This window comes from Oncorhynchus keta, chromosome 23 (genome assembly GCF_023373465.1).
Source record: "Oncorhynchus keta strain PuntledgeMale-10-30-2019 chromosome 23, Oket_V2, whole genome shotgun sequence".
Taxonomy (NCBI): Eukaryota; Metazoa; Chordata; class Actinopteri; order Salmoniformes; family Salmonidae; genus Oncorhynchus; species Oncorhynchus keta.
In genome coordinates, this window is record NC_068443.1 from 40,914,864 (window position 1) to 41,046,560 (window position 131,697).

The 131,697-nt window shown below is 42.1% G+C and overlaps 2 protein-coding genes across 6 annotated transcripts in view; both read right to left on the reverse strand.

Moving 5' to 3' along the window:
* The window catches only part of LOC118402332 (beta-1,3-galactosyltransferase 2-like), a 62,207-nt gene extending 57,550 nt beyond the window's left edge, over positions 1–4,657 (reverse strand). Inside the window, exon 1 of the mRNA XM_052477221.1 lies at positions 4,377–4,657. The gene's annotated coding sequence lies outside the window, so the exon portion shown is untranslated. The remainder of the gene's footprint in view (positions 1–4,376) is intronic.
* Positions 4,658–49,968: 45,311 nt separating this feature from the next.
* LOC118402333 (potassium channel subfamily T member 2-like) lies at positions 49,969–119,389 on the reverse strand. 5 transcript variants are annotated; one of them, XM_052477215.1, is made up of 30 exons: positions 119,073–119,389; positions 118,784–118,863; positions 118,432–118,531; positions 115,698–115,742; positions 114,926–114,974; positions 114,684–114,743; positions 114,206–114,280; positions 113,675–113,758; positions 113,342–113,436; positions 107,500–107,680; positions 106,647–106,811; positions 106,263–106,399; positions 105,915–105,978; positions 101,612–101,720; positions 101,271–101,379; positions 100,849–100,998; positions 95,832–96,034; positions 95,364–95,580; positions 94,374–94,488; positions 93,920–94,092; positions 88,048–88,119; positions 87,562–87,696; positions 64,968–65,079; positions 60,597–60,698; positions 60,070–60,153; positions 59,494–59,622; positions 59,214–59,234; positions 55,668–55,980; positions 52,310–52,400; positions 49,969–51,416 (listed from the first exon to the last, which is right to left on the reverse strand). In XM_052477215.1, the coding sequence occupies exons 1-30, from the start codon at positions 119,165–119,167 to the stop codon at positions 51,302–51,304; spliced, it is 3,480 nt and encodes a 1,159-aa protein (XP_052333175.1). In that variant the 5' UTR covers positions 119,168–119,389; the 3' UTR covers positions 49,969–51,301. The 5 variants fall into 5 exon arrangements, with proteins under 5 accessions (XP_052333175.1, XP_035656354.2, XP_052333176.1 ...); XM_035800461.2 differs by having other exon boundaries at positions 94,383–94,488; positions 119,073–119,388; XM_052477216.1 differs by lacking the exon at positions 59,214–59,234.
* Between the last annotated feature and the right edge of the window lie 12,308 nt (positions 119,390–131,697).

A 131,697-nucleotide genomic window follows, 5' to 3' on the forward strand; every position in this document is an offset into this window, starting at 1 on the left:
ATTTCTTCAGCCTCCTGAGGTTGAATAGGCGCTGCTGCGCCTTCTTCACGACGCTGTCAGTGTGAGTGGACCAATTCAGTTTGTCTGTGATGTGTATGCCGAGGAGCTTAAAACTAGCTACCCTCTCCACTACTGTTCCATCGATGTGGATAGGGGGGTGTTCCCTCTGCTGTTTCCTGAACTCCACAATCATCTCCTTAGTTTTGTTGACGTTGAGTGTGAGGTTATTTTCCTGACACCACACTCCGAGGGCCCTCACCTCCTCCCTGTAGGCCGTCTCGTCGTTGTTGGTAATCAAGCCTACCACTGTTGTGTCGTCCGCAAACTTGATGATTGAGTTGGAGCGTGCGTGGCCACGCAGTCGTGGGTGAACAGGGAGTACAGGAGAGGGCTCAGAACGCACCCTTGTGGGGCCCCCGTGTTGAGGATCAGCGGGGAGGAGATGTTGTTGCCTACCCTCACCACCTGGGGGCGGCCCGTCAGGAAGTCCAGTACCCAGTTGCACAGGGCGGGGTCGAGACCCAGGGTCTCGAGCTTGATGACGAGCTTGGAGGGTACTATGGTGTTGAATGCCGAGCTGTAGTCGATGAACAGCATTCTCACATAGGTATTCCTCTTGTCCAGGTGGGTTAGGGCAGTGTGCAGTGTGGTTGAGATTGCATCGTCTGTGGACCTATTTGGGCGGTAAGCAAATTGGAGTGGGTCTAGGGTGTCAGGTAGGGTGGAGGTGATATGGTCCTTGACTAGTCTCTCAAAGCACTTCATGATGACGGAAGTGAGTGCTACGGGGCGGTAGTCGTTTAGCTCAGTTACCTTAGCTTTCTTGGGAACAGGAACAATGGTGGCCCTCTTGAAGCATGTGGGAACAGCAGACTGGTATAGGGATTGATTGAATATGTCCGTAAACACACCGGCCAGCTGGTCTGCGCATGCTCTGAGGGCGCGGCTGGGGATGCCGTCTGGGCCTGCAGCCTTGCGAGGGTTAACACGTTTAAATGTCTTACTCACCTCGGCTGCAGTGAAGGAGAGACCGCATGTTTCCGTTGCAGGCCGTGTCAGTGGCACTGTATTGTCCTCAAAGCGGGCAAAAAGTTATTTAGTCTGCCTGGGAGCAAGACATCCTGGTCCGTGACTGGTCTGGATTTCATCTTGTAGTCCGTGATTGACTGTAGACCCTGCCACATGCCTCTTGTGTCTGAGCCGTTGAATTGAGATTCCACTTTGTCTCTGTACTGACGCTTAGCTTGTTTAATAGCCTTGCGGAGGGAATAGCTGCACTGTTTGTATTCAGTCATGTTGCCAGACACCTTGCCCTGATTAAAAGCAGTGGTTCGCGCTTTCAGTTTCACCACGAATGCTGCCATCAATCCACGGTTTCTGGTTAGGGAATGTTTTTATCGTTGCTATGGGAACGACATCTTCGACGCAAGTTCTAATGAACTCGCACAACGAATCAGCGTATTCGTCAATATTCCCATCTGACGCAATACGAAACATGTCCCAGTCCACGTGATGGAAGCAGTCTTGGAGTGTAGAGTCAGCTTGGTCTGACCAGCGTTGGACAGACCTCAGCGTGGGAGCCTCTTGTTTTAATTTCTGCCTGTAGGCAGGGATCAGCAAAATGGAGTCGTGGTCAGCTTTTCCGAAAGGGGGGCGGGGCAGGGCCTTATATGCGTCGCGGAAGTTAGAGTAACAATGATCCAAGGTTTTACCACCCCTGGTTGCGCAATCGATATGCTGATAAAATTTAGGGAGTCTTGTTTTCAGATTGGCTTTGTTAAAATCCCCAGCTACAATGAATGCAGCCTCCGGATAAATGTTTTCCAGTTTGCAAAGAGTTAAATAAAGTTCGTTCAGAGCCATCGATGTGTCTGCTTGGGGGATATATACGGCTGTGATTATAATCGAAGAGAATTCTCTTGGAAGATAATGCGGTCTACATTTGATTGTGAGGAATTCTAAATCAGGTGAACAGAAGGATTTGAGTTCCTGTATGTTTCCTTCATCACACCATGTCCCGTTAGTCATGAGGCATACGCCCCCGCCACTCTTCTTACCAGAGAGATGTTTGTTTCTGTCCGTGCGATGCGTGGAGAAACCCGTTGGCTGCACCGCCCTGGATAGCGTCTTCCCAGTAAGCCATGTTTCCGTAAAGCAAAGAACGTTACAGTCTCTGATGTCCCTCTGGAATGCCACCCTTGCTCGGATTTCATCAACCTTGTTGTCGAGAGACTGGACATTGGCAAGAAGAATACTGGGAAGTGGTGCGCGATGTGCCCTTTTTCGGAGTCTGACCAGAACACCGCCGCGTTTCCCTCTTTTTCGTAGTCGTTTCCTTGGGTCGCTGCAAGCGATCCATTCCGTTGTCCTGTTTGTAAGGCAGAACACAGGATCCGCGTCGCGGAAAACATATTCTTGGTCGTACTGATGGTGAGTTGACGCTGATCTTATATTCAGTAGTTCTTCTCGACTGTATGTAATGAAACCTAAGATGACCTGGGGTACTAATGTAAGAAATAACACGTAAAAAAACAAAAAACTGCATAGTTTCCTAGGAACGCGAAGCGAGGCGGCCATCTCAGTCGGCGCCGGAAGTCTAGGGAGTTTTTCCTAGCAACCGTGCTTCTACACCTGCATTGCTTGCTGTTTGGGGTTTTAGGCTGGGTTTCTGTACAGCACTTTGAGATATCAGCTGATGTAAGAAGGGCTTTATAAATCGATTTGATTTGTAGTCACAACTTCATTAGGGAAGGCATCAAGAGTGACAGTGACCTGAGGCAACTTTGGAAGAGTATTCTAGACAGACAGATTACTGAGTTAAACTCAAGATTTCAAGAAGACACATGGGATCATGCAAGCGGAAGCCTCCTTTTCCAAAGAATCCAAAACCTGCGGCTTTAAAGAGCAGCTGAAGACCTCATGCGATCATTATGCAATATCAATTGAGGATGCTGAATTCAGTTTTTACTCAGCAGTTGAATTGCAAAATGAACATGGGAAAGATGGACTTTTCCTCCATGTACTTGACAGCTGCCCTGATGATATTTTCCCTGATATTTTCCCTTATATAAACTGTTTAGGATTCATTGTCACACTTCCAATGACATCATGCAGTGTGGAGAGACTTCTCTCAAAAACTAGGATATTTTTTTTAAAATGGTCTTCGCACATCAATGACAAGCGCCCGGCTGAACCACTTCAGTTTGCTGTCTTTTGAGTGTGAACTGACAGATACATTGGATTATGATGAAATCATCACCATATTCAACTCAAAGCCTCGCCGTCTGCGCCTTGTGATGTAGGTCAGGCCTTATGATGCATCTACTAAAGGTAAGGAACCTTTTTATAGTACTACTGCCCGCCGTGGTATAAATTAACATCAAATATATTGTTTACGACTGAAGATGAGTTTTATGTTGTTGGCAACTGGTCTAAAGTTACTGTCTTATTTTAATATGCTGAGATTGGTAATCATTTGTGTAACGAGGTTGCTCCAAGTACTATGCACTAGTATAAAACCATTGTGTTACAAAATAATATACGGTGCACATCGCAAAATAAATGTAATAAGTAAGTAGAAAAAGCGCCTATCCACATTTTTCTAGGCCTATCCAAAACAAATACATCTGGCTACGGCCCTGGTGTAATGATCATGCTGTTTAACCAGCTTCTTGATATGCCACACCTGTCACGTTGATGGATTGTCTTGGCAAAGGAGAAATGCACACGAACAAGGATGTAAAAAAGGTTATGAAACATGGGACCAACACTTTACATGTTGCGTTTATATTTTTGTTTAGTGTGTAGGTGATGCTAACCCAGACACACCTGTCTAAATGTATGTGAAAAATGCTACAACCACCCTCCAGCCACATCTAGCTAAGTGGATGTGTCACTAATGTCTAGGCCTGATCACATGTACACATGTTCATGAAATACAATGGATGGCCGTAATCACCTTCAGACACACCTGGCTGACTTGATGGGTCATGTAATCATCTGGCGATGTGGAATCTGTTGTTTGGACATGTAGCCAGCTAAACAATGAACCATAATCCCAACCCATACAATACTAGCAATACAAACAGATAGTCAGAGCTAGCCACCACGCATAAAATACAGTAGTATGAATTTGCAAGTAGCTAAAGCTAACCAACTAGGTTCAATGTTAGCTAGCTAGCTAACATTAGGCTACAACTAGCAATGTAAATGGATTTGAGATTTAATAATATTACTGCTAAGAACATACACGTAACATTAGCTCGCGAGCAATCAAGTTAAAGTTCGCTAGCTAACAATACTCTTTAACTTGTAATGAAAACGACTTTCTGCCTAAATTAGAAACTTATGATATCTGAAAATGCAGCTAGACTTACCCATATACATGGAGGAACACTTCATGGCAGAACCCCTTTAACGAAGTAAGACGTCCTGTGTCTTTTTGTTTGTACAGCTTGTTTGGCCCGTTGTGACAAGTCACTCCGGTTCACACTGACCGTGTGTAGATAGTAGTCATCACAATTTTCTCCCACTGATCCTTGTCGATAGTGCCTGCTAAATTCAGGGCAGCAATGTTATCGAGAGCAGTAGCAACGCTTTTTCAGTTCTCCAAGGCTAACATTATATCTTTCAAAAGAGCTGCAGTAGCAAGGATTATCTACATACTGAGCAGCTCATGTTATAGACGGAAGCATGCCACATGGCAGACCAATCCGAACTCATCTCTCGGCATGTCCAGCCCATCCATTATCTCAGCCAATCATGGCTAGGGCGAAGGTTCCTGTATTTTTCCGTGGCTGAACCAACTAGGCTTGTAATTTAACAATTGTATTATTATTTACAGATGGCATACAAGTTTGTTATTAAGGCACATGAAAGTTCACATGTTCCCCAAGGCATTTCTGTCAAACGCATTTTGATGGAGATAATTGTTTTTCAAATGACTCTCTCTCATAAGTGATGTGCGACATACTCATACATATCACTTTCACTTTCTTTTTCTGTGTACGTGTACGTGCGTGCGTGCAGGTATACTCCCTGATGAGAAGGTGTTGGGAGTTTGACCCGGAGAACAGGATCCAGTTCAAAGGCCTGATCACAGAGCTGAAGACGCTGCTGGACGAGAGACACAGAGGAGATAGACTGGCTGTCTGAACTGATAGAGCTCACACATAGATGGATATATATATATAATAATTCATATTACAATAATATAATATACACTGAGTATACCAAAACATTAGGAACACCTTCCTACTATTGAGTTGCTCCCCCCACCCCTTTTTGCCCTCAGAACAGCATCAAATTCGTCGGGGCCATGGACCATGCAAGGTGTCGAAAGCGTTCCACAGTGATGCTGGCCCATGTTGACACCAATGCTTCCCACAGTTGTCTGGATGTCCTTTGGGTGGTGGATCATTCTTGATACACCCGGAAAAACAAGTTGAGCGTGATAAAACCCAGCAGCATTGCTAAACCGGTGCGCCTGGCACCTACTACCATACACCACTCAAAGGCACTTACATTTTTTGTCTTGCACTATCATCCTCTGAATGGCACAAAAACTCAACGTCTCAAGGCTTAAAAATCATTATTTAACCTGTCTCCTTCCCTTCATCTACAATGTTTGAAGGGGATTTAACAAGTGACATCAATAAGGGATCATAAGCAAATGCTTATATCCAAATGCTTCAAAGCAAATGCTTCTATCCAAATAGATGGATGGATGAAAAGGCTGACAGACAGACAAATGTCAGTTAGCAGAAACAGACAGACGTGTGTTAGCACAGATAGACTGACATAAACATAGACGTAATCTAGCACAGACAGACCAACACACAAAGACAGACAGACGTCAACCATCACAGACAGACAGAATGACAAAAGCTGCATTTTTTACAATACAGAAACAAATTGCCCAGATGTGGGCTTGATTTATATAATTTTCCACATATTGTACATATACAGTAACTCAAAGGAATTCTGACCATCAAATGCATGTTGCTGTCATTCACTATGTTCTTTAGTACAGTATTTGTTTCTTTTTACAAGCTATTGATACACATTGTAAGTTAAATAGGACCCTTTTGGATAACTGAGTTAGTTAATTTTGTAAGGATGAAAGCCACTGAGGCGGTAATTTGCATTAGCCGACAAACAGATAGCTTTTCATAACTTTTTTATTAGCTGGTGTCAGAGGTGTAACCAATGATGTACAGTTGAAACTGGAAGTTTACATACACCTTAGCCAAATACATTTAAACTCAGTTTTTCACAATTCCTGACATTTAAACCTAGTAAAAATTGCCTGTCTTAAGTCAGTTAGGATCAGCACTTTATTTTAAGAATGTGAAATGTCAGAATTATTTATTTCAGCTTTTATTTCTTTCATCACATTCCCAGTGGGTCAGAAGTTCACACTCAATCAGTATTTGGTAGCATTGCCTTTAAATTGTTTAACTTGAGTCAAACGTTTCGGGTAGTCTTCCACAAGCTTCCCACAATAAGTTGGGTGAATTTTAGCCCATTCCTCCTGACAGAGCTGGTGTAACTGAGTCAGGTTTGTAGGCCTCCTTGCTCGCACACGCTTTTTCAGTTCTGCCCACACATTTTCTTTAGGATTAAGGTCAGGGCTTTGTGATGGTCACTCTAATACCTTGATTTGTTGTCCTTAAGCCATTTTGCCACAACTTTGGAAGTATGCTTGGGGTCATTGTCCATTTGGAAGACTCATTTGCAACCAAGCTTTAACTTCCTGACTGATGTCTTGAGATGTTGCTTCAATATATATCCACATAATTTTCTTCCCTCATGATGCCATCTATTTTATGAAGTGCACCAGTTTCTCCTGCAGCAAAGCACCCTCACAACATGATGCTGCCACCCCCGTGCCTCACGGCTGGGATGGTTTTCTTCGGCTTGCAAGCCTCCCCATATTTCCTCCAAACATAACGATGGTCATTAGGGCCAAACAGTTCAATTTTGGTTTCATCAGACCAGAGGACATTTCTCAGAAAAGTATGATCTTTGTCCCGATGTGCAGTTGAAAACCGTAGTCTGGCTTTATTATGGCGGTTCTGGAGCAGTGGCTTCTTCCTTGCTGAGCGGTCTTTTAGGTAATGTCGATATAGGACTCATTTTACTGTGGATATAGATACTTTTGTACCTGTTTCCTCCAGCATCTTTACATGGTCATTTGCTTTTGTTCTGGGATTGATTTGCACTTTTCGCACTAAAGTACATTCATCTCTAGGAGACAGAATGCGTCTCCTTCCTGAGTGGTGTGATGGCTGCGTGGTCCCATTGTGTTTATACTTGCATACTAGTGTTTGTACAGATGAACCTGGTACCATCAGGCATTTGGAAAAGGTCTTGGCTGATTTCTTTAGATTTTCCCATGATGTCAAGCAAAGAGGCACTGAGTTTGAAGGTAGGCCTTGAAATACATTCACAGGTACACCTCCAATTGACTCACATGATGTCAATTAGCCTATCAGAAGCTTCTAAAGCCATGACATCCTTTTCTGGAATTTTCCAAGCTGTTTAAAGGCACATTCAACTTAGTGTATTTAAACTTCTGACCCACTGGAATTGTGATACATTGAATTATAAGTGAAATATACTGTCTAAACAATTGTTCTAAAAATTAATTGTGTAATGCACAAAGTAGATGTCCTAACCGACTCGCCAAAACTATAGTTTGTTAACAAGAAATTTGTGGAGTCGTTGAAAAATGAGTTTTAATGACTCCAACCTAAGTGTATGTTAACTTCTGACTTCAACTCTCTTTTAACCCTGGATTGCTGATGATATTCATTGGCCAATGAGAGGCTTTGAAGCCACCAATTGGGTATTTTGGCACTCCCCAGAAGTAGCAGTCCTCCATTGGAATTCTACAGTATTTAATGTAAATGTTTCAAGGACAAACATGGCATGTATTGAAGTACTTTTGTTGTTGTATCAGGGACATTAACATTTTTATGTTTAGCTCAGATAATATAATTTAAAAGTATGCATTAATTTGTCTGTAATCAAATAAACGTTGCAAAAACAAATGCATTCTATAGCTTCCAAACCATTTTTTGCAATGGTGGGGAGTGCCCCCTGTCAGTCTTCTAGTGTGTATATATACATTATTGGGTGTAAATCTTACTACAAGCTCTACACAGGCACAAGATTCGGAGTGTTGCAAAAAAGGGGCTGCTCCTTATAATACGCTCCGGCAGTCAACATGCTATTTACTACCTGAACATTGAGAGACACTGTTTCATTCCTTCCGCAGCTGTGGGGTCAGTGTTGTCGCTTATATAATTCCTCCTGTCTAAATAAAAACATTCAAAATACTTCACCAGAGAGCATAACGTAACCACAGAGGATCATTAGCTTCTTTTAAAAAATGGCTGTGAATTGTTTCAAATCACAAGTGTGTAGGTAGGACCTATGCCTATTTGGCAAGCCCGCAATTTGGGCAGCGCAATATGTCTAGCTGATTGAGTTGCGCCTGTCAGTGAAAAGCATCTAAAATATGTGTGAAGATGATAATGTTTCTTGAGTATAATTTAACATTTTGCAACAAGAAGAAGGGGAGGCGCGTGTGGCGCTGATATGGTGTGATTCTCTCCAGAATGCACGCACTCGGCTCCCCAAAATGCACTCGGCTCTCTCCCGCCAATTCTTGCACATTCATTGTTTAATCTATTAATTGTTTGCCTGTTGATTTGTTTATTTTTGATAAATTCCCCATTACATGTGTCACCAGTAGGCCTAGTAAATGTAACGTTAATCCTCCGTCATTTGGTTTCTTTAATTCCTGTCAATGCATGTATTAATTACAGTCATTTACCTGATCTCCTGTGTACAAATGTTGGAAAGTGCTAATTTGGCAATGTTTGATTTCTGATTGTTTTAACTCACCATGTCCACCACTAATAAGCTGAGCTTCTCAGTAATTCCTTCTTCACCTCACATTGTAACGAAGTCTATTTCTTTTGACATCCATTGCGAATGATAGTTTATTTCCAACAGTCTCAATAATCACCAAGCTTTAGTGTGAAAGAACATTTTATGATCTGACGATCCCGTATATATCCAGTGGAAACTTCATTTAAAAAAAACAGCCGTCTGCCCTGAGCTCACTGCCACTGAAACCCAGAATAGGCTAGTTGATACAATGTTGCAAGTTCACTAGCGACAGCTTCAGGCCGGACCCAGTTGATGATTTGATGCGTTGTAGCACTTCACTAGCAATATCTCAAGTCAAGGGGAGGCATGAAGACGGACTAGAAAGATGAATGTGATCGAAATAACAAGAATTTCCATCAGGATATTTTCTGCTGTTTTTATTTGTCTGCTTTAGGCTTATGTATTTTACTTATTTGAACATTGACGTTAATAGGCCGACTAATGCATTGGCCTTTAGTCTCTTTCTGAGTTCTATGCGCTCATTTCTTCAGCCACCAAAGGACCACAGTGTATCAATGAGGCTGGTGCTCTCATCTTAGTTGAATTTTAATTTTTCTATTTGTAACATTTTACTTCAGATTTTTATGATTAACCACGTGACAATGATTTTGAGATACAAAAATGTTATTACTGAAATGTGCATATAAAATAATCAATAACTGTCATGCAGATCGGTACAAATTGTAGGATAAATTGTAAGCTTCACCAAACTTGAAACTCACGAGCTGCCTATGGTCTTTAATATTAAACCCAATTTTAAAAAATGTGAACGCGCAAGCGTGTGTACACATTGGAGGTCCCGTGAAAAACGTGCCCGCCTACGGATAGCAAAGGCCTGTCCAACTGATTCGTTTTGGTGCCGACCCTGTAACCAGGTCAAAAATCTGACCTATGCATTTCTCCCCACGTAGGGAAATAAAGCCTGCGAGAGGAGCCTTGTGGCTTCAGGCTATTCAGCGTGGGAAATGTGGGGACCTGGTGTCCAAGTAGGCTACACGTAGCTATGTGTGTGGAAAACATTTAATAACAGGTAACTTGTTTAGTAGGCCTGTAGACCGTTTGTAACTCCACTCACTACTTGTAGCTTTAGAGTCCATTTGTTTGTATTGTTGGTCTTGGCTAGCTTAATGGTCCTGAAGGTACCCTGTCTCCTAGAGATGAATGTACTTTGGTGCGAAAAGTGCAAATCAGTCCCAGAACAACAGCAAAGAGCCTTGTGAAGATGCTGGAGGAAACGGGTACAAAAGTATCTATATCCACAGTAAAACGAGTCCTATATCGATATAACCTGAAAGGTCGCTCAGCAAGGAAGAAGCCACTTCTCCAAAACCGCCATAAAAAAAAAACACTACGGTTTGCAACTGGACATGGGGACAAAGTACGTACTTTTTGGAGAAATGTCCCCTGGTCTGATGAAACATAAATAGAACTGTTTGGCCAAAATGACCATTGTTGTATTTGTAGGAAATAGGGGGGGCTGCAAGCCGAAAACCCCTTTTGGAATTACCTGGATTTTTGCATAAATTTGTCATAAAATGTGATCTGATCTTCATCTAAGTCACAACAATAGACACACACAGTCTGCTTAAACTAAGAACACACAAACAATATGTTTTCATGTCTTCATTGAACACACTGTAAACAGTCACAGTGTAAAATGGGAAAACTATGTGAATGCTTGGATTTAATAACTGGTTGACCCTCCCTTTGGCAGCACTAAACTCAACCAAACGTTTTCTGTAGTTGCAGATCAGACCTGCACAACGGTCAGGAGGAATTTTGGACCAGTTATCTTTACAAAACTGTTTCAGTTCAGAAATGTTCTTAGGATGTCTGGTGTGAACTGCTCTCAAGGTCATGCCACAGCATTTTAAATCTGTTTGAGGTCAGGACCCTGACTGGGCCATTCCAGAAGGTGTATTTTCTTCTGTTGAAGTGTTTCCGTTGTTGATTTACTTCTGTGTTTTAGGTTGTTGTCCTGTTGTATCACCCAACTTCTGTTGAGTTTCAATTGGAGGATAGATAGCCTTACATTCTCCTGCAAAATGTCTTGATAAAATTGGGAATTCATTTTTACGTCGGTGATGGCAAGCTGTCCAGGCCCCAACCATGATGCTCCCTCCACTATACTTTACAGTTGGGATGGTTTTAATGTTGGTGTGCTGTGCATTTTTTTCTCCAGGCATAGTGTTGTGTGTTCCTTCCAAACAACTCAACTTTAGTTTAATCTGTCCACGGAATATTTTGCCAGAAGCACTGTGGAACATCCAGGTGCTGTTTTGAGAACTTCAGACATGCAGCAATGTTTTTTTTTTACAGCACAACATCATTCCTTTAGTGTTTTATGTATTGTAGACTCGTTAACAGAGATGTTAGCATTAGCGTGTTCCAGAGATTTCTGTATATCTTTAGCTAACACTAGGATTCTTCAATTTGTAAGTCGCTCTGGATAAGAGTGTCTGCTAAATGACTTAAATGTAAATGTAAATGTAACCTCATTGAGCAATCTTAATTGTGCTCTTGCAGTCATCTTTGCAGAATGGCCACTCCTAGGGAGAGTAGTAACAGTGCTGAACTTTCTCATTTTTTAAAAACAATTTATCATACCGTGGACTGATGAACATCATGGCTTTTAGATATACTTTTGTAACCCTTTCCAGCTTTATGCAAGTCAACAATTCTTAATCTTAGGACTTCTGAGATCTTTTTTTGTTTCGAGGCATGGTTCACATCAGGCAATGCTTCTTGTGAATAGCAAACTCACATTTTGTGAGTGTTTTTTTATAGGGTAGGGCAGCTCTAACCAACATTTCCAATTTCATCTCATTGATTGGACTCCAGGTTAGCTGACTCCTGACTCCAATTAGCTTTTGGAAAAGTCTTTAGCCTAGGGGTTCACACTTTTCCCAACCTACATTGTGAATGTTTAAATGATGTATTCCATATAGAAAATAAAAATACAATAATTTGTTATTAGTTTAAGCACACTGTGTTTATCTATTGTTGTGATCAAATTGTATGACTAAGAAATCCAGGTAATTCAAAAGGGTTCACATACTTTTTCTTGCAACCTATCCTAAATGCCATTGGTAATAGAATAGCGGCTATCTGGCTAATCCAAGATGGCGTAGCAGTCAGACGTCTTTGCCTTTGTCTTGTCTCTTTGCCTATGTCTGTTCAATTAAATTGCTCTATGTTTTAATACCCAATTAAAATTAAACACTCTGTCAATTTATAAGGATTTGTAAGACCCTTATTCTATAATAATAGACAGAGCCCAGTCTTAAAGTCAAACAGCAGAGTTTATTCACGAGAGTACTGAATACGATACAGTTTACCACAGGTTATAAACTGAAAATGACGTCATTAGTTTCAAACCCACCCGTGCCATCTCCGTTCCAGTACAAAGGCTGTATCTCAAGCCTTCCCACATCCGTCTCACTACCAATTTAATATAATTTACGACTGAGCCAAGGTTTTCCGGTGTAGATAAGCATTCTAGCCAGTCTGAAGATTTAGTTCATTCATTCCTACCAAGGAACAGACCGTCATTGTTCTAATCCTTGATTCATTCACACACTTTATATTCAGTACTAAGATTAAGAAAGAAAATTCATACATATACAGTAACATAATAATATTCTGATTAGTACATATACAGTAACAATAATAGTATTCGGATTAGTACATATACAGGAACATAATAGTATTCTGATTACAGTCCTGATTGAAATGTATACATAATTAGTCATCATTGATAAAAATTCCCTTAACACATTCTTTTTAATATTTTTCCTAAACCTCAACTTCAAAATACTCTCCTGCAACCCGCCTCACCCAATGTGGTGTGGATCTGTTTTTTTAAAGTAACTAGCTATCAGCTATCAGTCAGCTAACCACTGCTAGCGGTCATCAGCTAACCTTTAGCTCGGAAAGCTCTCGCCAGTTCGTACAACGCATTTCAAACCAGAGCATACCAGACCTATTTTTCTCCATATCCCCGGATTCCTACCGCAAACTCTGAACCTTTTCATCTGGATCATCACAGCTAGCTAACCGCTAGCTAACTTGGGTTGACTACTCCTGGCTAATGTTTCCGTCCCGGAGCTAGTACAAACTAGCCTGGAGCTAGCCCATGCTAGACCCATCTCCCGGCTAGGGCTCCTGGGCTACTCCTGAAGCCCACTCCTCGGTTACAATATCCGGACCCCTTCTACTGTCGGTACGGGGCACAGAACCCCGCCGATCCTTCATGACTGGAATACCGACATAATCTGCCCGAGGATCCCAACAGGCCCCTCAGGCGTGACGTCCCCTGAAGGCCCATGCTGCTAACCACGGCCTGCTAGCTATCTAGAGCATATTGGACTGTTAGCAGATCCATCGGCCAGTTTCTTGGACCACTATACCCATTTTGCCAATTGGACTTGGACCCCTCTGCTACTTGGAACCCTACTAATTCCACGACTAGTCTATCGACGTCACTGCACGAGGAGGCAAAAACAGACTTTCCCCCATCGTGACGTTCATCTAATGCCCTTATGCTAGCTTGCTAGCCCCGGCCTGCTAACTGCTAGCTTGCTAGCCCTGGCCTGCTAACTGAATCGCCGTGTCCCCAACCCTACTAGATCACTTGGCTACGCATGGTTCTCCCTAATATCAATATGCCTTGTCCATTACTGTCTTGGTTAGTGATTACTGTCTTATTTCACTGTAGAGCCTCTGGCCGTGCTCAATATGCCTTAACCAACCATGTTGTTCCACCTCCCACACATGTGATGACATCACCTGGTTTAAACATCTCTAGAGACTAGATCGCTCTCATCATTACTCAATGCCTAGGTTTACCTCCAATGTACTCTCTTACTACCATACCTTTGTCTGTACATTATGCCTTGAATCTATGCTATCGTGCCCAGAAACCTGGTCCCTTTAAATCAAATCAAATCCAATCCAATTTTAATTGTCACATACACATGATTAGCAGATGTTAATGCGAATGTAGCGAAATGCTTGTGCTTCTAGTTCCGACAATGCAGTGATAACCAACAAGTAATCTAACTAACAATTCCAAAACTACTGTCTTATACACAGTGTAAGGGGATAAGGAATATGTACATAAGGATATATGAATGAGTGATGGTACAGAGCAGCATACAGTAGATGGTATCGAGTACAGTATATACATATGAGATGAGTATGTAGACAAAGTAAACAAAGTGGCATAGTTAAAGTGGCTAGTGATACATGTATTACATAAGGATGCAGTCGATGATGTAGAGTACAGTATATACGTATGCATATGAGATGAATAATGTAGGGTAAGTAACATTATATAAGGTAGCATTGTTTAACCTGTTCAGGATACTACGGTTTACTGCCCCTTCTGGAGGATTTGGGTACCCATATAAAACATGATACATTTTTGTCAAAAGTTGCTAATATATGCAAATAAAAAATATTATCGGATAGAAAACACTCTAAAGCTTTTAAAACCGTTTAAATTATGTCTCTATGTATAGCAGAACTCTCAAAATCTGCATTTTCCCAAAATATCTCTTCTCATCTGAAAAGTTGGGTCACCTTTGACCTCATCGCAAACACCCTTCACAAACAGTCACAGCACCCGGAACAGTCTCCACGTGTTCAGCGTGATCTCAGCTTTCAATGGGACTTCTCATTGTGAGAATCGCCCGCTTGAATCGCCGCTTGCGAGAGTTTGAGCACACGGTAAGCTCTCAGTCACTCAAAAAAACCTGTGCGCAATGGTCAAGTCCTCTCTCTTTTCCAAGATCGATTGAACAGTGCTTGTGTTTCTGTTTGTTCTCAAAATTGCTGTACACCTTTATAACATGTTAAAGCTTGATTATGAAGTTAGTTTGACAAGTTTACTGGACATATTATATATACTTTCGAAGTTTTGGTGCGCAACCACTTCAATTTTGACTACATTTTTACCAAAATCAGGCTATTTTGAGAACCGAAAGACGCAGACTTGAAAACTGAACGCTAATTTGGTGAGTATAATCCCTTACAGGTCGTTTGATGGAAGAATAACAAAGGTAAGGGAATATTTAATGTATTCATTTTGGGTTTCTGTCGACTCCAAGATAGACGAGTCATTATGCTACTGTGGGAGCGCCGACTCCATATTATAGTCTAGTGAACGCAAAATGTAACGTTAAAATTAAATGTAACAATGCAATTGCATTTAGAAGAAGTGTATCTTGCTATACATATGTAAAACATGCATATTTAGTCAAAGTTTATGATGTGTATTCCTTGTTAGCTGACGTTATCTGCCGGGGCTATCGTCATTTCTCAGGACATTTGGGTAGCATTTTTTGAACGATGCATCATTGTAAACAGAGATTTATGGATATATAGCATATTATTGAAAAAAATGAATGTACTGTGTAACATGTTATATTACTGTCATCTGATGAAGATTTCAAAAGGTTAGTGAAATGACTTTTCTTTTAATCCTGCGTTTGTTGATTGCATATTTTTTCCTACTTGGCTATGCTAATGAGCTATGTCTGCGGTGGTGGTTTGACATAAATATGTGCTATGTTTTCGCCGTAAAACATTTTAGAAATCTGACTTGCTGGCTAGATAAACAACTTGTTTATCTTTCATTTGAGCTATTTTACTTGTTAATGTGTGGAGGTTAAATATTTTTAGGAATATTTTTGCGCATTGTGCGTTATGGTAATGAGCTTGAGCTGTAGTCACGCTACCAGCAGAGGAATTAAACTCCCGAGCTGGTTAAAGTGGCTAGTGATATATTTACATCATTTCCCATCAATTCCCATTATTAAAGTGGCTGGAGTTGGGTCAGTGTCAATGACAGTGTGTTGGCAGCAGCCACTCAATGTTAGTGGTGGCTGTTTAACAGTCTGATGGCCTTGAGATAGAAGCTGTTTTTCAGTCTCTCGGTCCCAGCTTTGATACACCTGTACTGACCTCGCCTTCTGGATGATAGCGGGGTGAACAGGCAGTGGTTCGGGTGGTTGATGTCCTTGATGATCTTTATGGCCTTCCTGTAACATCGGGTGGTGTAGGTGTCCTGGAGGGCAGGTAGTTTGCCCCCGGTGATGCGTTGTGCAGACCTCACTACCCTCTGGAGAGCCTTACGGTTGAGGGCGGAGCAGTTGCCGTACCAGGCGGTGATACAGCCCGCCAGGATGCTCTCGATTGTGCATCTGTAGAAGTTTGTGAGTGCTTTTGGTGACAGGCCGAATTTCTTCAGCCTCCTGAGGTTGAAGAGGCGCTGCTGCTCCTTCTTCACGACGCTGTCAGTGTGAGTGGACCAATTCAGTTTGTCTGTGATGTGTATGCCGAGGAACTTAAAACTTGCTACCCTCTCCACTACTGTTCCATCGATGTGGATAGGGGGTGTTCCCTCTGCTGTTTCCTGAAGTCCACAATCATCTCCTTAGTTTTGTTGACGTTGAGTGTGAGGTTATTTTCCTGACACCACACTCCGAGGGCCCTCACCTCCTCCCTGTAGGCCGTCTCGTCGTTGTTGGTAATCAAGCCTACCACTGTTGTGTCGTCCGCAAACTTGATGATTGAGTTGGAGGCGTGCGTGGCCACGCAGTCGTGGGTGAACAGGGAGTACAGGAGAGGGCTCAGAACACACCCTTGTGGGGCCCCGTGTTGAGGATCAGCGGGGAGGAGATGTTGTTGCCTACCCTCACCACCTGGGGGCGGCCCGTCAGGAAGTCCAGTACCCAGTTGCACAGGGCGGGGTCGAGACCCAGGGTCTCGAGCTTGATGACGAGCTTGGAGGGTACTATGGTGTTGAATGCCGAGCTGTAGTCGATGAACAGCATTCTCACATAGGTATTCCTCTTGTCCAGGTGGGTTAGGGCAGTGTGCAGTGTGGTTGAGATTGCATCGTCTGTGGACCTATTTGGGCGGTAAGCAAATTGGAGTGGGTCTAGGGTGTCAGGTAGGGTGGAGGTGATATGGTCCTTGACTAGTCTCTCAAAGCACTTCATGATGACGGAAGTGAGTGCTACGGGGCGGTAGTCGTTTAGCTCAGTTACCTTAGCTTTCTTGGGAACAGGAACAATGGTGGCCCTCTTGAAGCATGTGGGAACAGCAGACTGGTATAGGGATTGATTGAATATGTCCGTAAACACACCGGCCAGCTGGTCTGCGCATGCTCTGAGGGCGCGGCTGGGGATGCCGTCTGGGCCTGCAGCCTTGCGAGGGTTAACACGTTTAAATGTCTTACTCACCTCGGCTGCAGTGAAGGAGAGACCGCATGTTTTCGTTGCAGGCCGTGTCAGTGGCACTGTATTGTCCTCAAAGCGGGCAAAAAAGTTATTTAGTCTGCCTGGGAGCAAGACATCCTGGTCCGTGACTGGGCTGGGTTTCTTCTTGTAGTCCGTGATTGACTGTAGACCCTGCCACATGCCTCTTGTGTCTGAGCCATTGAATTGAGATTCCACTTTGTCTCTGTACTGACGCTTAGCTTGTTTAATAGCCTTACGTGCTAGACGGCCAGTTCTTATAGCCTTTAGCCGTACGTTTATCCTACTTTTCCTTTGTTCCTCTGGTGATGTAGAGGTTAATCCAGGACCTGCAGTGCCTAGCTCAACTCCTACTCCCCAGGTGCTCTCATTTGTTGATTTCTGTAACCGTAAAAGCCTTGGTATCATGCATGTTAACCTTAGAAGCCTACTCCCTAAGTTTGCTTTATTCACTGCCAACCCGGATGTCTTAGCCGTGTCTGAATCCTGGCTTAGGAAAAGCACCAAAAACCCGGAAAATTCCATCCCTAACCATAACATTTTCCGCCAAGATAGAACTGCCAAAGGGGGCGGTGTTGCAATCTACTGCAGAGAGCCTGCAGAGTTCTATCTTACTATCCAGGTCTGTACCAAAACAATTCGAGCTTCTACTTATAAAAATTTACCTTTCCAGAAACAAGTCTCTCACCGTTGCCGCTTGCTATAGAACACCCTCTGCCCCCAGCTGTGCCCTGGACACCATATGCGAATTGATTGCCCCCATCTATATTCTGAGCTCGTGCTGCTAGGTGACCTAAACTGGGACATGCTTAACACCCAGGCCATCCTACAATCTAAACTTGATGCCCTCAATCTCACACAAATTATCTATGATCCTACCAGGTACAACCCCAAATTCGTAAACACGGGCACCCTCATAGATATTCCCCTAACTAACTCGCCCTCCAAATACACCTCTGCTGTTTTCAACCAAGATCTCAGTGATCACTGCCTCTGCCTGCATCCGTAATGGGTCTGCGAGCAAACGACCACCCCTCATCACCTTTGAAGAGGGGGAGACACTCTAGACCCAACCTTCTACATATCTATTCTACCCTGCTTTTCTAAGGTCATTGAAAGCCAAGTTAACAAACAGATTACTGACCATTTCGAATCTCACCGTACCTTCTCCGTTATGCAATATGGTTTCAGAGCTGGTCATTGGTGCACCTCAGCCATGCTCAAGGTCCTAAACGATATCATAACCGCCATCGATAAGAGACATTACTGTGCAGCCGTATTCATTGACCTGGCTAAGGCTTTCGACTCTGTCAATCACAACATTCTTATTGGCAGACTCAACAGCCTTGGTTTCTCAAATGATTGCCTCGCTTGGTTCACCAACTACTTCTACGATAGTGTGTCAGTGTGTCAAATCGGAGGGCCTGTTGTCCGGACCTCTGGCAGTGTCTATGGGGGTGCCACAGTGTTCAATTCTCGGGCCGATGCTCTTCTTTGTATACATCAATTATGTCGCTCTCGCTGATGGTGATTCTTTGATCCACCTCTACGCGGACGACACCATTCTGTATACCTCTGGCCCTTCGTTGGACACTGTGTTAACTAACCTCCAGATGAGCTTCAATGCCATACAACTCTTCTTCTGTGGCCTCCAACTGCTTTTAAATGCAAGTAAAACTAAACGCATGCTCTTCAACCGATCTTCAACCAATCGCTGCCCGCACCTGCCCACCCGTCCATCATCACTACTCTGGACGGTTCTGACTCAACCACTCCACTTATTTATTGTTAATTAACAAACTAGTTTTGGCAAGTCAGTTCGAACATCTAAGTTAACTGCGCCTTTAAACAGCTTGGAAAATTCCAGAAAATGATGGCTTTACAAGCTTCTGAGGTTAATTTAAAGAATTTGAGTCAATTGGAGCTGTACCTGAATATGTGGACAACAAATACCTAGGTGTCTGGTTAGACTGTAAACTCTCCTTCCAGACTCACATTAAACATCTCCAATCCAAAATTAAATCTAGAATCGGCTTCCTATTTCGCAACAAATCATCCTTCACTCATGCTAGCAAACATACCCTCGTAAAACTGACTATCCTACCGAACCTCGACTTCGGCGATGTCATTTACAAAATAGCCTCCAACACTCTACTCAACAAATCGGATGCAGTTTATCACAGTGCCATCCGTTTTCTCACCAAAGCCCCATATACTACCCACCACTGCGACCTGTATGCTCTCGTTGCCGGCCCTCACGTCATACTCGTCGCCAAACACACTGGCTCCAGGTCATCTACAAGTCTCTGCTAGGTAAAGCCTGGCCTTATCTCAGCTCCCTGGTCACCATAGCAGCACCCACCAGTAGCACGCGCTCCAGCAGGTATATCTCACTGGTCACCCCCAAAGCCAATTCTTCCTCTGGCCACCTCTCCTTCTAGTTCTCTGCTGCCAATGACTGGAACGAACTGTAAAAATCTCTGAAGCTGGAGACTTACCTCCTTCACTAGCTTTAAGCACCAGCTGTTAGAGCAGCTCACAGATCACTGCACCTGTACATAGCTAATCTGTAAATAGCCCATCCAATCTACCTCATCCCCATACTGTATTTATTTATTTATTTAGCATGTACATATTACCTCAATTACCTTGACTTACCGGTGCCTCGCACATTGACTCTGTACCGGTACCCTCTGTATATAGCCTTGCTATTGTTATTTTACTGCTGCTCTTTAATTATGTGTTACTTTTATTTGTTACGTTTTTTAGGTATTTTTCTTAACTGCATTGTTGGTTAAGGGCTTGTAAGTAAGCATTTCACTGTAAGGTCTGCACCTGTATAAGTCGCATAATTGACAAATAAGATTTGATTTGATGCTCGGCCCAGGCTCCCGGATGGAGCCATTGCATAAACAAATTAATAATGGATAAATAAAAACAGAAGACAATGGAAGATGATTGTCAGACTAAAACAAATCACAAACGGTCCGTCTTTTTATGTACAGTGTCTTCAAAGGTATTCATACTCATTCCACATGCTATTATGTTAGTCTGAATTCAAAATGGATTAAATATATTTGTTTTTCTCACCCATCTACACCCAATACTCCATAATGACAAAGTGAAAATATGTTTGTAGAATCTTTAGCAAATTTATTGAAAATGAAATACGGCAATATCTCATATACATAAGTATTAACACCCCTTTGGTAGCAATTACAGCTATGAGTCTTTGTGGGTAAGTGTCTAAGAGCTTTGCACACCTGGATTGTACGATTGTTTTTAATCTTCAAGCTCTGTCAACTTAGTTGTTGATCATAGCTAAAAATATATTTTCAAGTCTTGTCATATATTTTAATGCTGATTTAAGCCAAAACTGTAAGTAGGCCACTCTGGAACATTCAATGTCATCTTGGTAAGCCAGTGTATATTTGGCCTTGTGTTTTATGTTATTGTCCTGCTGAAAGGGGAATTTTTCTTCCTGTGTCTGTTGGAAAGCAGACAGAACCAGGTTTTTCTCCAGGATTTTACCTGTGCTTAGCTGTAATTCCCTTAAATTTTATCTTATAAACTCCCTAGTCCTTGCCAATGACAAGCATACACATAACATTATGCAGCCACCACCATGCTTAAAAATATGAAGAGTGGTACCCAGTGATGTGTTGGATTTCCCCAAACATAACGCTTTGTATTCAGGACATAGACTTAATTTCTTTGCCACATTATTTGCAGTTTTAGAATAGTTTTATTCTGTACAGGCTTCCTTCTTTTCACTCTGTCATTTAGGTTAGTATCATGAAGTAACTAAACTAAGCAAAAAAAGAAACGTCCTCTCACTGTCCACTGCGTTTATTTTCAGAAAACTTGACGTGTAAATATTTGTATGAACATAACGAGATTCAACAAATGAGCCATAAACTGAACAAGTTCCACAGACATGTGACTAACATAAATGTAATGTGTCCCTGAGCAAAGGCGGGGTCAAAATCAAAAGTAACAGTCAGTATCTGGTGTACTGCAGTACTGCAGTGCATCTCCTCATCATGGACTGCACCAGGTTTGCCAGTTCTTGCTGTGAGATGTTACCCCACTCTTCCAACAAGGCACAAGCAAATTCCTGGACATTTCTGCGGGGAAAGCCACTAGCCCTCACCCCCCGATACAACAGGTCCCAGATGTGCTCAATGGGATTGAGATCCGGGCTCTTTGCTGGCCATGGCAGATCACTGACATTCCTGTCTTGCAGAAAATCATGCACAGAGCGAGCAGTATGGCTAGTGGCATTGTCATGCTGAAGGGTCATGTCAGGATGAGCCTGCAGGAAGGGTACCACATGAGGGAGGAGGATGTCTTCCGTGTAATGCACAGCATTGAAATTGCCTGCAATGACAACAAGCTCAGTCCGAGGATGCTGTGACACACAGCCCCAGACCATGACGGACCCTCCAAATCGATCCCGCTCCAGAATACAGGCCTCAGTGTAATGCTCATTCCTTCGACAATAAACGCGAATCCGACCATCACCCCTGATGAAACAAAACCACGAATCGTCAGTGAAGAGTGCTTTTTGCCAGTCCTGTCTGGTCCAGTGACGGTGGGTTTGTGCCCATAGGCGACTTTGTTGCTGGTGATGTCTGGTGAGGACCTGCCTTACAACAGGCCTACAAGCCCTCAGTCCAGCCTGTCTCAGCCTATTGTGACCAGTCTGAGCACTGATGGAGGGATTGTGTGTTCCTGGTGTAACTCGGGTAGTTGTTGTTGCCATCTTGTACCTGTCCCGCAGGTGTGATGTTCAGATGTACCAATCCTGTGCAAGTGTTACACGTGGTCTGCCACTGCGAGGACGATCAGCTGTCCGTCCTGTCTCCCTGTAGCGCTGTCTTAGGCGTCTCACAGTACGGACATTGCAATTTATTGCCCTGGCCACATCTGCAGTCCTCATGCCTCCTTGCAGCATGCCTAAATAATGTTCACACAGATGAGCAGGGACACTGGGCATCTTTCTTTTGATGTATGTCAGAGTCAGTCGAAAGGCCTCTTTATAGTGTCCTTATAGTTTTCATAACTGTGACCTTAATTGCCTACCGTCTGTAAGCTGTTAGTGCCTTTACGACCTTTCCACAGGTGCATGTTCATTAACTGTTTATGGTTCATTGAACAAGCATGCGAAACAGTGTTTAAACCCTTTACAATGAAGATCTGTGAAGTTATTTGGATATTTACAAATTATCTTTGAAAGACAGGGTCCTGAAAAAGGTTATTTTTTTGCTGAGTTGACAAAGTTATTGATCCATCCTCAGTTTTCTACCACAGCCATTAAACTCTGTCACTGTTTTAAAGTTACCATTGGCCTCATGGTGAAATCCCTGAGCTGTTTCCATCCTCTTCGTCAACTGAGTTGGCTCGCAAATTGGTGTCCCTCTTTGAGGCATTGGAAAACCTCCCTGCTCAACTGAGGGACCTTACAGATAATTGTATATGTGGGTTAAATATGAAAAAAAATCATGTTAAACACTAGTATTGCACAAAGAGTGAGTCAATGCAATGTATAGTGACTTGTTAAGCACATTTTTACTTCTGAACTTATTTAGGCTTGCCATAACAAAGGGGTTGAATACTTATTGACTAAAGACATTTCAGCTTTTCATTTTTTAAATTAATTGTAAACATTTCAAAAAACGTAACTGGACTTTGTCATTAGGCCAGTGATAAAAACAAATCTCAATTTAATCAATTTGACATTTGTCTGTAACACAACAACATTTTGAAAAAGTCTCTGTACTGGCTCTGTACACCCTTAAAAATTGTAATACTTGGTTGCGTCGTCAACCAAACTTAATTAAATATTTATTTTGTAATACAGTAAATAGACTAAAGTTTGGGCTATCTTAAAAATGAATGTAGGTCAACAGTATTTATTTAACCTTAAAATGAGTACACATCCATGGCCACAGTTTGAAGTTACCGTAACTATAGTTGTCTTCTTATGTAATCATAGAAAGCATGCACGTTCAAGATAGCATGTAAAGTCACAGATCTGTGGAGCTCTTTACAATTGCTATAATAATCTGTGCAGAATCTCGAAAGGCATTAATCACTTGCACTATGTACTTGTAATGTAATCTCAACTGCTATCCAGGTCATTTGGTTGTGCTATTAGACGAAGCACAGTGATAAAACTTAGTTGCTATGTTTTTTTCATCAGAAATGATTATTTATAGGTACCTTCATGTGTGTGTAAACTATTACTGTGTTCAGAGTTTTAATCTTTAATCCATTGTTTAGCTGGAATGGAATGTTCGTATCCTGTATATTTGACTGTGATATGTGGTTGTCTCAACTAGCTATTTTACTGTAAGTCGCAAATTTAGCATTTGCTAAATTACTAAAATGTCAAATGTAAACATTCTACATACAGATCTCATATTACTGTATTGACTTTGTTTTTGATATATTCATGTCACAAATGTATCATTTGTACAGTTCTTTATTAAATGTTTTGTTATTTGTTACATTTGACTGTAAAACATAGCCGAACTCATTATTTCTCTGAGACTGTGGCAGATATATAGCATTTTGCAACAAAAAACAACATTATTTGTCTCTCTGAAATTAAATCATCAAGTGATTTTAAACAGAAACATTTCTGTCATTGAACATTTTAATCATTTAGCAGACACTCTTATCCAGAGCAATTATGGTTAAGTGTCTTGCTCAAGGGCACGTTGACCAATTTTTCACCTTGTCGGCTCTGAACCAGCAACTCAAAGCGCTAGGCTACCTGCCACCTACACATTGGGAATTCAAAAAACTTTTGGCTGTCTTCATGAGGGGCTGAGTATAGGTGGCAATCTCAATTATCACGACTCATCCAACTATGACTAAATTGTCTACATTGAAATAACGTGGTGTGCCCAGTGGGATCCATGTTCAATGCAGCCAATGCAATGGATCTCTCCCTTCTTGTTTTTATATCTACTATGTGTCTCTGCGTATGCCCCTCTAATATGATGATGAACCTACTAGGCATGTAAACATTTAGCATGCAAAATGTCATACCCAAATCATCTCAAACTAAACGTTTGTTCAAGCCACTGAGCTACACAATCCCTTTCCGAGATGAACATGTAATGACATTCGCTTTTGCTTAGAAAATGCTGACATTATGCTGAAGTAACTAGATTAACAAAACCGAAGTGTGGGTTAAACAGTTTACCCTTGTCCATAGACTGCTTTCAAGGTAAGAAAACAAAATATATATTTGTAATTTACCTGTCCCTTTAAAGTGGCAATCAGCAGTTGCTACATGCTTTTTAAATTAAATTAATGATGTACCCAGTGATTATTGTAGAATATAACTGATAAATGCCTCATGGGCTTAGTTCAACTTTCGTACCCCATCATAACCCAAAATGTAAGCTTCTTTTTCTCCAATGTTTGTAAACAAAGTAAATGTAAACAGGTACTATATAGCCTCAAAACATGGTTCAAACTATACTTTTATATCATGGATGGTCAGTCCTTGCATCCATAGCTCTTTCTATACATTTGAGAGTGGTTACATTTCTCCAGGCACATCCCTCAAGCTTTTTACCACGTTGTTATTGTTTCTACTGCTGATTGCCGCTTTAAGGATTTTATCAATGATTTGATGATTTGATTTGGTGGGAAACTTGTCTATCATCCCTGAGCTATTATCCGTGTGTCACGACTTCCGCCAAAGTTGGCTCCCCTGCCTGTTCGGGCGGTGTTCGGCGGTAGTCGTCACCGTCCTACTAGCCGCTACCAATCCCTTTTTCGTTTGTCTGTTGGTTTTGTCTTATTAGTTTCACCTGTGTGTATTTTCGTTTAATTAGCTTCCCTATATATAGTAGGTTGTCCCGCCCTTGTTTTGTGCGGGATTGTTTTTGTTACTCTGTTGGATTGTGGTTTTCATGTGTGTATTCTCCAGACTGTTTTGTCCTGTGTTTGGGCTGGTCTATTCTATGCGCCCTGTGTGTTGGCGTGACCGTTTGTTTGCAGAATAATAAATTCACGATATACTGAACCCTGCTCTCTGCGCCTGATTCCAAACCACCACTCCTAGTATCTCGTGACAGAATCCCGCACCACAAACATGGAATCAGCAGGAGCAGCCGCGTCTGCACTCCCATCGATGGAGGAGAGGGTCCTCCATCATACCAGCGTTCTTCATAGGATTGGTTCGGCCATGGACCAAATGATGGAGAGGATGGATCAATGGGAGAGGAGTGGCCTTCCCACCTCATCTCCAGCACCCCCTCTTTCAGCACCTCCTGTTCCTGCAACCACATCTGGCTCTGGGGCTCTTCGGCTGACGCTCCCACGGGAGTATGATGGAACGGCGGCTGGGTGCCAGGGTTTCCTTCTCCAACTGGAACTGTACCTGGCTACCGTGCATCCTGCTCCCTCCGGAGAGGAGAGCGTGAGCGCCCTCGTCTCTTGTTTGACTGGGCGAGCCCTCGAGGACTGGGCAACTCTGCGAGGAATGGTCCGGACTCTGCGAAGGATAATTACCCAGAGTTCACCCCCCGATTCCGAGCTGTGTTTGACCATCCGCCAGAGGGTCGGGCGGCGGGTGAATGGCTGTTCCACCTGCGTCAGGAGACGAGGAGCGTGCAGGACTTTGCCCTGGAGTTCAGGACCTTGGCCGTAGGAGCAGGGTGGAACGACAGGGCCCTGATAGATCATTTCCGATGCAGTCTCAGGGAGGACGTCCGCAGGGAGCTAGCATGTCGGGACACCACCCTCACACTGGACGAACTCATTGACTTGGCTATCTGTCTTGACAACCTGCTGGCTGCCCGTGGGCGTTCGGATCAGGTCCTGTCGTTTCCACTTCCCAGCCCTCCTGCACCTATCCCAATGGAGTTAGGAGGGGCGGCTTTGAGGGGGAACGGAGGAGGAGTGTCCTCCTGCACCAGTTGTGGTCGGCGAGGGCACACGGCCGACCGGTGCTGGAGGAACTCGTCTGGGAGTCGGGAGGGCAGGCGGAGCACTACTCGATCACCCCAGGTGAGTAAGCACCAGACTCACCCAGAGCTTCCTGTCTGTCATATGTATGTGTTAACTTCTTTCCCTGGGTTTTTTCCCTCTCTACAGCATAAGGCGCAAGTCGATTCAGGCGCAGCTGGGAATTTCATGGATCGTGGGCTCGCGTTAAGGATTCCCCTGGTGTCATTAGACCTACCTTTCCCCGTGCACTCCTTAGATAGCCGACCATTAGGGTCAGGAGTGGTTAGGGAGGCTACGGTGCTGCTGGACATGGTAACGCAGGGGTATCATAAGGAGCAGATTAGTCTGTTCCTTATAGATTCACCTGCGTTTCCAGTGGTGTTGGGAATTCACTGGCTTGCTCAACACAACCCAGTGATTTCTTGGCAACAGGGAGCTCTTAAGGTGTGGTCAGAGGAGTGTTCAGGCAGGTGTATAGGAGTTGCCGTTGGTGCGACTACGGTGGAGAGTCCAGACCAGGTTTCCACCGTGCGCATTCCCTCTGAATATGCCGATTTAGCTATCGCCTTCAGTAAAAAGAGGGCGACACAATTACCACCCCATCGTCGAGAGGACTGCGCGATAAACCTTCTGGAGAACGCTGCACTTCCTAGGAGTTACGTGTATCCATTGTCCCAGGAGGAGACAGTAGCGATGGAAACATATGTTACTGAATCGCTGGGACAGGGGTACATTCGGCCCTCCGCATCACCCGTCTCCTCGAGCTTCTTTTTTGTGAAGAAGAAGGATGGAGGTCTGCGTCCGTGCATTGATTATAGAGGTCTAAATTCCATCACAGTGGGGTTAGTTACCCACTACCTCTCATCGCTACGGCGGTGGAATCATTTCACGGGGCGCGCTTCTTCACAAAACTGGACCTGAGGAGTGCGTATAATCTGGTATGTATCCGGGGAGGAGATGAGTGGAAAACCGCATTTAGTACTACATCTGGTCATTATGAGTACCGCGTCATGCCATATGGGTTGAAGAATGCTCCAGCCGTCTTCCAATCCTTCGTAGATGAGATTCTCTGAGACCTGCTTGGGCAGGGAGTGGTAGTGTACATCGATGACATCTTGATCTATTCTGCCACACGCACGGCGCATGTGTCTCTGGTGCATAAGGTACTTGGGCAACTGCTGGAGCATGACCTGTATTGCAAGGCGGAGAAATGTGGGTTTTTAAAACAGTCCATTTCCTTCCTGGGTTATCGTATTTTCACCTCCGGGGTGGTGATGGAGGATAACCGCGTTACAGCCGTGCGTAATTGGCCGACTCCGACCACGGTGAAAGAAGTGCAGCGGTTTTTAGGGTTTGCCAATTACTACCGGAGGTTTATCCGGGGTTTTGGTCAGGTGGCTGCTCCCATCACCTCACTGCTGAAGGGAGAACGGGTGCGCTTGCGTTGGTCAGCAGAGGCGGGCAGAGCTTTCAGTCGTTTGAAAGAGCTGTTCACGAATGCGCCCGTGTTGGCGCATCCGGACCCCACTTTAGCATTCATAGTGGAGGTGGACGCGTCCGAGGTGGGGGTCAGGGCCGTGCTGTCCCAGCGCTCGGGCGTGCCACCCAAGCTCCACCCGTGTGCTTTCTTTTCGAGCAAGCTCGGTCCAGCGGAGCGAAACTATGACGTGGGGGACCGGGAGTTGTTAGCTGTAGTCAAGGCTCTGAAGGTGTGGAGACATTGGCTTGAGGGGGCGAAATACCCTTTTCTCATCTAGACTGACCATCGTAATCTCAAGTATATCCGGGCAGCGAGGAGACTAAATCCAAGTCAGGCTAGATGGGCCATGTTTTTCACCAGGTTTCGGTTTACCATCTCATACCGGCCAGGCTCCCAAAACACCAAAGCCGACGCGCTGTCCCGCCTCTATGATACCGAGGAGCGGTCCGTTGAGCCAACTCTCATCATTCCACCTTCATGTCTCGTGGCACCGGTGGTATGGGAGGTGGATGCGGAGATAGAGAGGGCCTCACGGCTAGAGCCGGCCCCCCCCTAACTGTCCAGTGGGGACTCAGTACGTGCTGAGGGGGGTCCGGGATAAGCTGATCCGGTGGGCTCATACTCTCCCCTCCTCGGGTCATCCTGGCATCGAGAGGACAGTGCGGAGTCTTAGAGGGAGATACTGGTGGCCCATGTTGTCTTAAGGACGTGAGATGTTATGTCTCCTCCTGCTCAGTGTGCGCTCAGAGCAAGGCGCCTCGGCACCTGCCTAGAGTGAAGTTACAACCCCTCCCCGTTCCACAATGGCCGTGGACACACTTATCGGTGGACTTTCTTACCGACCTTCCTCTGTCCTAGGGAAGTACTACGATCCTGGTCGTTGTGGATCGGTTTTCTAAGTCCTGTCGTCTCATCCCGTTGCCCGGTCTCCCTACGGCCCTGCAGACTGCGGTGGCCTTGTTTACCCATGTCTTCCGGCACTATGGGGTGCCTGAGGACATTGTTTCTGATCGGGGTCCCCAATTCACGTCCAGAGTGTGGAGGGCGTTTATGGAGAGACTGGGGGTCTCGGTCAGCTTAACCTCAGGTTTTCACCCCGAGAGTAATGGGCAGGTGGAGCGCGTAAACCAGGATGTGGGCAGGTTTCTGCGGTCCTATTGCCGGGACCGGTCTGGTGAGCGGGCACGGTATGTTCCTTGGGCTGAACTCGCTCAGAACTCACTACGCCACTCCTCAACTAACTTGTCCCCTTTTGAGTGTGTGTTAGGTTACCAGCCGGTCCTGGCCCCATGGCATCAGAGCCAGACCGAGGCTTCTGCGGTTGAGGAATGGGTACAGCGCTCCAAGGACACCTGGAAAGCCGTCCGGGACTCGCTAAGGTTAGCGGGAGAACGGCAGAAGAGGAGCGCTGACCTGACCAGCACCGCAGTGTGGACCCCGTGTTTGCACCGGGGGACAGGGTCTGGCTCTCGACCCGAAACCTGCCCCTCCGCCTGCCTTGTCGGAAGCTGGGGGCCGCAGTGTGTGGGGCCGTTCAAAGTCCTGAGGAGAGTAAACGAGGTGTGTTACAGGTTACAACTTCCTAGGTATTACCGTATTAACCCCTCGTTTCATGTGTCTCTCCTCAGGCCGGTGGTGGCTGGTCCCCTGCAAGAAGGTGAGGTGCCTGAGGTCCCTCCGCCCCCTCTGGACATCGAGGGGTCCCCGGCGTACACGGTTCGGGGCATTCTGGATTCGAGGCGCCGGGTGGGGGGCCTACAGTACCTCATGGACTGGGAGGGGTAAGGTCCGGAGGAAAGATGCTGGGTTCCGGTGGGGGACATTTTGGACCCTTCTCTCCTGAGAGATTTCCACCGCCTCCACCCGGATCGCCCGGCGCTTTTCACCTGTGTGTATTTTAGTTTAATTAGCTTCCCTATATATAGTAGGTTGTCCCGCCCTTGTTTTGTGCGGGATTGTTTTTGTTACTCTGTTGGATTGTGGTTTTCATGTGTGTATTCTCCGGACTGTTTTGTCCTGTGTTTGGGCTGGTCTATTCTATGCGCCCTGTGTGTTGCCGTGACCGTTTGTTTGCCGGAGAATAAATTCACGATGCGTCCTAGTATCTCGTGACACAGTGAGCTGTCACCTACTAAGAAAAGTGCCTATTGCTTTGTATAAATAATGTTTTGTTGCATTTAACTGCCGAAAATGCTGTTAAATGCAACAACACATTATTTATACAAAGCAATCTGTTATATGGTTTTTGAACACTATAATTTGTTCATTTGCATGAAAGTTGTACTTTTAGTTTATGGTTGACAACAGCTTGTTTGCTATTAACCAATCAGCGTTTTGTAGCGTTTTGTAGAGTTCAAAGCATGTGAATGCATCCAACTCGTATTTACAACTTCACAAATGGTAAATAACACCTTCCCATTTGGTTGAATGCAGCATTAGCAAGACTTGAGTAGATTTTAAGGCAAGGAATTTGACAATCTTGTGGCTAGCCTTAACTGCAGGTAAACAACTATCAAAGGAGTGTGTTGGCATGGTCTCATGTTTTGATGAGATTACTATTGGTTGACCAGACACAAATATTTGGTATCTGCTTTTTGGCTATTCCTCTCTCTCTCTCTCCTTTAGAAACATCTACTTAAAACAGAAAAACATTAGAAGAGACCAGCTTGCTACTTCCTTTAAAAAGAGTCCCTTTGTGTGCTTACATGTTTTAAATATTCATGCTCTCCCGTTAGTTCCCGGACACAGTTTTAATAATGGGCTCCAAGTCTGATTTACGTCTCAAATGAATGAATCTGCTAGCAGTGGGGAAAACATAAACGCTAATGCCTGGTGTCCCTTTAAGGAAAAGGAACAGGAAATCTATGTGCTGTGACCCAGAGAAGGTTACTGCAGTACCTTGTAATTGGCCCACAGAGAATTGCCCTTTTCGAGTCAGGATGGAGGGACAGTTTTCAAAGCACAATCTGGGATATGTGGGATAATTTTTTTTATGGTCATTTCCATTAATATCCATTGCTTCTTGAAGAATATAGGTTAATGCCTCATGAGTTTAGAACGGTCTTTTACCCTATCATACACCAAAATACAAGGTACTTCATCAATTAGTTCCATTACTCCATTGATTAGCTCCATCTATGAATTTGAGAGTGGTTACAATTCCCCAACCCAATTCCTCAGCTTTATCCCAAACCAAGTGGTGGGGCTGTCATGTCTGGCCTGAAACACAAACTAAGAACTGTGTCTTTAAAACTACTGTGTGTGTTGATTCCTGTGTCTTATCTCTCTGAATTAAGATTTATGAATGCATATTGTTGGCAGCTATTATCATTGGTAGACACCCTACTGCTAAGTCTGCTGTATGACACATAGGAAATGTTCATCAGATCAATTTAACACTTGCAAGTATAAAGCGTTACATTCATCTCCTGTGGTTGTTATCAAGGTTGAGCGTTTCAGCTGACATCTGATGTAAGTTTCAGTCCAAGAAGGCAGGAAAATCATTGAGATACAGCTGTGAATGCCTATCAATGACAACAGTCACCCATGCGCTACGCTCAGTACAAGTGACTCTCTATAGTTACATCATCAATCTTCATCACAATTATCTCGAGTGTATTTCTGCAGCATCTATTAGACATGGTTGTGGTTACACACAATCATATACAGTTGCTGGAGAATAAAAAAAATCCCCATTAATCCATTTACAAGGCTGATTCAGCAGGACCACTGCCCATTTCCTACCTGGACAAGCCTCCTCTGCATAGTGATATTTCATAATGGGAAAAATGATTGGCTCACCTATTCCTCTCACACTGTCACCTTGTTTCAATAGTGTGATTGTGAACACTTGTAGTGTGACAAATCCCCCTGGCTTGGGTACATCAAAACTATGATGAATATCAAACACATGACCAGACAGATAGTTTCAGGACAGTTTTCCCTCCACAATTGATTGGACAGCTTTGAGCCAGGAACGCTTGTTGTGATGGGAGCAATCTAATGTAGTCATACAGAGGATGACATATACAGGAGTCGCCATGTCATCTCATTTGTATCACATGCTATGGACAGAAATGAAATCCTCCCAGAGTAGTAGTTGTGGTGTAGCAAATCAAAGTTTATTGGTTGAGTGCACAGTTCAGCAGATGTTATTAGCAGGTGCAGCGAAATGCTTTTGTTACTTGCTCCTAACAATGCAGTAAAATGTCAAACAGGTGCAAAAATAATCCATTTAAAAAATAAAAAACAAGTACGTATCCAATTACCAACCCAAATAGCATTGTAACAGTAATCCAAATGCAATGTCATGTCATGATTAAATTATATGACATGCTATTTTGTCAAAACGATTACCTAACGTTTAATTGATTGAATTGAATTGAATTAAAACAGACAACAATTAAACCATTAATAACATGGGGCACCAAGCAAGCAATAATTTATATAGAGCGGTTATCTCCCGAACCCACTCTCTTAAAGATCTGAAGATCTTTTATATCAATAGCAGTCAATGATTAATCGTCACCTCGATCGGTCTCATTCTGATTGTCGTAGGTACTTGGTTATCTGCACAAACCCTAGCTAATAAGTTTAATCAGCAATACAAACATTGGCTTCATTATTTATTTACTAAATGCCTAAATAATCACACAGAATTACATATATAAAAACACACACCGGATAGATCACACATTGATTACTAATCATGTCATGAAAAGACCCCAGTGGGCTAACGCGATATGATGGCTGGTTACACAAAGGGGGTTGGGCTTGAATGAAAGAGCGGGAAGACTGAGGGACAAAGGGATTGGGTCTATCAGACCTTGAGAAGCTACTCTACCATAAACACAGAATCTTATGCATTCTACTAACTGCCCAATCGGAAAAGGAAAATGCAAGATATATATATATATATATATATATATTTACTCTGAGCTGCACTTCGATAGATGGATGAGAGCTGGAAGACTGGTTTACCCAGCAGAGATCGCCATTGTCCTTTAAATAATCTTTCTGGTCGTAGTGTTGTAGATCGGATACGTTAAAGTACCCTGTTCTTCTGAGATTGTCTGTCCTTTTCTAGGCCACGTACGTTTACAGCTGCAGCTGATAACTCGACGTCTAGGAGGTATCACTTCTTTAGTGAATAATTGTTCAAAGTTCATACCAAGTTGCTATAATCAACTCACACTTTATTCTGGATGGTCTAGTCGAAATTCATCTCAAAGTTGAAATGAGCCCTTTTTGTTTCAAATATTTTTTATTAAACACACACAAGAATGGTGTATAGGTATACAAGACAGGTATACAATTCTTATCTAAACATAAAAAGAGCATACAGGAAAACAAGACCCAGAGTTCTGGTGGCAGGGCCAGCACATGCTGCCCAAAGGTAGATTAAAATATTACAATTGAGAGTGCATTAATAAGTACAAATTCACAGCGCCGACTCGTCCAAGTAGGAGAGGAAAGGCTGCCAGATTTGATAAAATGTTGATCATTTATTGTTCAGAATATATCTAATTCTTTCTAAGTGTACAGTGTTTGCCAATTCACTGAGCCATAATTTGGTAGAGGGCGCTTCCCTCCTTTTCCAAAACAACAAGATTAGTTTTTTTGCCGAAATGAGACTGTAAGAGATTAGTTGTTTTTGGGGGTTGGTTAATCCGTTTAGGGACTCAGACACTCCCAGGATTATCAGAAGCGGTTCTGGATCTATTGAAGTCTCCAAAACTTCAGAGAGGATCCCAAAAATTCCACACCAATAACCATGCAAGCCAGAGCATAGGGCAAAGCAGTGGAGTAGTGTACCCTGTGCAGCCTGACATTTATCACACACCTAGGATAGGATAAAGTAATCCTTCTCACCCCCCTTAAAAGATTTAGATGCACTATTGTAAAGTGGCTGTTCCACTGGATGTCATAAGGTGAATGCACCAATTTGTAAGTCGCTCTGGATAAGAGCGTCTGCTAAATGACTTAAATGTAATGTAATGTAATCACATCAGGAAATATCCTATGCAGTTTAGTTTTGGAATAGTGTAATCTGTGTAATACCTTGAATTGTATGAGGCGATGTCTGGAATTAATGGAGCATGTGTGAATATACTCCAAGCTCTCTTCCCAGTCTGCCACCGAGATGTCAGTCCCTAGTTCTTCCTCCCATTTTGCCTTGATGGCATCTGTAGAAGCTGTGCTAACAGATTGAAAAGCATCATATAGACGGGATATCAGTTTATCTGAGGTGAGGCATATTTGTATGCATCCGTCAAACATGGAAGGTTTAGCATTCCCAAATGTTGGGAGGTGTTTTCTAACATAGTCTCTAATTTGTAGGTATCTGAAAAAATGACTTCTGGGAAGATTATAAGTTTCCCTCACAACTCAAAGGAAGCAAAGGTCCCTTCTATGTATAAATCCCCTATGGTACTTATCCCCAACTCTCCCCATCGCTCAAAAGTGTTATCAAGGTTAAAGGGGGCAAAGGAGAGATTCCTGGCGACAGGGAGCATGAATGACATTGGTCTAAGCTCGAAGTGGACTTTCATTTGCTTTCAGATTCGGACTGTGCTATGTATAATAGGATTGTTACAATAAAGTGACATCTCCAGATTGACAGGCGACAAAATCACAGCGCCAATAGAGAAGGGGTGACACTCCTCACGCTCCATACTAAGCCAGCTGGATGACGGAAGTGCGTCATCCAGCAGAAACGTAACAACACGGAGGTTAGCGGCCCAGTAATAAAATATAAAATTTGGGAGAGACAATCCGCCTTCCATCTTGGATTTACAGAGGTGTTTTTACCTATCCTGTGTGTTTTATAATCCCAGATGAAAGGATTGATAATTGAGTCCAGTTGTTTATGAAAGGATTTAGGTATGAATACTGGGATGTTCTGATATAGGTAGAGCAGACCATTTTAATGGCATTAATTCTTCCGAGCAGAGAAATTGGGAGAGTTCTCCAAAATAGTATGTTTGCCTTGAGTTTTTGTATCAGAGAGGGGAAATTCTCTTTAAATAGTAAGGAGTATTGTTTGGTAACTACAATTCCTAGGTAGGTAAATTTTTCTGAAGATAACTTAAATGGGAGATGTTCTAGCCAGGAGGTGTTTTGCGACCGTATGGGCATTAATTCACTCTTGTTCCAATTTATTCTGTATCCCGAGAAGGTACAAAACAAATTGATCACATCAAGACTAGCTGGGATACTAGCCTGGGGATCTGTTACATAGAGGAGGATGTCATCTGTGTATAGGGAAATCTTATTTAGGGTATCTTTAGTATTATAGCCGTGTATTGCTGCATGAGATCTAATCGTCTGAGCGAGCGGTTCGATAATTAGGGCGAAGAACATAGGCGACAGCGCACAACACTGCCTTGTCCCCATGTAAAGGTTAAATCGGGGCGACAATGATTGGTTAGTGAGTATTCTGGCACAGCGGTTCCTATATAAAAGCTGGATCCAATTTATGAACCCATCTCCAATATTACATTTCTGTAGGACCTTGAATAGATGGGGCCACTCAACTTGGTCAAAGGCCTTTTCGGCGTCAAGAGATATGACGGCAAGGTCCATTGGCGGTCCAAAAGGAAAAATAGGAAAATAAAAATAATAAACACATTGTCTGGCGATGTGCATGGTCCAGCTGGGGATCCGAATCCAAACATCCGACCCCATTGCATCCTTCAATAGCTTGGCAAAGAAGTCGGTGGGGCGAGAGCCCGCCTCTACCCCCTCTGCCAGGCCAACAACGCAAAGGTTATTACGTCTGGATCGGCCCTCCAGGTCCACCACTTTCCCAGAAAGCCTCTGCACACTATCCTGCAATGACGTGCATAGCTTCTCTAACTCGTCGATCCTACCAGCATTGAATTCAGAAGCTTTCTCAAGGTCCACAATACTCTGGCCATGCGAAGCGACCGTTCGAATGATGCTCTCGATTTTGGTGTCCAGTTCAGCAATAGTGGCCTTAAGATCCTCAGCTATAGCAACACGTAGCTCCCCCAAAGCCCGGGTAAGTTCTGTAAGTGTCACGTTGTTGCATGTGCCTCCCGCCATCCATGTCTGTCTCGTTGTTTAATGGGGAGTAGGCCTCCGCTGTGGATTTATTGTCCTTTGGTCGCTTATTACTCTGCATTTTCATATAAAAAGTTACAATCTTGTATTAGAAAGAAACATTTGTTGTAAAAAGTGCCATAAAGTAGGTTAAATTAGATTATTTTGCAAAAAAGTTGCAGGAGCCTCTCACACACAGCCGTTCACTCCAACATGCTAGCTCCACCCCGAAATTAGCTGTTTTAAACGTATGGACACCAGTCCTCACGTCATCGGGAACTGAGTTTGACTTCTGTCAACGGGCTTTTGTACTGGGAGAGAAGGGTGTGATTCATAGTTCTTAACCAATGTCTGTTCACTTGGGCGTGGCCACTGAGTGGGCCCACGTTTTACTATGAAACAATTATCTTATTTAGGAGGTAATTTAATCTTTTTACAAATAGTTTCATAGTTAAACATTTAAATTTCACAACAATTCCATGTGAATCTGATAACTAGAATGTGTAGACTTTCCAAGATACAATTTATGGCCGGGGTAGGCCATGATTGTAAAATAAGAATTTATTCTTAACTGACTTGGCTAGTTAAATAAAGGTTAAATAAAATAAAATGGTATTGGGGCAGTGACACATTTTTTGTTGTTGTGGCTCTGTATTCCAGATTATAAATGATACAATAAATCAAATCAAGGCCTCCCGGGTGGCGCAGTGGTCTAAGGCACTGCATTGCTAGCTGTGCCACCAGAGATTCTGGGCTCGAGCTCAGGCTCTGTCGCAGCCGTGGTGGTATCATGGTAGCATCCGTTATCATGGTAGCATCCACATTAATGTAGAAGTAAATAAAAGTGACTCCAAAATGACACAATACATTATTTACCATACATTTCTATTGAGCACAAAATGATCAGAAACACAACCAAAACCAACAGCAAATGCATCCATCAAATGTGTAGTCACAAGCTTTTTGCTTGCTATTAATATGGGTCCAAATACGTAACATTTTACGACTTTAATACACATTTAGCTTGCACAGAACACCGGAACAATGAATTTTTATTTAATTACCACAGTGAATTATTGTAATGTTTGTTTAATGTAAGAAATGTGTTGCGGATGAGTAAGGGATGTGTTGCCAATTGGCGATTTGACACGAAAATAACATTTCCTTCCTATTGTCCCAATAATTTTGGTCCCCTAAATGGAGAGACTATGTACAAAAAGTGCTGTAATTTCTAAACAGTTTACCCGATATGGATGAAAATGCCCTCAAATTAAAGCTGACTGTCTGCACTTTAACCTCATAGTCATTGTATAATTTGGAATCTTTTAAGTGCTAGAGTACAGAGCCAAAACAACAAAAAATGTCACTGTCCCAGTACATTTGGAGCTTGCTGTATAAGTACATATGTGGTGTGTATAAACAGTGTAACTAAAATGCAATGTTAAGTAGTAGAAATATTAGAAAGAGCTGTGTCGAGAATGTTATTGTTATGGTGAGAGGTTATTATGTCTTGGGGTATGATATTTGTGCGTCTGTAACTTTCTCAATCATCATTATTCAAGTGCTGAAATGCTTTCTCTCCCCTTCCTTCACACTTGTATCTTTCCCTTCCCTTCCCCAGATAGGCTGCGTATTAAATGGCACCCTATTCCCGATATAGTGCATTACTTGACCATAGGGCTCTGGTCAAAAGTAATGCACTATGTAAGGAATAGGGTGCCATTTGGGAGGCATAAATAGGCTTTCAGCTTTGATAGGAATGTACATCTCTGCAGTGTCACCCTCAGGTCCATTTCGGGGTTAATTGGATGCGCTTGCTCCAAATCCGTAACTTTAGTGTTTCAGTCAGAGGAAGTATTTGTTCTGCATGTGCTGCTGTGCTTATGTCCTTCCCCCAGGCAGGGAGGCAGATATTCAGGCAGACAGGCTGTTCCCATGACCCCTCCCCTGGTTCCCAGGCCCCAGGGCTCCAGACAGAGCTAGGAGGATTCACCGTGCTGACCTCCTTCACACCACAGCCTGGCTCACTGGAAATCTCAGACCCAGAAGTGTTCTGTTCCTTTTTCATTTGGCTGTGTTTGAGAAGTGGATCATCTTATTTGTCAACTAATTGTCACTTCCTCGATTGCTTCACCGATTGCTTTCAAAATAGAAACGGACAATTTTCATATAATTACCTGAGCTAACCACTTTCTCTCCTGGACTTTACTATTTGGAAAACGTGTGACACGATGTATCAAAAGGATGGGGGTATCGTCGGGAAAAAAACATTTGACCCATGTGTTTGTGTTTTGGTACAAACCAACATTTCCGCCTTGTGTTTAATATTCTAGAAAACGTCAATCATGAATAAGTAATGTCAACCCATATTTTGGTAAAAGCCATGCTGGAAGTTGATAGGAGATTGTAAGGGGGGCAGTACAGTTTTTTATATTTGACATTCAATTAATTACATGAAGTCCCACAAAAACATTTGGATTCCATGGACTTTTGGTCTCTCATTATACAATTGTTTATGTGGCATAATACAGTCAATATTTGATGGATAAACATTTTTTAAAGTTGAGTATCTTAGTCCAATATGCAGATGTTACATTTATCAGAACTGCATTTTTGACCTTTTATCAAAGGTCAAACACGTCAGCAGTAGAATCAACACATGAAATGAGACTGAAATGTCTTTTGGCTCCTTGTCAAGATTTATAACCAGGTCATCCAGGTTGTTTTTGAAGATGTTCATTATGGTAGATATTAGAAGAGTGGCGCATGTGTGTGCGCGTCCGTACATTGCTTGTGAAAAAGACAGGGACAGAGATGGAGGGAGGGAGGGAGGGAGAGGAATGATATGTAGTGCAGATGAAAATACTCACCTTATGACTGTGTATATGCAGTTCTGCTGTGAGATTGTTGGAATAGATTGGGAGATTTAGACTTACAGAGACGACCAAATCCAATTCGTCAACTTTTCAATGATGTTTGCTTGGCAGCAATATCTCCATGAATGTGAGGAGAACATGATGAACTTTTGATCAATTGACTCAGCTGTGATACCCTCAGGGTAAACTCATCTTGTGTGAGGGAAGTTATCCGTTTCAGAAATCTGAGTCACACCCCAGCTATCAGATAACGTTCTGAGAACCATATGCTTCTTTAAGCTTGGTTGTCCTATGGTTATTTGGCATACAACCTTCCCAAAACTCTCTGGGAATGGTGCAGGATAGTTGCTTGGCTTTGGAATGTTCTCAGCACATTTAAAGAACTTGACCAACATTTTTCTATTTTATTACAGAACATTTCCAGGAAGTTCAAACACGATTACATTTAACTTCAATTTTGTTCATGTCCTAGGAATGTTCTCCGACTGGTTTGACATTGGGAATATTCTCAAATAGTTCAGAGAAAGTTAAGAAACAACATGCTTCTCACTGAATTTCAGTACTTCAGCATACAATGAGTGTACAAAGGTCACATGTTCTTTCCATGACGTAGACTAACCAGGTGAAAGCTATGATCTCTTATTGATGTCGCTTGTTAAATCCACTTCAATCAGTGTAGATGGAGGTGAGGAGATGACGGGGATGGGCAAGATAAAATATTTAACTGCCTTTGAACGGTGGGTGGTAGTAGGTGCCAGGCGCACTGGGTTGTGTCAAGAACTGCAACTCAATATTAGGAAGGTGTCCTTAATGTTTTGAAAACTCAGTGTAGTTTCCTACAGGTTTCCTCGTGGTTCTATTCTCAAATTGCTCTGAGAACATTAAGAAAAGTTTCCATAAAAACCCCCAAAAAACTTTAACTTCAGAGAATGTTGTTTAAAGACACAGTTTTCCGCATCAACCAGACTTGCTTTATCCTCTATCTTTTTAAGTGTGTTCAGGTGTGTTGGCCACGCCTGATCTTAATAATTGCTTGTTTCCTTTGAAATGGGCTCTGTTTGAATAGACTAAAATGAACAGCTTTGAATGCATAAAAAAACATGGGATGCTAGCCCCATGTTGATGGAGGCTGAAATGACATTTGAGATTTTTTGTACTATTAGTTTTTTTGTTTTTTACTTGATGAAAATGTATATTTTCTTTAGTTTATACCCATACTATCTTCAACATTTTAATGAATTGTAATCACTTTAAAATTGACACATTATTAACTTCAAAGACCACTACTTTACACAATTCCAAAGCCCATTTCAAAGAGAATGTTACAAACTGGACTATATTTAGTAACTTACTTTGAAGAGATGGTGTTTGGGTCTAAATAGGTGTTTGGTAGTCTAAGTTCTGTGTATTTGCCTTTAACTGCCATTTCCCGAAAGTCAGACTCCTCCCACATGCCAACTTTTTTTTCTCAGCTTCAGAAGCATCTGCATTCACCAAATGTTGTGTGGTTATCCTTAGATATATTCTCCAGACTTGCCCAGAGGGAATTGTTTATATGTTCTCCATTTTTTAAATTATAGATAACATATTCTCTCTGTAAAAATTGGGCAAAAATGCATTTTACATACATGTCTTTTTTGTGTTTTACAGATAGGAAGATGAAAAACGTATTTATTTTGGAGCTGCAGGTAGCCTAATGGTTAGAGCTGACAAGGAACAAAACTGTCGTTCTGCACCTGAACAAGGTGTTAATCCACTGTTCGCTTTTAGGCTGTCATTGTAAATAAGAATTAGTTCTTGCCAATTTAAATCAATAAAAAATACACTATCTACTCTGGTCCTGGAGTGTCTTAATTAAATTAAACCAAAATATTTAGACTGACTTCATCTAGGGTCCAGAAAAATGCATTTGCAAGATGTGGAAATATGTACATGTTTAATGAGATATTAAAGATCAGTCGAGCAGTGAATTTCAACCACAAAGACAAAGGAAGATGTTTAATGACTCGCAAAGAAGGGCACCTATTGGTAGATGGGTAAAAAAAAAGACTAGGGAGTGTTTTTTAGGTAGGATAAAAATAAATGGAATCGAGCTAAGCACAGGCAAAATCCTAGAGGATGGAAAATATATATAATAAATTATCAACCCTGCAAGCGATACAAGACTATTATTATGGTGTTAGATTGTCACTTATAGCTCAAAAGCCCGAAAAGGACAGCATGTCACGGCTGTGCTTTATAACAGACTTCAATCATCGTTCAAACAAAATCAAAAGTGCAATCCTGAAATACTGGACTTTCACAAACAGTATCGAGGCTCTAGCCTCTGGCGGAAAATTCTGCTCTGTTTTCATACAGACAGGCACACACAATCAGGGACAAGCTAGTTCATTCTTTCCAAAAGCCTGACCGTTCGTTCAAACTGGTTATCATTACCAGGGAACTGTAAGTGTGGAAGAAGTGTTCAATATAACAACACTGGGATCAGCCCTCCTACTACTGTAGGGTTTGAGCATTGCATACAGGTAGGGAGTGGCAGTTCCTCTTGCTGCTCCTTAGGCAAGTACCAAGGTCTTGTAGTGGGTGCAAGCTTAGACTGGAAGCAAGTGGAGTGTGCGGAGGAGCGGGTGCCATGGGTTGAATACCAGGTGGGATGCAGCATTCTGGATAAATTGCAGGGTTTTGATGGCCTAAATGGGGAGCCAACAGCGAGTTGTAGTAGTCGAGACGGAAGATGACAAGTGCCTGGATTAGGATCTGCGTCACATCCTGTTGTAGATCATGACCCTGCAGGAGCGAGTCACTGATGTTTGCAGAGAATGGCAGGGTGTTGTCCTGGGTCACACCAAGGTTCTTTGCACTCTGGGAGGGGGACACCTTGGAGTTGTGATGTGATGGAAAGGTCTTTGAGTGGACAGGCCTTACCCGGGAGGAAGAGCAGTTCCGTCTTGTCGAGCTTGACGGGGTGGGCCGACATCCAACCTGAGATATCTGCCAGGCACGCAGTGATGTGTGTCATCACTGTTGTGACTTTACTTTCATTCACCTGATTATTTATTAATCGAATCAACTATGTTTAAATTAAATTAATCAGGTAACAATTAACTCATTAGGAATGTGGTGCACCACGAGAGCAGTTGTTTAAAGAGTTACCATCTCCCGAAATGAACTCTAAAAGGTCTTAACCTAATCACATCCATAAAACAGTCAACGTATTAATCATAACCTCTTTTCATATCATCATTCTGAACAGTCATAACCTCCTTGCATCTGCAAAAACCCCAGCCTTATGAGTCAGTACTACACTAATTGGTTTAATTATTTATTTACTAGATAACTAGATGATAACACAGGATAAACATACACACTTAATACATTAGAAAAGGGTCCCTAGTGGACTGACAACATACGGCGGCTTATTACAAAGGAGATTGAGAGGGAGGGAGGGAGGGAGGGAGGGAGACACTTATCATTGATACATTTTAGGAACATCTCTGACAGTAAATCATATACATTGCACACAAACCGCCACCCGTTTGGAGTAAGAAATCATTAATTTATTTACGTTTTAATGCCTTTGTTTGCGGGTTTATCACTGTTGGAACCAGGCCTTCTTAGGAAGGGTGTTGGGTCTTTACACGGCATGCTTGAAAGGCTCCGATTGTCCAAAAATGCCCGTCCCCGTCTCCTACTGTTGTTCACTCTGGAAGATGCTCCTTGGAAGATAGGCTAACCAGAGAGTAGGGTTTGAAGAGTAGTAGAATGGTCCCACTTAAATTCGCTTTTCTAGATACTTTACTTAGGACCGCTAATCAGCCGTACCACTGATTGTCCGGGAGGTGACGTTCTTGTCTCTACCTCGTGTTGAGATTTCAGAGTTCAAACCAATTTGTACGTGAGCTGCAGCTACACGCCTCTTTGGTCTAAATGTTAATTTCTTTACCAATCCTTTTATGCACTCTGATCGAAAGGGACGGTTTCGTCAGGCTAACACGCTCTCTGACCTCACTCGGGGCGTGGCTACTTACTGTGCAAAGTTTATAGAAAACAAATGATCTCTGATGGCTCCTAAAATCACATCCCTATCTTAACAAAAATACTTGCATAATTTTCCATATTTCATGCACAATGTAGAGGATGGAGATTTCATACATGTAGTGTATATACTTTTAACGTTACAATATTTCCTTTATAACATTTTAATGTCATCTCAAAATAACAACCAATATGACAATATTATTCTCTAGATCGCCTCTAGATCATTTCCCACGTTCTATGTTAGAAATCTTGTTCCAGTATTCGATTTAGAACGTGTTAAGAGCTTCGGTGAACAAAGACACATTCCTGTGTGAATTTGGAGAGGGAGACCCTGGATCTCCTCTCTTTTAATTTACAACAGAGCATGAGGTGTCAACCCCCCACCAGCTCCCTCCTCTGCCCTCTGTGGGTGAGAGAGGGTCTAGTTACTGTCATCTATTGCCAAGCTGATCTGACCCATTCGGCTCCTCACAGGACAGTCATGACACCACCAGTGTATCAGAAGGCGGGAAGGAGAAAAGTAGTTGAGGGTCAGAACAACAGAACATCAATTTTACTGTGGTCCCTTGTTATTCGGTCCGTGTCCTCTTCTTGAACTCATGCACAAACTCAAGCAACTGGTGATCGAATTCCTCCCTGAGTTTTGGCGATAGTTCATCCATGAAATCAGCTATAAGTGACAGGGCCTCGTGGAGATGATGTGAATAAGTTCCATATTCTACATGTCAGACACTTGTTCTATAATATATTTAAATCTGAATGTTTTGTTCACATTATGCATTACATCCTTATTCTAAAATGGAGTAAACTGTTTTTGACTAAGAAAAAACTTTTTTTGGGGGGAGAATTTATTACAAATAAAGAACGGAAATATCCCATTTACATAAGTATTTAGACCCTTTACTCAGTACTTTCTTGAAGCACCTTTGGCAGCGATTACAGCCTCGAGTCTTCTTGGGTATGAAGCTACAAGCTTGGCACACCTGTATTTGGGGAGTTTCTCCCATTCTTCTCTGCAGATACTCTTATGCTCTGTCAGGTTGGATGTGGAGCGTCGCTGCAAAGCTATTTTCAGAGATGTTGGATTGGGTTCAAGTCCGGGCTCTGGCTGGGCCACTCAAGGACATTCAGAGACTTGTCCTGAAACCACTCCTGCGTTGGCTTGGCTGTGTGCTTAGGGTCATTGTCCTGTTGGAAGGTGAACCTTTGCCCCAGTCTGAGGTCCTGAGCGCTATGGAGCATGGTTTCATCAAGGATCTCTCTATACTGCTCTGTTCATCTTTCCCTCAATCCTGACTAGTCTCCCAGTCCCTGCCACTGAAAAACATCCCCACGGCATGAAGCTGCCACCACCATGCTTCACCGTAGAGATGGTGCCAGGTTTCTTATAAATGTGATGCTTGGCATTCAGGCCAAATAGTTCAATCTTGGTTTCATCAGACCAGAGAATCTTCTTTCTCAGAGTCCTTTAGGTGCCTCTTGGCAAAATCCAAGCGGGCTGTCATGTGCCTTTTACTGAGGAGTGGTTTCTGTCTGGCCACTCTACCATAAAGGACTGATTGGTGGAGTGCTGCAAAGATGGTTGTCCTTCTGGAAGGTTCTCCCATATCCACAGAGGAACTCTGGAGCTCCACAGAGGAACTCCAAGGCCCTTCTCCCCCGATTGCTCAGTTTGGCCGGGCGGCCAGCTCCAGGAAGAGTCTTGGTGGTTCCAATCTTCTTCAATTTAAGAATGATGGAAATCATTCCTGTCTCGGAGCTCTATGGATAATTCCTGCTCTAACATGCACTGTCAAATGTGGGACCTTATATAGACAGGTGTGCCTTTCCAAATCATGTCCAATTAATTGAATTTACCACAGGTGGACTCCAATGAAGTTGTAGAAAAATCTCAAGGATGATCGATGGAAACAGGATGCAGCTGAGCTCAATTTCGAGTCTCATAGCAAAGGGTCTGAATACTTATGTAAATAAGGTATCTGTTTTTTATTTTTAGTAAATTTGCTCAAATTTAAAAAAGAGAACTGTTAAACTGTCACTTTATTTTTATGGGTTATTGTGTGTGGTATGATGAGGAACATTTTTTTATTTTAAATAAGGCTAAAGTGACAAAATGTGGAAAAAGTCAAGCGGTCTGAATACTTTTCGAATGCACTGTATATGAGCACCAATATGGTTTTATTATGTATGCAAATTGGAGTGGGTTTAGGGTTTCTACGATAATGGTGTTGATGTGAGCCATGACCAGCCTATTCAAAGCATTTCATGGCTACAGACGTGAGTGCTACGGGTCGGTAGTATTTTAGGCTGGTTACCTTAGTGTTCTTGGGCACAGGGACTATGGTCGTCTGCTTGAAACATGTTGGTATTACAGACTCAGACAGGGAGAGGTTAAAAAGTGAAGACACTTGTTGGTCAGCGCATGCTCGGAGTACACGTCCTGAAAAATCCGTCTGGCCCAATGGCCTTGTGAACGCTGACCTGTTTAAAGGTTTTACTCACATCGGCTGCGAAGAGCGTGATCACAGTCATCCGGAACAGCTGATTCTCTCATGCTTACTCACAATATGTATTATTCTAACAGTGATTACAATGAAGGTGAATATTTTTTTTACATTTAAAGTTAACTTGTTTATTTACCATTCTGAACATTTTGCCATGCCTGAGTTGGCTTCATTGATTGGTGTATTGAAATTGTGTGATAAAACAAGTTGGTATCATCAGAAATGTATAGGAAGTACAGTAGAGGACACATCAGCAAGGTCATCCATATAGATTTCGATTAACAAAGGTTCAAGGATTGTAATGTAAACATATTGTATGATTACTTAAGGAAAATAGTTCATTTCCACGTTTTTTTTACATTAGCTAGCATGCCCAATTTGAAAACGCTAGCTCGAACATCCCTGACCTAAGTATCGTAGCTGACTTGGCCTATTGAAGATAATATGCTACAGATCACTGAAATCAGGCTGGTTTAGACACCGAATAATTACCTAGCTAGTTAGTAATGTTGTCACACCCTGATCTCCTTCACCTGTCCTTGTTATTGTCTCCACCCCCTCCAGGTGTCGCTTGTTATCCCCAGTGTTATCCCCGTGTTTCCTGTCTCTTTGTGCCAGTTCGTCTTGTATGTTCCAAGTCAACCAGCGTCTTTTTTCCCGTACCTCTGCCTTTGCCATTCTCTTTTTTCTAGTCCCCCGAGTTTTGACCCTTGCCTGTTCTGGACTCTGTACCCGCCTGCCTGACCATTCTGCCTGCCTTGACCTCGAGCCTGTCTGCCACTCTGTAACTCCTGGACTTTGAACTGGTTTTGACCTTTTTTTCCAGTCCACGACCATTCTCTTGCCTACTTGTTTTGGATTATTAAACAACTCCAACCATCTGCCTCCTGTGTCTCCATCTGGGTCTCGCCTTGTGTCATGATAAATGTCGTAGTATAAAGTTGTAATTTTACAATCTACAAGTAGCCGTACACCAGAGCTAACGTTCAGAGCTAACGTTCACACTTTTCTTCCGATGTTGTTTGGATCAGTGAGTAAGCCTATCATCTGGCCAAAATGACATGAAAAGTGATCAAAATATATTAACAGTATTGCAGTAATTAAGAAGTTAAGAATTATTTTGATTTTAGATAGCAAAGCAATCGACATCCCATCCTAAACTTGTTGGAAGCAAGAGGCATCCTGCTGTCATTCGTTAGCCATGTCATTTTGAGCTGCATCCAATTTCTTGCTAGCTCTGGCCACTCACCTTAACTCATCTGAAAAATGTAAAAGAATTGGGTAGATGTTGATTAATTGTCTACCAATACAGTTACTACAATCCACTACTTTTAATCTTTGAGGGGGGTGAACGAGTGCACAGGTGAGAAGGGGTGCATGCACATGCCCACTGTCTTCCCATTTACTAATTAGTCAACAATCATTGAAGATGACAGCTGACTGTCACTATATTGATTATTTTTAAATAATTCCATGCCTTTAATGCAAACAATACCAACAGATTCTGCTCTAAAAGAAATATTCAATTTGGTGACACTTTTTTTTTAAACAATCAAGCTGAGTGTTGTTTTTTTTATTTTTATCTCATGCCCAAATGGAATTAGACAATTTACTCATCTAAAATACATTTGCAAGGCTAGCCATCCCCTCTAATTACTTGGCTCCATCTGCCCCTCTGTTTAAGAAACTCAATATCCAATTATGCACCTTCATTTACAAATACACATACCTCCCAGACATCCTACCCAAACCCTTCAATCGATTCTTCCAAATCCGTGCATACAACACAAGACACTCCGATAACCTTCACCCTCCCCACTGCCGCACCACACATTGTCACTTCTCTATCAAATACAGAGGTTCCATACTCTGGAATTGATATCTTCACATTGCCAAAACATCATCATCGTTGTACATTGTTTTTGGGGTGTGTGATTTTCATATAAAAACTCTTTGGGGTTTCCAAACTCACCAGCACACTGTTTTTACCTTGTTTTTATCTGTACTGTTTTGTCTTTCACTTATCTTCTTTGGTGCGAATAAATAAAACCTATAAAACAGGTGTAGACGATTAAAAGAGTCATTGTGATCTGATTGTGATCTTCCTGACCACCTCGGGAGGTAGTCAGGCACGCATTGTGTCTGGATATCTTGCAAGTATAGACAGATCTGGACAGTGAAACCATTTCGTTATCTCGCCTTCTAAAGTGATTGAGAGGTGGCACCATTGACTTACGGCATCAATATGCGTCTTAAAATATTCTTGAAGAACACCAATCAAATTATTTGCATATAGGAAATCTGGTCACAATGTGAACACAGTGGATGGATATGAGACACATTTTAATCCCATGTGTAGACATATTTCTGAGAAGGTGGGCAAAATCAGAATGTGGACAAGATCAGGGCAAATGACGCATGTTAACGGCAGGTATAAACAAGTCTTGTTTTGTGCTCATTGTGTCAATTCAAAGTAGGCAACAATGTCACCTCGATAAACACTGTGATAGTAACCAATGGTGTAACCTTTACTAGGTACAGTACATGGAGGACCTGCCCCCCCCCCAAAAAAATTTGAAAGACATTTGTCTATTGATATATTATCATGGAAAGACATGATTTTAGTACAACTATGTATATGCATGATTATATTGGAAAAACAGCCATTGAAAAGCAATCACCACTGATATCAGTATTCATCCCTTATACTGTACATAAAACACATTTCACAAAATGTGTCTTAAAAATGTGCCTTCACACGACAGCTGGTCTCGGTAGTCTGCTCTCTCCCTCCCTCCCTCCCTCCCTCCCAATCTCTCCTTCTCCCCCTCCCACCTCTCCCCCGTCTCACACCATTGTAGGTAAAGAAGTACCCCTGGGTCTCAGATCTAAACGTTCCCTCTTTCCTTCTCCATCTCTCTCCCCTTTTCTATATCCCCCTTCTCTCTCCCCAGGAAGGTAAATAAATGCCATTGAGTCTTAGATCTAAACTACCATCACTGTCAGCGCACAGGCCTTGATGTTTGTTTCCCCGATGACTCTTCTTCTTCTTCCCTCGCTCTTACAAGATTCCCATGGCTACAATTAAGGTTTGAATTTGCACATTGAAGTGGAAAGCGAGAAGCAAGCGCCGCCCTCATAAGCAGAGACGAGGCTGTTGTTTTTTTTTATTTATGAGACCGCAACGACTGAGATTACGTGAAGGGATCGTTTGCTGTGGCTCAGGAGACCACCACTTGAAGAGGCGTTGACACCTCAGCGGTAAAAGACATCAGCCGAAGACGTTAGCAACTTTTTAATGCGACTGTAAAATCCCCGATAGTCCACTACCTTATGTGTCCCCTGCTGTTTCCCGGCATGTACGCATTTTAGCGGCTCTTCATTAAGGACCTGTCCTTTTAAAAAAAAAAAGGCTGTTTCTTTTTGAAGATGATGTTTCTGGAATGAGATGAGTGGTGCTGATGAGACGTGTTTTGATTCATTCTTTAATAACTAATTAAAAGGAAAATATGAAAGAGTGTGAAGGAAGCAGAGTGAAGCGGAATAGATCCAAATTTTGACAACAAAAAAAACATTGGATTACTTTCCCCAATATTCATTTATGCTGATTTTCACTGATCTTCTTTCTTTGAGTGAATTCAGACTTAGATGTTCTTGCATTGGCAGAGGCAGCTGTGGAGCGCCAATGAGGTGGAGTATGTGGGCTATTGCTGCAAATCAAAGAACAGCTATGCGTCTTGTTTTCGACACAGTTCTAAATCTCCCTTGGGAGGCTGATGTTGGATGTGTTGTTGTGTGAATCTCAAATGGCGGGTGTGTAATAGGACAAAAAAAATGAAAACAGCATAACACAAGATCATTATTTGGTGTTCTAGATAATGAATTACAGAGGATGCTATTGGTCCTAGGAAGGATGCAACATTTTCCCCATTGTATTTGTCGCTGAGAGATGACATATCACAAGCCATTGCCAAGGACTGCTTCTGTCACCTAGAATTCCAATTTGCAACTTCATATACAGTCTGTGTTTGGACAGTTGTGATTTTATCACACCAACTAAGCTGTACAATACTGTCTAATAAATGTGAGTCCTACTTTAGATACCTCTCCCGAGGGCATTGTAAAGCTGTCAGTCTGCCATCTCCCTCCCTCAGGGATTTTCTACTGTCTTCCTCTGAGCTCTTAAGCCTAATGCCACGCACACACACACACACACACACACACACGCACAGATAGACACGTGTGCTCTCTCTCTCATATCCACCACCCACCCACTCCAATACAGAGAGCTTTATCTCCAGTAGTCCATGCCTTTGGCACCACCCACATCACAGACCCAGGAGATACCGGAGTCCAAAAAACACTCCTCACCTGCAGACTAGAATAACTAAAAGACAGTATATATATTCACAGAAAATGAGTTGTTTCTATGGCCACTCTGTAGGCCTACTTTTGAATACTATTATGGCTTCCGTCATCGTGATAATCGTGTTGAGTAATGTGCACTGTCCCTGTCAAAAAAAAAAATATATATGTATTTTAATGCAAAGCGTGGTGCACTATACAGCCGATAATGCGCCTTTTAATGGCATTATCCCCGCATTTCCCCCATCGTACTATTGCATTCATGGTAAACACTGTGCATTTTGTCTCGACCATAATTTCCTTTAAAAGTATGTTAGTGCGCCGTGCACCAACATGCCTTGCATTAAATCCCAGTCTAAATCAACTTAAAAGCTAATGAAGGAAAGAGTTCCCCACAAGTTCAGAAATCTATTTGCATTCAAAGTGTGCAAAGAGAATGAGAGTAAGCATTCCATTATTTATGACAGTCAATATGAATGACAAACATTCAACAGATGAGTATAGTACAATGCATGATTCACAGGACTATACAAATGAGTAAATAAACAGTAAATATGATATCATGAGGTATAGAGAGCAATAGCAATAGAGCAATGTGGCGTCTTTTTGTAGGCACTAACTCTGCCATGGCTCGTTGGGCAAAGCCTATGGGGAATTTAATGTTTTTTTTTTTAAATTGATAAACTGCCAAAATAACGTCGGTGGTAAACAGAGATCTTATACGTTTTGTTCTGGAACACAATGTATATAAGATCTCCTAAGCCTGTGTTAACCTCAGACTTTTCCCCCGCCGTTTATCCCGAAACCCCATTCTTTCCCCATTCATTTCCGCCATAGCAATGGTTGAACGAACCAGAGGTTACTCATTTCTGTTGTTTTTTTTAGGACTACAAGCTGGCGAGCTCTATACTGTAAACTATGAGGACAGATTTTTGCATAGCAACCCAAACAGTTCAGTCACACCCCCTCAAACATGCAAACAAATACCACAATTTACATTTGAGTAATTTAGCAGATGCTCTTATCCAGAGTGACATACAGCTAGTGCATTCATCTTAAGCTAGATATATGTGATTTTCCCACCTCTCAGTCATACTAAGTACATTGTTTCTCAATAAAGTAGCTATCAGCAAAGTCAGTGCTATTTGGATGGGGGGGAGGGGATCAAGTGTGAGGGTTATTTCATGAAAGGCAACGAATATTTGGGGTGAGAGGTGAGGTGGGGGTGTGAATGCTGTGGGATTACACCATACTAAAATACTATTTGACGAGGTAGGGTTTCAGACATATTTGGAAGATGAGCAGAGACTCTGCTCTCCTAGAAGAGTTTTGACCATGGAGTGTCTTTAAAATCATTGAGTTCCTAAACTGAGTTTATCCTCTGGAAAGGCCACATTGTGAAAGAGAGAGATACAGTTTAAGACACACGTACATCTATGTTAATTGAAAAGTAGATAAAGTATGGGGATGATACATTCCAAGATTATATTGATTTGCACCACCCCATGCTCTGCGCAATGCAATATGAATTGTAGCACATAACATAATTATGGCATTAAAGGGATGGTTCACTTTGTTGAGGTTTTAGCTCATTTTCAATGTTGTCATTTCATCCTAACCGTTTTACATTAGTTGGTTATTTAGCTAGTTTTATTATTATTATTTTCTAATTTAACGTCCAGAATCTCCCGGCAAGGATGTAGCAGTGCAAAAAAAATGAATTATCCCTTTAACCACCCAATACTACTGTAAAGGCAGGTTGTGTGTAGGTATGGATCAAAAAGAAGACTCTGTCTTGGTGTGCTCCCCAAGACAGGTGTTGCTTCCCAGACTCTCCCTGCTGTCACCAGCCTTAGGGACATACCCCACGGGATCTGAACGGATGATATACCTGTAAAATAGGATGGAGAATTCCTCTCACTCGGAGTGGTTTGATATTTCCAAACATTTGTCTATCCACAGAATAATATGGAAATGGGAGTAATATCGAGTAGGAGACATTCTTGATTTTTTTCGACTTTTATGATCTGGTTTAAGCTCTGACACACCATTAGAACATTGAACAGAGTGTCGGCAGTCAAACTCCTTGGAAGACCTTGGAAGTCGTCAGCCACTCAGCCTTGTTAAAATAAACCAGAAGGTGGAAGTAGCGTTGTTTAGCAATGCATATCCGTGCGTATGTCTTAATGTCTAGCTTCCAAGCTATCTGCGCTAATGTTTCTAGAAAGCCCTTATTTGATACTAGCAAGATGGCCACAGCTAGATAGCAAGATGACGAAGAAACAATTTCATTACCTCTCTATGATCCCATACTGTCAGTACCAGCCCATAGCCAAATGTTTAGCTAGCACATCCATTGCTAGCTAGCTAAGGACACTGCACTAACTCGGGAGCTAACACTGGCAGCTGTTTCATGGAAGTAGCTTATCCATTGTGATTGAATTATTATGTCAATGCTAGCTACAGTGGTTAGCTAGCTTGGAGGAAGTATTTAGTGTTGTGCTACCATCCCATAGCCTACATTGCATATGAAGTGTGACTGGCTCATACGTGGATGTACGGAGAAAATGCCCTCTTTTTCTTTTTCTTAAATGGTAGGTTCGTTGTTACGGGGTCGTCACGCAGCAGGTACAACTTTTGTTCTAGCAAGAGAAGGAATGGCCTTCCACTGTGATAAGTACCTATTGGCAGTGAGATTCTCGGTGTTTCATGCTTTCGTCCGCACATCGTCAACTGTTTGGGTGTGTCTTTAGCCCATACTTAACTACTTACTGCCATACTTACACTATGTCATTCAGTTCCAGTTTGGTGTCAGGAGATGGGTTGATCAACACATATGTGTGGGAATGAGTGCTCTGGTTCTCGCTCATGTCATCTAGAATAGGAAAACACAGCAATCATAGGCCCTGGTGATCATAGGTCCTGTTCATACTTGTGAACTCTTGATAAGGTTTAAACGTAAACTTTTGATCCATCTCAAAATTTGCATCAGCCAATTAGAATTGTCGACGTAGTTGAACACGATAGAATGCTACATGTTCGCTTTTCCCATGAGCTAGCCTGGCACACATAGCCCTATGCTAGCACGTCCAGCTGGTAGCCTAGTCAACAAAGGTAAACCTTGAATTTTGAGGTTTAAAATATCCCTCTGTTGGCCAAGTTGACCTAATGTAAGCAGTGGTGTAAAGTATTTAAAGTACTACTTACGAAGTAGTCTGTACTTTACTATTTATATTTTTGACAACTTTTACTTCACGACATTCCTAAATAAAATAATGTACGTTTTACTCCATAAGTTTTCCCTGACACTCAAAAGTACGTGTTACATTTCGAATGCTTAGCAGGACAGGAAAAGGGTCCAATTCACACACTTCTCAAGAGAATATCCCTGGTCATCCCTACAACCGCAAGGCTCTCCAGAGGGTAGTGAGGTCTGCACAACGCATCACCGGGGGCAAACTACCTGCCCTCCAGGACACCTACACCACCCGATGTCACAGGAAGGCCATAAAGATCATCAAGGACAACAACCACCCGAGCCACTGCCTGTTCACCCCACTATCATCCAGAAGGCGAGGTCAGTACAGGTGCATCAAAGCCGGGACCGAGAGACTGAAAAACAGCTTCTATCTCAAAGCCATCAGACTGTTAAACGGCCACCACTAACATTGAGTGGCTGCTGCCAACACACTAACTCAACTCCAGCCACTTTAAGAATGGGAATTGATGGGAAATTATGTAAAATATATCACTAGCCACTTTAAACAATGCTACCTAATATAATGTTTACATACCCTACATTATTCATCTCATATGTATACGTATATACTGTACTCTATATCATCTACTGCATCCTTATGTAATACATGTATCACTAGCCACTTTAACTATGCCACCTTGTTTACATACTCATCTCATATGTATATACTGCACTCAATACCATCTACTGTATCTTGCCTATGCCGCTCTGTACCATCAATCATTCATATATCTTTATGTACATATTCTTTATCCCCTTACACTTGTGTCTATAAGGTAGTAGTTTTGGAATTGTTAGCTAGATTACTTGTTAGTTATTACTGCATTGTCGGAACTAGAAGCACAAGCATTTCGCTACACTCGCATTAACATCTGCTAACCATGTGTATGTGACAAATAACATTTGATTTGATTTGATTTACTGCCTCAGATTTAAGGACTCCCTAAACACAAATGCTTTGTTTGTCAATTATGTCTGAGTGATGGAGTGTGCCTCTGGCTATCGTCAAAACATTTTTTTTTTTAAATGGTGCCCTCTGGTTTGCTTATTATAAGGAATTTGAAATTATTTATACTTTTACTTTTAATAATTAAGTATATTTTAGCAATGACATTTAATTTTGATACTTCAGTATATTTAAAACCAAATACTTTTACAGTATCTTTACTTTACTCAAATATGACAATTGGGTACTTTTCCCACCACGTGCCATTGTTTGATGGATATAAAGTTTAAGATCTTTGATTGACTGATACGGAATTTGATACAGGAAATAATCGTGGCCAGCTGATATTGTGTTAGCATAGGGCTAAGTGTGCCAGGTAATTTTGTTATACACTGAACAAAAATATAAACGCAACATGCAACAATTTCAAAGATTTTACTGAGCAACAATTCATATATTGAAATCTGTCAATTGAAATATATGTATCTATGGATTTCACATGACTGGGAATACAGATATGTATCTGTTGGTCACAGACACCTTTTAAAATAGGGCCGTGGATCGGGGGCATGGATCAGAAAACCAGTCAGTATCTGGTGTGACCACCATTTGCCTCATGCAGCTCGACAATGGGCCTCGGGATCTCATCACGGTATATCTGTGCATTCAAATTGCCATCAATAAAATGCAATTGTGTTCATTGTCTGTAGCTTATGCCTGCCCATACCTTAACCCCACTGCCACAATGGGGTACTCTGTTCACAATGTTCACTTAAATAAACTGCTTGCCAACATGACGTGAAAACATGCTACGCTGTCTGCCATCTACAGTTAAAACAGGGATTATCTGTGAAGAGCACACTTCTCCAGCCTGCCAATAAGGTCAAGACCCTGGTGAGAATGACGAGCACGCAGTGGACTTTCCTGCAGTCAGCATGCTAATTGCACATCTGTTGCATTATGTTTTAGAGTGACCTATTGTCCCCAGCACAAGGTGCACCTGTGTAATGATCATGCTGTTTAATCAGTTTATCGATACAGTATGCCACACCTGTCAGGTGGATGAATTATTTTGGCAAAGGAGAAATTGTCACTAACAGGGATGTAAAACAAATTTGTGCACAACATTTGGGAGAAATATGTTTTTGTGCAGTATGGAACATTTATCTTTTATTTCAGCTCATGACTGACGTGGTTTGGACAGTGATGGTCGCTGGATGATTAGTTCTGTGAGCTATTCCCAAGGAGTGCAACCACTGCCATCTGGTGGACTATTTCAATCTGTTATTGTTTTGGTCTTTGCACAGTTGTTGAATTCTTTTGACCAGGTGATGTTTACTACAGATCAGCATTTAACTATGAATGTGTAAAATGTTCAATGTGCTGAAGAGGACCACAATGTAAATATACTTTTAAAAACTTTTGCTCAACACATTTTATTATACATTTCTGGCTGCATTGTGTTTTGAAATGGTCAATTAAATCAATCAATCTCATGGGAAAAGCTCAAATGTAGCGTTCTATCACGTCATCAATTCTAATTGGCTGATTTTGAGAAGTTTAAATATGGACACCCAGTGATGGATGATGGACAATGGAGATGGACGAATGATGGACAATGGAGATGATTGTTCTTTAAAACCTCATAATGTCTGCCTTTCGCACAAATGCAAATAGTTAACTAGAATGTAACTTTTGACAGACAAAAACGGACAAAACTGAGACGTGTGAATATGTGTTCAATTATATGCATTCATCGTTGTCCGTTTTTGTCAGTGTGTTGACTGACAATCATCTCTGTCGTCCATCCATCCATTAATCAACTAAGCCTGAGTCTCATGTTTCAAACACATAACGTATTTTGCCTTCTATTCCAGGTCTTGGAAATCCAACTAGCAATCCCCCAAAAACATCCCTCCCCAGGTGTGGTCTCTCACCATAAGCCGTGGCAGAGAGTCCCAGACTCTTCATTCGGTTGTTGACCAGCTCAGCCAGCTCCTGTCTCTCCGAGCGTCTGGCCCTCAGACCCTGCTGGGCCCCCCTCTGAGCCCCCCTCTGGTTTCCCCGTGGGCCTCTCCAGCTCAGCTTTCGTGCCCACTGCATGCTCTTCCTCCTCAGGAGGGGGGCCTTCCCATCCGATGGGTCGCTGGAGGTGGAGCTGCGGTGGAGCCCTCCGGCCACAGGGGGAAGCTCTATGTCGGTCTGCTCCTTGGCGTCGTCAAAGTCCTCGACACATATCGAGAGCTGTGACTGAGTACAATCGAAACACAATGCCATATCAATTCATGAAGTCCATAGTATGTCCATGGTGAAACAGGGTAAAATGAAATGACCAGAACAAAGCCAATTAAAACACACAGAAATATGGAGTTAAATTGATGCCCAAAAAGTTTCACAAATGATCAAGAGCGAGGCCAGAGAATGTGTTTTTTATTTTAATTTTATTTTTGACAATGATTTGTTACTGACATTACCACCAGTGGCAAGTCTCACCACGTTTGTCAAGCACAATTTAACCAAGACATATTACAGCAGAGGAAATCCAACTTCATCTGCACTAAAATGAGATTTAGGGCTCTATTTTTGGCTGATGCTAAAGAGGCGCAAGAGTCAAATGCACGCTAGTTTGCAATTTCTTCATGTAAGAACTGGCACGCTAGAATTTTACACCCCTTATACCAGGTTAGTCAATTGAGCTGTCTAACATCAACTGTTCGCTTGCACTGAGGTGGGAGGGGTGGTTAATATTTGAGGTGTCTCCTTAAAATCAAGCGCAAAAGTTACAACTTCATGCAACACTAAAGGAAAATGTCAAGACCCCCCAAAAGCAGGTCTTAACTGATTTTTTAGAGCGGCAGCACAGCCTATCCAGCCGGGATGCCCATGGAACGAGATGATTATTTGCTTCCTCCCATTTCATTTCATTAGATTAAAAAACAAGAACAACCTACCCTCCCCTTTAATCAAGGCTGGTTTAGCAGCTTCACAGAAGTGCATATTTGTATCCTGGACAAATATTAGCCAAGTAGCCTATGAATAAAGGGGTTTTAAATGATCTACTCAGAGTGTCTTGAAATATTTGAGTCTTTTCTTTTTTGAAGACTGGGACAAAATTCCTTCAAGAGCGTGGTGAGAATGATCAACAACTACAGGAAGTGTTTGGTTTGAGCAATTGTAGCTAAAGGTGGCTCAACCAGTTATTGAGTGTACTTTTTCACACGGGGGCATTTGTTTATGAGTATGTAAATAAATGTCATTGTTGTGCTATTTGTTCACTCAGGTTCCCATTATCTAATATTGTTTTGCATGGGCTGCGTCTCAGTCCACCGCATCCACCGCCGTGCCAGCCTTCCGCATCTGCAGTGTGAGGTGCCCGTGCTGCAGCACTGTTTATCAGACCATGAGACATCCCGAAAATCGGTGTTCTCATGAAAACGGTTTGGCCTAAAAACTAATTTGACTACTCTATGGAAAGATGAGTCCCGTTTGTGAGAGTCGTCTGAAGATAACCGGTACCAGTTTAAAAAAATAAATGGAAGTATAGAGGTTAGTTTTGTACCTACCAAAAACATTGGGTTAAAAATGTGTAAAAAAAAAAAACTATAACATTTCCTGAGCTTTCTTATACAGTTGAAGTCGGAAGTTTACATACACTTTAGACAAATACATTTAAAATCGATTTTTCACAATTCCTGAAATTTAAAATCCTAGTAAAAATTTCCGTTTTAGGTCAGTTAGGATCACCACTTTATTTTAAGAATGTGAAATGTCAGAATAATAGTGGAGAGAATGATTTATTTCAGCTTTTATTTCTTTCATCACATTCCCAGTGGGTCAGAAGTTTACTTACACTCAATTAGTATTTGGTAGCATTGCCTTTAAATTGTTTAACTTGGGTCAAACGTTTCGGGTAGATGTCCACAAGTTGGGTGAACAAACTGTGGCCCAATCCTCCTGACAGAGCTGGTGTTACTGAGAGGTTTGTAGGCCTCCCTGCTCGCACATGCTTTTTCAGTTCTGCCCACACATTTTTCTAGAGGGTTGAGGTCAGGGCTTTGTAATGGCCACTCCAATACCTTGACTTTGTTGCATTAAGCCATTTTGCCACAACTTTGGAAGTATGCTTGGGGTCATTGTCCATTTGGAAGAGCCATTTGCGACCAAGCTTTAATTTCCTTGAGATGCTGCTTCAATATATCCACATAATTTTCCTACCTCATGATGCCATCTATTTTGTGAAGTGCACCAGTCCCTCCTGCAGCAAAGCACCCCCCCCACAACATGACGTTGCCACCTCCGTGCTTCACGGTTGGGGTGGTTTTCATCGGCTTGCAAGCCTCCCCCTTTTTCCTCCAAACAAAATGATGGTCATTATGGCCAAACAGTTCAATTTTTGTTTAATCAGACCAGAGTAAATTTCGTTCATTTCGATCTTTGTCCCCATGTGCAGTTGCAAACTGTAGTCTGGCTTTTTTATGGCGGCTTTGGAGAAGTGGCTTCTTCCTTGCTGAGCGGCCTTTCAAGTTATGCCGACATAGGACTCGTTTGTACTGTGGATATAGATACTTTTGTACCTGTTTCCTCCAGCATCTTCACAAGGTCCTTTGCTGTTGTTCTAGGATTGATTTTACCCTTTTCACACCAAAGTACGTTCATCTCTAGGAGACAGAACGTGTCTCCTTCCTGAGCGGTATGACGGCTGCATGGTCCCATGGTGTTTATACTTCCGTACTATTGTTTGTACAGATGAACGTGGTACCTTCAGGCATTTGGAAATTGCTCCCAAGGATGATCCAGACTTGTGGAGGTCGACAATTTATTTTCTGAGTTCTTGGCTGATTTCTTTGGATTTTCCCATGATGTTAATCAAAGAGTCACTAAGTTTGAAGGTAGGCCTTGAAATACATCCACAGTTACACCTCCAATTGACTCAAATGAGGTCAATTAGCCTTTCAGAAGCTTCTAAAGCCATGACATCATTTTCTGGAATTTCCCAAGCTCTTTGAAAGGCACAGTCAACTTAGTGTATGTAAACTTCTGACCCACTGGAATTGTAATAGAGTGAATTATAAGTTAAATAATCTGTCTGTAAACAATTGTTGGAAAAATGACTTGTGTCATGCACAAGGTAGATGTTCTAACTGACTTGCCAAAACTATAGTTTGTTAACAAGACATTTGTGGAGTGGTTGAAAAAATGAGTTTCAATGACTCCAACCTAAGTGTATGTAAACTTCTGACTTCAACTGTATCTCCGAGAGTTATTTTTGCCATTTATGAATGCGTTATTAAATACGTTGCCATGGGATTTGGAACTAAAGGCCAAATTCAATATTTTATCAAAAACATTTATTTGTATTATGTTTTAATCCCTGAAGGGGAACTAAAATAAAAAAATCAAATACTTAAATGATCCATGGTATGACCATCTTAAAACAATTCCATATGTCAGCTTGAATATTAATTGGTTTTCACGGAACTTACTTGGGAGTATGGCTCGCATTGCTTATGGGGAAATAAAAAAAGGAAAGAGGAATAATATCAATGACTCTTACTGTGTTGTAAGGTGCTTAAATAATCATGAAACCATGCAAACACTAAACATGTCGCGTAACAAATGAAGAAAAACACACACTTCAATGAACCATAATGACACGAAAACCAATGTCGCTGTAATATGTAATTAACTCAAAACATTCAACCTAAACGGGCATTTTTACGGCCAAACAAATGATATAACATTATTAGAACATCTAGAGGGCACCTCGGAGGAATCAGCCATCTGGGATTCTGTCCTGTAGATGCCGATGGGAATGTCACCGACGGTGGAACACAGTTTCTGATAGAGCCTTCCATACGTCTGGATCCAAAGGTCATCCTCGGAGATCTGCATCTAAAAGGTGAGGAGGAGGTCATTTCTAAATGCCATTTCTCTATACAGGAAAAACACATTCCTTGCAGCAGCAACATATTTCATCTAGATTCCAGAAACACTGTGCATTACACTATAACCATGAGAAGTACACCGACTGGAGTCACTTTACCTGTCAATATAAGGATGCGGACGGACAAAGGAAGCATGCACTTAGGCAGTTTACTGAGTATATTCTCAGATCTTAGCTGCTGTGTTGTCACACATAGGACTACTGTACAACGGGTGCATCTTAAAATAGTCTACAGAAGCCTCCTTACTTCTTTCCTTCCATCTGACATAAGGAGAGGAAGTCGCATTATACTATTGGGATGAACCAAGAAAATCCTTGCCTTTTTGCCTATCATCTGGAATGAGAAGGAAGATACTTTAGACTATTGAGGGGAACCCCGACAGAGAGTAACTCACAGAGCAGAGGAAGCCAGAGCCCGGGGTGGTGTCCAGGCCAAGCAGCAGCCTGGTGATGGAGATAATATAGTCTTTGACAAACGACTGGGAAAGCAGACCAAGACAAACAGAAGAAAAGTTATGGAAAGGAAATTATGTCAAAGAGTGTTTTTGTGCACAGTCATTTAATAAACAGGGGCATTTATGATCAATTCAACGAGCATTATAGCCTATGAACACCGGGATACATATGAACACATTGTATGTTCCATTAAATTAAGGGGTTTAAAAGTAAATATCTGGTTGGTACATTTTTGGACAATAAATAACTATAAATCGCTCCAGTACATGCCCTTCAGCAAAACCAGTCTCTGCCACAGAGATAACCTTGTTTTAATTAGCCTCTGTGGGCTAATTAAAGAGATTAGCCTCTGTATACAGTACCATAAACCTCTAATTAGGTAGCTACCTCAACAGCGAGTATACATTCCAATAGCATTCCTATGCTCTCTGCTGCAGTACAGTACAGGTTATTACCGCCTGGTTACCTGATAGAGGAGAGTGTCCAGCATGCCGATACTGAAGACCCTCCCGGCAGCAAATGGCAGGCGGAACATGAAAGCCAGGTTGGAGCCTTTCTCCCGCTCTTTCTGATAAGTAATACGTCATATTAATACATATTTGTAGAGTGCTTTAATACATGATGGAATCACAAAGCTCTTTCTGCTCCCATAGACATACTGTATACCAGTCAGGGACACAGAAGACCAACAAACTGATGTTAGGACAGCATCACAGGGTGAAAAATCTGTAGCATCCATTCAGAACTTCTTCTCACCGCCAAATATGGTGATGAGAGGAAGTCGAGTGGTGGGAAGTGGGAGAAGATGGAGCTAGATTAAACACGGCCAACATTTTGTCATCAATGAAAATGTCGATCTCAATACAGTTTTTTGTTACCAAAACAAGAGTATATTATCAACAGAGTGCACAAAGCTTTGTATACCCAGTTTCATAAAATGCCATTGTTTAGAAGCAGTGCAAGGGCAGATTGTTATCGCACATGCACACTTCACAGATTAGGCATTCCCTAACGGAAATATGGAAATACATGCCAATAGGATCTCATTAACTTGAATCTCGTTAGCCTGTGCTTCGGCTCTGCCCACATCTTTGTTTGTTCTGCCCACTATGCTTCATTTGCTCCCATTGGAAACGACACCGGTCATAGTCACCTTCAAAATGATTGCCACCATTGATAAAGACCGTATAAAAGAAACAATACAAATACTGAGCTATATTATATGTTCAAAAAAAACTTTGAACATTAGATTATTTTATACTAATACAATTGCTCAGAGAAAAATATTTAGTTTAACAAGTCATTTAAAGCCAACAGAGAATTTGTGTCAGCTGGTCTTGCAAATAACTGCCGGTTCCGCGGTAATTGACCATTAATTAATATAAACACATGTAGGTAATTTACGTTAATTAACATAAACACCTTTAGCATCTCTGGGCTTCCATGCATAGCCTGCAACCTACTGATGCAGACATTTCGAACATGTAGCCTATAAAAGTCACCTTGTCATCAAGAGATTTACACGGTTATCAAAACGTCACACCGGGGTAAGCCTACATGAAACAGCCTTTATTTTAAGTGTTTCTAAAAACCCTCATGGGAAAAATGAATGGTGAAAAAACCCGATTAGAACCATTTCTCTGTTTGACCGCTAGGTTTTATGGGTATTATAACTCATACCCTGGTAGTCTTTGACCATCAGCGGCATCAGAGCGCTGTTTTGGATAAGCATAGTTACTGTGACACGTGACTGCAGTCAGGACTCGTGACTGCTGGTGTGTTGGTAATATGGTCACTGTAACAGCTCTAGGTAAGACACATGTCGAATCCATTTGTCATCCATCACTATCGGAAAAGGTTGCAGAACTCACAAGGAAGAGATTTTTTTTGTTGATCTTCATAATTCAGGCATTGGGTACAAAACAACTGCAAAAAAACAAAAACACATACTATTATTAGAGCAACAATTAAGACATGTATAACCACTGGAACGTTGGTAAACTTGCCTGGTATTGGACACAAGTGTATTTAGTCCCCACGCACAGTAAGGAAGATGGTTTGGGAGGCAAAGAAAAATCAATTAGACACCACCTCCATGCCAATAGGCTCATTGGAAGGGTTGCCAGAAAAAAAGCCTTTATTGAGAGCAATCAACCAGCCTGGAGGAGGCTAAATTACATTTGCACTTGGATTGTACCCGGTGCTATGGTCAGATGACACAATGTTTAGCTCTTTGTCCATGCACACCAGTGAAAAATGGATATGCAGACAATAACCTCATACTGTAAAATATGGTCGCGAATCTTATGATATGGGGCTGTTTTGCTTCCACTGGTCACGTGTAACTTGGCCGCAAGTGGATCTTCCAGAAAAACAATAACCCTAAGCACACATCAAAATAAAAAAATTAATGGTTATTGACCACAAAATCAATCTTTTGCAATGGCAATCTCAAACCCCATTGAAAACATGTGGTTTGAATTGAAGTGGAATCCATAAGCTCAGATCAAAGGATATCTCGGATATGGAAAGATTCTGTATCGAGGAATGGCCTAAGATCCCTCCCAATGTGTTTTCCAATCACATCAATTATTTTAGAAAAAGGCAGTTGTATTAGTATAAAATAACATAATTAAACAATTTTTTTGAATACAAAAGCTGAGTATTTGTATTATTCATGTTATACAGTATGTTTTTCTCATCAATGGTGACAATAATTGGGAGGTGGCTGTCTCTTGGGTTTATTACCAGTATCTTTGGAAATGGAAACGCAATATGTTTGTACTGTATGTAGGCTATTGTCCAATCTTTGCATAATTATGTATAACCATCTGTTCCTTTGCTTTGAAGACGACTCAATGTGAGTAGCCTTTGCTGCTGGAGACAACAAGACATTGGTGTAAACGTTGAATTTATAGAGCTACAGACATCTGCACACAATAGTTTGAAGAAATAATTAGTAAAAAAAATATCTATACAATCCAATGCGTGATATAGAGCAGCACACTGAACAGACGACAACGAGCTTCTACTTTACGGTTGGGCTGACATCTGCAGCATGAATGCGATCTCCACCAATGTCCAGGACATATGTTGTGTTCTAAACAACTGGGAAATGGGAACTTGAAAATCTCTGACTTCAAACTTCAGTGCGCTCGAGACAACGAGCTCAGACTGGAAAAAATGGTTTTGAACGGTCATCCAACTCGGAATTCCAAGTCGGGAACTCTGGTCTCTTTCTAATGTTCCGGCTTTCCGACCTGAAGATCACTGACGTCACCATTTCATCGTCTGAAGGTAACCAAGTACAGGGCCGTAAAAATGGCAAAAAGTGCATCGGTGGTAAAATGTACAAAAAATAACGTGACCAAAAATGTGTCAATTTTTTTTCCCCAGACACTCCAAAACCTTGTTCCTTATAACACATTTTTGCCTGTCTGTGTTGCCATTAAAGAATGTGTTATTTAATTAATGCGTTTATATGGATTAGCCTATAGCTGTAAAGGCCAAAATTCAACGTTTCATCAAATATTTATAAAAAAATATATATATGCCTACAGGGGTTCTAAAATTCAAAATCAAATGGCTAAATTATACACTTTATTACCATCTTTAAACAATTTCATGCAGTACCAGGCAAAAGTTCGGTCACACCTACTCATTCAAGGGTTTTTCTTTATTTTTACTCTTTTCTATATTGTAGAATAATAGTGAAGACGTCAGAACTAGGAAATAACACATATGGAATCATGTAGTACCCAAAAAAGTGATAAACAAATCAAAAAATATTTTAGATTTTAGATTCTTCAAAGTAGCCACCCTTTGCCTTGATGATAGCTTTGCACACTCTTGACATTCTCAATTTAATGCATTTGAGCCAATCAGTTGTGTTGTGACAAGATATTGGTGGTATACAGTAGATAGCCCTATCTTGTAAAAGACCAAGAAAATAAACAATAGTTTCTCTGTCCTTTGGTCTGATGAGTCCAAATTCGAGATTTTTGGTTCCAACCGCCATGTCTTTGTGAGACTCAGAGTAGGTGGACGGATGATTTCCACATGTGTGCTTCCCACCATGAGGCATGGAGGAGGTGTGATGGTGCTTCGCTGGTGACACTGTCTGCGATTTATTTAGAATTCAAGGCACACTTAACCAGCATGGCTACCACAGAATTCTGCAGCGATATGCAGACCCATCTAGTTTGCGCTTTGTGGGACGATCATTTGTTTTTCAACAGGACAATGACCCAACACACCTCCAGGCTGTGTAAGGGCTATTAGACCAAATAGGAGAGTGATGGAGTGCTGCATCAGATGACCTTGCCTCCAACAATCACCCGACCTCAACCCAATTGAGATGGTTTGTGACGAGTTGGACCACAGAATGAATGAAAAGCAGCCAACAAGTGCTCAACATACTGTATGTGGGATCTGTTCAAGACTGTTGGAAAAGCATTCCAGGTGAAGCTGGTTGAGAGACTGCCAAGAGTTTGCAAAGCTGTCATCAAGGCAAAGGATCGGTACTTTGAAGAATCTCAAATATAAAATATAATTTAATTTGTTTAACACTTTTGGTTACTATATGATTCCATTTATGTTATTACATAGTTTTGATGTCTTCACTATTATTCTACAATGTAGAAAATAGTGAAAATAAAGAAAAACCCTTAAATGAGTAGGTGTGTCCAAACTTTTGACTGGTACTGTATGTTAGCATAGTATATATGGCAATCTAAGGGCTAAGACCTATAGGGGTTTTAAAATGTGCTTTGTCCAGTGTGTTGCTCTATATCCCGGCCTTGAAGTACAGTTTGTGTACATTCAGTGACGATTTTACCTTCTCCAGTTTAGAGAGAGCCAGAGAGTACCAGTCCTTAGCTCTGAATTGCATAAACCTCATGTTGGCCGGGTGGGTTAGCTCCGTGATGATACTGAGACTGGAAAACAACCTGTGTGAGAAGAAACACAATATACAGTGCATTCGGAATGTATTCTGACCCCTTCCATTTTCCACATTTTGTTACGTTACAGCCTTATTCTAAAATGTATTACATTCATGTTTTTCTTCATAAATCTACACACAATGCCCAATAATGACAGAGAAAACAGGTTGTTAGACTCGAAATTGAGCTCAGCTGCATCCTGTTTCCATGAATCATCCTTGAGATATTTCTACAACTTCAATGGAGTCCATCTGTGGTAAATTCAACTGATTGGACATGATATGGAACACAGTTGACAATGCATGTCAGAGCAAAAACAAAGCTTTGAAGTTGAAGGAATTGTCCGTAGAACGCCGAGACAGGATTGTGTTGAGGCACAGATCTGGGGAAGGGTACCAAAACATTTTTGCGGCATTGAAGGTCCCCAAGAACACATTGGCCTCCATCATTCGAAAATGGAAAACGTTTGGAACCACCAGGACTTTTCCTAGAGCTAGTCACCTGGCCAAACTGAGTAATCCGGGGAGATGTTTTGTATTTATGTTTTGTATTTGTAATAAAAACCTCTAAAAACCTATCTTCGCTTTGTCATTATGGGGTATTGTGTGTAGATTGATGAGGGGAAAATACTATTTACATTTTAGAATAAGAATGTAACATAACAAAATGTCAAAAAAGGGAAGGGGTCTGAATACTTTCTGAATGCACAGTATATATCATATTGCTAGAAAATAACAGTGGGTGCAATTCATGAAACATTAACAACCAATGTTTTTCAAAACATGTTTGTGCAAGTTTCTATGTTGTCTGGTGAAAATACTAAGGTGAGTTGAAATGTTTTGATTAACCTTTTGACAACATGAAAACTACAATAGATCAGAAGACAAATTAATTCACTGATGCATTGTGGTAAGGTTGCCAAGGAAACTAGCTCTGCAGTGGGTACCTTTTCCTGTCTTTCATCTACAATCCCTCTCATCAAAATGAATCTTGAAACACACCTCTAAAATGTTAAACTGTGTTTAAAGGTTTATTAAAATATTAGCCTGTATATGACACTTTTGATATCATATAAACGCCTGCATAAAATGCCTGAACATGTGGTCATTGGACTATAAAACAGTTTGACCAAAGATTAAAAACATAACAGTGATTTTGGTAACCCTGTCTGCATATTGATAATGGTTTTCTTTCAAATACTTGTTTCGATGTCTCACAATAGGGATTCGCTGAAAGGCGGATCACTACAAGAAGAACCAATCACACAGTGTCTGTCAGAGACAGACAAGTCGAGTGGCAAATGAGGTGAGCACACCCGTCCTTATAAGGCGCCACTTGCACCACCCTCTGGTTATTCTCAATCTCATCACTCTGAAGCTCTCCTCAGCATGACTTGATCCACGTCTTCCTGCTTAACTGTTCTCAGGTCAACAGGTTAACGCTGCCAAACGTCGGACCTCAGCTCCTGTCGATAGTGTTATGTAGTGATAAAAAGGAAAGTTTTTGCTTCAAGTAGAATTTGTTTTGTACTTCTTAGTAGCTAGCGTCACACGGCTAGCTATCTAGACCTCGTTAGCTCATGCTGCAAAGCTTAAGCTAACTTGTCTAGCTCGCTGGAAAGCACAGACGGCATACAGTGGGGCAAAAAAGTATTTAGTCAGCCACCAATTGTGCAAATTCTCCCACTTAAAAAGATGAGGTTGTAGATCACATTATAGGATTTTTAGGATTTTTTATTAATTTATTTGCAAATTATGGTGGAAAATAAGTATTTGGTCACCTACAAACAAGCAAGATTTCTGGCTCTCACAGACCTGTGACTTCTTCTTTAAGAGGCTCCTCGGTCCTCCACCCGTTACCTGTATTAATGGCACCTGTTTGAACTTGTTATCAGTATAAAAGACACCTGTCCACAACCTCAAACAGTCACACTCCAAACTCCACTATGGCCATGACCAAAGAGCTGTCAAAGGACACCAGAAACAAAATTGTAGACCTGCAACAGGCTGGGAAGACTGAATCTGCAATAGGTAAGCAGCTTGGTTTGAAGAAATCAACTGTGGGAGCAATTATTAGGAAATGGAAGACATACAAGACCACTGATAATCTCCCTCGATCTGGGGCTCCACGCAAGATCTCACCCCGTGGGTTCAAAATGATCACAAGAACGGTGAGCAAAAATCCTAGAACCTAGTGAATGACCTGCAGAGAGCTGGGACCAAAGTAACAAAGCCTACCAACAGTAACACACTACGCCGCCAGTGACTCAAATCCTGCAGTGCCAGATGTGTCCCCCTACTTAAGCCAGTACATGTCCAGGCCCGTCTGAAGTTTGCTAGAGAGCATTTGGATGATCCAGAAGAAGATTGTGAGAATGTCATATGGTCAGATGAAACCAAAATATAACTTTTTGGTAAAAACTCAACTCGTCGTGTTTGGAGGACAAAGAATGCTGAGTTGCATCCAAAGAACACCATACCTACTGTGAAGCATGGGGGTGGAAACATCATGCTTTGGGGCTGTTTTTCTGCAAAGGGACCAGGACGACTGATCCGTGTAAAGGAAAGAATGAATGGGGTCATGTATCGTGAGATTTTGAGTGAAAACCTCCTTTCATCAGCAAGGGCATTGAAGATGAAACGTGGCTGGGTCTTTCAGCATGACAATGCACACCGCCCGGGCAACGAAGGAGTGGCTTCGTAAGAAGCATTTCAAGGTCCTGGAGTGGCCTAGCCAGTCTCCAGATCTCAACCCCATAGAAAATCTTTGGAGGGAGTTGAAAGTCCGTGTTGCCCAGCAACAGCCCCAAAACATCACTGCTCTAGAGGAGATCTTTATGGAGGAATGTGCCAAAATACCAGCAACAGTGTGTGAAAACCTTGTGAAGACTTACAGAAAACGTTTGACCTCTGTCATTGTCAACAAAGGGTATATAACAAAGTATTGTGATAAACTTTTGTTATTGACCAAATACTTATTTTCCACCATAATTTGCAAATAAATTCATAAAAAATCCTAAAATGTGATTTTCTGGATTTTTTTCTTCTCATTTTGTCTGTCATAGTTGAAGTGTACCTATGATGAAAATTACAGGCCTCTCTCATCTTTTTAAGTGGGAGAACTTGCACAATTGGTGGTTGACTAAATACTTTTTTTCTCCACTGCATCTCCCTTCTCTCGTTTTGTTTAATATACGTTCACTCGTTTGTGTCAACTAGACCGACCGTTTTTAGCCTCACGGTTCTACGGTCATAGGAGAATATCGGACAGAAGTTAAACACTGTGGTTCCCTTCGGCTAGCACTGTGCTAGCTACAGCACATCTTAACCACGCATGGTAGATGCTAGCTAACTAAACCCTTACTAGTCTCATGGCTATAGCGTTAATACTGTGCTTACCCTAGCTAGCCATTAGCCGGAAGGCTTTTAACAAGCTAGCTTACTCCTATTCAAAGCCTCCTTGCTGACACATTGTTTTTACAACAGGAGCCTTGGTATTAGCAAGCCCTGTTCTATACAATGTCCACTGCTACCCCATCCCAGGATAAGTCAAGCACTCAAACCACCACGTTCTTGCGCTTGGGGATCCATGATTGCAGGGAAAGATTTTCACCTTCTATTCATCAACTGCCTGGGAAGGGAACATGCTCAAGCAGCACTTGACGACCCGGAGTCCTTCGATCACTACAAAGCACTGACTAGGGCGGGTTTGAGAAGGCGGCAAAAACAAACTTCTCTCTCTGCCGCCCCTCTAACATCAAAGCCACCGGCTGAGGCTGAGATTCAGCTCTCTGCGACCGGGCCCAGCTGGGGCGAAGTCACAGCCTAGATTCCCTCCCCTCCCTGTCTGACGACTTGGTGTTAGGGGAACGCCAGCTAGGGGATGACGAGGTTGATGACGGGATTAATCTTGTGGTTCTCCTCGACTTTGCAACCGAAAGACCCTGTTCTTCCCCCTTCTTAAGTCCCAATGTCACCCTGCTACCAAAATGGGGGGGCTGCCCTCCCCAGCATGGAGTTCGACATTTACGAGCGAGCCGCGGCCAGACTTTGGGATCAAGTGGCCCACTCCCTTGGTGTCAGGATTCTGAAAGGGACCTGTACAATGGGAAAATACTCCGCTTCCCACAGTCCCAGCTTGTCTCAGGGAGGCAAAGGGCTCATGGGCAAAAACCCTTACCAGAAAGATCCTTGCTAGGGGCTCTCCTAGCCTCGACATGCAAAATGTTCCCCCGCTGGCTGACCACCTAGACCCCACTTGCCAGACAGAGCGCTTTTCTGCCTCCATTTTTCAGAACAAAGCCCAGTCAATCAGAGCACACAACCTGATCTCTTTATTGATGGCTTATCAGGCTGAGATACTGAAGGACACTGTAAATCAAATCAAATTTTATTTGGCACATGCACCGAATACAACAAACAGTAGACCTTAGAGTGAAGTGCTAACTTACAACCCCTTAACCAACAATGCAGTTCTTCACTAGGGTAGGGGGCAGCATTCGAAATTATGAATGAAAAGCGTGCCCAAATTAAACTGCCTGCTACTCAGTCCCAGAAGATAGGATATACATATAATTAGTAGATTTGGATAGAAAACACTCTAACGTTTCCAAAACTGTTAAAATAATGTCTGTGTGTATAACAGAACTGATATGGCAGGCGAAAACCAGAGGAAAATCCAACCAGGAAGTACTATTATTTTGAAAGGCTGTTTTTCCATTGAAAGCCTATCCACCATACAAAGACTTAGGACCCAGTGCACAAGCTCTATGGCTTCCTCAACATGTGACCAGTCTTTAGGCATTGTTTCAGGCTTTTACTCTGAAAAATAAGGGAGATACAGCATTTTCAATCAGTGGCCAGTGGAAATTTCCATTCATCAGCCATGCGCCCTGATCGTGAACGCACCTTTCTCGTTTCTCCTTTCCTATTGACGAAGCATTTGTAGGTTGAAATATTATTTATTATTTATGACAAAAACAACCGAAGGATTGATTTTAAACATTGTTTGGCATGTTTCTACGAACTTTTATTGTACTTTAAAAAAAACTTTTAGTCTGGAATTAGTGCACGCGCCTTCTGCATTCGGATTACTGGACAAAACGTGCAAACAAAAAATGATATTTTTGCTCATAAAGAGAGACATTATCGAACAAAACAAACATTTATTGTCTAACATGAAGACCTGGGAGTGCCACCAGATGAAGATCATCAAAGGTAAGTGATTAATTTTAATGCTATTTCTGACTTTTGTGACACCTCTCCTTGTTTGGAAAATGGCTGTATGGGTTTCTGTGGCTAGGAGCTAACCTAACAATCGCAAAGTGTGCTTTCGCCGTAAAGCATTTTTAAAATCTGACTCAGCGGTTCAATTAAGAAGTTAATTAACTTGTTCACGCTACCACGTTCTCCAAGGGTACCCCCCCCACGCTCAACTCAAAAGATGGCGCACAGAATGCAAAAATATTCTTAGAAATATTTAACCTCCACACATTAACAAGTCCAATAGCTCAAATGAAAGATAAACACCATGTTCATCTACCCAGCAAGTCAGATTTCTAAAATGTTTTACGGCGAAAACATAGCACATATTTATGTCAAACCACCACCAAAGACACAGCCGATATACAGCCATTTTTTCGAACAAAAGATGCAATCACAAACGCAGGATTAAAAGAAAAATAATTCACTAACCTTTTGAAAATCTTCATCAGATGACAGTAATAGGACATGTTACACAGTACATTTGTTTTTTTCAATAAAATGCCATTTTATCACCGTTTACATTGACGCCATGTTCAGAAAATGCTAAAAAATGTCCGGAGAAATTATAGATAACTCCGCCAGATAACGCCAGATAACAGCAATACACATCATAAAATTTGACTAAATATACATGTTCTACATATAGTTAGAAAGATACACTACTTCTTAATGCAATTGCTTTGTCACATTTATTTTTAACGTTACAGAAATCGTTCATTTTTCAATAATCTGAGACGGCGCTCAGACATAAGCAATATTTCTCCGCTATGTTGGAGTCAACAGAAACACAAAATTACAACATAAATATTCCCTTACCTTTGATGGTCTTTGATCAGAATGTAGTGGAAGAAGTCATACTTACCCAAAACATTGTTTGGTTTCAAGTCGTGTGTCTTTGTATTAGCATATTAGTTCCAGCTGAAATACTACCAAAAATTACTTCTGGTCACGAACAGTTGCGCATCAAAACTTCAAAATTACATATTATATGTCGACTAAACTGGTCAAACTAAGTGCAGAATCAAGCTTTAGGATGTTCTAAACGTACAAAACAATTATCTAATCTCTCGGACGAACGTGCTTCTTCGCAGGTGATCTGGAACAAAGGGACGTGTCTCCAAAAAGCTCGCTCTCGTAACCTTGAATTTTCTCGCGACACTCAGTCTTTTGCCTACCAAAGGCTCAAACCTCGCGGGATTTGCACAATTAAACGCTGTACTGAATGAGGACATCTAGTGGAAGACATAGAAAGTGTCTCCAGATCCATAGCTGGTTGGGGGGGTGGGGGCGATGACGTCAAAGTTGCCCCAAGTTTGAGGCTCCCAAAAATAGTTTGGGAGATTGCCTGCCCTGTGAGTTCTGCTATACTTACAGACATAATTCAAACGGTTTTAGAAGCTTTAGAGTGTTTTCTATCCAATAATAATTATTATATGCGTATATTAGCAATTTTGGACAGATTTCTTTTCAGTTTACTATGGGCACGCAATTCCTCCAAAGGGGTCAGTATTCTGCCTATCCTTAACTGATTTAATCTATATTTCCATGCTTAACACTTGTATCGTTTATCAATGTTTATGATGAGTATTTCTGTTATTTGATGTGGCTCTCTGCACTTTCACCAGATGTTTGTTTGAGACAATGCATTTCTGACCATAACGCGCCAATGTTAACTGAGATTTTTGGATATAAATATGAACTTTATCGAACAAAACACATGTATTGTGTAACATGATGTCCTATGAGTGCCATCGGATGAAGTGATTCATTTTCATCTCTATTTCTGCTTTTTATGACTCCTCGCTTTGGCTGGAAAAAAATTGCTGTGTTTTTCTGTGACTAGGTACTGACCTAACATAATTGTTTGGTGTGCTTTTTTACAAGAAGTTTATCTTTAAAATGGTGGATAATACTTGTATTTTTGAGGAATTTTAATTATGGGATTTCTGTTGTTTTGAATTTGTACCAGAGAGGTTAAGAAAAATAAGTGTTAAGCAAAAAAATAGGTAAGTAAAAAATGTAAAATAAAAGTAACAAATAATTAAACAGCAGCAGTAAGATAACTATAGCGAGGCTATATACAGGGGTACCGGTACAGAGTCGATGTGCGGGGCCACTGGTTAGTCGAGGTAATTGAGGTTATATGTACAGGTAGGTAGAGTTAAAGTGACTATGCATAGATAATAAACAGAGTACCAGCAGCATAAAAGGGGGGCAATGCAAATAGTCCGGGTAGCCCTTTGATTAGCTGTTCAGGAGTCTTATGGCTTAGGGGTAGAAGCTGTTCTTCAGGCTAGGGACCTTTTTTCTCAATTTCTGCCTCATTGACATGCCCAAAGTAAAATGTATGTTGCTAGGATATGCATATAATTAGTACCATTGGAAAGAAGACACTTTGAAGTTTGTATAAATGTTAATATAATGTAGGAGACTATAACACAATAGATATGGTAGGAGAAAATCCAAAGAAAAACCAACCAGATATTTTTTGGGAGAGAGAGCCCATGATCTTACATTGGAAAGTATAGGGAAATAATTTAATCTTGTTCCCAGTATGCATTTCCTATGGCTTCCACTGGGTGTCAGCACTCAATGTTCAAGGTTTCAGGCTTGTTTCTTTCAAAACGAGTAAGAATAATGAGTTTAACTACAGGGACACAGACTTGGAAATGTGTGTATGCGCAAGCAATGAAGAGGACACGCACCTGCTAATGTAATTTTCCTATTGAACATACTTGTTTTTGTATGAAATATTATGGTTTAAATACATTTTAGTGTATCTGAGGATTAAATAGAGACATATAGTGTCTTGTTGAAAGAAAGTTTATGGGCAGATTTTTGGATTCCTATCTTGCCATGTTGAACGAGTGGATAACTCAAATCGATGGCGCCAACTAAACTGACTTTTTGGGAAATAAAGAAGAATTTTATCTAACAAAACTACGCTACATGTTATAGCTGGGACCCTTGGGATGACAAATCAGAGGAAGATATTGAAAAAGTAAATATTTTATTGCTATTTGTGAATTTATGAAATCTGTGCTGGTGGAAAAATATTTTGATGTGGTGCGCCGTCCTCAAACAATCGCATGGCATGCTTTCGCTGTAAAGCCTACTGGAAATCGGACAGTGCAGTTAGATAAACAAGAATTTAAGCTTTCAACCAATATCAGATACATGTATGTACCTAAATGTTTAATATCCATAATTTGTATGATTATTTATTTGAATTGCGCACCAGTTTCACCGGAAGATGTCCCGCTAGCGGAGTCCACCTGTAGTAAATTCGATTGATTGGACATGATTTGGAAAGGCACACACCTGTCTATATAAAGTCCCACATTTGACAGTGCATGTCAGAGCAAAAACCAAGTCATGATGTCGACGGAATTGTCCATAGAGGTCAGAGACAAGATTGTGTCTGGCACTCCACCAATCAGGCCTTAATGGTAGAGTGGCCAGGCGGAAGCCACTCCTCAGTAAAAGGCACATGACAGCCCACTTGGAGTTTGCCAAAGGCACCTAAAGGACTCTGACCCTGAGAAACAAGATACTCTGGTCTGATGAAACCAAGATTGAACTCTTTGGCCTGAAAGCCAAGATTCACGTCTGGAGGAAACCTGGCACCATCCCTATGGTGAAGCATGGTGGCAGCATCATGCTGTGTGGATGTTTATTAGCGGTAGGGACTGGGAGACTAGTCTGGATCGAGGGGAAAGATTAACGGAACAAAGTGCAGAGAGACCCTTGATGAAAACCTGCTCCAGAGCGCTCCGGGACCTCAGACTGGGGTGAAGGTTCACCTTCCAACAGGACAACGACCTTAAGCACACAGTGAACACAATGCAGTGACTTCGGGACAAGTCTCTGAATGTCCTTGAGTGGCCCAGCCAGAGCCCGGACCTGAACCCGATCCAACATCTCTGGAGAGACCTGAAAATAGCTGTGCAGCAACACTCCCCATCCAACCTGACAACCTTCAGAGGATCTGCAGAGAAGAATGGGAGAAACTCTCCAAATATAGGTGTGCCAAGCTTGTAGTGTCATACCCAAGAAGACTCAAGGCTGTAACTTCTGCCAAAGTTGCTTCAACAAAGTACTGAGTAAAGGCTCTGAATACTTATTTAAATGTGATTTTTTTATACATGTATATACATTTGCAAAAATTTCTAAACCTGTATTTGCTTCGTCATTATGGAGTATTGTGTGTAGATTGAGAAAAAAACGAACAATTTAATCAATTTTATAATAAGGCTGTAACGTAACAAAATGTATAAAAAGTCAAGGCACCACATACTCTCACTACTGCTGTCCCCAGGGCTTGGATCTTGGCCCTCTCTATACACCAAGTTCCTCGGCTCCGTCATATCCTCACATGGTCTCTCCTATCATTGCTATGCGGATGACACACAACGACTTTTCGCTTTCCCCCATTCTGACAGCGTGCGTGCCTGGCAGATATCGTATCGTTCTGCGTATGTCCTGGGAAATGTTCTTGTCACTTACAACCTCATGCTAATCGCATTAGTCTACGTTAGCTCAAACATCCCGCGGACGGGACACCGATCCCAAATAAGTTTTAAGATGGCTAGGTGGGACAACCACGTATCGCAGGTATAGTAAGGGAGGGTCAAGCGCAATTTTGTTGGTTCAGGATTTAAAAAAATTGGGGGGGGTGTCAAGGTGAGGAATGCTCTCCCTCCGGTCTCAGACTAACAGATCAGGATGACGGATTGCCATCTATCATGGTCCTCCTCTTATGCCCTGCACATTCTGCCTAAAAACTGTCTTGTGTGTGCAAGCCCACTCCCTTAGGGCACCCTTATCAGGTGACAGAGCCCCATACAGCTATCTGTACCTCCCTTTACAGGAGCTTCATCTTCAGAGTAGGGACAAGAAAGACCAGACACATAGCTGCTCTACTGCTCAGGATTAGGACGTCTGGGTAACCAATATGTTTCCTTCTTCCTTTTAAGCTACACTGTTTGACGGCTTATGTTATTCCGCCAGCTGCTCTGTCTCGCCGATATCCCGCTTGGTGACACCGTATAGCCAAACCTGTAGCTGCAAACATGTCGTTGCGCACTAGGGGCACAGTCCAAGAGGGGAGAGCGCCAGCACACCCCTGGCAAGGGTTATGCCTTATGCATTTTCCTTCTCTATGCCTGACACTCCCCACTCTGTTAAACATAGTGAGGAAACAGGGCTCTTCCTTCATCTTAGAGTCTCTCTACAGCCAGGGAAGCTCTGGTTTACAGAGTTCACTCTCTTGCTTTACAACCAGCCCTGGCAGCTACCATTTACGCATGGATCTTTTGACCCAAGTGAACAAGGAAATGTTCTACTCTCACCCAGGAGCCATGGCCCTCTGGGCCTGGCACGTGAGTGGATACATTTGAATGCGACACGATTGCAACTCAAGGTCATTGAGACTATCCAGAGTGCTATCCAAAATGAAAGTTGGATGTTGGAATGTCAGAACACTGTTTCAAATGGGGTGCCGTGCTCCAGCGATACAACAGATGCACAAATACAAACTCTATTAGGGGTTACGGAAGAAATATGGCCAGCTGAAGGAAAAAGGAGACTGGCAAGTGGGTACTCCAAGTGGTTTTCTTTTTTGTGAAGAAAACCACTTGGTCATAGGTGGCATCCTGTTCGAGCATAAAAGGATACACAAGCTTGCATGTAAATCACCAGATCGCAGCAGTTAAGATAAGCTCCTGCTAGAAATGTCTAGGCTAACAGAATGCACTCTTAATGTACTATATATATTTTTAAATGTCCTTTTCAAAAGCTATGAATTTATATGTTTTCTTCAAAGGAAGTGCACTTTTTCCAGCAACAGGACCAAATACAGGATTTATCAGCTTCGGGAAAAGATAGCAAACCACTGAAATCTTCTGAGAACAACTATATCGGAAAAACATATTTCAAGGTCCTCAGGACTAAAGTATTGACATACAAGTGCACAAAGAACTTACAAGAGTATTACATATCTGGAGCATAATAAAATAAATCAGTCAATCTGTGAGTGAAAAATATAAAATAAATATATTTAAATAAATAAAGTGAACTTGAGACACTTGAAGGGGAGGTAGGCCTACTCCTTTAATGATACTGAACTGAGCATAATTGTATCTTACTATAAGTCAGTATTAGTACTATTATATTTCAGAATATTTTATTATTTCAGTAATTGTATAAACCACATTTGAAATATTTCAAAAACAAACAAAAGTTGCCATAAAAAAAAAATCATCATCCCAGCATAGTTCAAGAGAAACATTGTCCACGACGTTGTCATGGAGATTGTTTGTTTACCCAGAATAATTACAAAGCACAGATGCCAAGAATCACAAAGTATCTGTGCTTTAAGAGATTTGGTTTTTGTTCATTCCATACCTCAAGATCTGAATTTGGCTTGCCTCATATGTGCACTACAATGTGTTATTTGTATTGGGCAAAGTAAAGCTGAAAATTAGATGCATTAAACGTCTCTTCAAATTGTTCCTTGTTGTGATCATCCTTAGCAGAAAATAGGACTCTTTTTCAACTTCAGCTTTCAATGTAGGAAAGAATTCCTTAAATGACTTCAGGTAATCCTCATTACTGTGGGACAGTTCCACTGTCATAAATGTTCATGGTTAATTTGGGAATATCAAGTTCTGCGTCCTTATTTATAATAATAATTATTAACATGTTCTCTTACGTAGGGATAGGATCTGCACAGCACTGTCTTCAATATGGCTGATCTATCATTGTGGACAATAATATATTAGTCCATTTTGTTTTTTGTCTTGGTAAAATCTGCATAAATGGACACAAAGTGGTTTTAAGGAACTACGGTCTCAGATGAATGAATCAATCTGTCTCTAAAAATACAAATGAAAAGAGACCCAGGACAATATGGTGCAGTGGAAGACCCTTTCTAGTGAGCTACAATTTGTAAGTCTGGCGATGGCCAGCCCAATGAACTCAGTCCTAAAAGCAGCCAGTTACACAAAGCTGAAATAAGCCATGTCACTCTACAGGATCACAAGAACTTATTGCAGAGCAAAAAAACTAAACCACTGTTGGACAAATCTGAAATCCTTGACTAACATGCTGACCACACCACTCGGGTCGCGTGTGCTGCAAAATAAATGTATACATACATGTTATTCAATCATTGCACCCACACTGCTTGCAGGCATCAGCGAGCGTCTGCGTGGCCAGGCGCTAAAATGTGAATTGGTTCTATTTGTGACACTCGACGCGCTGCAAGTCCAGCCTCTCCCATCTCCTCATTGGTTTTTATGAGCATATACCCACGTGCCATCTCCTCATTAGTTTTACTAATGAGATTAACTTAGGTCCACACTTCAGTAGGTTGTAGTAAGGCTGTAAAGTTGGTTACCAACCACCAGATAAAGTCCAATGAAGAAATAGAAGCCTTAAGGAAGGAGGAGAGATGGCCCGAAATGATCGTTTTATCTATGCATTAATTGTCGGAATTGAAGACCTTGTACATTTCAGGTAAAATAACAACCCAATGTTTTTATACCAGGACGAATTAGCTAGCAACAAGCTTTCTAGCTAAATTGCCATGAATGTTTAATGCTTTTTGATCTGTCCCCAAATTAATATAATTGGCTCAGAGTTTGTTTTGATATTTCAACCTGCGTGTCCTGATCTCTTCTAGTGTGGATGAACAAAATCAATGTGCGCGTCTCCGGTTTGGTCAGCATGTAAGAGTCTATAGAAAGAGGAAAGAAACCACTAAAAGACCATCCTGATATCCAGCCCTCAGCTTCCATGTAGACAGGAGGTAATGACAAAATACCTCTAATGGACCCCAATAGAAAATACTCTCAGGTGTCACGTCGACCCTTCCTCCATCATCTAGAGTAGCCACGTCGACCCTTCCCCCATCATCCAGAGTAGCCACGTCAACCCTTCCCCATCATCCAGAGTAGCCACGTCAACCCTTCCCCATCATCCAGAGTAGCCACGTCAACCCTTCCCCCATCAACCAGAGTAGCCACGTCAACCCTTCCCCCATCATCCAGAGTAGCCACGTCAATCCTTCCCCCAACATCCAGAGTTGCCACATCGACCCTTCCCCCATCAACCAGAGTAGCCACGTCGACCCTTCCCCCATCATCCAGAGTAGCCACGTCGACCCTTCCCCCATCATCCAGAGTAGCCACGTCGACCCTTCCCCCATCATCCAGAGTAGCCACGTCGACCCTTCCCCCATCATCCAGAGTAGCCACGTCGACCCTTCCCCCATCAACCAGAGTAGCCACGTCGACCCTTCCCCCATCATCCAGAGTAGCCACGTCGACCCTTCCCCCATCAACCAGAGTAGCCACGTCGACCCTTCCCCCATCATCCAGAGTAGCCACGTCAACCCTTCCCCCATCATCCAGAGTAGCCACGTCAACCCTTCCCCATCATCCAGAGTAGCCACGTCAACCCTTCCCCCATCATCCAGAGTAGCCACGTCAACCCTTCCCCATCATCCAGAGTAGCCACGTAAACCCTTCCCCATCATCCAGAGTAGCCACGTCAACCCTTCCCCCATCAACCAGAGTAGCCACGTCAACCCTTCCCCATCATCCAGAGTAGCCACACCAACCCTTCCCCCATCATCCAGAGTAGCCACGTCAACCCTTCCCCCATCATCCAGAGTAGCCACGTCGACCCTTCTCCCATCATCCAGAGTAGCCACACCGACCCTTCCCCCATCATCCAGAGTAGCCACGTCAACCCTTCCCCCATCATCCAGAGTAGCCACGTCAACCCTTCCCCCATCATCCAGAGTAGCCACGTCAACCCTTCCCCCATCATCCAGAGTAGCCACGTCAACCCTTCCCCCATCATCCAGAGTAGCCACGTCAACCCTTCCCCCATCATCCAGAGTAGCCACGTCAAACCTTCCCCCATCATCCAGAGTAGCCACGTCAACCCTTCCCCCATCATCCAGAGTAGCCACGTCGACCCTTCCCCCATCATCCAGAGTAGCCACATCGACCCCTCCCCCATCAACCAGAGTAGCCACGTCAACTCTTCCCCATCATCCAGAGTAGCCAGGTCGACCCTTCCCCCATCATCCAGAGTAGCCACGTCAACCCTTCCCCCATCATCCAGAGTAGCCACGTCAACCCTTCCCCCATCATCCAGAGTAGCCACGTCAACCCTTCCCCCATCATCCAGAGTAGCCACGTCAACCCTTCCCCTATCATCCAGAGTAGCCACGTCAACCCTTCCCCCATCATCCAGAGTAGTCACGTCAACCCTTCCCCCATTACCAGAGTAGCCACGTCAACCCTTCCCCCATCGTCCATAGTAGCCACGTCCATCCTTCCCCCATCAACCAGAGTAGCCACGTCGACCTCTCCCCCACCACAACCAGAGTAGCCACGTCGACCCCTCCCCCATCAACCAGAGTAGCCACGTCGACCCTTCCCCCATCAACCAGAGGATCTACAAAAGGCAACCGAAAGACAGAACACGGAAACTTGCTAACCCAACTGATTGAAGGCCGACTAGGATAACAAAATCCACAAAGACACAACTGGACTTCATAAGCCTGACTGAATAAAAAAAAAAATCATACAACTTAATTTCTGGTTTATCTAACCACAATCTTACTTTGGTTGCAAGAAAACTCACCAAACAGAGGTTCAGATAGGATGACAGTAATAGGACCAAAAGTAACATCAGTCGCATTCCTAAAAGAGATTTGGATCTTTTTAAAGATGAACTAAGGGAAATCAAATGGTCTGAAATCATTTATGGTGTATAATGCCTTCAGAAAGTATTCCTACCCCTTGACTTATTCCACATTTTGTTGTTACAGTCTGAATTCAAAATGGATTAAATTGACTTGTCTCACCCATCTACACACAATACCCCATAATGACAAAGTGAAAACATGTTTTTAGAAAGTATTGCAAAAATATTTGGGAAAGATTCAGAAATATCTTATTTGCATTCAGTACACTTCAAAAGTTTGGACACATTTCTTTCCAGAGTTTCTTTTATTTATACAATTTTAGTGAAGACACCAAAACTATGAAATAACACATATGGAATAATGTAAAGGGTTAAAAAAAATATAAATATATTTGAGATTCTTCCAAGTAGCCACCCTTTGCATTGATGACAGCTTTGCAAACTCTTGGAATTCCCTCAACCAGCTTCATGAGGTAGTCACCTGGAATGCATTAGAATTAACAGCCTTGTTAACATTTAACATTTTAACATTTAAGTAATTTAGCAGACGTTAATATGTGGAATTTCCTTCCTTCTTAATGCATTTGAGCCAATCAGTTATGTTGTGACAAGGTAGGGGTTGGTATACAGAAGCCAGCCCTATTTGGTGAAATACCAAGTCCATATTATGGCGAGAAAGGCTCAAATAATCAAAGAGAAACAACATCAAGTGCTATGATGAAACTGGCTCTCATGAGGACCGCCACAGAAAAGGAAGACCCAGAGTAACCAATGGTGCAGTGGATTAGTTCATTAGAGTTAACAGCCTCAGAAATTGCAGCCCAAATAAATGCTTCACAGAGTTCAAGTAACAGACACATCTCAACATCAACTGTTCAGAGGAGACTGCGTGAATCAGGCCTTCATGGTTGAATTGCTGCAAAGAAACCACTACTAAAGGACACCAATAATAAGAAGAGACTTGCTTGGGCAAGAAATCCAAGCAAAGGACATTAGACAGGTGGAAATCTGTTCTTTGGTCTGATGAGTCCAAATTTGAGTTTTTTGGTTCTAATCGCTGTGTCTTTGAGACTCAGAGTAGGTGAACGGATGATCTCCACATGTGTGGTTCCCACTGTGAAGCATGGAGGAGGAGGTGTGATGGTGTGGGGATGCTTTGCTGGTGACACTGTTGGTGATTTATTTAGAATTCAAGGCACACTTAACCAGCATGACTACCACAGCATTCTGCAGTGATACACCATCCCATCTGGTTTGCGCTTAGTGGGACTATCATTTATTTTTCCACAGGACAATGACCCAACACACCTCCAGGCTGTGTAAGGGCTATTTAACTAAGACAGAGAATGATGGAGTGCTGTGCATCAGATGACCTGGCCTCCACAATCACCCGACCTCAACCCAATTGAGGTGGTTTGGGATAAGTTGGACCGCAGAGTGAATGAAAAGCAGCCAAAGAGTGCTCATCATATGTGGGAAGTCCTTCAATACTGTTAGAAAAGCATTCCAGGTGAAGCTGGTTGAGAGAATGCCATGAGTGTGCAAAGCTGTCATCAAGGAAAAGGGTGGCTACTTTGAAGAATCTAAATATATTTTTATTTGTTTAACACATTTGTGTTTACTACATGATTCCATATGTGTAATTTCATAGTTTTGATGTCTTCACTATTATTGTACAATGTAGAAAATAGTTTAAAAAATAAAATAAAAAACCTTGAATGAGTAAGTGTCCAAACTTTTGACTGGTACTGTAAGTATTCACACCCCTGAGTCAATACATGTTCGAATCCCTGTTTGCAGTGATTACAGCTGTGAGTCTTTCTGGGTAAATCTCTAAGAGCTTTGCACACCTGGATTGTACAATATTTGCCCATTATTATTTTCAAAATTATTCAAGCTCTGTCAAATTGGTTGTTGATCATTGATAGATAACCATGTTCAAGCCCTGCCATACATTTTCAAGCATATTTAAGTCAAAACTAACTTACTGTGAAAAGCGTAGCAACTTTAGTGCCTTGAAGCAAAGCATGTTTTGGAATATTTTTTATTCTGTACAGGCTTCCTTCTTTTCACTCTGTCAATTAGATTAGTATTGTGGAGTAACTACAATGTTGTTGATCCATCCTCAGTTTTCTCCTATCACAGCCATTAAACTCTATCTGTTTTAAAGTCACCATTGGCCTCATGGTGAAATCCCTCAGCAGTTTCCTTCCTCTTCGGCATCCGAGTTAGAAAGGACACCTGTATTTTTGTAGTGACTGAGTGTATTGATACACCATCCAATGTGTAATTAATAACATTACCATGCTCAAAGGGATATTCAATTTATGCATTCGTTTTACCCATGAACCAATAGGTGTCCTTTTTTGCGAGAAATTGGAAAACCTGCAATGACTGCAATAAAATGGCAACAACAATTAATCAAATCCAAAGCAAATTCTCAACGAAAGTCCCTCACAAAAAAACAAAAACAGAACCTACCTTGGCTCAATGACACTCTTTGGCACCTGACGAATAAGAGAGATGCTGCTCTGAAGAAATCCCTCAAATCTGGCTTAGAGGTTGAACGCCTAGTTTACAAGGGACTGAGAAATTAAGTGACTAAGAGTTTCAGGAAAGCCAACGCTGATTTCTTTCTTAAAATAAAACATGAGGCATAAAACACGAGGCTATCACAATAATTAAAACGAAATGTCAAACTGAAGGCTATTACACCACTATTTATCATTAGGCTACCGCATGTCAGAGGATTGAAAAATGAGCAAGACTGGTGGTGTAGGCCTCCCGGGTGGCGCAGTGGTTAAGGGCGCTGTACTGCAGCGCCAGCTGTGCCACCAGAGACCCTGGGTTCACGCCTAGGCTCTGTCGTAACCGGCCGCGACCCAAGGTTGCCAGGTGCACGGTGTTTCCTCCAACACATTGGTGCGGCTGGCTTCCGGGTTGGATGCTCGCTGTGTTAAGAAGCAGTGCGGCTTGGTTGGGTTGTGTATCGGACGACGCATGACTTTCAACCTTCGTCTCTCCCGAGCCCGTACGGGAGTTGTAGCGATGAGACAAGATAGTAGTTACTAAACAATTGGATACCACGAAATTGGGGAGAAAATCTATTTTTAAAAAAATAAAACATTTAAAGACGGGTGGTGTAGCCTACACTCCAAAATGCGATGTGGTTCGATGAGAACACTGAAATTTTGCAAAGGCAGAGATGAATGGCAAACACCAAGACGCGTGTGGACAGCAGTGGATGCAGAAATTCTGGTCTAATGACAAATCGCCAAAATGACATTACAATTTGTGGTGTTTTGCGTAACAGATGTCTCTTTCCGTTCACCACTGTTTGGAGACTGGAAATGTGTTGCGAGTGGATGAACGTACGTGAGTAGCCTAGTAAAAGAGCCCTTCGAAGTTATTGACAAATCAGATGAAAACATCACGACTGGTTTGGTTTATGCCACAATAAAAGGTAATACATTTAAAAAGTGAAATGACAAATCTTTACTATTGAATTAATAGGGGTTCTATATGTAAGCGTGTGCACAAATAGGAGGTCCCATAGCTGGAAGAAATAAAATCTACTTTCACAACTGGTATAGATAGGGTCAACCACTCTACAGAAACAGCATGTTGCTATCTCCCAGATATGACCAAGGCCAAGCTTGACAAAGGGGGTGTTGTCGGTGCAGTTTTCCTCGACCTCAGAAAAGCCTTCGACACGGTTAGCCACAATGTCATCACCAAGGGATTGCACTATGGCGAGTGACACAGGAGTAAAATCTGGGCCCTTTGTTATTCAGCCTCGACATTAATGACCGTCCATCTGTTTGCCAGAGCATGGTGATTTAAATGTATGCGGATGATACAGTTTTTTTGTTACGCATGGCAAAAATGAAGTGGCAATCAAACTAACAGCAGCATTGGCAAAAGTGGCTGAATGGCCCAACCACAAATGTGGGAAAAACGGTAGCTATGTACTACTCCACAAAGCTAAACAACTAGGCTTACCTGGACATACTCATCCACGGACAAAACATGTAAACAGTCCCTGAGTTTAAATACCTGGGCATTGTCCTAGACCCTACATTGAAGTTTCTCAAAAAACACATTGAAAAGATGTCCAGCAAAATCACATATAGTCTTTTGAATTTTCGAGACATCAGGAACTCACTCTCTACAGTGGCAGCCAATATGTACTTTATTTACATGCAACGTTCTTCTCTCACCTGTCCTGTTCCATTACCGGCTGTTCTCAAACCAATGAAACCCCTTCGATCACTATATAAACAAGGACTGAAGAGCGTGGACAGGAAAGCACATCATTATCATCACTGTAATACTCTCCACAAGTACTGTCTGTTCAATGTGGACAACTTGATGTTTTTTCTCAGATGACTGTCTAGTTTATAAGATTATCAACAACGGGGCGCCGCCCCTCTGAAATATTTTTTTCATATTAACCTAACAGCAGAGTCACCTGGATCTCCACAAGAGGAGGCCGTGTCATTCCTAAAAGCAAAACCACCTTTGAGTAGTCAACATTCTCCAACTCAGGCACCAGGAAATAGAATTCCTTCACCCCTACCTTAAGAAGCACTAGCGACTTCAAATCCTCCATCCTCCATTAAAATGAGCTGTGTTTAGCGAACTCTGGTGCAAACATCATATTTCACTATGTGAAATGTATGTTTCTAACTGCACATGGTCCCTTTAAATGAACTAATATTACAACTACGACTACTACTACTATGTATGCAAAGAATGAGTTAATCATTTCCTTGTTTTTTTATATATCAATATCAAATTCAGTGTAGTTCACCTTAGGGACATCCATGATAGCGATGACCAGTTGATAGGCCACTGTGGAGTGGATTTACAGTGGTTTAAAATGGACAAGTAAAATCAGATTTTTGATTGGTCAATAACTCAATCTTCTTTTCACCAATCCCTTAGTTTTTCTCAAACTAAGTTAAGACATGTGCCTTGGGCCAAAGTTGGTGTCCTTTGATCTTATGGTTCATAAAAATAAAATGTTTGCATATTAACGTACGTGGTAATATGCATCAGCTGGTGTAGTCTTTGAATGCATTATTTTCTCAAACTAAAGACCAAATCTGGAGTGAATCTGACTTTTGGTCCATGAGATAAATATATTTGTATCATTATTTTTTCTTTATTTCACCTTTATTTAACCAGGTAGGCTAGTTGAGAACAAGTTCTCATTTGCAACTGCGACCTGGCCAAGATAAAGCATAGCATTAGTGTTACAAAGTCAAAACAGTTCGTTGTTAATAGCTAATAGATATAAATGCAAAACTTAGCCTTACTTCCTCATGCCTTCTATTCTGTGAAGTACACCAGTCCCTCCTGCAGCAAAGCACCCGCACAACATGATGCCGCCATGGTTGGGATGGTGTTCTTCGGCTTGCAAGCCTCCCCCTTTTTCCTCCAAACATAACAATGGTCATTATGGCCAAACATTTCCATTTTTGTTTCATCAGACCAGAGGACATTTCTCCAAAAAGTATGATCTTTGTCCCCATGTGCAGTTGCAAACCATTGTCTGGCTTTTTTATGGCGGTTTTAGAGCAGTGGATTCTTCCTTGCTGAGCGGCCTTTCAGGTTATGTCGATATAGGACCTGTTTTACTGTGGATATAGATACTTTTGTACCCGTTTCCTCCAGCATCTTCACAAGGTCCTTTGCTGTTGTTCTGGGATTAATTTGCACTTTTCGCACCAAAGTACATTGATCTCTAGGAGACCAAACGAGTCTTCTTCTTGAGCGGTATGACGGTTGCATGGCTCCATTGTGTTTTTACTTGTGTGCGATTGTTTGCACAGATGGAAGTGGTACCTTCAGGAGTTTGGAAATTGCTCCCATGGATGAACCAGACTTGTGGAGGTCTACAATTTATTTTCTGAGGTCTTGGCTGATTTCTTTTGATTTTCCTATGATGTCAAGCAAAGAGGCACAGAGTTTGAAGGTAGGCCTTGTTATACATCCACAGTACACCTCCAATTGACTCAAATTATGTCAATTAGCCCATTAGAAGCTTCTAAAGCCATGACGTCCTTTTCTGGAATTTTCCAAGCTGTTTGAAGGCACAGTCAACTCAGTGTATGTAAACTTCTGACCCACTGGAATTGTGAAACAGTGAATTATAAGTGAAATAATCTGTCTGTAAACAATTGTTTGAAATATTACTTGTGTCATGCAGAAAGTAGATGTCCTAACCGACTTGCCAAAACTATAGTTTGCCTGCAAGAAATTTGTGGAGTGGTTGTAAAATGAGTTTTAATGACTCCAACCTAAGTGTATGTAAACTTCTGACTTCAACTGTACCATGGGTCTACATACAGAATTTCCAACATATGGTTCATGAGAATACTGTACAATTTTTAAAGGTTGTCCAAAATGTTCAAGATGGATAAACATCTATCCTTATGGGTCCTTGAGGCAAATTTGTTCAGCATGAGGAACGACACGTACATATACTGAACAAATGTATTAAACGCAACAATTTCAAAGATTGTGCTGAATTATAGTTCATGTAAGGAAATCAGGCAATTGAAATAAATTCATTAGGCTCTAATCTATGGATTTCACGACTGGGCAGGAGCCCATCCATGCCCGGAAGGGCATAAGCCCACCCACTTGGGAGCCAGGCTGGCCCACTGGGGAGCCAGAATGAGTTTTTCCCCACAAAAGGGCTTTATTACAGACAGAAATAGTCCTTTGCTGTGAACACCTAAATATGTAGAAAGACTTGCCTCTGAAGCAGAGATGGCAGTTAGAAGGAATGACATGAGGTAAGTGTACAAAATCACAAAGAAGGGTATCGCTACCTAAACACTAACAATGTTTGCGGTACCAGAACAATGTCTACACATTGACAATACGATGTTTCCGGTACCTGAACAGTGTCTGCACATTGACGATGTTTCCGGTACCTGAACAGTGTCTGCACATTGACGATGGTTCCGGTACCTGAACAGTGTCTGCACATTGACGATGTTTCGGGTACCTGAACCATGTCTGCACATTGACGATGGTTCCGGTACCTGAACAGTGTCTGCACATTGACGATGTTTCCGGTACCTGAACAGTGTCTGCACATTGACGATGTTTCCGGTACCTGAACAGTGTCTGCACATTGACGATGTTTCCGGTACCTGAACAGTGTCTGCACATTGACGATGTTTCCGGTACCTGAACAGTGTCTGCACATTGACGATGTTTCCGGTACCTGAACAGTGTCTGCACATTGACGATGTTTCGGTACCTGAACAGTGTCTGCACATTGACGATGTTTACGGTACCTGAACAGTGTCTGCACATTGACGATGTTTACGGTACCTGAACAGTGTCTGCACATTGACGATGTTTCCAGTACCTGAACAGTGTCTGCACATTGACGATGTTTACGGTACCTGAACAGTGTCTGCACATTGACGATGTTTACGGTACCTGAACAGTGTCTGCACATTGACGATGTTTACAGTACCTGAACAGTGTCTGCACATTGACGATGGTTTTGGCGTCAGCCATGTAGTCCTCCTCTGCACTCATGGTGCTCTCCTTGTCCACCACCACCATGTTGGCCGCAAAGGACACACCGCAGCGCAGGAGGTCATCCAGGCTATGCGAGACACACACACACACATTTGAATTGAATTTGACTTCTTGACATGAAAAGGTCAGGAAAAATTCTAGACCGTAGTTATAGACTGTCAGGAAAACCTCTGGGCCCTGCACTTGAGCTAGAAATATTCTGAAACATTCGCTGTGGAGAGAGAATCATAACTAGTAGTTTCTCAGGGGCTGTCTAGAAAGGTGACTTTGGACACAGGACATATTTGAGAAATTGATATTTCAGTTCACTCAGTCCATTTCCTTTTAGATGTATTCTTGATATGGAGACTAATAGCATACAAATGCAGTACATGCACTAAATTAGATGATTGATAAGGTCATGTTGTGCGTCACGTACTTATCGATGGAGCCGACCATGTAGAATACCATGGGGAACCAACAGATAGCCTCCAGGAACTGTGTGTCAGGCCTGGTGAGACAACATAACACATCACAACATAGAAAATAATAGAATAGAATGGAATATAATTCAATTGAATGGATCCTCATTGTCCATACGAACAGCTATTGTCATTTTTGTTGTCACAGTACCCGACCCGACATATCCAAAAGAGACAGTCACTTTTGTAAAATAGAGAAAATATGGTAGGAAATGCTGATTTGCTTGCTGTTAAAGTACCAAAAAGGGCGCTCATTGGTATCTTGCTGAATTCAAGATAAACTACAGCCATTCAATCTCATTTGACATTCACTTTCCAGCTAGCACATAACGTTTTGAGAAACATATGTTACATAGAGCTTGGTGAGCGTGTGGTTGTCCTATGGTTATTTTTTAATACAACCTTCCGACAACTTTCTGGGAATGGTGCCGGATAGTTGTTTGCCTCTGGAACATTCTCAGCACGGGGGAACAGGGGGATCTTGGATCGGGGGATCTTGGATGGTTGGTGTCCTGGAAGTTGGGAGCTTGGGCGGGTCCCCGATTTGGCTTGGTGGGAAATCTGTCAATGTGCCCTTGAGCGAGGCGCTTGTCCCTGGTTGCTCTTGTGTGTCACTGGATTGGAGTGTCTGCTAGACGACTGAATGTAATGTAAATGTTGAGCGGCTTCAGTGCAGTTAGAGTCGTTCAAGTTCAGCATAGCTAGCTAGCAAAGTGATTCACATTTCTTGCTAGCTTACCAAATGACACTTGCATCTCTAGCAGTAGCCAGTAGAAAAATAATATGAGGGGAAAAACTCAGTCACTCATCCACTCCCCCAATGACATGACATCCTCATAGTAGCTCGCCAGCTAACGTTAGGCTCTGTGTTTTTAGCTTACGAAATCAATTATGAATGAAGCATGGGTGTATGGTGCACTCAACATGTTTTGTAGTTAAGTAGCAAGTCTAGGCTACGCCCCTCATCACCACAAACGATTTCAATGATGGCAGTCTCAGACTAAAGTGAGTCGCGAACAACAGAGCACCGGAATAATTTAGTGTGAGTCAACAGGCTAGACTAAAGTAACACTGACATCATCTTTTAGGGAGCGATAATGAGGTGACCAATAATGGTTGCAATTGAGATCAGCTGTGCGCGTATTGACGGTCTAACGAGATATCAGCTGGCGATAATCTAGTGCCATCGATGGTTGCAATATGCCCCTTGTTATTTGATTATATTCCAATATATTATATTCCAATCCACTGTCACATAATAAAAGGTGTGAAACCCAATAATAGCCTACTGTTTGTGTTTCTGTGGATGAGTTGTATGCAATGGTGTAAAGTATTTAAGTAAAAATATTTTAAAGTAGTACTTAAGTAGTTAAGTTGTATTTATATTTTTGACAACTTTTACTTTACTACATTCCTTAAGAAAATACTGTACCTTTTACCTCATAATTTTCAATGAAACCAAAAGTACAAATTCTCACACTTATCAACAGAACATCCCTACTGCCTCTGATCTGGCAAACTCACTAAACACATGCTTCGTTTGAAAATAATGTCAAATCAAATTTTATTTGTCACATACACATGGTTAGCAGATGTTAATGCGAGTGTAGCGAAATGCTTGTGCTTCTAGTTCCGACAATGCAGTGATAACCAACAAGTAATCTAACTAACAATTCCAAAACTACTGTCTTATACACAGTGTAAGGGGATAAGGAATATGTACATAAGGATATATGAATGAGTGATGGTACAGAGCAGCATACAGAGCAGCATAGCAGATGGTATCGAGTACAGTATATACATATGAGATGAGTATGTAGACAAAGTAAACAAAGTGGCATAGTTAAAGTGGCTAGTGATACATGTATTACATAAGGATGCAGTCGATGATGTAGAGTACAGTATATACGTATGCATATGAGATGAATAATGTAGGGTAAGTAACATTATATAAGGTAGCATTGTTTAAAGTGGCTAGTGATATATTTACATCATTTCCCATCAATTCCCATTATTAAAGTGGCTGGAGTTGGGTCAGTGTCAATGACAGTGTGTTGGCAGCAGCCACTCAATGTTAGTGGTGGCTGTTTAACAGTCTGATGGCCTTGAGATAGAAGCTGTTTTTCCAGTCTCTCGGTCCCAGCTTTGATGCACCTGTACTGACCTCGCCTTCTGGATGATAGCGGGGTGAACAGGCAGTGGTTCGGGTGGTTGATGTCCTTGATGATCTTTATGGCCTTCCTGTAACATCGGGTGGTGTAGGTGTCCTGGAGGGCAGGTAGTTTGCCCCCGGTGATGCGTTGTGCAGACCTCACTACCCTCTGGAGAGCCTTACGGTTGAGGGCGGAGCAGTTGCCGTACCAGGCGGTGATACAGCCCGCCAGGATGCTCTCGATTGTGCATCTGTAGAAGTTTGTGAGTGCTTTTGGTGACAAGCCGAATTTCTTCAGCCTCCTGAGGTTGAAGAGGCGCTGCTGCGCCTTCTTCACGACGCTGTCAGTGTGAGTGGACCAATTCAGTTTGTCTGTGATGTGTATGCCGAGGAACTTAAAACTTGCTACCCTCTCCACTACTGTTCCATCGATGTGGATAGGGGGTGTTCCCTCTGCTGTTTCCTGAAGTCCACAATCATCTCCTTAGTTTTGTTGACGTTGAGTGTGAGGTTATTTTCCTGACACCACACTCCGAGGGCCCTCACCTCCTCCCTGTAGGCCGTCTCGTCGTTGTTGGTAATCAAGCCTACCACTGTCGTGTCGTCCGCAAACTTGATGATTGAGTTGGAGGCGTGCGTGGCCACGCAGTCGTGGGTGAACAGGGAGTACAGGAGAGGGCTCAGAACGCACCCTTGTGGGGCCCCGTGTTGAGGATCAGCGGGGAGGAGATGTTGTTGCCTACCCTCACCACCTGGGGGCGGCCCGTCAGGAAGTCCAGTACCCAGTTGCACAGGGCGGGGTCGAGACCCAGGGTCTCGAGCTTGATGACGAGCTTGGAGGGTACTATGGTGTTGAATGCCGAGCTGTAGTCGATGAACAGCATTCTCACATAGGTATTCCTCTTGTCCAGGTGGGTTAGGGCAGTGTTCAGTGTGGTTGAGATTGCATCGTCTGTGGACCTATTTGGGCGGTAAGCAAATTGGAGTGGGTCTAGGGTGTCAGGTAGGGTGGAGGTGATATGGTCCTTGACTAGTCTCTCAAAACACTTCATGATGACGGAAGTGAGTGCTACGGGCCGGTAGTCGTTTAGCTCAGTTACCTTAGCTTTCTTGGGAACAGGAACAATGGTGGCCCTCTTGAAGCATGTGGGAACAGCAGACTGGTATAGGGATTGATTGAATATGTCCGTAAACACACCGGCCAGCTGGTCTGCGCATGCTCTGAGGGCGCGGCTGGGGATGCCGTCTGGGCCTGCAGCCTTGCGAGGGTTAACACGTTTAAATGTGGTCCTTCTGTGGCTCAGTTGGTAGAGCATGGCGCTTGTAACGCCAGGGTAGTGGGTTCGATCCCCAGGACCACCCATACGTAGAATGTATGCACACATGACTGTAAGTCGCTTTGGATAAAAGCGTCAGCTAAATGGCATATATTATTATTATATATTCTTACTCACCTCGGCTGCAGTGAAGGAGAGACCGCATGTTTTCGTTGCAGGCCGTGTCAGTGGCACTGTATTGTCCTCAAAGCGGGCAAAAAAGTTATTTAGTCTGCCTGGGAGCAAGACATCCTGGTCCGTGACTGGGCTGGGTTTCTTCTTGTAGTCCGTGATTGACTGTAGACCCTGCCACATGCCTCTTGTGTCTGAGCCATTGAATTGAGATTCCACTTTGTCTCTGTACTGACGCTTAGCTTGTTTAATAGCCTTGCGGAGGGAATAGCTGCATTGTTTATATTCGGACATGTTACCAGACACCTTGCCCTGATTAAAAGCAGTGGTTCGCGCTTTCAGTTTCACGCGAATGCTGCCATCAATCCACGGTTTCTGGTTTGGGAATGTTTTTATCGTTGCTATGGGAACGACATCTTCGACGCACGTTCTAATGAACTCGCACACCGAATCAGCGTATTCGTCAATATTTCCATCTGACGCAATACGAAACATGTCCCAGTCCACGTGATGGAAGCAGTCTTGGAGTGTGGAGTCAGCTTGGTCTGACCAGCGTTGGACAGACCTCAGCGTGGGAGCCTCTTGTTTTAGCTTCTGCCTGTAGGCAGGGATCAGCAAAATGGAGTCGTGGTCAGCTTTTCCGAAAGGGGGCGGGGCAGGGCCTTATATGCGTCGCGGAAGTTAGAGTAACAATGATCCAAGGTTTTACCACCCCTGGTTGCGCAATCGATATGCTGATAAAATTTAGGGAGTCTTGTTTTCAGATTAGCTTTGTTAAAATCCCCAGCTACAATGAATGCAGCATCCGGATAAATGGTTTCCAGTTTGCAAAGAGTTAAATAAAGTTCGTTCAGAGCCATCGATGTGTCTGCTTGGGGGGGGATATATACGGCTGTGATTATAATCGAAGAGAATTCTCTTGGAAGATAATGCGGTCTACATTTGATTGTGAGGAATTCTAAATCAGGTGAACAGAAGAATTTGAGTTCCTGTATGTTTCCTTCATCACACCATGTCTCGTTAGTCATGAGGCATACGCCCCCGCCACTCTTCTTACCAGAAAGATGTTTGTTTCTGTCGGCGCGATGCGTGGAGAAACCCGTTGGCTGCACCGCATCGGATAGTGTCTTCCCAGTAAGCCATGTTTCCGTAAAGCAGAGAACGTTGCAGTCTCTGATGTCCCTCTGGAATGGCACCCTTGCTCGGATATCGTCAACCTTGTTGTCAAGAGACTGGACATTGGCAAGAAGAATGCTGGGGAGTGGTGCGCGATGTGCCCTTTTTCGGAGTCTGACCAGAACACCGCCTCGTTTCCCTCTTTTTCGGAGTCGTTTCCTTGGGTCGCTGCATGCGATCCATTCCGTTGTCCTGTTTGTAAGGCAGAACACAGGATCCGCGTTGCGGAAAACATATTCTTGGTCGTACTGATGGTGAGTTGACGCTGATCTTATATTCAGTAGTTCTTCTCGACTGTATGTAATGAAACCTAAGATGACCTGGGGTACTAATGTAAGAAATAACACGTAAAAAAACAAAAAACTGCATAGTTTCCTAGGAACGCGAAGCGAGGCGGCCATCTCAGTCGGCGCCGGAAGTACAGAATGTTGTCTGAATGTTGTAATGTGCCCCTGGCTTTCCGTTAAAAAAAAGGCATTGTTACTTTTACTCAAGTATGACAGTTTGGTACTTTTTCCATCACTGCTGATTTGGGCCATCAGTTGATTGGCAGATATAGGCTTACTGTAGAACAATACACTTACCTTCAGTGTGGATGCTTGCCCATGTTTTTATAGCTAGGCTATGTATAATTTGTCAGTATACCGTAGTTATGGTCTTTGGCGTGGATGGCCCTAACATTGCTAATACTGTTATACGCCGGCTACAGTAGCACAGGCCTACTGTAACCACACTGACGCCACCAATAATTTATTCTGCTTATTGCTTTCCTTGAACATGTAATAAAACTACATAGGCTACTAGAACTGGCGCCCAGTGGACCTGCAGTCGAAGGTACAACGTAGGTAGCTCTGGTTCTGCATTGTATACAAACACTGCTTCCAACTGCACCCTGGCGGCGATTCTAAACATTCCTTCAGATGTTCAAATCTTCCTGCTGCAGGATTGTCTTCATCCTGAGCCGAAAATCTGTAACGCTTTTACAATGGAGATCCGACCAAGAGGGCAGCACAATAAAAAGGGTAAGAAGATCAAATAAAACGCTGTTCTTACTGATTGTCCAGGAGCAGCACAATCGGGTTCAGCTCTTTCTTTAGTCTGTAGGAAGCTCTAAGTGGGACGATGAAGTTGTACAGTCCATTCCCCGCCGTCTCAGCCGACACAATGATCAGCTTGTTCTTAAAGTTATACACTTTGGCGTCCTCAAAGTTGTTATGCTGACAACCCTATGGGGAAAATAACATACATTTTTATGTTGTTGTTTTTTTATGTATTAATTCAAATACATGAACAAATATGAATTAAAATACCATAAGCGATATTTTGTGGTCCGGTTTCCCTGGACACAGATTAAGCCTGGTCTTGGACTAAAAAGCAGATTCCCCATTGTGCATGCATTTTAGTTCAGGACTAGACTTAATCTGTGTCTGGAAACCAGCATCAATAGCGCCAATGGCTAACATGACTTAATACTACCTATATTGCTTGAACTGAATAAGTGACTTGCATCATTTACCCCTTCCAGTCTGAGGCAACAGTATGGTACTTTCTCCTTCAGTAGATGGCAAAGTGTTGGAGAACTTCCGATGTAGGGCAGGTTGGGAGAATAGCCTTTCACATAGCTTCAAATAAACAGACACACAATTCATATTTTATGAGTATGGATCTCCCATTCAAATTCATATCCAAACAAATGTCATTACTGTATCACAAATCATCATCTACTGCTGTTGTTCTCCAATTCCAGTCTCGGCGAGAGCTAACTGGTGTGCAAGTTTTTGTTCCAGCACTAACCTACCTGAATCAATCAACTATGCATGGTATTCAGTCTAGAACATACAGGTGTAGGGTCTTAATTTGATCACTCTTTTGTTGCTGAGAATTTTCTTGCACCACAGGAAATGCAGATGAGCTTTGTGATTTACATAAATTCACTGAAAACACACACTAACACACATTTATATTAACATTATTGGACATGTAACTTACTTTTGGCCAGCTAATAGCCTAACCACTGATCAAGAGACATTTTGGACAAAACCAGTGGAGGCTGGTGAGGGGAGGATGGCTCATAGTAATGGCTGGAAGGGAGTAGATGGAATGGAATTAAACACCTTACATTCCATAAAGTTCATTCCAGCCATTACTATGAGCAGTTCTCCCCTCACCAGCCTCCACTGGACTAAACGTTTAAAATCCTCTTGCTGCAGGATTGTTTTGCTGTGACAAAATAGGTCAAATTAAGATTCTATATCTGTAGTTAATTGAATCAAGTGCACACAGTAGCACTCCGGGACCAAAGTTGGAGACCCGTAACTGAAATACCCAAAAGGCTTCCATACTCGTTTTTTTTTTATCCCATTTTTTTTTAAATTGGAGAATAAAAAGTAAGACATATTGCATGGTATCAATGTCTCTCAAAAAATATGGGAATTTTGGGAATTTTTTTGCGGAAAGCTTGGCTTACATCCTCTTATAGAAATGATATAAAACATACTCCTCAGTTGATACGTCCTCGTCGGAGGGCAGGTTCTCGTCCTCTGATTGGTCGCTATAGAGGTCACCTGTGTGCAGAGAGGAAGTGTCTGGCACCTCTAGCACGGGGCTGATGCTGGGCCTCCTGCTGTTACCCTTAAAGTCCTCCGGGGGGAGACAGAGAGTGGGCCCACAGGGTGGCTTGCAGCCTGCGTCCTGGAGGTCTATGGCCACAGTGCCTGAACAAGGATACAAGTAGAACAACATTTACAACATACTATTAACTGTTGGCATTTTTCTTACAAGTGAAATCATTCACAATATTTCAGAAAAATACCAATTGTAGTTCAATAATGCAGAATAATCCATGTTAATATATACCAATATCCACACTATACTTGTCCAATACATTACTCACTTGTTAGTGTACATCACTTCATACTACGTAGTACATAAGTTTTGATATTGAACTAGAGCTCATATTACTGACCCATGCTGGCGATGACACTGGGTACTGGCAGGCGAGGCCGGCTGACCATCCTCTCTCTCTGGGTCTTAAAGGTAGAATACTCCTCCTTGGTGATGTTGATGTAGAAGCAGGTATCATTGGGGCTCATTCGGAACTGGGGCCCGGGATTCAGCAGGATGCTCTTACTGTCCTCCCGGCACACCCCGATCAGACACACACCATACCTGAGGACAGAGATAGAGATATAGGGCAAGTGTTAGATTACACAGAGTGGAGATACAGAAGAAAATAACAGAGGGAGAGAAAGCCTATTCAAAGCATATTTGGCTGGGCGCCTGAGGTTTTCCTGACCACATGACGAGACCAGAGTGTTTGCTAAGGCCCTAGGTTTTTCCAGGTATGGTCATGAGGATTCGCTTGAAGCGTAAGAGGAGTTGGAGATGGAGGAATACACTGCAGAGGCAGAGGGCTCGTAGAGAGAATGACAGGCTACTATTCTGAACATTGTGGTGAGCTTTCTATTGCCCAGAGCTGCCGACGCATCACCCAAATGGGTGCTTCACAGAGTGGAAGAGGAGAAGTCCAGTGGCTATTAGATTAATGCTGGTTCCCAGACTTGCCCTCTATAAGATCATCAGCAGACTCCATCACCATCCTTTACCATCCTTTGAACAGCTCTCCGCTCAAGCCATGAACTGACTCTCTCCTTCTTCGTAGGATGCAGCATTCAAAGACTTGGCATCTATTGGTTGACCTGTCATGATATATTGCTTGTTTGTTTGTTTTGTGCTTATGAAGTGCTTTGAGATTTCTGTTATGAAAAGTTCTATAGAAGTTTAATCCATTATTATTATTAATTATTATTATTATGGTCAAGGCCCTACTCTTGTTCTTTGACCTACATTTTGTCAAAATCAAAAGTAACAGTCAGTATCTGGTGTCACCACCAGCTGCATTAAGTACTGCAGTGCATCTTCTCCTCATGGACTGAACCAGATTTGACAGTTCTTGCTGTGAGATGTTACTCCACTCCTCCACCAAGGCTCCTGCAAGTTCTCGGACATTTCTGGGGGAATGACCCTAGCCCTCACCCTCCGATCACACAGGTCCCAGACGTGCTCAAAGGGATTGAGATCCGGGCTCTTCGCTGGCCATGGCAGAACACTGACATTCCTGTCTTGCAGGAAATCACTCACAGAACGAGCAATATGGCTGGTGGCATTGTCATGCTGGAGGGTCATGTCAGGATGAGCCTGCAGGAAGGGTACCACATGAGGGAGGAGGATGTCTTCCCTGTAACGCACAGCGTTGAGATTGCCTGCAATGACAACAAGCTCAGTCTGAAGATGCTGTGACACACTGCCCCAGACCATGATGGTCACTCCACCTCCAAATTGATCCCGCTCCAGAGTACAGGCCTCGGTGTAATGCTCATTCCTTCAACGATAGTGAGACAAAACCGCGGCTTGTCAGAGAAGAGCACTTTTTGCCAGTCCTGTCTGGTCCAGCGACGGTGGGTTTGTGCCCATATCTGACATTGTTGCCAGTGATGTCTGGTGAGGACCTGCCTTACAACAGCCCTACAAACCCTCAGTCTAGTCTCCCTCTGCCTATTGTGGACAGTCTGAGCACTGATGGGAGGGATTGTGCGTTCCTGGTGTAACTTGGGCAGTTGTTGTTGCTATCCTGTACCAGTCCCACAGGTGTGATGTTAGGATGTACAGATCCTGTGCAGGTGTTGTTACACATGGTCTGCTACTGCGAGGACGATCAGCTGTCCGTCCTGTTTCCCTGTAACCCTGTCTTAGGTGTCTCACAGTACGGACATTGCAAATTATTGCCCTGGCCACATCTGCCGTCCTCATGCCTCCTTGCAGCATGCAGCATGCCTATGGCACGTTCACGCAGATGAGCAGGGACCCTGGGCATCTCTATTTTGGTGTTTTTCAGAGTCGGTAGAAAGCCTCTTTAGTGTCCTAAGTTTTCATAACTGTGACCGTAATTGCCTACTGTCTGTAAGCTGTTAGTGTCTTAACGACCATTCCACAGGTGCATGTTCATAAATTGTTTATGGTTCGTTGAACAAGCATGGGAAACAGTGTTTAAACCCTTTACAATTCATTTCTGTGAAGATATTTGGATTTTTATGAATTATCTTTGAAAGACAGGGTCCTGAAAAAGGGAAGTTTCTTTTTTTGCTGAGTTTATGTACATAAAGTTGAAATCGGAAGTTTAAATGTACTTAGGTTGGAGTCATTAAAACTCGTTTTTCAACCACTCCACATATTTATTGTTAATTAACAAACTATAGTTTTGGCAAGTCAGTTCGAACATCTAAGTTAACTGCGCCTTTGAACAGCTTGGAAAATTCCAGAAAAGTATGGCTTTACAAGCTTCTGAGTCAATTGGAGTTGTACCTGAATATGTGGACTACAAATACCTAGGTGTCTGGTTAGACTGTAAACACTCCTTCCAGACTCACATTAAACATCTCCAATCTAAAATTAAATCTAAAATTGGCTTCCTATTTCGCAACAAAGCATCCTTCACTTATGCTGCCAAACATACCCTCGTAAAACTGACCATCCTACCGAACCTCGACCTCGGTCATTTACAAAATAGCCTCCAACACTCCACCCCACAAATTGGATGCAGTCTATCACAGTGCCATCCGTTTTGTCACCAAAGCCCCATATAACTACCCACCACTGCGACCTGTTCACTCTCATTGGCTGGCCCTCGCTTCATACTCGTTGCCAAACCCATTGGCTCCAGGTCATCTACAAGTCTCTGCTAGGTAAAGCCCCACCTTATCTCAGCTCACTGGTCACCATAGCAGCACCCAACCGTAGCACGCATATCTCACTGGTCACCCCCAAAGCCAATTCCTCTTTGGCCGCCTTTCCTTCCAGTTCTCTGCTGCCAATGACTGGAAAGAACTGCAAACCTCACTGAAGCTGGAGACACATATCCCCCTCACTAGCTTTAAGCACCAGCTGTCAGAGCAGTTCAAAGATCACTTCACCTGTATATAGCCCATCTGTAAATAGCCCATCCAACTACCTCATCCCCATACTGTATTTATTCATCTTGCTCCTTTGCACCCCAGTATCTCTACTTGCACGTTCATCTTCTGCACATCTACCATTCCATTGTTTAATTGCTACATTGTAATTACTTCACCACCAGGGCCTATTTATTGCCTTATACCTCCCTTATCTTACCTCCTTTACACACAATGTATATATACTTTTTTCCTACTGTATTATTGACTATGTTTGTTTATTATGTGTAACTCTGTGTTGTTGTATGTGTCGAACTGCTTTGCTTTATCTTGGCCCGATCGCAGTTGTAAATGAGAACTTGTTCTCAGCTGGCCTACCTGGTTAAATAAAGGTGTAAAAATAAAATAAACCTGTGGATGTATTTCAAGGCTTATACCTTCAAACTCTCTTTGCTTGACACCATCAGAAAATCAGAAGAAATCAGCCAAGACCTCAGAAATCAAATTGTAGACTTCCACAAGTTTGGTTCATCCTTGGGAGTAAACGCCTGAAGGTACTATGCTCATCTGTACAAACAATAGTACCCAATTATAAACACCATGGGACCATGCAGCTGTCATACCGCTCAGGAAGGAGATGCTTTCTGTCTCCTTGAGATGAACGTACATTGGTGCGAAAAGTGCAAATCAATCCCAGAACAACAGCAAAGGACCTTGTGAAGATGCTGGAGGAAACAGGTATAAAATTATCTATATCCACAGTAAAATGAGTCCTATATCAACATAACCTTAAAGGCCGCTCAGCAAGGAATAAGCCACTGCTCCAAAACCGCCATAAAAAAGTCAGACTACGGTTTGCAACTGCACATGGGGACAAAGATCGTACTTTTGGGAGAAATGTCCTCTGGTCTGATGAAACAAAAATAGAACTGTTTGGCCATAATGACCATCGTTATGTTTGGAGGAAAAAGGGGGAGGCTTGCAAGCTGAAGAACACTGTCCCAACCGTGAAGCCCGCGGGTGGCAGCATCATGTTGTGGGGATGCTTTGTTGCAGGAGGGACTAGTGCACTTCACAAAATAGATCGCACCATGAGGAAGTAGAATTACGTGGATATATTGAAGCAACATCTCAAGACATCAGTCAGGAAGTTAAAGCTTCGTTGCAAATGGTTCTTCCAAATGGACAATGACCCCAAGCATACTTCCAAAGTTGTGGCAAAATGGCGTAAGGACAACAAAGTCAAGGTGTTGGAGTGGCCATCACAAAGCCCTGACCTCAATCCCATAGAAAATTTGTGGGAAGAACTGAAAAAGCGTGTACGAGCAAGGAGGCCTACAAACCTGACTCAGTTACACCAGCTCTGTCAGGAGGAATGGGCCAAAATTCACCCAATTTATTGTGGGATGCTTGTGGAAGGCTACCCATAACATTTGACCCAAGTTAAACTATTTAAAAGCAATGCTACCAAATACGAATTAAGTGTATGTAAACTTCTGACCCACTGGGAATGTGATGAAAGAAATCAAAGCTGAAAAAAAATCATTCTCTCTACTATTATTCTGACATTTCACATTCTTAAAATAAAGTGGTGATCTTAACTGACCTAAGACAGGAACACTTCACTAGGATTACATTTCAGGAATTGTGAAAACCTAAATGTATTATATAGCCAAGTTATTATTACTCATTATGTATGTATTATTACTTTTATTATTGCGTGTTATTACTTTTCTATTATTTATCTATTTTCTTTCTCTCTGCATTGTTGGGAAGGGCCATTTAAGTAAGCATTTCACTGTTAGTCTACACCTGTTGTTTAAGAAGCATGTGATAAATAAAATAGCATTTGTTGGTGAAAAGTGTTTATTGAGCATTTAAGCCCACATATCCGTCCTCATCCATGGATACAAATGAAATAGCACAGTAAATCTAACCATTAGAACTGGGATCACAAGAAAATATGTTCATTTGTCAGTACGTCTGTGACCCTTGACCCTAGCCCCCCAAAACGTATTGGTGTTTTCTACTTACTTCTTATGCGATTTGAAGGAGGTGTAGGTGAAGCTTTTCCCCATGTATTCCGAGAAGAAGACGCTGTCTCTCATGGCGATGTTGTAAACCTCGTTCCCGGAACACTTGCCATAGGTCCTGTGCCAATGCTCTGGAGACTGCTGCCCCTCCCTGAAGCACATAGAGTCATGAAGAGGGTATTCATATGAAGTGTAACTGTTTAGCTGGGTTTAGTTTAGGCTTTCGCTGCAGACAATTGAACAGGTATCAAACATGAGGGTCTGTGGCAATTGTTCCTTTTCGAGGACTTGATGGGTAGAGTAAAGAATTGGGTAGAGACTCGGTGGGTTGGCGCGTTGCCTACTGTACTTTGCAGATCTTATGGAGTGTACACCATTGAAGTGTTGACTAGATATAAGGGTGGTGGGTGGTTGTGTACTTACAGGCCCTGTGAAGTGTGGACCAGTAGGGTTATGAGGGTGGAGGTCGCTGGACAGATGCAGTTCAGGGCCAACATGGCGTACTTGAATTCCTCCTCACACACAACATGATCTTGAGGCAAAGGAGAATAATAACATTTGACTACATTTTAAAAAGAGTATTACTGAGGTGAGACTCAATGAGACGAACCGGAATACACAGATAAAATATAAATGCAAAACTAGAGAAGGAAGGGCTAAACCATTATTGGGGCCACAATTCAGGATATTCCAGAAATAATCTATGCCAAGGTCCCACATCATCTAAACAAATGTTTCTTAACAGTACATTCATCCGCCTTTACCTGCAAATTTCACATGGAATTTATTCTCTGGCTTCAGAATCTGGACATAAATGGGGCACTTTGGAGCGAAATCCTTCACAGCCCAAGCTCGCAGAATTGTCTGATGGTCCTTAGAGGCAAACAAGACAACAGAGACACAGCAGAGGTACATTTGTTAGAGCTGTTTAAAGCAACATTGCTTTATGCACTGCAGTGTGGTTATAACATTGGCGCCTAAAAACAATGGGTGACCGAGCACTCTGGGGTCTCGGGCCCTGGCTCTGGAACAAGCTCACGCTCCACCTCCGCAAGCCCCAGACCACCACTCCCTTTAAGTCTGAGCTCAAGCAATAATTCTTCAAACTGGCTTTCGTCAATTCTGATACATTTCTGTGGTGTCTTTTTTTGGTCTTATACGTTAGTCCCTGTCGCCTCATTATTTTGTGTATCTGGTATAGTACTGGTGGTTTCATGAATTCTTCAATGCGAATCTACTCATAATGACATGTTCAGAACAGTGTCATAGCGCAGTTTGCCCCCCCCGCGAAGTCAGAGCAAGCCCCCCCCCTTCCATGGGGCAGAGAAAAATTAGTATTATAGCTAATCTCATTTGATTTTACACATTTTGACAGGCTGAGAGGAAATTTTGCTTTTCACAAGTGGGATCGTCTGAGACCAGCCACCCGGACAGCTGATGAAACTGTGGGTTTGCTGAACTGAATAATTTTTGCACAAACTGTCAGAAACTGTCTCAGGGAAGCTCATCTGCATGCTCATTGTCCTCACCAGGGTCTTGACCTGACTGCAGTTTGGCGTCGTAACCAAATTCAGTGGTGAAATGCTCCCTTTCGATGGCCACTGGCACGCTGGAGAAGTGTGCTCTTCACAGATGAATCCTGGTTTCAACTGTACGGTGCAGATGGCAGACAGCGTGTATGGTGTTGTGTGGGAGAGTGGTTTGCTGATGTCAACATTGTGAACAGAGTGCCCGATGGTGACGGTGGGGTTATGGTACGGGCAGGCATAAGCTACGGACAATGAACATAATTGCATTTTGAATGCACAGACGTACCGTGACAAGATCCTGAGGCCCATTGTCATGCCATTCATTCACTGCCATCACCTCTTGTTTCAGCATGTTTCAACTTGTAGACTTGTTTACGTGCTGCTGTGTGGTTTGTTGCTAAACCTTACTTTGCTACCTACCAACTTTACGTTTTTTATTTTTTATTGACCGTTTTTAAAATTGATTTATTCCCTCGCTCGACTTTTTTCATTCAACTTTTTCACCCCGGGACGCTTTATCTGGACGTAGTTCGTCAGGACCTCCACCAGCCAAAGCTAAACAGTAACAATAACATTATGCCTTCTAATTGCAGTCGCTGTACTCATAATTTACAGGGGAACAATTGCCTTATGGCGAGGATAGCTGTGCTGCAAGCCCAGATTCAGACGCAATCGTTAGGCTGGGGTCATTTAAGTGTAGGAAAGGATGAAACCATGTCTGTGCCACCAATAAGTACAGATAGTAGTATAAATCCCCACGCACAGTCCCCGGACTATTTTCTCATGGCTTCTGGTAGGAATGCTCAACCAGTGTTGCTCATTCAGCCGACAGAAACTTTCAACCGGTTCTCCCCATTAAGCCCTCTGCGCACGGAACCCGCTAGCGGGCTGAAATTCCACAACATACGGTGATCGTTACATAAATAGTCATTTTAAGCAACGGGTCGGAGTCAGAGGGCGAGCCTTCTCTGGTCTCTCCTCCCGTTACGGGGTCTGAGACACACCGAAGCCTCCCACCATTAGCTCTGACAAATTGAAAACCCTAGTCATTAGCGACTCCATTACACGCAGTATTAGACTTAAAACGAATCATCCAGCTGTTCATCATACATCATCATACACTGTTTTACCAGAGGGCAGGGCTACCGACGTTAAGGCTAATCTAAAGATGGTGCTGGCTAAGGCTAAAACTGGTGAGTGTAGAGAGTATAGGGATATTGTTATCCACGTCGGCACCAACGATGTTAAGATGAAACAGCCAGAGGTCACCAAGCTCAACATAGCTTCAGCGTGTAAATCAGCTACAAATATGAGTCGGCGTTGAGTAATTGTCTCTGGCCCCCTCCCAGTTAGGGGGAGTGATGAGCAGAGTCTCACAACTCAATCGCTGGTTGAAAACTGTTTTCTACCCCTCCCAAAAAAGAAAATCTACAGATAATTGGCCCTCTTTCTGGGACTCACCAACAAACAGGACCAAGCCTGGCCTGCTGAGGAGTGACAGACTCCATCCTAGCTGGAGGGGTGCTCCCATCTTTTCCACGAACATAGACAAGGCTCTAACTCCCCTAGCTCCACAATGAGATAGGGTGCAGGCCAGGCAGCAGGCTGTTAGCCAGCCTGTCAGCTTAGTGGAGTCTGCCACGAGCACAGTCAGTGTAGTTAGCTTAGCTATTCCCATTGAGACCGTGTCCGTGCCTCGACCTAGGTTGGGCAAAACTAAACATGGCGGTGTTCGCCTTAGCAATCTCACTGGAATAAAGACCTCCTCCGTTCCTGTCATTATTGAAAGAGATTGCGATATCTCACATCTCAAAATAGGGCTACTTAATAATATTAGATCCCTCACTTCCAAGGCAGTCATAGTCAATGAACTAATCACTGATCCTAATCTTGATGTGATTGGCCTGACTGAAACATTGAACACATTAATTTATTGTGTTAAATGAGGCCTCGCCTCCTGGTGACACTAGTGACCATATCCCCTGCACATCCCACAAAGCCGGTGGTGTTGCTAACATTTATGATAGCAAATTTAAATTTACAAAAAAAAAAAAAAGACTGCATTTTCGTGTTTTGAGCTTCTAGTCATGTGATATGCAGCCTACTCAATCTCTTTTTATAGCTACTGTTTACAGGCCTCCTGGGCCATATACAGCGTTCCTCACTGAGTTTCCTGAATTCCTATCGGACCTTGTAGTCATGGCAGATCATATTCAATTTTTAAAAACGTTAATATTCACATGGAAGAGAACGTGTAGATATTACTATGCTAACTAGTAGTAACCCTTAGCATATGGTTTGCTAGTGCCCATTCAGGTCTGTATTGACCTAATGACCACATGTTGTTTATTCACATTATGCTAATGCTCCCGAGTGGCGCAGGGGTCTAAGGCACTACATCTCCGAGCTAGAGGAGTCACTACAGACCTTGGTTTGAGCCCGGGCTGTATCACAACCGGCCGTGATCGGGAGTCCCATAGGGCGGCGCACAATTGACCCGGCGTCTTCCGGGTTAGGCTGGGGTAAATTAAGAATTTGTTCTTAACTGACTTGCCTAGTTAAATAAAGGTTAAATACTTTTAAAAAAAATGCAAATGCTACATAAGCCACTAATGTTCCTTTATGCTTAGTATGCTTAGGACACCCCCTGAATGTCACAGTATAATTTGCACTATGACTTTGTCTTTACTTTCAGTAGTACAATACAACTCCACTCTATGTATTTCTTTCAGTTTATATACCCTACACTCACTAGAAGTACAGTTCAGACTGAACTCTGCCAGAGAGAACAACATACAAATGGTGTACTGGTGAGGGCAAATAGAGGAAAAAATCCGTACTTTTAATAATCAGACTAGCTGAAACTAAAAGGATCTAATAATATTACTGTACACTGGCTAAAATGCCTTGGGTATCAGCAAGTGTTTTTAACAAATATTCAGCAATGAACAAAATATGAATTTAACCTCAATCTAACACAAAAAGTCTGTGTCACACCCTGATCTGTGTCATCTGTCTTTGTGCTTGTCTCCACCCCCCTCCAGGTGTCACCCATCTTCCCCATTATCCCCTGTGTATTTATACCTGTGTTCTCCGTCTGTTGCCAGTTCATCTTGTCAGGGCCTACCAGTATGTTTTCCCATCTCCCTGCTTGCTCAAGTTTTGTTCCCTAGTTTCACAAGTTCTGACCATTCTGCCTGCCCTGACCCCGAGCCTACCTGCCATTCTGTACCTGCCTGACTCTGACCTGTTTATGAACCTTTGCCTGTCCTCACCCCGAGCCTGCCTGGTGTTCTGTACCTTTTGACTCTGCCCTGGATTACGGACCTCTTTGACCTGTCTTTTGCCTGCCCCCTGTTTTGGGTCAATAGACATCTGTGACTCTAGCTGTCGCATCTGGGTCTTATCGTGAGTTCTGATAGTTTGGACAAATGCCTGGTGGGCTGGTCACTCCTTAGGCCAGTGGACTGGTCTCTTGGTCCCAGTCTGCCACTGATTTAACACTTGTTGTAGCGGTAATAGTAGCAAATGTACGTACTGCGGCAGTGCGGTCCACCTCACAGCGACTGCTTAGGATGAAACAAGCCTCGGCATTGTCCAGTCTGGAAGAGAAGGACAGCCATTCAATACCAAGTGGTAACATCTCAATACTCTACAGTGGCTTCCTCTCATCTCCTCTCCAACTGTATACCTACCCACACTCATCTTAAACATAGGAGAGGTGAAAGGAAAGCAATATGGTGGATGCCTATTGCCTATTCACTATTGTTTTTTTACCAGTCCAGCTCTTCCACATCAGTGCAGTTGAAGGAAAGGAGACCAAAGATCCAAAGAGAGGAAACTATTTTAGCAGAATGAGACACAGCCCTTAGTGTTGGTGACTCACTTGGCCCGTATGAGGTCCTGGTCTTTGAGGGCTGACCCCTGGAGGTAGATGACACGCTGGGACCACAGGGGGATCTGGAGGACCCGACGAACCTGGGGATCCATCTCTGTCGGACACAGGATGATGACGTAGTAGTCCTGAATGGGGAGGAACACCGAGGAACAGCCTGGGTCGTGTTCATTCGACACCAAATAGACGAAAACGGACTTAAACAGGGAGGGACTACCTGGACTTGTCCAATAAGTAATGCACATTTCTGTTGCCAAGTGTTTTAAAACCTTTCCTATTACGTGCATGAATGAACAAACCCAAGCATACACGCACGCACACACAAACTCAATCACCCACCCACACGCATGCATGCACGCACATACACACACACACCTGCAGCCCGGGGTGGGCGTAGAACTCATTGAGGAAGTCCATCAGGAGGTCTATCTTGAGGGAGCTGACACACAGCACCACATGTTTCTCCGTCTGGGCCCGGTGACGGCTGTAGTTCCCCCCCGACTTCTGTCTCTCCATCCACAGGTAGGCCAGCTGCTCAAACTGACCAATAGCGCCCAGCACAGACACACCTTACTAATACTGCTCATGTTGTGCAAAACAAATGCTCAAATCAACCAAATAGGCTAAATGCATGGCGAAATGCATACAGTTCACCCAATCCGACACATTTCGTAATATAGATTAAAGCGTTTATCTTTTATCGCTGTGTTCTTCCATCCTGGTCGTATTGAGCTATTATTTTCTCCAGCCCAGTACCAACACGCCTGATTCATACAGTCAACTAATCATCAAGTCAGGTGTGTTATTACAGCTAGACGGTACAAAAGCCTGCATACCCTTCGGGTCTCCAGGACCAGTACTAGAAAAAAGCTGCTTCAACTGAACATTGAAATTGTGTCCATAAAAAAGGCCACAGTAAATTGCCTGTTTTGTCTTCATTTTACGGCAATATGTTTACAAGGGAGTATGGCAGAACAGCAGCAGTAGGGATACTTTTGGCCTACCAATGCCTCTACAATGCCTCGAGCACGATTATGCACCGTCTAGTTCAGCTGACTCCCTACTCGCATGTGTTCTATCGATTTGGCATTTCCTAGATGTCCAAACATTAGCCCAATTGATTTCCCTTTAGCAAACAGTGTGGTCATTTTGTGTGTGTCTGTCTGTCTGTCTGTATGTGCGGTGCAATGTGTGTGTGCGTGTGTGTGTTTTTGGCCAACTCTCTCACCTGAATGGGCAGCACCACAAGGGCCACTGAGATCATGATGATCACCAGCAGTTTGGAGGGCCACACGTTGGGCGTGACGTCGCCGTAACCCACTGTGGAGAACGTGACGACACAGAAGTACCAGGAGTCGAACAACGTCAGGTTCTTGCCCGCCCGCTCCAGGTGCTGGATTCCACAGATACTACCAGGGATACAGGAAGCAGTAACACAGAGGTTGTGAAGGGAGTGGTGTCATTGCATCATTTGGGGACAGTTTACTAGACACAGATTAAGCCAAGTCTTTGATTTTTAAGGATTTTCATTTGAGGTTCTACATTGAGTTTGTGTTTTAGTCCAGGACTAGACTTAGTCTGTGTTGGGGAAATTGGCCCTTGGTGTCTACACTGAAACATATGAAGTAGGGCCGAGACTTTTTCCAGACCACATGACCAAACCAGGAAAAACACTGTGTCCTTTAACCTTTAACTAAGGTAGATGGTCAAGAAAAACTATTGGTACTCTGCACATAGGGACAGTTTTCTGGACAGTTGTTACTGTTACTCCTTGAATGTTACTCATTGACCAAAAAGCTCTTTCAACTGAAATTCTCAGTTAGTTTTTTGTACCGGGACTAAACTTAATCTGTCTCCGGGAAACCGGCCCATAAGGTTTTAGCCGAGAAGAAACATCAACCTAAGACTTTCAACTGAACTCCCCAAAGCCAGGCATATATCCTGAAATCTCTTTGTAACATATATCGCTCATCGAAAAAAATGTATATGTGCATATTCTTATTTCATCCATTTACTAGATTGGTGTGTAATTAGGGAGTTGTGGAATTGTTAAGATTACTTGTTAGATATTGCTGCACTGTTGGAACTAGAAGCACAAGCATTTCGCTACACTCGCATTAACATCTGCTAACCATGTGTATGTGACCATTAACATCTGCTAACCATGTGAATGTGACCATTAACATCTGCTAACCATGTGTATGTGACCATTAACATCTGCTAACCATGTGTATGTGACCATTAACATCCATTAACATCTGCTAACCATGCTAACCATGTGTATGTGACCATTAACATCTGCTAACCATGTGTATGTGACCATTAACATCTGCTAACCATGTGTATGTGACCATAACATCTGCTAACCATGTGTATGTGACCATTAACATCTGCTAACCATGTGTATGTGACCATTAACATCTGCTAACCATGTGTATGTGACCATTAACATCTGCTAACCATGTGTATGTGACCATTAACATCTGCTAACCATGTGTATGTGACCATTAACATCTGCTAACCATGTGTATGTGACCATTAACATCTGCTAACCATGTGTATGTGACCATTAACATCTGCTAACCATGTGTATGTGACCATTAACATCTGCTAACCATGTGTATGTGACCAAATGAAAGTGATTTGTTTGGATTTGTTTTTATTGTTAATGATGATCGATATACTGTATGCCCTCAAATATATCTGAGGATGTATTCATTAACAAAAATGCTCTGCATATTATGGAAACGTATTTTTCTCAATTCTTGAATGAATACATAGTATCAATCCCATCAGTTTTTTAAAGTTGTTGAATGTTGTGGTTAGTCATGTACTGACATTGGAAGTAGCTTAACCTGTGATCCCACTGGTCCAACACATCGATGAGTAAAACTTGACCAACTGAAAGAGTGTTCTATTCTTATTTTTTAGAGGAACGTTTACATGGAGCAATGTCGTCATTCCAGTAAACCTAAATTTACCAGCAAGGACAAACAGACCTTAAGAGGAATATTCTGTCTACACAGACATAAGTGTGTCTCAACATGATTTCATTTAATATCCATTTTTACATATTGTTTTTACATCGTATACATCTTAATATAATCTATAACGTATATGTTGTTTTGAGAACTGATAACTGACAGACTACCAGACAAGGGTGTGTACGCACGTGTGTGTGTGTGACCATCATCATGAGTATCACTTTATGACCATACAGGGACAGAGAACAAAACACTACGTTCGCACACGCGCACACACACACATTATGGGCAGGGCGGCAAAAGGCAGAACTGAGACCACTTAGCGGCCATTTCCCCAAGGCCATTACCTACTCATTCCAGGGATTTTATTTATTTTACTACTTTCTACATTGTAGAATAACAGTGAAGACATAAAAACTATGAAATAACACATATGGAATCTTATAGTAACCTAAAAAAGTGTTTAACAAATCAACATATATTTTTTGATTCTTCAAAGTAGCCACCCTTTGCCTTGATGACAACTTTGCACACCCTTGGCATTCCCTCAACCAGCTTCACCTGGAATGCTTTTCCAATAGTCTTGAAGAAGTTCCCAAGTATGCTGAGCACTTGTTGGCTGCTTTTCCTTCACTCTGCGGTCCAACTCATCCCAAACCATCTCAATTAGGTTGAGGTCGAGTGATTATGGAGGCCAGGTCATCTGATTCAGTACTCCATCACTCTCCTTGGTGAACTAGCCCTTACACAGCCTGGAGGTGATAGTCCCACTAAGCACAAACCAGATGGGATGGCATATCACTGCAGAATGCTGTGGTAGCCATGCTGGTTAAGTGTGCCTTGAATTCTAAATAAATCAGCGACAGTGTCACCAGCAAAGCACCCCCACACCACCACCTCCATGCTTCACAGTGGGAACCACACATGCGGAGAACATCCGTTCACCTACTCTGCGTCTCACAAAGACAAAGTGCTTGGAACTAAACATCTAAAATTTGGACTCATCAGACCAAAGGACAGATTTCCACCGGTCTAATGTCCTTTGCTTATGTTTCTTAGCCCAAGCAAGTCTCTTATTATTGGTGTCCTTTAGTAGTGGTTTCTTTGCAGCAATTCAACCATGAAGGCCTGATTCACAGTCTCCATTGAACAGTTGATGTTGAAATGTGTCTGTTACTTGAACTCTGTGATGTATTTATTTGGGCTGCAACCTGAGGTGCAGTTAAATATAGGTTTTTAAAAAGTGAATTAGAGTTAACTAGGCAAGTCAGTTAAGAACAAATTCTCATTTACAATGACAGCCTAGGAACAGTGGGTTAACTGCCTTGTTCAGGGGCAGAACGACCTTGTAACCTCGGGGATTCAATCCATCAACCTTTCAGTTACTGGCCCAACGCTCTAACCACTAGGCTACCTGTCTCCCCTTATCCTCTGCAGCAGAGGTAACTCTGGGTCTTCCTTTCCTGTGGCGGTCCTCATGAGAGCCAGATTCAACATAGCCCTTGATGGTTTTTTGCGGCGCCGCTTGATGAAACTTGAGATTTTCCGAATTGACTGAACTTCACGTCTTAAAGTAATGATGGACTGTCGTTTCTCTTTGATTATTTGAGCTGATCTTGCATTAATATGGACTTGGCCATTTACCAAATAGGGCTATCATCTGTATACTTCCCCTACCATGTCACAACATAACTGATTTCTTCAAACGCATTAAAAATGAAAGAAATTCCTCAAATTAACTTTAACATGGCACACCTGTTAATTGAAATGCATTCCAGGTGACTTTCTCATGATGCTGATTGAGAGAACGCCATAAGTGTGAAAAGCTGTCATCAAGGCAAAGCGTGGCTCCTTTGAAGAATGTCAAATATAACATATATTTTGATTTGTTTAACACTTTTTTTGGTTACTACATGATATAATAGATGTTATTTCATCATTTTGATCCCTTCACTATTATTCTACAATGTAGAAAATAGAAAAAATAAAGAAAAACCCTTGAATGAGTAGGTGTCCAAACTTTTGACAGGTACTGTATATTTAATAGATTTGAAATACTTTCCGAAATATATTATGGAATGTATTTAAAGCATATATATATATATATATATATATACAGTGCATTCGGAAAGTATTTATACCCCTTGACCTTTCCCACGTTGTTACGTTACATACTTATATTAAAATTGCATTTTTTTACTCACAATACCCCATAATGACAAAGTGAAAACAGGGTTTTAGACATTTTTGCAAAGGTATTACAAATAAAAAAACACACCTTATTTACATAACTATTCAGACGCTTTGCAATGAGACTCGAAATTGAGCCGGGTGCCTTTCCAAATCATGTCCAATCAATTGAATTTACCACAGGTGGACTCTAATCAAGTTGTAGAAACATCTCAAGGATGATCAATGGAAACAGAATGCAATTGAGCTCAATTTCGAGTCTCATAGCAAAGGGTCTGAATACTTATGTCAATAAGGTATTTCTGTTTATTTTTAATAAATGTGCAAAAATGTCTGAACCTGTTTTCACTTCGTCATTGTGGGGTATTGTGTATAGATTGCTGAGGAATTGTTTTTTATTGAATCCATTTTAGAATAAGGCTGTAATGTAACAAAATGTGGAAAAAGTCAAGGGGTCTGAAAACTTTCCGAAGGTACTGTAAATACAAAATGCAAGCAGAAATAAAAACACGTCCATCATAAACAGACACATTCATGACTAATAAAGCCCTCAGAATACGTTTTAAGGCATTACATGCATTTGACCAAAGATGCAAATGTTCTACATATGACAGTTTTTTTCATATGGGATGACATTGGAAAGATCAAATCATAGTGACAGATTCACACATTGTATAAGATTACTTCCCAAGCAATGTCCAATATGTTTGACATCTCAGCTTCTGAATGCCTTCTGAATGCCAGAGACAAACCAAAGATATTCCCATGTGCATCAGAGTCGAGTCATCCTCGGACCTTTTACCACTTGTCTCTAGCCTAAAGTATTGCAGATGAGTATTTTAGGTATAAACATTTGCAAATTGTAAAAAAATATATATATTTTTTTTTTTATCCCTCAAATCAAGGAAGGTCCCACGCCCCTACACAAAATGTTGCCCCTAGATTGGGGACCCCTACCTTAGATAACATAGCTAATCACTGTCCTTCCATTTCACTTCCATCTGGTCATTTGACTAACTGTCTACTGACTAGCTGTCTATTGACCAATAACAAACCAATTCAGTATTGTGACATTCTATTACCATCACGAAAAGCAACAGCAACATCGTGCTAGCATTATACCTTAAAAACAAGGCACACTAGTTCAGTCAACGTTTTTTAATGTAATTTCAGCAAAATTACGCTGAACCAATGTGGATAGACGTTGAATTGACATCTGTGCCCAGTGGAATATTTAATGTTCTAGGCAATGTGAATAAACACAGTGAAATACTGTATGTTGAGTGCAGGGTTGGTTCTTTGGAATATGTTCCTTCAACTTTCCTTAAAAATACATTTTCCAGGATCTAGTAGTAATTGCTGCCACTACCTTGCTTTTGTGGCATCGCACACATTACATTAATGGTCTTGTGGCAGTCAACAGGAAGCCAGATATTGAGGGAATTGTTCCGAGGTAATTGACCTTGTAATGCCATTTACACAGAGTGCACTGGAGAAAATAGGTCCCAGAGCTGTACACTTGGTAACCCAGAAATATGATGTCAGACGTGGTGCATTAGTGGCAAATGACTGTAAGTGCTTGAAGCTCTGAGGTGGAAAACCACAGATAATGGCCAGCAATTCAATCTGGGCTGACCCCGTAAGATCCGACTGGATGTGGGAGAGGGAGAGATGGTCCAAACCAGGGTGCTTTTCCTCCTCCATCCACTTATTGAGTTAGCAATTTAGCATGTCCTCTCAGTCTAAGTGCCAACATCTTTTTTTGTTGTTGTTTATCGTCGTTTCTGAAACTAATTGTTTGCTTAATTTAAAATTGGTTTTCAAAGTGCCCATGTTTGGGATGCAGACTGCAATCTACCAGTGCACACACATTCACGCACGCACTCACACACTCACCAAGTGAATATGAGGCAGAAGAGGGTGGAGATGAGGATGAGCACCTGGTTGAAGATGGCAGACTGTGTTCGCTGTATGGCACGATGCAGGTCATTCTAGGGGGGAGAGGTTCCGGATGGTTCCGGATTTTTGTAAAGGATGTTTTTTAATATTTCATTGCTAAATAAGGTAGGTACACATAGTTGAGATGGGGAGACAGAACAGAGGGATAGAGCAATGACAGGACCAGGGATCGAACCGCTGCCTCCAGATGTAATGTGTGGTCCAGAGGCAGCAGCACTATCGCGACATGCTGATTCAGCCGTATCGGAGTTGAGGCAGGTTAACACTCACAATCATATTCTCCAAGGCATGCTTGGCCAACCAGCAGTTCAGGAACACTGGGATGAAAAGGTTCCGCAGAGGGAGCCACATGACCTGAAAGAGCACAGAGATTGTTGTAGGCTATCCCATCTATAGAAGCACAAAACACTGACAATGTTGCCAGATACAAAGAGATAGGTTATCACAATGTTTCAGCAATGTAGCTGTGTTACCTGGGAAGACTCTGGTCATGATACTCTCTGAGACAAAATATACTACTAGGAGTTTGTAGGTACGTACAGTATATGATTTAACTTAAAACCTCTTAAAATCCCAGTTAAAACCACATACGATTTAGAATTCAGCCGTGTTCATCATTAGCTGTGACTATGGGATGAGACCATAATAGCCCTGCCATAGCATTGTGTTTTGCTAGATTCCAGGGCCCATATTCACGTCTCAGAGTGGGAGTGCTGATCTAGGATCAGGTCACCCCCCTTTTAATTATTATTTAAATGGAAAATCTGATCCTAGGCCCTGTTAGAGTGTGTTAACTCTTACGGTGAGCAGGAAAGGCACTGTGTTCACCATCTCCAGGATAAACGTCAACCGAATGATCTGCTCCCAAATGTTGCCCTGAGGACAAAGTAGAGAGCAGTCATGTTTCTTTCTTTGTACCTCTTTTAGCCCTTTTGGGGGTTTATCTTCTGCTTCCTTTTGGGGCATAATGGTTAGAGTGTTGGGCCAGGAACCAAAAGGTTGCTGGATCGAATCCCCGAGCTGACAAGGTAAAAATCTGTCGTTCTGCCCCTGAACAATGCACCGTTCCCCAGTAGGCTGTCATTGTAAATAAGAATTTGTTCTTAACTGACTTGCCTAGTTAAATAAAGGTTACATTTTTAAAAAAATCTCAGTTAATCTGTTTCACCATCTATTGACTTTGTATATAGATATACATATTGACATGACTGTAGAGTGGACATTACAATGAATGTTTCCTTAGACTGAGTGACACCCTATGGAGTGGGATGGTACTTACCTTGTAACTCAGGTAAGTCAATAGAACAGTTTCAAAAAGACAGATAACTGCCACAGACACCTGTTGAAGAAATAGAAGACTCTTTGTTTTCATCGAGGCTCGTAAAAAAATGACTGAGAAGCAGGTTAACTGAGAAAATAAACGACAAACAGCAGTAACCGCATAGTGCCCATGTATACAGTAGTTAGCAAACAACTACAATTGAATAAATCATGAAGAAAATTTGTTGGCAGAAATTTCACCTGTAACGGCCATATTAGAAGACTTCGTTCGACCCACATTATGGGAGACCTGGTGGGGGAAAAAGCTGTGTGTTAGTTTACACCTGGAGATTGAGATGAAGAGAGAGATTTGAATCATGTCCAGAGAATAACTAGGCATCAGTGGTGTGTAGAGAATAACTCATTGGTTGTGCTTGATGTTGGATAAAAGAGTCCTTGAAAACAATACATTGTCCAGGAGTTCCCCCAAACTTAGACTAAGTAGGACAATGTTTCTGTTCAGGATGGTACCCTAGTATGAGAATGGATTTAGGGACACTGGTGTAGGGTTGAGACATGAAACCACTACAAACATCTGACAAGGCTTTAGAAAAGGCGAACAGCTAAAAGCAGTGGATGGCTGTCCTATTGCTTGTAGTCAGCGTGGTGTGTTCTAGCGACCACCTGTTTGTGCCAATTCAACATGTAGAATTGTTGGGAAAATGGCGGCCGATATTTTGGTCAGAACCACATTGTTCTGCTATGTTTCCTCTCTAAGTGAGTGTGTGTCTCGATGCATTGTTACCAGGTAATATTGATATTATATTGATGGTCCTTCTGTAGCTCAGTTGGTAGAGCATGGCGCTTGTAACGCCAGGGTAGTGGGTTCGATCCCCGGGACCACCCATACGTAGAATGTAAGTCGCTTTGGATAAAAGCGTCTGATAAATGGCATATATTATATTATTAGGTCTGGATATGCTTCTGTTTTATTTAACACTATTAGATAAGAGCAGAGAGAGTAAGCACTCACCAGTCAATCTTTAAAAAGATATATGTTTGATTGGGGCATCCCCAGCTGTAGAGAAAAAAAAATCAAAATATTTAACATGCACCATGTACAATAATATTGAAGAAAATTAAATTCTACAGTCATTTCAAAACGAGGACAACGGCAAGGAAACTGACTGTATTGCTATTTTGATACATGAGACTTAATTGCTCTAATAGAAGTTTCTTAATGCTTAGGTTGTTACGAGTGTACTGATATACAGTGCATTTGGAAAGTATTCAGACCCCTTCCCCTTTCCCACGTTTTGTTACGTAAACAACCTTGTTGTAAAATTGATTCAATTCTATTTTTTCTAAATCATTCTACACACAAAACCCAATAATGACGAAGTGAAAACAGGTTTTTAGACATTTTGACAAAGGTATTACATTTTTTTAACTGAAACACATTTTTGTTGTAGTCCCAGATATGAATCACAAAAATTTGTTTAAGTTATTTACATTTTTACTGCTGTTTTGACTGGAGTTGCGAGACACTGAGCTAGTGTCTAGAAAGAATGATAGACAGTGAATTGAATGATTCCGTACATGTTCAGTGCATTCACTTCCTCTGTTTCCACAGGCATAGAAATGAAAGTATTAAAATCATTGTCGTTAGCTAGGTTTCCCTCCAATTGGCGACAGATTTTCATGTGAATATTAATCAAATCTGCATAAAACAATACGGACATTTCCCCACCAGAAATGCGTTTCCCATCAAACTGACTTATTGCAGATATGTGCACTATGATGACATAGTGCACATAAAAATAACTGTGGTTAAATTCCCGTGTACCGAATAAAAAGTACAAGTTAAATGGGTTTCCATAGACTCTTCAACTCTACTGATCCCATTGGGCACAAACTGGTTGAATCAACGTTGGTTCAACATAATTTGTCATATTGTGGCGTGGAATCTAAGTGGAGAATACATTGGATTTGAAAGAAGTAATCAAATGTAAACTGTTGTTTTGATGGTGACATTTCAGCCACAGGATGACATCGTCATGGTAACCAAATTTCAACATAAGACAAACCTTGTATGAAACATGTTGAGTTTGTACCTTTAATAAAACAATGTCATATCTTCAACATTATATCCACTATCAGAAAAAAAAAAATACACCAGACAGAACGTCCTACTGGAGAGTTGATCTACTGTATCTACCTACACCTACCATTTGGTCTCCTATCCAGGGTTCTAACCAAGTTCAGCCCTTCTCTTAGCTATGTATGATATTTGTCACTGACTATTAATGATGAGCTACTGTGAGAATGATTGTTGAGAGATCGCCATGTAAAAACTAAATAGATTCCCTGTTGCTGTAACCATACTTTATCCCTCATAAATCAATGATGCTATTTAGGCCTATATAGCATTTGCAAAGTCATCAATAACTATTGTTTAATTTCATCCCAGAATTCATCAGAAAATATACCATACAATAGGCCTTGGGTTTCCAACATGAATCCACCATATCAATTATTAATTTGTAGAAAAAAATGGAATTAAAGCCAAGTCAGTGGCACAGATGGAACTATCCAAGCAGAATATAAATCCCCTTTAAATGTTTATATTTGGCTGCATTGACAGCTAAATTCAATTCAATATCTCTTTTGAAATACAATACATAGCCTATTAACTTGGCTACAAGTTAACAAATGATATGCTGAATTCACCACTTAAACTCAAAATATAAAAGTTAAAGAATGGGATTATGGTCCTTCTGTGGCTCAGTTGGTAGAGCATGGCGATTGTAACGCCAGGGTAGTGGGTTCGATTCCCGGGACCACCCATACGTAGAATGTATGCACACATGTAAGTCGCTTTGGATAAAAGCGTCTGCTAAATGGCATATATTATGCCAGTGGCTCAGATGGAACTATTCAAGCTGTGGATACAACACCTTTAAATGTTGATATTTGGTTGCATTGCGTTGCCAACCGAACACAATTCAATATGACCTTTGTAATACAGCAAATAGCCTAACGTTAAGGTTATTTTACAAACTAATGTAACATTTACCCTTAAAAATGTTTAACACATACATGGCCACATTGAGGTTACAGTAACCATTCATTTGTTTTTATGTAATCATGTTCAAGATAGCATGCATAGGTTGTCACAGGTCTGTGGAGATTTCCACAATGGCTATAATAATCTGAGCAGAACCTCGAACGGCATTGATCACTTGCGCCATGTATTTTAATGTAATCGCAACTGCAATCCAGGTCATTTGGTTCTGCTAGTCGATGATGCACAGTGATAACACATTCAGTTGTATAAATAAACAAAATACCGGACATTGTATTCCTACTGTATTTGAACTTTGCATAATTAATTATACCGACACAAACAGATCCCACCATGTCGAATGAACTAATTCTCTGTCGACATTATAAAGGTGAACTGGCATTTTCTCTTTCCATCAGCCCGATTTGCGATTTTTTTTCATGCAACGGGTAATTCATCCGCATGAAATGGCTGGATGGAAACCTGGTTAGTAAGACATTTTCCATGGCATGGAAATAGCTAATAGTCCACATTCTCTACTAATTATCCCTGGTTTCTTCTCTGAGAATTACTATACCTTGAGGGCCATCGTTAGAGGCTGTTGTCAAATTGTAGTCATAAAAATGCAACATTTCTGTAACAATTCAGTGAAGACCAGGTGGTATCTACATGTACCTACGAGACATTACATTACTATCCTTACCAGCCATGTCCTTTGGATGGGTCATCTGTCACTACGCGACACATGTATAAGATACAGCTCAGGACCTTTAGGGAGAAGTCAAACACTTGTATTCTCAGGCCTGGGAGACAAAGACAGAGGTTATATGTCATACTTAGTTAGGGTCAGTACTTCCTCACCATGTGACCTGACCAGGAACATCTCCGGGCCCCTTTGATATAACTGGTTCAACAGTTTGCTAGTTGTTACCGATGCAACGGGTGTATTTTTACTATGTCTTTTAAAACAAAGTACAAATAAGATTTATTAGATGGATAGTAACAGCATATAGTGTAGTTCAACTGTGACTACACAGTTAAAAAACATGACTTACTTGATCTTTGGTTTTTGATGAAGAACAGTTTAAGTGTCTCTTTGAAAGTACTTTCATTGGCATAAAATTCGACTTGCACCCTAAAAAAAGAGTAATATTAGTTTCTATAAATAAAATGAATAATGTCATATTTACTAAGCATTTTGACATGGGTAAGGCTGGATGTTAAACAAGTGCAAAGATTCCACAGGTGCAAACCCTTAAATAATATACAACAATGTTAAACCACATGATTTAAACCACTTTTTTTTTTAAATTGAAGCTAACATGTCAAACAAACTCAACCTACCTGTCATCATTTAGTAAATTCTGGTCCCCGAGGAGTAAGTCCCTGAATCTATACCTCGGGGGAAGACGGGGTACTTCGCTCTCCAAATCAACCATAGTTATCCTTAGCTGTAGCTACATCAGTTGAAACAAAAGCTCAATCCAGATCTCAAAATGTACACTTTTATAACAATGTTTCAAATCAATTGTTGCACTCAGTCGTGCATCCTTATTCCAAGATCCCGAAAAGACTGCATCCATCACAAAAATATGGTTTAATTATTTGGAAAACAAGGAAGCATCTATATAGGCTAATTATTCAAAGTCGTCCCATTGTTGAGCATCCTTGAGTGCATGTGTGCGACTAGACACCCAGAGCATCATTATGCTCTTGAGACGTTGTGCATGTGTCATCTCACTGCAAGCATCATCCAAAGCGCACATCTCAGTCATTGGAGTCGTCGGTTTATTGGTGATAATGATTAAGCTAATAATGATGATGTGAATATACACTATATATAAAAAATGATGTGGATACCCCTTCAAAGTAGTAGATTTGGCTATTTCAGCCACACCCGTTGCTGACAGGTGTATAAAATTGAGCACACAGTCATGCAATCGCCATAGACAAATATTGGCAGGACAATGGCCTTACTGAAGAGCTCAGTGACTTTCAACGTGGCACCGTCATAGGATACCACTTTTCTAACAAGTGAGTTCGTCAGATTTTGGCCATGCTAGAGCTGCCCGGTCAACTGTAAGGGCTGTTATTGTGAAGTGGAAACGTCCAGGAGCAACAACGGCTCAGCCGCGAAGTGGTAGGCCATACAAACCCACAGGACTGCCGAGTGCTGAAGCGCGTAGCTCGTTACACTCTCCTGTCCTCATCTTGCAAAACTCACTGAGTTCCAAACTGCCTCTGAAAGCAACATCAGCACAAGAACTGTTCCATGGCCGAGCAGCCGCACACACGCCTAAGATCACCATGCGCAATGCCAAGTGTCGGCTGGGCTAATGTAAAGCTCGCCGCCATTGGACTCTGAAGTGGTGGAAAAGCGTTTTCTGGAGTGATGAATCACGCTTGAAGTTAGCTACATCCTTTACTATTCAAAACAATACTGTTTTGTTTGAAATACATTCATATGCTCAAAAATGTAGGCTACATAGCCAGAGAAGAAGAGGTGAAGCAAGAGGATTTACTAATCTGTCTGTGTGAGATAAGTACTTTTCACTCCGAGTACAACAGTCTGATTCATAATTTCCATTAAACCTAGCGGTCAAACAGGGAAATAGTTCCAATCATTTTTCCACAATATTTTTTTTTCCCCATGGGGATTTTGGAAATAATTCAAATAAGGGCTGTGTTTCGTGTAGGCTTACCTTGGCGTGACATTTTGATAACTGTGTAAATCTCTCTAGGACAATGTGACTTTTATGCAAAAATTACCCAATTATCCAAGTTGAAATGACATGGTGTGCCCAGTGGATAAAAGACAATTAGTTTAAGCACTGTCTATTGTTGCAACTTAGAGGCAGATCAGATCCCATTTGACCCATGTCCCAACAGGTTCATTTTCACAGATTTACTGTAACTTTCTCCAACAAGAGATGAGGCCCCACTGCCAGACCACAAGCTAGTGGCTTTGGTCTATTTTTACCTGGTAATGCAAAACTTTTTGTTTCCCACTTTTCACCAGACTATTTTATCATATTTAGTGACTCAAATATAAGCTAGTCCAGTAACACTTACACAGTAACACAGTAATACATCCAAGTATAATGATGACATGATTACAAGGCCTATAAAAGGTTATGTTATACCTCGATTCTCAAAGTTACGTGTTACTGTCAAACAGTCGAGGCTAGAATCTAGCCGTACTACACCACAAGTGTGATATGAGCCCTAGGAACTTAATTGAATAACTATAAAATAACAGGCTCTTGGTTTGGGGAGGGAGCAGTGTAACAGTGACCCAGAACCAAACCAAGAACCTATTACATTCGGTTTCTTGGGCTCATATCACACCTAGGTGGCGAGGTACGGCTACATTCCACCCTTGGCTATCTGACATTTGGCATAGTCATCAGAATTGGGTTTTTGGGAGCAGTGTGCAGTTGACCAATGGACAGCTTTAAGCTAAACAAACATGATGCTAATATACCCCAGTGCATCCTGGGTGCCCATATTTTTATTTCACCTTTATTTAACCAGGTAGGCTAGTTGAGAAAAGTTCTCATTTACAACTGCGACCTGGCCAAGATAAAGCAAAGCGACACAAACAGAGTTGGAATAAACACACATGGAATAAACAAACATACAGTCAATTTATTTGACCTTTATTTAACTAGGCAAGTCAGTTAAGAACAAATTCTTATTTTCAATGAGGGACTAGGAAAAGTGGGTTTACTGCCTGTTCAGGGGCAGAACGACAGATTTGAACTTTCGGTTACTAGTCCAATGCTCTAAACACTAGGCTACCCTGCCGCCCCAAATAACACAATAGAAAAGAAAGTCTATATACAGTGTGTGCAAATGAGAGAAACTAAGGGAGGTAAAGGCAATAAATAGGCCATAATGGTGACATAATTACAATTTAGCATTTAAACACTGGAGATGACAGACGTGGAGAAGATGAATGTTCAAGTAGAGATACTGGGGTGCAAAGGAGAGAAAAAAACAGTATGGGGATGAGGTAGTTGGATGGGCTTTTTAGAGATGGGCTATGTACAGGCACAGTGATATGTGAGCTGCTCTGACAGCTGGTGCTTAAAGTTAGTGAGGGAGATATGAGTGTCCAGCTTAAATTATTTTTGAAATTCGTTCCAGTCTTTGGCAGCAGAGAACTGGAAGGAAAGGCGGCCAAGAAAAATTAAAAGGCCCTAATGGTAATTTGAAGTATGGTGAACGGAAAGAGCCGATTCATGCGCATTCAATAATTTACAGGAACAAAAATCCGAATGAGGACCTTAATTAGGGAAGATAAGCAACAGGTACTGTAGAGGGGGATAGCGCGACAGAGCCACCAAGATATTTATGTTTTTAGATTCCCTTTACAGTAAGATCAGTTTTAAAGTTGCAAGTAAAAGCCTGATGAGACTAAAAGCATACATATTACGTTTAAGGGAACTCAATTGCAGGTTACAGCAGCACAGCCCAGAGGATGCCTCAACCGACCGAAACCTATTGGACCAGTTACTTGGACTTGAAGATGGCACCCTGGGCTAGGCCTTTTAGACCTATGCAGTGGTGGAAAAAGTACCCAATTGTCATACTTGAGTAAAAGTATAGACAACTTAATAGAAAGTCAGTCAAGTAAAAGTCACCCAGTAAAATAGTACTTGAGTAAAAGTCTAAAAGTATTTGGTTCTTTCAATATTATATGTAATTGCTCAAATATAATTATCAAAAGTAGAAGTAAAAATAATTTCAAATTCCTTATATTAAGCAAAGCAGACACCATTTTCTTGTTTTTAAAATGTACGGACAGCCAGGTGCACACACCAACATTTACAAAAGATGCATTTGTGTTTAGTTAGTCCATCAGACCATAGGCAGTAGGGATGACCACATGTTCTCTTGATGAGTCTGAATTTCACAATTCTCCTATCCTGCTAAGCATTCAAAATGTAACGAGTACCTTTGGTTTTCTTTAGGAATGTATTGAAGTAAAAATGGTCAAATATAAATAGTAAAGTACTGTCACGTTGTATAAATGGTTGGAAACAGGCGCAGGAAAACGTAATAGGGGGTTTTAATACTCAAACTACACAACATGCCAAGAAAGGCAAGGGGACGAAGCCCAAAACAAACACGTATACAAAACACACAGGGATGTAACCCAAACAAAAGACTGAGATTAAATCTCTAATAATTGCACAGGATGAGACCCGTAGTAATAATTGCACAAATGTATTTATAAAGCCCTTTTTACATCAGCGGATGTCAAAGTGCTGTACAGAAACCCAGATCTAAAACGCCAAACAGCAAGCAATGCTTCCCCATTATCCCCTGGGTACTTATAACTGTGTTTTCTGCCTGTCTGTGCCAGTTTGTTTTATTCATTCAAACCTACCAGTGTTTTCCTTTGAGCCTGTCTTTCCTATAGTCCCTGTTTTCTAGTTTCCCGGTTTTGACCTTTCCTGCCTGTCCCGACTCTGAGTCTGCCTGCCTTGGCCCAGTATTCTGGATTATCAAACGCTGCCTGCCTTGACTTGTCATTTTCCTGTCCCTGCAATAATCATTGTTATTTCAACACAGTCTGCACTTGGGTCTTAACTGAAATGTGATAATATACAATTAATAATCAGTGGGAAATAGGAACCAGGTGTGCATAATTAGACAAGACAGTCTGGGATTGGTGGTAATGAACCAATTCAGTGACACCTAAAAGCCAATGACCTAGAACATGGAATGAGCCGCAGTACCGGAGGGATCCGTGACAAGTACAGACACCCCAAAAAACGACTTAAGTAGTACATGAATGTATTTTTACTTAAGTACTTTACACCACTGGCCCTACAGTTGAAGTTGGAAGTTTACATACACTTAGGTTGGAGTCATTTTTCAACCACTCCACAAATTTCTTGTTCACTTCTTGGTGACAGGGGGCAGTATTTTCACGTCCGGATGAAATGCATGCCCAAATTCAACTGCCTGCTACTCATCCCCAGAAGATAAGATATGCATATCATTAGTAGATTTGGATAGAAAACACTGACATTTATAAAACTGTTTGAATCATGTCTGTGAGTATAACATAACTTATTTAGCAGGCGAAACACAGAGAACAAACCATGCAGATATTTTTTTGTTTGTTGAGGTCACTCTCTTTTCAATGGGTTTTCATTGGGAATCCAGATTTCTAAGGGACCTTCTTGCAGTTCCTATCGCTTCCACTGGATGTCAGCAGTCTTTAGAAATGGGTTGAGGTTATTCCTTTATGTAATGAAGAAGTACGGCCATCTTGAACGAGGGTCACTTGAAGTGTACTGTTAGATAGAGGCGCGTGACCAGAAAGCTAGCTACTGTTTGTTTTCCTCCTGTATTGAACACAGATCATCCCGTCTTCGATTTTACTGATTATTTATGTTAAAAAATACCTAAAGTTGTATTACAAAAGTAGCTTGAAATGTTTTAGCAAAGTTTACAGGAAACTTTTGAGATATTTTGTAGTCACGTTGCACAAGTTGGAACCGGTGTTTTTCTGGATCAAACGCACCAAATAAATTGACATTTTGGATATATCGACGGAATTAATCGAACAAAAGGACCATTTATGATGTTTATGGGACATATTGGAGTGCCAACAAAAGAAGCTTGTCAAAGGTAAGGCATGAATTATATTTTTATTTCTGTGTTTTGTGTCGCGCCTGCAGGGTTGAAATATGGTTTCTCTCTTTGTTTACAGAGGTGCTATCCTCAGATAATAACATTGTTTGCTTTTGCCGAAAAGCCATTTTGAAATCTGACATGTTGGCTGGATTCACAACAAGTGTAGCTTTAATTTGCTATCTTGCATGTGTGATTTAATGAAAGTTCGATTTTTATAGTAATTTAGTAATTGATTTGAATTTGGCGCTATGCATTTTCCCTGGCTTTTGGCCAGGTGGGACGCTATGACCAAAAGGCAAAATGCCTCCTGCGGGGACTGGGGCTGGGATAAAAAATAAAAAATGTATTTTTATTTTTATATATACACAGTTGAAGTCGGAAGTTTACATACACTTAGGTTGGAGTCATTAAAACTCATTTTTCAACCACTCCACAAATGTCTTGTTAACAAACTATAGTTTTGGCAAGTTGGTTAGGACATCTACTTTCTGCATGACACAAGTCATTTTTCCAACAATTGTTTACAAACAGATTATTTCTCTTATCATTCACTGTATCACAATTCCAGTGGGTCAGAAGTGTACATACACTAAGTTGACTGTGCCTTTAAACAGCTTGGAAAATTCCAGAAAAAAATGACAGGGCTTTAGAAGCTTCTGAAAGGCTAATTGACATCATTTGAGACAATTGGAGGTGCACCTGTGGATGTATTTCAAGGCCTACCTTCAAACTCAGTGCCTCTTCCCTTGCAATCATGGGAAAATCAAAAGAAATCAACCAAGACCTCAGAAAAAAACTGTAGACCTCCACAAGTTTGGTTCATCCTTGGGAACAATTTCCAAATGCCTGAAGGTACCACGTTCATCTGTACAATTGTACTCAAGCATAAACACCATGAGACCACGCAGACATCATGCCGCTCCTAGAGATGAACGTAATTTGGTGCGAAAAGTGCAAAATCAATCCCAGAACAACAGCAAAGGACCTTGTGAAGATGCTGGAGAAAACAGGTACAAAAGTATCTATATCCACAGTAAAACTAATCCTATATTTTTATTTTTTTTATTTTTTTATTTCACCTTTATTTAACCAGGTAGGCTAGTTGAGAACAAGTTCTCATTTGCAACTGCGACCTGGCCAAGATAAAGCATAGCAGTGTGAACAGACAACACAGAGTTACACATGGAGTAAACAATTAACAAGTCAATAACACAGTAGAAAAAAAAATGGGCAGTCTATATACAATGTGTGCAAAAGGCATGAGGAGGTAGGCGAATATTTTTGCAGATTAACACTGGAAATAAATGATCAGATGGTCACATAAAGGACAAAGAGCAGGAAAGTAAATAAATAAAAAAAACAGTATAAAAACAGTATTTGAGGTAGGTGAAAATGGGTGGGCTATTTACCAATAGACTATGTACAGCTGGTCTGATGAAACAAAAATAAAAGTCTCCAAAATTGTTTCACAGGCCATAGTACTGACCAAATGAGGTTTGGCTTTAGATGAAAGATACACCTGCTGGAGCGCGTGATTCGTGACCAGTGAACTGAGATAAGGCGGAGCTTTACCTGGACTTGGACTTGTAGATAACCTGGAGCCAGTGGGTCTGGCGACGAGAACACCATCCCAACTGTGAAACCTGAAAGGCCACTCAGCAAGGAAGGGGCTGGCAAAGCATGTACTTTTTGGAGAAATGTCCTCTGGTCTGATGAAACAAAAATAAAATTGTTTGGCCATAATGACCATCGTTTGGAGAAAAAAGAGGGAGGATTGCAAGCCGAAGAACACCATCCCAACTGTGAAGCAAGGGGCTGGCAGCATCATGTTGTGGGGGTGCCTTAATGCAGGAGGGACTGGTACATTTCACAAAATACATGGCATCATGAGGAAGTAAAATTATGTGGATATATTGAAGCAACATCTCAAAACATCAGTCAGGTAGTTAAAACTTGGTCACAAATGGGTCTTCCAAATGGACAATGACCCCAAGCATACTTCCAAACCTGTTGCAAAATGGCTTAAAGACAACAAAGTCAAGCCCTGATCTCAATCCTATAGAACATTTGTAGGCAGAAAAAAATGTGTGTGCGAGCAAGGAGACCTACAAACCTGACTCAGTTACACCAGCTCTGTCAGGGGGAATGGGCTAAAATACCCCCCAACTTATTATGGGAAGCTTGTGGAAGGCTACCCAAAATGTTTGACCCGAGTTAAACAATTTAAAGGCAATGCTGTCAAATACTAATTGAGTGTATCTAAACTTCTGACCCACTGGGAATTATGATGACAGAAATAAAAGATTCTTCTAACATTTCACATTCTTAAAATAAAGTGGTGATCCTAACTGACCTAAGAATTTTTACTAGAATGAATGTCAGGAATTGTGAAGTTTTAAGTTCCTCGGCGTACACATCACAGACAAACTGAATTGGTCCACCCACAGACAGCATCGTGAAGAAGCCGCAGCAGCGCCTCTTCAACCTCAGGAGGCTGAAGAAATTCGGCTTGTCACCTAAAGCACTCACAAACTTCTACAGATGCACAATCGAGAGCATCCTGTCGGGCTGTATCACCTGGTACGTCAACTGCTCCGCCTACAACCGTAAGGCTCTCCAGAGGGTAGTGAGGTCTGCACAACGCATCACCGGGGGCAAACTACCTGCCCTCCAGGACACCTACACCACCCGATGTCACAGGAAGGCCATAAAGATCATCAAGGACAACAACCACCCGAGCCACTGCCTGTTCACCCCGCTATCATCCAGAAGGTGAGGTCAGTACAGGTGCATCAAAGCTGGGACCGGGAGACTGAAAAACAGCTTCTATCTCAAGGCCATCAGACTGTTAAACAGCCACCACTAACATTGAGTGGCTGCTGCCAACACACTGACTCAACACCAGCCACTTTGGTAATGGGAATTGATGTAAAATATATCACGAGCCACTTTAAACAATGCTACTTAATATAATGTTTACATACCCTACATTATTCATCTCATATGTATACGTATATACTGTAATCTATATCATCTACTGCATCTTTATGTAATACATGTATCACTAGCCACTTTAAACTATGCCACTTTGTTTACATACTCATCTCATATGTATATACTGTACTCAATACCATCTACTGTATCTTGCCTATGCCGCTCTGTACCATCACTCATTCATATATCTTTATGTACATATTCTTTATCCCTTAACACTTGTGTGTATAAGGTAGTAGTTTTGGAATTGTTAGTTAGATTACTCGTTGGTTATTACTGCATTGTCGGAACTAGAAGCACAAGCATTTTGCTACACTCGCATTAACATCTGCTAACCATGTGTATGCGACAAATACATTTGATTTGATTTTTGATTTTTATGTATTTGGCTATGGTGTATGTAAACTTCTGACTTCAACTGTATGCCCGTTGTAACTCAGGAAAGGGATTTGCGGATATGCCAGGAGGCTGTGCTGAGGAACATCATGGCAAAAGGTTGGCTGAGGTAATGTGTTCTGCTTTAGGAGAGTATAATGTTCTGCGATCTCGTCCACAGGAAACTGCCTGGAAGCAGGCTTTAAAAAGAGAAATCATGGAAGAGGTTAAGGACCAGATGAAGGCGCTAACAAGGGACATCATCCAGGAGCTGAAACCCTTTCAAAGAGCTGACCCACTGTGGCCGAACGGAGGAGGCCATCACCCTACTCTAACATATGGGCTGAAGGTAACTCATTTTGCCACCATTGCCAGGCCCGAAAACATAGCAAGAAATGTATAGGCAATTCTCAGAATCTGGCCCAACTTTAAACTAGCTAGCCCTGTTGATGAAGTCCGAGCAGTAGGGTCACCTGGTAATGGTTGTTTAAACGGGCCACCGCAACTTGTATTGCAGATTGTCCAACAGTGGACGTTCATGTAGATGGAGTTAAACTTCCAGGGGAGCCAGACACAGGCTCGCAAGTAACTCTGATGCAACAACACTTACTGAACCAATGCTTCCTTCATTGTAGTAGGGTGGGGGGGAAACCCTGCGGTTTTGACACTCAAGGCTGCTAGTGGCATTGAGATTCCTTACATTAGGGTAAGTTATGGACTTTGAAGTTGGAGATGTCAAAATACCAAATCGAGGATTTGTAATTGTAAAGGATGAACCTTCAACTGACCCCCTCATTATTGGTATGAATGTTATAATTGCATGGCTGGACAGACACTGTTATTCAAAAGCCATGGGAACGCAGTGACTTTGCCTTGCCAGATCCCCCGTCCTCAGCCGGTCAAAAGAGGAGCCTCTACCACCTGCCCGTGGACAGACACTGCCAATTGGAAGGAGGGGTCTCTTGGATATGTTGGGCCTATTGGCCGTCATGAGACCCGTATTCCTCGCCCGATCCAGACACTGTGGATGTGGGTGCCCATGGAGCCCAAGACCGGAGTGTGACCAATGTGGTGGTGGTACCTGACCAGCAGGGGGACTCTGGTACACAGGTTATTGAGTGGCAGACTGGTCTGCTGAGTGATCCAGACATCCAAGCTGTCAAACGGTATGTGGAGATGGAGTTGATGCCAGGGGCACGTTGGTGTGTTGTGTAGGAGATTTACAGACCCTAACATCCACGAGCAACGCTTACAGATTGTCCAACATCCATGTACCAGGACGTGTGGACAAAGTACATTGAAGGTGCAGGCCATGTGGGGGTGAGGAGGACCGTGTCTCAAATTCGTCAGCACTTCTTCTGGCCACGCATGGTAGAAGAGGTATGGGGTTTTCACTCTTGGGGGACTATCTGTAGCCTGCAGACAGTGGAGACTAGAGTCCCCTTAAGCCCCACTGTTGTAAGTAGGGAAGTAGAAGCAGTTAATAAGAAGCATAGGCAGAACCATGTCCACAATACCCAGACTTCCTACAAGGTCCTAGGTAAGCCGGTGTGGTAGGGGAAGGCAGCACAGTGACTGGAGTAGATGTTTTTTATACTGCTCCTGCAGTTGAGCCCACTGGGCAGGACAGAGCAGTTTTATCCTGACGCTCCTTCCGTGTGACCCTTGGACAACCGTTAGACTGCTGTGGAAAGCATGAAAGACTTATAGTGTAGCAGGAAGGCCAACCTGTATATACTTCTGGAGCCGCAACTACTAGACCAAGCCAGCCTTCGGAACGCCTGAAATACAGCAATATTGTGTACCTTAAGGTGATTCGCTGATCTGGCTTCACCGTGTGGGAAAGCTGTGTGAGAGAATCTATACTACTGTTGGTGAACCTGTGAATATGGACTGAACTGAGGATGACGTTGGTGCCATCTGTTGGAATAAGACTGTCTTTTAATTGTGTACACTACTTCAGCCTCCTCCTTTTGTGTTATTGTTACACTGCTCCCCTCCTAAACCAAGATCTTGTTATTTTGTAATTATTCCATTGACTTCCTACTGGGCTTATATCACACATAGGTGGCGCAGTACGGCTACATTCTGCCCTCGGCTGCCTGACATTACCCCCATTCCTTTCATCTGGCAGTGGCCTGCTTGATGAGCTGAAATGTCTCAGAACAATATGTGCATATCCTTGTTATCCTTAAGAGTTGTACTTGTCTTTCAGTTGCTAGATGTGGAGAGAAGCCAACAGTTGTTTAATGTGGATTTTATCAGTAACAACGATCGAAATGCATTGACTTACACATGTAGTAACTTTTATAAACTTGAGGGCCCAGGGCAAGTGATGTGTCATAGTGATGGAAAATGTGACTAGTTTCGGGAAACTAGGCATATGTCACGCATCTGTTCTTCACAGGAGGCAGAAATGCCTTCTGGAACATGTGAACGTTCTTGTGCCTTGATAACAAACTTGTAAGCCATTTGTACATACCCATAAAATTGTTCAATTGGTTTAGCCACAGAAAAAGCCAGCTACCTTCCCACTAGCCACGATTGGCTGAAATAATGAACAGGCTGGACTTGCCAAGAGATGATTTCGGTTTGGTCTGCCATGTAGCACGCTTCTGTCTATTTGAGCTGGTCAGTATGTGTAGGTAATCCTTTCTAACAAAGCTTTTTTTTAAAGATATCACATAGTAGAAGTGCATAAATGTTGCTCTCCACTTTCTGGAGGACTGTGTTTTGAAATCAGTGGAATTAGAGTATGATAAGCTAAGGGATGGAGAAAACACCTGTCTCCGGATTACAACTTCAAACTAAGGGCAACCATGGCATCTATGTCAGAGGGAGAAGTGTCCATCCATTTTTTTCTATTGTGTTATTGACTGTACGCTTGTTTATTCCATGTGTAACTCTGTGTTGCTGTTTGTGTCACACTGCTTTACTTTATCTTGGCCAGATCTCAGTTGTAAATGAGAACATGTTCTCAACTAGCCTACCTGGTTGAATAAAGGTCAAATTAAAATAAATAAATTGACCCTGGTTGGTTAGCTACCTGCAGATTCATGCAGGGTAGTAACGTCATGAGTTGGGATTATGGTTCATTGTTTAGCTAGCTACATGTTTTAACAAAAGACTCCACTATGCAATTAACCATTTCAATAGAATGTTAATAATGTCACTGCAACAACTGTTGATAGACGTATTTGGTCAATTCGCTCTGGCTATCTAGTTGATGAATTTACGAACGCTCAACAACCATTGAATATGGCCGGTGTCAGTAAAAAAGCACCATAATTTGCAAATAAATTCATTAAAAGTCCTACAATGTGATTTTCTGGATTTTTTTCTCATTTTGTCTGTCATAGTTTAAGTGTACCTATGATGAAAACTACAGGCCTCTCTCGTCTTTTTAAGTGGGAGAACTTGCACAATTGGTGGCTGGCAATACTTTTTTGCCCCACTGTACTATTTTCTAAGCTCTGAGTCTCTACTTTTATTCATTGTAAAGAACACCATTTCAAATTTTGCTACATAAGACCGAATCGAGCCGGTTGGTCACAAATGGTCAAGCAAATCCACTTGTATAGGTAATTAAATGAATCACTAGCTAAAATGAGCAAGATAAAATCACACATCCAACTGTCTTGTCTCATGATATATAAACCATCATTGTCTTTTATATCAACTTCCTATATACCAGATCCCTGTACAGTCTACCAAAGGACTTTTGACCTGCTGGAACTTACAAAATATATGTTTGTGAAGGAAGGAGCGAGTCAGACATTTCCGTGTAAAGGACAGGATTCTATAACTTTTTTGGTTACGACATGATTCCATATGTGTTATTTTATAGTTTGATGTCTTCACTATTATTCTAGTAGAAAATAGTACATATAAAGAAAAACCCTGGAATGAGTGTCCACACTTTTGACTGGTACTGTATATTTACAAA

What these genes read in the sequence shown, in the direction of transcription:
- LOC118402333 (XM_052477215.1), bottom strand. Translation starts at nt 119,167, where the DNA reads ATGGTTGATTTGGAGAGCGAAGTACCCCGTCTTCCCCCGAGGTATAGA. An exon ending in ATTCCATGTGAAATTTGCAG is followed by an intron (nt 101,380 to 101,611) that starts GTAAAGGCGGAT and finishes CTTTGCCTCAAG; the next exon opens with ATCATGTTGTGTGTGAGGAG. An exon ending in GACTGGAAGGGGTAAATGAT is followed by an intron (nt 94,093 to 94,373) that starts GCAAGTCACTTA and finishes TTTTCCCCATAG; the next exon opens with GGTTGTCAGCATAACAACTT.